The sequence below is a fragment of the Stegodyphus dumicola genome, chromosome 1 (assembly GCF_044657685.1).
Source record: "Stegodyphus dumicola isolate Sdum_Otavi_A_Nest chromosome 1, ASM4465768v1".
Taxonomy (NCBI): domain Eukaryota; kingdom Metazoa; phylum Arthropoda; class Arachnida; order Araneae; family Eresidae; genus Stegodyphus; species Stegodyphus dumicola.
This window is the reverse complement of record NC_140768.1, coordinates 223,621,429-223,765,607: the sequence shown is the minus strand read 5'-3', so window position 1 is coordinate 223,765,607 and position 144,179 is coordinate 223,621,429. Positions and strand designations below refer to the sequence as shown.

The window sequence follows — 144,179 nt, the reverse complement described above, 5'->3', positions numbered from 1 at the left end:
CGTTTCCTTTAGGAAACCGACCCACGTCACCCGGAAGGCAAGAATTCACGGAGAGCGAATGTTTCTCTTCTGTTAAATACCAATGTTTGCCGGCCTTGAAACTAAATTTCATCCATCCCTAACTGGAAGCTAACAGTTTGTTCATATTAAAGTGTCGATAAATGACGAATTGTCGGTAAAGACGGCACGCGAAAGCCGCTTGTTTCCAAGACTAAATAGCTTAATAATTTGACAAGCTGTAAAAATTTAAACAGAAATATTGGCGTAGTATAGTCTGTTATTTTTTATTACGGTTTAACGAATCTAGCAATAAAATTATATTATGCATTCCTTTATTATTAATCTATGCGTTATATGAAATATAATTTTCTAAATACTAACGATTTATCATCAGTTAATTTATAAAACGACAGATATTTTATAGTATCAACCTTTTTTTCACTTTAACGGTTTATCATTAGTTTTTTTTTTTTTTTTTTTTTTCTTTTTTTTTTTTTTTTTTTTTTTTTTTGTCCAAAGAGACTTTGTTCCTAGAGGACTATTCTTTTCGTTTTGCGATTTTGCGTTGAATCACTATAAACGGCGAATCACTTTTGAAACTGTTGCCACCAAATGTTAGAGTCCTGCATTATATTTGAAGAAATTAAATAAGGAAAAATCTGCAAAAATGTATGTATATTTGGACGTAATTTAAAATCTGAAAACTTTCAGAATTACTTTTTTCCCTTCAATGGCGTGGTAAAATTAAAAACGAATCATTAAAAACGAAGCTGAGCTTCTTAATATCATTTTGCAGCTTTAGAATGATACCGCTAATTTGATTATCCACAACTCGAAATATTGAATAAATTTGAGTTAAATAAAATTCAAAATTAATGCGAAAGAATTTGTTTTAGCAAATTTCATGTGTTTTCAGTTATAAACTAAATTTTTTCTTTCTGCGTTTGTTGGGAGTGAAACAGGTTCTGTTCTGCTGTTCTGTAATTTTTAATTAGGATCGTAACAGAAATGTTTCTTGACGAAGAGGTGAAAACTTTTGAAAACAGTCAATTTTCTATTTATGAGAAAACTTTATTATGACTTTGGAGATTAAAAAGTACATATAAATATTATATTTCTCATTTTTCATGTTTTAAATAATTAGCAAGAAATATGGATTCGAATGCAGCTATTGTAGTTGTAATTCTAAATGAACTATTTATAGCCATTGTTATCAATGAAGCAACAATTGTATAATTAAAAAAATGAATGCAAAATTCTATTCTTGTTGTTTTGAGCTCAAGTTCTATGTTTCAAAAGCCTTCAAGTCTGAATTAATTACTTTTCAGACTTAAAATTCCAGTATAACTTATGTATTTCAAATTTTGTTAGCAGTTTCTTAGCAGTTCCAAAACAAATATCATGCAGAATTTTAGCAGTATTACGAAAGGACTCAAAAAGAGCTGATAAGGGAACTTCTGCCTATCTTTTGGGTTTTTTAATTGTTGAAGTGTATGGAGTCAAAATTAAAGCAACCAGTTTTGAAACTACCAGTTTTGAAGGTTGTCATTACTTAAAACATTGGTAATTTTTAATAAGCGTCTTGTTTATGAGGAATTGACAATTCAGATAATAAGTATAATAACGTCCACTGGTAAGACAAGATTCATGATGCGAAACTTAGCTGAAAATATCCTAGTCCTATCTATTTTCATGGTTTAAAATTTTAGCCTTTTATGGTGGAATATTTTCAATTATAAAGCATTTGTGGCAGTTATTAATTATGAATGAAATAAATCCTAATAAGCAGATTTCGTAGCATTGTCCGCTTTTGTATTTGAATACAAATACGAAAGTGTTGCATTAGGTAAATATTTGATTAAAGGTATAATTTACAACTAAGTCAGAACCCATGAATCAAAAGTAATGTTATACAATGTCGCTTCTCGGTTGTCTTATATAATGTCGTAAGTAGAACAGAATGATTTCTGAAAAATCAATCAAATTTCAAGTTATTCTGAAAATGTTTTCTACAACCAAATTTACTTGACAGAGCCATCGCATAAATGCTGCTTATTATTAAATCGTCATTTTGAGGAGCTGGTTTAGAATTTCATATTTCTTTTTCATCAGTGGCATTTTGTTGTTCACCTTATGTCATTTGGTGATCAAAATATTTAGACCGAGTTTAGACTTTTTGGCAAATATTCAGGGATTGCTATACAACTTGGACAGAGAACGGGAGACCACTAGAGAGGGAAAATAAGCAATGAAAAGAGTCACACAGGCAAAAATTATTATGGAATACACCCCTTAGAATAATCAGAACTGATTTATATGAATTTAGCAAAATTACGCTACAGTAACATATCATTGATAAAAGTATATCCCAGGGGGAAATATTCATATTATTATATAATGTTCCCTTAAAGAGAATGTAATATTTAGCAATCATACTTAGTATTGCCAATTTTTGAAGAAACACAAAATTCACAAGGTTTTGCAAGCGAGTACACTATTCAATACTTTTCAAATGAGTCGCACTTGATGAAACAAACCATAGGCTTATACACAACCGTCCAGGAGTAATTTAGTCTATTTTTTTTTAAATGTTAATATGTAAAATATAGAATTAGTACTAAATATGCATACATTTTAGACTTGATTTTATTTTAATTATGTTATAAGATCAAGGACACTTCTAACATAATATTCATATCAAGAAGGCTCCCGCCTTCTTGATGTGATGCTTTCGTGGTGTAGTGGTCTGTACGCTGGGCGCGTATTCCAGAGCTCCGCGGTTCGATTCCCGGCGAGGGCGTTGCTCATTTTTCAAGTCTCCTGCTTCCATAAAATATCGAATGTCTCTACAATGTAAGTAAAGAAATATTCGACATAACAGACATTTAACTTTTTCTTATAATATAAATTTTGCGTGGGAACAGTTTTACATTGAGCTGGAAATACGTTTATGTATTCTGCAGTAAAAATTTACATTCATTCAATTAATTATTTATGTTTACTGAAAATTGTTTTTTCATTTTATGTAAAATTTATCTGGCGAAATTGAATTTATAAATTTTCTGCATTGGTTATAATTTTCTTCCTTCTGCAGAGATTGGTATATAACCGAGACATATTTTGTCGAATGCCGTAGCACAATATCCATTTATTTACACGATGTTCCCACCATCTCATTTTTTGCGATCCTTTTGTGTTAATATATTCAAAAATTTAAATTGCTATTACTTAAATTACAGCATTATATGTTACATGAAGGGGATTAAATTGAATCCAAATTCAAAATATTTACATGTCTTTTCACTCATATTTCTAGCAATTTTATTTTTATAGGGAAAGTTACCAAACACTGATGATATAATAAGATTGACAGTCATTTGTGTTCCATATTATTAAGCAGAATACATAATGAAGCTCATCAGCGCTCCAGCGGTAGCTTAATACTGATAGTTCGACAGGAGCTCAAATCCCAGCAAACAAGCTGGTTGCAAGATAATTTAGTTATTTCTTCATGTGTAAGGTAAATCAAGTTTCCCTTCCTCATACTTCGTGAAAACCTCCACGAAGGCATCCCTTCTCTTAGACAGACAGTTCACGTGCTTTGTCATGATTCAAATAACCAAAGAAGAAATGAGGAGAAATGCTGCAGTAAATCACCGAGAGTTCTTAAATGTTAAATAACTTCAGTGAATTTAATTGAGTCTGAAAATTTGAATGATGGAGTTGAATTTTAAAATTTGCAGTTTGCTAGGAAAGACGAATCTTCTCCTCAAGTGCTTGAAAAAATTTTGAAATTTCAAAATTTGCGAATCTATGGGCGACGTGCGTGATTAATTACATCAAATGCTTCTAATTCTTCTAATAACTATTTTAGAGTTTAACATAAAAACTCTAAAATTGCGGGGACTGTAAATAATCTAAAGATATTTAGAAATACAACAAGATTTGACAGTTGAGGAAAATTGAAAAATACACTAATTATCATAAAAGATGAACAGAAAATAATTATAATGTAAGAAAGAAAAATTTTCTTCTCTCTTTTTGTTTATTTTCACAATATAAAAAAAATGATATAAATCTAAAATTTGGTTACTTAGGGAAATTATTATAAATTAAGCATAAAACAAATCAGTGCGAGAATGGTTTTGCATACGAACTGAGACTTCAACACATTTCAGCCAGTTTTAACCAGCTTCAGATGTTAAAAAGTTCCATAATTAAGATCTTCTTATTTTAAATGCACAAAATTTAAATCTTGGCATAAAATTAAATAACTTGGGCATTTAAAGCCTGAATGTTGGAAAATATCATAATTAAGAATTTTTAAATTTTTGCGATAGCATACGTACAAAATAATGATCAACAATTGATTCAAGGCTTTCATACGAATACAATAATCCAAATGGAACGTAAAAGATTATTACTATTCTAATTTATATTGGAAGTTATTACACGACCTTGAAAAATCAATATTATAATTTATAAGGCAGACATGTAACTGAAATTATTAAATGCCACAAAAATGCAAATATAGTGAGACTTTTCTAATGCGACCACTAACGGCGGCTTCAAGCGATTTTTAGGCCACTTAGATGGCTGCATTAGAGAGGCAAATGTATAAAAGCCTGTTTATTTATGTTGTAGGAAACACTTTTAGAGTTCGCTGTCATGAGATTCTATGTACTTATATGTAAAACAGTTACAAATAATACGTCTTACTAAAACGATCTGACATATTTAGGTTTCTAAAATTATGTCAAAAATTTAAAAAAGGAAATCTAACAGAAAAAAATCCTGATTTGGTTAATTTAAAGCAGTTTACACAGTTTATGATAAATAAAACATTAATTAAAGCACCACAGGCTTCAGTATGAGAAAAGATTAGCATGATCATCAAATCAGATTATTTAGGTTATGGCAAAGTACCATAAGATTATTTGCCGAAGTGGATATGGATGCCCTTATGGAGGACTGTTTATAGCGAGGAGTTGATACAAAAATTATTTCATACGTCTGATAGAAACTGACTCGTATTTACACTGGTGTGCAAAAATTAAGGACGAGACGGTTTTTTCAATATAACTTTGTACAAAAGCTTTCCAAATCAACACATTTAATACCGTAAGATCCCCAATACGTAAGGACATGAGTAATGTAAGCAACACTTACTAAAAGAGAAATCAGAGGGATAAAAAGAAGCTTTATTAAAAAAGTAGCATGGAGCGCAATGCGACTGAAGGCCGAAACATCCCTGTGATGGGTGTCCAGCAAGAAATATCCGGTCTTTAATAGAGGATATGATCTCCCCTGACTGCTAGGCAGGTTTCACAGCGTCTGCCCATGCTGAGAATGAGGGTGTCAATGAGTTGTTGAGGCATTGCTGCCCGTTCGTCTTGCAGCGCCAATCGAAGCTTCGGAATCGTTACTGGTGGTAAGGTACGAGCTGCCAAGAGTCTGCCTAGAAATTCCCATACATGCTCGATAAGATTGAGATCCGGAGATCGTGCCGGCCAATCCATACGTTCAATATCCTCACTCTCTAAGAGCTGTTCGGCAGCTACTGTGCGATGACATGGTGCATTGTCGTCCATGAAAAGGAACTGCGGACCCATAACGCCTCTAAAAAGACGCACATATGGAAGAAGAATTTCGTTACAATAACGGGTCCCGTTGACTGAACCTGCGTCGAAGATGTGAAGGTCTGTACGGCTACCAAGCATGATGCCTCACCTAACGAGAACACCGCCACCTCCATACCTGTCCCTTTCAATGATGTTCGAGAGATGATTGTGGTTTCCCCGCTCTCTCAAGATGAGTATTCGATGAGAATCGCTACTCAGACTGAATCTGCTCTCATCTGTAAAGAGTACTCGTCCCCATTCATTGTCTCTCCAATTCCGGTGTTCCCGGCACCACGGAGAACGCCTTCTCCGATGGGCAGGCGTTAGAGGTACACACCGTACAGGGCGTCGTGCAAACAGACCACCACCGTGCAGTCTTCTGGCCACGGTAAAACGCGACATCGGTCGTCCAGTCGCCTGTGTCGTGTGTTTAGCGATTTCTCCTGCTGTCTGCTGCCTGTTTCTTCTGGCCTGTAAGGCAATATACCGGTCATCTGCGGGTGTGGTTCCTCGTGGACGACCACTACTAAACCCCCGGATAGCTGTTCCTGTAGTTTGAAATTGTCTCCAAAGTCGTGAAACGATGCTGTGAGCAATTCCGAACTCTGCAGCCACACTTGTCACACTGCGGCCTTCCTCCAACTTCCCAATGATTCGACCTCGGGTAAAAGCATCCAGATGTCGTCTAACAGATTGATTATTCCCCATTTATCGCTGAGGCAGCAACTCGGTGTGATTTTAACTGCTATACGGCGTGCAATCTTTTTGCCAGAAATACTGATCTTACACCGACAACATGCTTTATACTACTCAGACACTCCCCCATACGTCTACCTGCATATCTGCGCATGTGCTACCGTACATCACCTTACTTAATCTCCTGATTGGTCTTTCTGTCCGCTCTGCCTCTTCGTTCAGCTGATATGCTAATTTTTCGACTTCGTCCTTAATTTTTGCACACCAGTGTATGTTACACATGGAGAAAACCACGAAAATTTCCTGGTAAGCAGCACATCCGACATGGTTTGAACGATTTTTACCTCTCGGCTGCTAGTGGTCGAAGGTCATTTAAGTTATTCTCTGAATTTCAAAGTTATCGGTCTATGCTTTCTTACACGATTATTCATGTTCAGATTTTTTGGAAATTAGAGATAAATTAAAAACTGGAATTCTGGATAACCAAGTTAAATAATTAAATTTATTTAATTTTCCGTTTTGATACGTTTTAGGTTATGAATACGAAAAGCTCCCACGTATGATTTATTTGGAGCTCAATTTGGAGAGTAGAATAAATAAGTTTCTTTAATTTGGTTTGGTTTACTTGACTATAACAAAGAGCACAAAAGTTATCTGCCTAAGAAAAGGGTTGCCTTCGTGGAGGGCTTCCTAAGAAAAACTAGCTCGTAACCACGTTATGTAGGGAAAAAAACCACGAAAAGCTGCTTTGCTAGGAAGCGAACCCAGATCTAACAACCAGGGTATTCAACAACTTAACCCTCGGCCGCTTTTAAATTTCCATAAGCTTTACACGTAATTGTAATAAATATAACTACTATGAGTAAAAATCCTTTCTAAGATATCCATCCATGTTTACTCCTATCAGCGGCCGAGCGGTAAAGACGCTGAACACTGGTAGTTCGGTCCGAGGTTCCAATTCCGCGAACCAGCTGGCTGCATGGGCACTTTCGTGTTTTTCCCCATGTGTAATATGTATACGAGCCAATTTCCCTTAGAAAGTTCTCCACGAAGTCATCCCTCCCTTTAGGTAGATAGCCCTCGTGCACTTTGCCATAATTGAATAATCTTAATCCATCCATGTTTCCAGTTGATTTTTGGTATTCTGTGAAGATCATCACCCTAAAAAAATGATATTCAGTGCAAGTGTTTGTTTATACCTATAGAAATGCCTGTCACTTTTGGAAGTGATCGTCTTAGGGAGATGGTCGCCAATCGTTTATGGGCTACTAGATGGTCCAGCTTTGAGTGGATTACGCATTGGTGCATTGTAAAATGTATTAAATCCTCTCTAAGACGATCATCCACGTTTCTAATTATTTTGGTCTTTGGTGGAAGTGGTCGTGTTAAAGAGATAATACTCGGCACAAGTGTAATTTCTACTCTAGGAAATTCTTTTAGAAGAGCTCGCCATAAGAGGGTTCATTGCATATTAAATGTTTAAATCCAGATCACGTGGTAATAGGATCCATTTTAATTAGATTTTAAAATTTTAGTATAATAAAAAATCTGAAAGGTTTCAGATTTTAAATTACGTCCAAAGGGCCCTTTTTTAACATTTTGTGTGTTACCTTTATTTATTAAATATCATGTTCTTCGCACTTAAACCATAAAATTCAGTTCAAGAGCAGTATCGCAAAATAATTTTAAATTGAGCACATTTTTAGAATTTTCGATTCACAGTCTCACGCGCTGGAGATAAAAATGTTTTTTTCTGTCCAACGTTGCCATGGATCGCTTTGAAATTCTTGAATTTTTTAATCAAAAATTCGCTAACGTTTTACAAAATATATAATCGATAACAAAACAAATTCCAAATTTCAAATTTGGGCTTCGAGTTGCCCATATTCGCAGTAGGATTACGTCATTCGAAACTCGATGGCTCTAGGTACCGTTGTTTTATCACAATATTTGGTGGCAACAGTTTGAAAAGTGAAACGGACATTCAATAGTCCCTCACGGACTAATAATTTTGAAATAAACCTCTTAATTTTAATAACTGTGGTATTCTTGTTTTCAAACTTAAGTGCAAAATTAAGCAATTTTTTCCTGTGCAGATACGTTACTTTTAATTAAAATTAAATGAGGAAAAAAAAATATGCGAAAATTAATTAGCTAAAAAATTTAGTACTATTCTTATCGCAAACCGTAACTTGAAATTGCATCTACAACTGTTTCTTATACCAGAGATCAGGATGAATTAGTTTTCTGTTGTGCGTCAATAAATGTTTCACTAAACCGTAGCTTGAGGCTATAACTACATGCGGTGCGAGGAGAGTAATTACTAAAGACCTGACAATGACCGACGCTGGACAACCCGCCTTCCCCGCTGGCTTCCATTGCGAAAGCTTTCCTCGCTAAGCAACCCTCTATTTTTAACCTTAACGAAGAAAGCAGCAGCTAGAATATCTTCTTGCTTCTACTCGTACATGTTTTTTTTTTTTTTTTTTTTCGGTAATCCGAAGTTACGGTTTTTGAGATAAAACTTTTATCACCCAGCTTGGCGATCTTTCTCAACATGCCTTATATTTCCCATTGCAAACGAAGGGTGACATTTTTTCCGTTCCTTATTTTCCGGGGACATTCTTTCCGTTTCCCTTTTTTCCGGGTGACATTTTTTCCTACAACCGTTTGGAAAAGATTTGAATTTGCTAATTCATGACTGAGCGCTTTGCCTATGTTTACTTTCTTCCAGACAACTTTCTTACTGACGCTTATGGCTGCCCAAAAGCGTCAGTACGCCTGTTCCTTATTCAGTAAACATTCCGCGCTAAAACTTCCGAATTATTACGTTATTTTGAGATTTTCGTTCAAGCTTCTTGTAAATTTCTTAACAACAAATTTTAAGAAACTTAAGGGGAAGAGTCAAAAACGAAGAAAATGGTTATAATCACTATGGAGATGGAAAAAGATTTTGTTGGAAAAGTATAAAGATGGCATGCATATCAGGGATTTGGCTATTGCATATTGTTACGAATTTTGTATATATATATATATGCAAATAACTTTATCGAAATTGTACGTGAAATTGAAGTATCCTTTGTAATGTAACATTAAAAGTCTAAAGAGAGCATGCTCCGCCAGAAAAATAAGATTACAGAGGTAAATTTAAAATTTAGGTGAATGGCTATCTTGCTAAATTGGCGAAGTTTTAGCGACTTATTTTCATCGCCAAATTAAGCGAGAAATTTCTAAAAGTCGCCAAACTTGATGACCATTTGGCAACATTTTGGTCCCTTCTCTGTGTAACTGTAATTGGATCTGTAATTCAATAATTGTAACTGATCCCTGTATGTAACCGTAACTGTATCCGGCTCTTAAATATAGCTTTGACCTTATATGCCTGCCAGTAAGTTAGAAAAATAAAAGGTACTGGAAATTTCTCAGTGGCTGGGAGACAACTATATAAACCCGAGCGTCAACTCACTTTTTAGTTCAGAACTCAATTCGTAGTACTGAGAGAACTCCGAGCGAGCTTCGCTCTTTAGATGTGATTTGCAATGAATTTTGTTTAACTTTATTAAAATTTTGAAGTGGTAACCACTGAATGTACGCTGACATACTGAGAACTGTACGAGTAGTAGAGTTCTTCTCAGTACAGTACTCGTAGTAGTATACTCAGTATAGTACTCAGTAGTAGTGTTATAGTAGTAGTACAGTTCTACAATACGGGTAGTAGTATAGTTGTTTAACTTTCTTAAAACTTTGAAGTGTAACCACTGAACTACATACTCAGCTAACATATTGAAAAGAACTGTACGAGTACTTTTGTGGAAAATTCCAGAACTTTTCAGAAAATAAACTTTACCAGATACCATCAGTTCTACGTGCATTCGTGCATTCGACCTGTTACGACCCATATGCACATAACAATATGCCAAGAAGAAGGTATTTGTGGTTGAGAAAAACAAAGATGCTATAAAATTGCCTAGCATTGCGAAACAAAAATCAGAAACATTAGAGCATGTTTTAAGGAACTGCTTTAGATCTACATAACAAACAATAGGATTTATATACAGAATATATTTCACCAATCGTGTATGTATTTCAGCATTAAGTAATGTTATGAAAACAATATAAATTTTCAATAAGAACGGATACATAATTTTCCCATTATATGTTATTGAAAAATTTGGTTAAGTATAAATCTAAAGATTCGGAGCGGAATATTGATGTACACCAAGATTCCATTTCAAAATAATATGCGAATATAATAAACACATCGCAGCACAAGTAAAGCGTAAAGCAAAAGTGTAATGAGAAGCAGAGAGAGAGAGTAAGAGATAGGAGACGAGTGCAGTGGCAGTTACTTGTTTGTGACAATGGATTTGTTGTTGTCTTGTCCATGAATTTCATGGATAAATGGTTGCCAGTGCCTCAAGAAGGTTGTTCCTCTATTTCCACCCGAATTTTGCGAGAAAGAACTTCCAGGAGGGGTGGTCCGAACCTCCCCCCTCCCTCTCACCTATCAGCAATCTACACGAGAGGACTTTCGGCTCGCCATATATTAATAGTGCCACATGCCGCAAAGACACTATACATTTACAAACAGCCATGCCTTCTCTGAGATTTGAACTCGGGCCCTTCGCTACCGCAGTAGGCTGCACTAACCACTATACCGTCTGGGCGCCTAGACAAAAGAGTACTAAATATTATTACATAGTGTATAGCATTGTTGTTGTTTTTAATAAATAAAACTGAATTCTGTTAATTTTAATAAATAAAGTTGAAAAAAGGTAAAACGTTGCGTAGGCTATCTCAGTAAGAAATCTAAGCTTTGATATAATGAACAGAAGATGGAGTGTAGAAAAAGCCTCAACAAATTTTTTAAAAAATTAGCTGAAAAATAAAAATTCTGCAAAAAAAGAGCAATTATGTAAAAATGAATAGCTAATGGGCCACAAATAAAATTCAGAAAGTCATCAGAGGTAAAACTATGGGAAGTCTCAAAGTTTTCGACATTTGCATTTCATGTAATATGTTGAGCCCACTACCGGCCGAACGGTAAAGTCGCTGAACACTGGTAGTTCGATTCGAGGTCCGAATCCCGCGAACGCGCTGGCTGCATGGGCGCTTTCGTGGCGTTCCCCATGTGTAACGTGTATACGAGACAGTTTCCCTTAGAAAGTCCTCCACGAAGGCATCCCTCCCTTTAGGCAGATAGCCCTAGTGTGCTTTGCCGTAATTAAATAAACCAAACCACGTAATATGCAATTAATTTTTTGCAATTTGTTTTCTATGAGTTTTGTTCTCGTAAATTTTTCCTGTCTGGTCTCATCGAGTTTTAACTTCCAAATAGTTTCTTCAACTTTCTTTTGTTTTTTCATTTCTTATGTCTTATCCACCTTTGTGAAGTTTATACAATAAAGTATTCTCATTCTTTGGGATGCCTTCCTCTCTTTTTCAACATCCCCTTTTCCTTACTCTCGGTAAAAAATAATTTAATGTATCCGATAATTCAAGTCCTTTTATATTCTGGTTCATATCACATATATTTCAGAAAACAATGGGTAACTTTTTATGCATTTTTTAACATTAGAATCGCTGAAAAGAGAAGATAATTTTAATGCACGAGTTAAAAGTATTAAATGTCTTTTCTCCAGGAGATCTTAGACGTAGCTAAGAATATTTCAAAATATTGTAGTTCGTAAAATATTCGGTTCTATTTTTAATATTTTGTCTGTGGTAAACTAAGTCTAAAAGTGAAATGTAATCCAATAACACATGATGTTCTAATTCTTAAATATAGTCTTTTATTTGATTAGTAAATATCTTTTTTATTCTTTATGTTCTTTACTCTGTAAATACTTTTTATTTAACTAACTTTAATACATATTTGACGTTAACATTTTTTTCATTGAAATAAGGATATCTTAAATGTTAGAAAAGGCTTATACATTTTCAATTTAACCGTTGTTTTTCTAGAATAAAACTGAAATTTAAATGTTTTAAAGAATGTGTGAGGATTGCATTTTAACTTAAGCTCCAAATACTTCCAATTTATTTACGAAACAAATTAATTCTAGTGAAGGGGATTATAGATTCATTTTGTAAAATTACTTTAGACTTATTTTGCGAAATTTTTCAAACAATCAAAATTTATTTTCAAATGCTAAACATTCTTCTTTTTGTTTTTAAGATTTCTAAATCTGAATTCTCTGAAACTTACTGAGAATATTTTATTTTATTGGCATTACTTGTTATTGAAAAATTTGGTTTGGTATAAATCTAAGGATTCGGAATGGAATATTGATATACACCAGGATTCCACTTCTAACATAATATGCGAATATAATAAGTACATCTCAGCACAAGTAAAGCAAAAGTATAACGAGAAGCAGAGAGAAAGAGAGCAAGAGATAGGGGACGAGTACAGTGGCAGTTACTTGTTTGTAACAATGGATTTGTTGTCATCTTGTCTATGAATTTCATGTCTTGTCAATATTCTTGTCAATCTTGTCAATATTTCATGAAAATATTTATATTATATAACTCTTATTTAAGCTTGTACTTACAGTTTTTCATTTGAGCGCTCTTTTTTGAGTTTTGAGATTATTAATCATATCGTCTCAAAGAAAGGGCACTTATAAAAAAAGTTTCAAATGCTTAAATGTATGAAAAGTATACCTCACTTTTTAGGACTTTCTTACTGTGCATTTAACTTTCTCAGAAATAAATTCTTTATATTATTTACTGAAGTGATTAGCACTGACGACACATGATATACATCGCTAAATCAAAAGACTGAATGGCCTTAAGGTGATGGTGCCTGTTATTATTCTTATTATTACTTTTATTTCATTATTTATCTCATTACGAATTTAAAACTAATTCTAATCTTAATCTTAATTGTCTTCCAGAGTTCAATTTATAGGCCTTAAAATTAACCCTTAAATAAAAACATATTTTTACTTTGTTCAAAGATCGATGAGTTAACATTGTAAAAGATTTTTTTCTGACAAATAAAAGTTAAATCAATGGCTCCGTCAAACTGTAGGAACTAAAAGGATAAGAATTTCAATAAATTTGATCTCCTCGTTTTATTACAGAAATAACGTCATTTTCAAAATTATTTATAAATTCAGTAAAGTGTAAAATGATATTATGTATTTTGCTTAGATTGATTATTTTCTTCTCTCTATGGTTGTTCTTACCAATCTCACTTGGCTGACAAAGTTTAGAGTGCCTTCCTGCCGCTCAGACACTTTACACTTACAAACATACATGCGTTCTCCGGGATTCAAACCCGGGCTCTTTTGTACGACACTGGAAGTCACTAATCACTATCTCGGTTGGGCTGCTTTCTTCAGTGTGATATAATTTAAAAGCCTTGAACTTTTAAACCAACCTTCCACATCGTGTTCAACCTTCCACATCTTAGAGTGGTCTCGTTGCCTAGTTTCGCTTATGCTTCCAGTGATGATTTTGTCATAGCTGAACGCTTCATAAATTCTTAGAAAAGTCAAATCATTCAAATTGGATTCTTAAATACGAGTAAAAGTTGATAACAGGAACTACTTCATGTTCCTGAGCTTAATAATTAGGTAATGCTCTGTAGTATGGCATAATCTTAAATAAATCTCTTCTAAATTCAAACATATGATGCTGGCGCTCCAGATAATTGTAATTTTTCAAATAGAATAAATGGATCAAAGTATGAAACTCAAAATGTCTGAAAGTAATAATTTCAGTATATGATCTTGATGAATTATCTTTAGTTAAGGAGCTTGGAATTCAGTTTCTGAATTTAAAGGAGTAGCAAGCAAAGAACATTGGAGCAAATATTTGGTTCTTCCAGTTGCAAATTTCTGCTTTGGAAGAAAGATCTTTATATATGCATTCATAATCTGCTAATTTGCTGATATGATTGTTGAGCTAGCTGTGTAATGTCTAAACCTAAATTCCAAACTCATTCTATTTATTACAATTAAAAAAACATTAACTAATTATCCCTTTTACAAAAATTAAGATAAAGTACTAAATAAACGTGTAGGAAGCGAAAATTAATTAAAATATTTTTTGGCATGCAATTCATCTGAACTACACCAAACTCAAAATAATTGTATGTTATATATCTGCAGCGAGTAGAAACGAGCACTTAAAAACTAAAGCAAAATTTAAGTTCAGTCTGACATTGGTTTTTCAGAACATTTCAAATGAAATAAGCCCGGAGTCCTTCATCTCCAAGGAAAAGTAATATTACGCCTGAAATTTAAATTATGGCAGAATTAGTGTTCTCCTACAGGATTGATAACAACCACTTAATCACTATTTCAACTTTTAATTTGAAGAAATCACCTGGAACTAAAACACATTATAAGGTATTTCTCCCGCCTTCTTAGCATGCCTTCGTTGTGTAATAGTCAGCACACTCAGCGCGTATTCGAGAGGTCCGAGGTTCGAGTCCTGACGAGGGCATCGCTCATTTTGCAAGTCTTCTGCTCCAAAATAATCCTAATGTCTCTACAGTAGCTCCCAAACTAAAAACGGTGGTGGATGATGATCCTCCACCACCAAGATTTGGCCACTGGGTCCTCTAATCCCCAGTCGCCCTTTAAAAGGGGAGTATATAAGGTATTTCTTCCGCCTTCTTAGCATGCCTGCATGGTGTAATTATCAGCACGCTCGGCGAGTATTCGAGAAGTCCAGTGTTCGAGTCCCGGGGAGGGCATTGCTTATTTTTCATGCCTCCTGCTTCGAAATAACCTAATGTCTCTACAACATCAGCTTTAATATTTATAAGGATTTATTTACTTTTCTAACCAGTTATTTTATGTTCAGTACCTTTACTGGCATTCTCGCTTTCCGTTTTCTTGCCAGAATGCAAATTTTAGTTTGCACATATTCAAATGATCTAGAAATAGATAGTATTTAAAGGAAGGTTTTAAATGGCTTAAATCAGAGCGTGTTTCGCCTGTTGAAATCCACGTTACTAGTTGAACCTTTTAGAAAGCAGTCCGTCTGCGGCGTTGTGTTATTCTTGCCATTAGGCCGCATGTTTTGTCATGGCGGTATTAATTTGAACCTACTTACGCGATTATTTATTCTGTGTAGCTTTAGGCTGCTGACGACTTAACTTTAATCTGAATTCATTACTTTTAAGTTACTCCATAAATGCTGGCTCTTTTGCATGCACAAGAAGTACCTTCTGTTAAGTTACCTGAGTTTAATAAAAGGGTCTTTTACACCCCTCTTACGTTATCTGTCTGTTTACTGGGCATAGCCATAAGTCGCTTATATTCAGCGTGTAGCTCAAAGTATGTTATGCTTCCAAAGACGATGAGACTCAACATATTAAATATATTTAAAGAAATTTTCAGCTGTTTTCTTTTAATATTTTTTGTCCCTAAATCTGGTCAAAATTTAGTTTACAAGGTAGATACAGTAGCCTTATTCAGTTTAGCTATTCTGATAAGTTAACCAGCTATTCTGATAAGTTAACCAAATGTGGTTTCATTTCTTATCTAAATTAATTTGCAAGCTTTTGAAGCAAATGATGTAAATAAGTATGTTAAAACATTAATTTATTAATAAAATATAAAACACGACTTCGGAAATTAAAAAGCTTTGTTCTCTTACATAATTCAAATTTCAGTGTCAACTTTTGGACATTTATTGTCTATAATATAATAAACATTTAAAGATTGTGTATAGCATCTTTGTAGGTTATAAATCTCGCATCTGTAAAATTATAGAGTCATTAGGCTTTTTTCATAGAGGAGACATGTTAAATGTGCAGTGTCCTCGCAGGGATTCAAACTTCTGACCTCTCAAACACGCGTCGAGGTTACTTCCAGATACAACAGGAAGATATGCAGAAAGCAGGGAGATAATGTCTTATAAAGTAATCAAAGAAAAATTTTCCAGGATCAATTGTTTGTCAAATGGCTCTCAGCATCTTAAAAGCCAAAGTTGTTCTGATATTTTTCTCCTAAAATACTTGTTCATATCTTTTCTGCTAATAATGCAAGCTTAATATGCTAACAGTTTTCCACTGCTTATATATCAGTAGGATGTAATAATTTTGAATATTGAAGGAATGAAAAAATCATGGACACTGCGTGGTTTCCATATTTTATAAGACTAAAATAAGGAACCGAAAGTTTACATTCCTCTTAAAAAATTTCGTTACGATATTAGAACACACAAATCCAAAGTTGTAAAACGTGAAATACTTTGGAAGGTATACGAATACGTTTATTTCATTTTAAGACTTTTAGCATACAGAATTGATAAGCCAATAAACTATCTTGAAACAGCAATAATCCATTAATTTTCGCCCATTTAAGAGAAATAACGACCTTCAATTAGGCATTCACATTTCGGATTCGTCCCTACCTCCAAAAACCATCCATAAAAGACATCCCTCTCTCTTTGCCTTTTCCATTAACATTGTCTCTTTACGAGGCAAAATATTTCCCAATGCTTCTTTACATTCGTAACAGTCCCCCACCCAACCTTCTTTTCTTCTGAGGCCTTTTCCGTCGTTAAAATGTTGTTTTAATGCCAGGCCATTTCCGATCGGAACAGCCCTCAGCATTCCGTATTTATTGCACTCGTAAGACATTCGTCCTCCAGAAAAGACCGTTCCCGCCAAATAAAGACCTCGGTCTTTTATTCTTTTCAATTATATATTAGCGCGTTGAAGAGCGTAGGCGTCAATTTTAAGGTCCGGCGGTAAAATGCGTCAGACTGATCATTTAAAAAGCGTAGATGACCATCTTTTGCATTGTTTTCGAGTATGTAAGTGGTTGATGTAATGGCATTAGTTGTCGAGTTTACTTTTATGATTCTGACTAAACTTTTTTTTTTCTAATTTATTGCAAAAGAAAAAAGAGAACAGGAAAGAAAACGAAGATGTAATTTATTTCTATGCATTTATCGGAATGCTAAACCTAAGCATGCGTTGAGGAATAAAATGTTGTTGTTTGAAAAATCTGCCCAAAATGACCTAAAATTCAAATTACTGTAATAACTGCATTTACTTACTCTAGTGGCTTAAAGAATTACAATGTTTTTATTTGTAATTTTGTATAAACTACGCGAAATCAAATTCTGTTTCCACACGATTCCGAAAACCCGAAAATATCCGCTTGACGTGGCATCGCAAAGAGTTTTCTGATAAAATTTTAGCTCTGCGGGATTCACCGCGACAGAAACATCTACATTTTGGCGTAGATTGCGTAAGTGTTCCAAGAGACTGAGTGAGATGCATAATTCAGACGTATTTAATAAAAGAAGGATACATTCTAAATGTTCTCAAATCCGAGTCTGAGTTCCAGTCTTAAAATGTCTTGAATGGCTTTAATCTTTCGAATCCCAGACCTCTCAAAATCTTCATATAAAATCTAAAAATACGAAAGACATTAAAATATTTTTTAATATAAAAAATTTTAGGTAAAGTAATAGTTTAAACATGTGTTTAATGAAAAGCTAATTTAACAGCAAAGTTTTTAAAAATACACCTACCTTTACTAATAGAAAGGCAAACAAAATCTAGCAAATGGAAGTGCATAAATAAAATTATGTAATCTTGTGGTTCATTTTCTGAAAATGATTTAAAAAAAGTATGAATACCTGTTCAAATATTCAAACAATTTTAGAATTTCTTTGAATCAAAGTGACATTGTGGATCCAAATCAACAAAAATTGAAGCAGCATTGCATTCGAATGATAAAAACGTTCCGATTCGAGTTTTCGCATATCGAATGTCTTTCAAAATTCATACAATATTTTGGGATATACGTAATCGATAACGTGTTACAGCAGAAGTATCGCGAAATGAACTTAACATTTAGGATCTATTTAAAACGTTTGCAGAAGAACAATGCAAGATATCTTGTGACACGAAATTTTAACTTTTCTGAATCTCAGAAGGGGAATGCAGTAATCAGTCTTAACAAGTGTTATTACACGATCTCCAGTTCCATTTTCATTAGAGCAGTTATTGTCTGTAAATTATTGACCCTTATTTCGTACTATTAACATCTCTGAATAGCTTTAAAATCAGTTACCAGCAGCATGGATTGAAATTCCAGGGATGATCCTACGCTGTTTCACTGCTCAGTGCCAAGCTTTGTTACATAGTTAAAAAAAATATTTCGTATAATCATAAGCAATATTTCTCGACTCTGAACATAATCGTTTCATTTTTGGAAGTATGTTATTTAAATAGAAACGACATTTAGTGGTGTTAAGACGTTATCTTCGTTAAAATTTTTGAAAAATTTTTTGATTTGAAGCAACCTTTTATCTGCATTAAAATTTATTTTGCCGCCCAAAAAGGATAGTGGTGATTCTGACTACCGTATCGAGAAGCCCGCTCTCAAATACCGGAGAGAGTATGGATGTTTGTAAACATATACTGTTTGCGCGGCATATGGGCCCTCTAAATATGCGACGAGCTGCAAGTCTTCTCGGTGATAGGGGAAACGACAAGAGCGTTCTTGCCGCGATGAATGTCGTGGATTTGTGCCGACCATTGTCAGAAAAGAGAGATTGGTAATAACAACAGCTTTATTTTAACCTCAGATTATTTCCAGTTCAATACATCTTTCACTATATCGCATTTATTATACACGTAATACATTCCTTCTTTAGTATTTGACCTTAAGTTTGACCTTGATCTTTGCTGACTTTATGAAAAAAGAATTTCCTTCTTTTTTCTTTCCTTCTTATTTTTGTTGCTCTTCGTTTGCATTTATTATGGTTGAATGACAGAGTCGTGCTAAGCATTGTTTCACCTGAGGCAAAAATGTTAAAGCATGTCCCTATATCTGTATGGTCCTAATTCAGGAAAATTTTAAATCTCAGAAATTTTGAGCACTAGGAATTATGCTAGCATTTTTATGAAATTTTCATGACCAAAGAAGTCTTTTTATTACATTTGTAAAGAGTCCATCGTAAAAGAAGTTGTAATATAACTAACTAACTACTATGTAATTAGTTAACATTTTTATCACACATTTCTTAAACTGGTATTTTTCTTTATAAACAACCAAAATGAAATAATATTATCCACATCATTACTAGATCAAAATCATATTCAGATTGTGGTGTTGTGTGTGACAATCTATCTTAACTAGATACTTACAAGTTAACATGTGCCCAATATTTGCTGGCTTGAAAAATGATATTACGTACATTGCGTTGTAATCCTAAAATAGAGAATAATAGAATTGCTTCACTTACCCAAAACACATGCATGGGACGTTCGGAGACAATTTTCCCTTTTCAATCTCATTTTATTTATTAATTTAAGCATTATCTGGATTAAACACATCATATTAATATCAAAGCACACAAAATATAAAAGAAACTGCGCAGGACTGTGAAATTTAGAAAACAAATCTAAATCAGCAAACATCGTTCATTTTCCTTATTGGAAATATTATTACGTTTCGTACACACAGTTTGGACGTTGTTTTACACATGATTCGTAGATAATTTCTTTAAATAACTCATCTCCTATTTCAGCGTGATGATATCTGCGCTACTCACAAGTTCCTCACAGGTAATATACACGGCCTGAGCGTATGCACCGCGAGGAAACCATCCGATGATTAATGGGAGCAAGCTTTTCATTAAAAACATATAGTACAGCGTTACTTATAGATTAATTTCCAGCATAATCGTCCAGATATTTCGTGCAAATTTTCAGGCACCTTCGCTCCTTCTTTTCATCAAAAAGACGACAACATTTTCTGGAACGCGAGCGATGCAAAGATTTCTGCTTTATTGCAAGTCATTTTTTGTCTTATTATACGCTTTGAAACTAGAAAAGGATTTTTCCTACTTCACTACTGTTAAGTCATTAAGACTATTTAACTGTAAGATTACGTCATTTTTTCTTTCTCTTCTTACTCAGTTTTATTTTTTATTGCTGTTGTTGTTAGTCGTAAGTCATCGCTTGAAAGATGGCACGCATTTGATTAAAGTTGTTGAATAAAATATTTAGTACAGTCCACTTCTAGTTAATTTGAAATTGTTGTATAACAACGCACGCATCGCATGAACACTTTATGGCCCGCCGAGCCACAGGTAAAAGACATCGTTGCTAAAATTAACCTTTTAGAACATTTGTAATATTTTCGTTTGGTTGTATTACGCATAACTTCATATAGAGTGTTTGGAATGCTTTCGTTTTCGTGTGGATTACGCAATTAAGATTGGATACTGTGTCATCGTTCATTTCCGGTGTTGCTGTCGAGAAATCTGCAATCACGGTAAGTGATAAATTATTTATTTGTTCATGATGAGTGAATTGAAAGGGATTAAAGCTAACAAAAAAAGTTTAAAATGCAGTATCAGAAAGTTTGAAAATAAGGTAAATTCTACAGTGGATGAAGCAGATATTTCCTTATTGGAGTTATACGAATCAAAAATATTAGAATTTAAAAAAGAATTAAGTAACATTTTCGATTCTTTATTTGCACATTGTGAAGAAAAGGACACTGACGAATTCATTAAGGAAAAGGAAAATGTAGTAGATAATCTCGACGAAATTCATTTGAAAATTAAAAGAAAAATTTCTGAGATCAGTTCTCAAAGAAATAGCTGTTCAAATGAAAACGGTTCGAGTAAAGACATAATTGTTTCGGATATAAAATTGCCTAAATTGTCTCTTCCAGTATTTAGTGGGAAAATCGAAGAATGGATTGAATTTGAGGATTTATTTTCCGCAGCTGTGCATAAAAATAGCAAATTAACTAATGCGCAAAAATTGCAATACTTAAAGAGTTCGTGTAAGGCAGACGCTTTAAATATTATTCAGTCCATTCCAATTTCAGATTCGAATTATGACATAGCATGGAATCTGTTGGTTGATCGCTATTGCAACAAAAAAGATTTGATCAATTCTATCATAAAGAAATTAATTTCTATACCTCAAACGAGTGATTCTACTTCGTCGCTTTTAAAATTTATCGATAAGGTGCATGAATGTTTACGATCCTTGGAAGCATTGGAGCAAAAGGTGGAAGAATTTTCAGACACGTTAATTGTTTATTTATTAGTTGAAAAGTTGGATAGAAATACTCGGTGTTGGTGGGAAAGGTCACTTAAAAAAGACGAGATGAGAACGGTTATACAACTGACATGTTTTTTGAAGGAACACGCTCGCACCCTATCACATTACAAACCTCCGCATGGGGAATCGAAACGTTCATTTAATACCAAAGCTCTTACATCACTTTCGGAAAATTCAAAAAATTGTCCTTATTGTAAATCTGATCATTTATTGTTGAAATGTGCGCAATTCTTAAATCTAACAGTCAAGAAACGATTGGAATTTGTAAAGACAAAAAAATTATGTTTCAATTGTTTATCTTTGGTCCACACAATCAAGGACTGTAAAAGTTCTAATACATGCAGAAAATGTCAGAAATTTCACAATTCGCTCTTACATTTTGATCGAAATGAAGAAAATTTCGATAAAGCAAATGGATCATCGAATCAAATCACAAACAAGACTAATAAATTAAGCAGTAATCTTTCTCCAAATGCTGATACATTTACTCCAATGGCAAGCAGCCAAAAGGTTAGTGACACTAATGAAACCAACCAAGCAAAGTCCATTAACGGTACTACGCTGAATATATCCAGTTCTTTTAATAAACAAGTTCTACTTTCAACTGCAATTATTTTCGTTAAGGGTAATGATGGAAAATTTATTTCGCTGAGAGCCTTGCTGGATTCCGGTTCTCAAAATAATTTCATTACTAAAGAAGGTGCTGAGTTATTGAATTTGAAGAAAAGAAAAATAAACGCTTCTATTTCAGGTCTCAATGGTTCCATTTATGGGTGTTAAGGAAAAAGCTATAGCAACCATCGCTAAAGCTACTAGAGATTTTATTCATACCTTACAATTTTTTGTTGTTCCAAAAATAACTGGCGTAACGCCTGCTAGATATATAAACATTCCTGATGTTAAGCAGTTGCAACTCATTGGTTTAGCTGATCCAAAGTTTTATAAACCTGGTCAATTACATGTTTTATTATCTAACGAAATATTTTTTGATTTACTGGGAACAAATAGAATAAATATGCAAGACCTGATTCTCCATCAGTCAGTTTTTGGATACATCGTTAGCGGGTCAGTGCGCATGCCGCAGCAAGACAGTGTTGATAATTATTGTGGGTTTGTGGAAAATGGGGATAATTTATCTGACAACATGAGAAGGTTTTGGGAGATTGAAGGTATTAATGAAGCAAAAAAAGTGAAAAGTCAGGAAGAGGAATTTTGTGAACAGCACTTTCTTCGTACACACACGAGGCAAGATAATGGCAGATATGTAGTGGAAATGCCAATTAAGGAGGAAGGACTTAGCCTTTTAGGCGAATCGAGAGAAAACGCTAGTAAAAGACTGAATTATCTACTTAAACGCTTCACTCGCAATCCCGCAATGAAACACTTATACGAAGATTTCATTAAGGAATATAATAAATTAGGCCATTCCGAAGAAATTGATGAAGGGGATAGCTCTAGTTTCTCATATTATCTTCCTCACCATGGGGTTTTCAGACCCGAGAAACCTAGCACTAAACTTAGGGTAGTGTTCGATGCCACTGCTCCTACGACTACTGGAATTTCGTTAAACGATATTCTGCTGAATGGATGGTTAGTTCAAGACGAACTATTTGATATTATTTGCAGATTTCGAATGCATAAAATTGCCTTCACAGCAGACATTGTAAAAATGTATCGTCAGATTTTGATTAAAGAACATCAAAGAGATTTATTACGCATCTTATGGAAGAGTAGTGAAGAAGAACCAGTTAAGGTCTATAGACTGAAGACTATAACTTACGGTACTTCCAACGCACCATATCTAGCAACACGCACACTTAATCAATTAGCAGAAGACGAGAAAAATAATTTTTCGTTAGCAGCGCCAATAGTACAAAGGGATTTTTATGTCGATGACGTACTCACAGGAGCCCATACTCTAATAGAGGCTAAAGAATTACAGTCGCAATTGATTAACCTATTATCACATGGAGGAATGCGTCTGCACAGATGGTGTGCTAATCATCCTGATCTTTTGCAGTTTCCGGATGGGCAAGAGGAATATTCTTTCAGTAATTTCGATGACGATCAGAGCATCAAAACTTTAGGATTATTATGGAATCCAAAGATAGATTGTTTTTCGTACAAATCAACCATCAAGAAACCAACTACTTACACAAGGAGAACAGTGTTGTCTGATATTGCTCGCATTTATGATCCATTAGGACTGCTTGGTCCAGTGATAACAAAAGCAAAAATCTTCATCCAAAGACTTTGGTTATTGAAGCTTGATTGGAACGATCCGCTACCCGAAAGGATAATTAAGGATTGGCAACTTTTTATTGATTCAATGCAATCTATCAACAATTTGAAAGTCAGTAGATATGTTTTACAGGATAGTTTTTCTGATATACAAATTCATGGATTTTCAGATGCATCAGAACACGCATACGGAGTAGCCATCTATTTACGCTGTAGAAGTGACAATAATTTATCTTCACATTTGCTTTGCAGCAAGTCCAGAGTAGCTCCACTAAAACCGCTGACAGTACCTCGACTGGAACTCTGCGCAGCTGTACTGCTAGCACAGCTTGTTGCAAAGGTGGTGCCTTTATTGAAATTGGACATCAGTAAAATATGTCTGTGGTGTGACTCAACCATAGTGTTAGCGTGGCTTCAGAATCCTCCGCATGTACTAAAAACTTTTGTTGCTAATCGAGTGTTGCAGATCCAAGACCTAACACAGACAAGCCAGTGGAATTATGTGCGTTCAGAGGAGAACCCAGCAGACCTTATTTCCCGAGGACTGAATTTTGACAAGCTGCATGATGCTGATCTGTGGTGGAAAGGTCCTCCATTCTTGAGTGAGGGTGTCATACCTAACAAGAACATCGACTTTGAACAATTAGAAAAAACAGAGACATTTTCTAATGAACTGAGAAAAAGAACTGACATTGCTTGTTTATGCACTTTGCCTTCAAAATTTATTGATAATGTCCTAGATATCACTAACAATTATTTAAAATTATTACGTATTGTTAGTTATATTTTCAGGTTCATTTGGAACTCTAGGTGTGCAAAACAGAAAGGAGCACAGAGAAGAACAGGAGGAGTAAGTTCAAAGGAGTTAAATGAGGCAGAATCCTTTTTAGTAAGAGAGGTTCAAAAATGTAGTTTTATTCAGAATACAACTCCCTCGCACAAGGTAAACCCGTTAATAATAAAAGTAATTTACTTTCTTTGAACCCTTTTTTGGATGCAAATAATGTAATGAGAGTAGGAAGCCGATTACAAGCGGCCAATGTAATGTTTTCACAAAAACATCAAATAATTTTGCCTGTTAAATGCAAACTAACTAAGCTGATTGCTGAGCATTATAATCAGAAATATTTACACGTAGGTTCGCAAGCATTATTGTGTTTTATGAGACAGAAATTTTGGCCATTACAAGGTAGGAATTTAACTAGAAAGATTACCCATGAATGTATAATTTGTAGTAAAAATAAACCAGTCACTATCGAACAAATTATGGGGTCATTGCCTGCAGAGCGCGTAAATCCAAGCTCACCCTTTAATCATGTCGGCACCGATTTTTGCGGTCCATTTCTTATTAGGTACAAGGGACAGAGGAAAGGAACTCTTCATAAGGTATATTTAGCTCTTTTCATTTGCCTTATAACAAAGGCAGTGCATCTCGAACTAGTGAGTGATCTCACCACTGACGCATTTATTGCCACCTTAAAGAGATTTATTGCTAGGCGCGGAAAATGCTCAATCATTTTCTCAGACAACGCAAAAAAACTTCGTTGGCGCAAATGCCGAATTGCAAAGAATTAACAATTTAATTAGAAATCCTGACAAAAAATTAGCAGATTATTTAGGTGAAGAAGGAATAGTATGGAAGTTTATTCCCCCACGGACACCTAATTTTGGTGGACTATGGGAATCTGGAATAAAAACCGTGAAATACCACTTAAAGCGGATTGTAGGTAATGCAAGGTTGACTTTCGAGGAGTTATTAACTGTAGTAACTCAGATAGAGTCTGTTTTAAATTCTCGCCCTATTACTCCCTTATCTTCCGATGTAAATGATTTAGAGGCATTAACACCAGGTCATTTTCTCATTGGAAGACCCTTGAATGCTATAGTAGAACCCGAATTAATTGATATACCTGAAAACAGACTCTCAAGATGGAAACGAACTACCAGATTTGTCCAGTTGATATGGAATCGTTGGCATAGGGACTATTTAAACACACTACAACAGCGTTCAAAATGGAAGGTAGAACAAACGAATATTAAAATAGGTATGCTAGTACTAGTTAAGGAGGATGAGCTTCCTGTCTGTAGATGGGTGTTAGGGCGCAAGAATTTTTCCTGGAGTTGACGGTAAGGTTAGAGTAGTAGAAATACAGACAGCAAAGGGCATCATTAAGCGTGGAATTACAAAAATTGCAATTTTACCTCAAGAAGAAGCTTCCTAAGTCTTAGCTTATTATTATAAAACTTGTATTGTACATTGTATTGTGTATAAAATTTTGTATTGAAAATTGAATATTATTATATTGAATTAAGAGATATTATTCGTATTGCATTATTGTATAAGGTAGTAATTGTACAATTTTGTAGGTTATTATGAGTATTATCGCACGAAACTATTGAAGTAACCCTTCAATGCCGGGGGGTATGTTAAGTCATTAAGACTATTTAACTGTAAGATTACGTCATTTTTTCTCTTCTTGGCGCCTTGCATGGCGCAGATGTTCATTACAGCAACCCTGTAAACGCTTACTCAGTTTTATTTTTTATTGCTGTTGTTGTTAGTCGTAAGTCATCGCTTGAAAGATGGCACACATTTGATTAAAGTTGTTGAATAAAATATTTAGTACAGTCCACTTCTAGTTAATTTGAAATTGTTGTATAACAACGCACGCATCGCATGAACAACTACTATGTGTAGTACTGATCTACTGACAGAAAACTTAAAGTAACTTATAAAAAAGTTTGTTTTTCGTAACAGAAGCCTAGCACACTTTCCTTAAGATGCAGTGTTTTTACAATTATTTTGCATAAAAGGGACTTCATACTGGTTTTTACTTCCTTGTACGAAGTAAAGGAAGTATTGTGATCGAGAAAAATTTCGATTATCATATTTCAGCAGAAAAATTCATTTTGACTGTTATTAAATCTATATGGACAATTTGTTTTGCATGACGTCTGTACACAAGAACAGAATTTAGGAATGACTGCTTTTTTCAAAATGGATTGTAATTTAAAGTGGATTCAAAAGATATTTTTTCGTGACGTCTGTATGTACGTATGCATCTCGCATTGTTGGGGGTTCTGCTGATTGCAATAAAAATGTTGTCGTCTTTTTGATGAAAAGAAGGAGCGAAGGTGCCTGAAAATTTGCACGAAATATCTGGATGATTATGCTGGAAATTAATCTATAAGTAACGCTGTACTATATGTTTTTGCTGAAAAGATTGCTCCCATTAATCATCGGATGGTTTCCTCGTGGTGCATACGCTTAGGCCGTGTGTATTACCTGTAAGCCAGGTAAGGGAGTGAGCATATACATACATATGTATATGTATATGCTCACTCCCTTACCTGGTTTAAAAATCCTTTTTATTTTCGCAACCGTTGGTCATATAATTCCAATTACAGAAGTGTTTTAAATGATGAACATATTCATGTTTTAGCAATGTCAAATTTAAGGGAAAAAACTATTTATGGCAAATAACGAAATCTAACTACATATATAATAACTGTACGTATAGTTAGTTAGTCTACAACCAGTTTATTTTTATAAATATCTAACAATATTTAATATTAGTTTATTATTATTCTAAAAAGACTATTTAATAAGCCGTACAAGAATGTCATGTAGTGCCCAAACCAGATTTTTTATTTTTAAATGCTGCTAGAAATAATTACATCTTCGTCATAACCCAAATGATCGAAAAATATCATTTCGTAAATCTCATTTGAAATTTTTATATTCAGTTGTCACAACTTACTTATTTTCGAAATTAAATTTTCATCTTAACAAATAAAACTTTAAAGCATTTTAGTAATAAATTTTGTTTGTTTTATTTGAATATTAATTGCTAATTAACAAGACAGAAGCTATTCTTATATTTTAAACAATAACTTTTCATTTCAGTTTTAAAAAATATCTTTAAAACAATGCTTGCCAAACGTTGATCATAAATTTTAAAAGAAATTAGATGTCATGAACTGACTGTCAGTATTCATTTTAAAATTCATTAGCATACCTTTGATCGTAGATTGAGCCCCCTTTTGCCTGGGATTCTGTAAAGAGATATTATATCAATGATCAATGTATTTAATGAATATATATAACGTTGCTATGCTAATAAATTAGAAAAGTAGTACTGCGAGAAATTCAAATCGAGTACGGCAAAGAAAACAACAATACAGGTGCTGCCATCTACCCACAACATTAAGCAGTTGTTTCTCTTCATCTGGCTTGTCGCTGAAAGAAAATAATTGTTTGTGTTTAAGAATACATATAAATTTTTAAATTATCGTTTATGTCACAATAAACTTTAGCTTTAAAACTGGAATCTCTAAGTTAACTTCAAATTTAGATTTAGTATCTTTCCCGAATTAAAATCATTTTCCATTTCCTTTTTGTAGAACAACAAATTATTCTGTTAAAAAAAATTTTTTCTTTAAGGGTAAAACTGAAAATTCTTTTTATGAAACATGGTTACACTATTTTATAATTTATCTTCAAAATAAAAATATCTTGCTTTAAAAGCAATTTACGCAAATGCATGGTTTGAGAAAGGTGTTCTATGGATCTGTATTACTTTGCATAAATGTAGCACCATCAATATTTTATTCAAATCCATGCCGTCATCTTTAGAGTAGTAGAAATGGTACTTTAAATCAACATTAATCTGAGACTCCATTTTTCAACGATCCATTCTTTCGACTGTGTATATGTGCAACCAGAACACATATATACCAACAGTCTTTTCTTTTGATTAATTTTATTTTTAATTTTAAAGATTAACTTTTACTTTGCATATGCATATAATTAATGATCATGTTTTACGTTTGTACAAATAAAATTTATAGTACACACTTTTGTCTATATAAATATTGAAAACAGCATGCAATGTAGAAATACTGAAACGTGATTCCTGCAAATATTCTTTTACATTAATGTCATAGAATACTTTTGAGATATCTGTCGAACAAAGAATCCAAAGCCCAGATTTTGGAGCTTTCGAGTTATGCAGCGTTCTGCATGGTGTACTGTCTGCGAGGCACAAGCATTGCTTGATTTTTGAACTCGTTTGCGAACATTAGCGAAAGATATTTCATAAATTAGATTTCCTCAACTTTTTTGTCCTGGAAGAATACTTGTAATTTTCTGCCTTGCACAAAAGTTTAAAAACTTGTGAAAACTTGTATCGGCAGCTCATACTATATTTGAATTATCTGTATGTCATAGATATAGCAGTCTAAGAATGAATATCTCTAATCTTATGATAACCAGTACATTTTATAGAAAATAACTCGCGTAATAGTCGCATACCCGTTTTGAAGCGGAAAAAATCGCCAAAAGTGTACAATATTGTGTACTAGATTTCCCCGCATAATAGTCGCACCAAAACTTTCACAATGAAAAATTGGCAAAAAAGGTGCGACTATTACGGTATTAAAGTGCGAATAAATTAGGTGTTAGGTTCCTTTTTCAAAGTTTTTTCTATTCTCATTTTAAAAAGATTCTTCATGGAATGCTCAGATAACACTAAACACAAGAAATTTTACTTCTGATGTACAAAAATTAACTTCAGAAAAGACACAAAAGAATTTCTCCCCAGTAATTCTTAAAAACAGTTCTTTCAACGGCGGATAACCCTCACTTGTATTACCGTACCTGATTTTTTTGTAAGTATTCTTATAGTCCCTCCCTTTACTACTTAAAAATAGACACTTCATTTTTTTCTTCCAACTTGTCTCGTACCCATGGCAACGGCAGCTGCAAAAGATGGTTTAGTCCTCTCATTTTTTTTTTTTTTCTACTTCATTTCTATTTAGACTGTTTCGATTTGTGAAATCGCTCGAATGAAGGCTGACTTGAATTACAGTCTCATATGATGTGCAGAAAATAAATTTTGTGCTGTGGTGAGAACACATATTGCGATTGTAAATGATGATAGGTCGTAAAGACCTTGATATGCCTATTTCAAAGTATAAGCTTACAGAAAGGAAAGCTAATGCAAAGCACTAATGAAGACAAAGTGCGTTTCAGCTAACTTTTTATTTCTTTAAAACTATCTTTAACTCATTCAACTAGATTTAAGCTAAAAGTTTTAAATAGCCGAGCCATCTAAAGCGGCAATACATACGTATATTCGAAAAATTATGATGATTAAGTTGTCTTTTTTTTTCTACTGGTTAAATCCGAGTTTACGCTTATATGCAAAATTAAGAAAATTTGCACATTATGTCGAATTTCTGAAAAACCTAATGAGATATTTAATGAAATTTGATATGAAAATACATTTATAATTAAGAAAGAGATGCAACATTTAAAAAAACATTTTTGCGTTCTCATCAGTGTCAGTAACTCTCATAGTACAGGGATATCCTACATCCACGTTGTGATATCGATCGGAAAATGAATCTAATCCAGGGTATGGTCTCTTCTCACAACCAGCCAGGTAGCGCAGCGTGACGAGTTACTAGACAGGAGGCAGTTGAGCAGTCCCTAGTGGCAGTCGATTCCACTCCACCAGCAAGGTAGTTTTCAATTCCAGCATGGTTCATGGAGGAAGGGGTGACGAGAGGAAATTATCTTCCCAAGAGTGTCCCAAACATTCTCTAAACAGTTAAGATCAGGAGATCTGGCTGGCCAATCCACATTATTCTCCCTTTTCGGTTAATCATCAGCCAACTAAGCCCTATGTGAACGAGCGTTGCCTTCCATTAATAGAAATCCAGGATTGACTGCTCTCCTAAAAAGTCGAACATAGAGCTCTAAGATCTCCTATCTATACCTCATAATAGTCATCAAGCCTTTGTCAGACACATAAAAGGGTGTGCGGCAGTCCAACATAATGCCTGCCGAAAGCATTAAACCTCCATCACGGTAAAAATCTTCTTCCCTGTTGAGGGATGGCATTGAGCTCTGTAGCCAGGTGTGCTTGTGATTGTTCTGTCTCCAATATGCCGACAATTGTCGATCTTATTCCGCCATCTACACCTTCGTGGCTACTCATTTCGCCTGATACCTTATAAAATTTACCAAGCTCTTGCGAGAAATACGAAAAAGCACGAAGAAGTACGAGCGTACAAATCGTCGAAAAACCCTCGTGCACTTTCATCCCCTGCAGAATCACAGCTTCCCAGATGCGCATATGCACGCTTATTCGGTTCTGAATACGCATATTCGGTTCTGAATACTTGCATAATTCTTCGGCGGCATAATTAGCACTTTTGGTTCAATACTTTTCATTAAACTAGACATAATTTGCTAATTCTCTTAATTTTGCACATGAGTGTATTAAGGTGTTAGGAATAGCATATTTGTTTCGCTTATTCGTTAGATAACAGTTAACTTAGTTATTTTCGCTTTTATGAGAGAAGGTTTCAACGAAGGTTACATAATTGAAAGAACTAAAATACTCTTTACTCTGTAGAACAAAATACGAAATACACAACAAATAAATCTAGATGTCGAAATTATTTCAATAGCTTTCATCGAAATTATTTCAATAGCTTTCATCGAAATTATTTCAATAGCTTCTTTTCCTTTTTCGAACCCATTATTAATTATTTTTGGCGAAATATTATTTCAATAGCTTTCATCGAAATTATTTCAATAGCTTCTTTTCGTTTTTCGAACCCATTATTAATTATTTTTGGCGAAATAAAATAAAATACAGGAAACACCACCTGAACACACTGACTGCCTACGCGCGACTGTCTACCAGACTTCCTTGCTACTCACACTCGGTCGCGCATGCGTACGGAGCTTTGACATCACCAAAATATCGCTTTTTTGACGCGCTATTATGCGCATACCCTTTACCAATTTTTTTGGTGAGTGTGTGTGTGTGTGCGTATTTGCCAAATGCTCTTTCATCTAACTAGTTGATACATTTAGATTGATTGAAACCTTTGTAATTTCGAAGATATACGTATTCTCGCGCACTTCAAAGAGCGTCTTAATTATTTGTTCCATCAGATCATTATGGAGGAATGTAATCCTACGTTAAAAAATTCTTGTTATTTTTTTTTTACTTCCAGTAGTAATTATAAGAAGTGGCTGTCATTGTTGGATAAAATTAATCGATTATTGTGACAGACAGTAAAGGATGAATAACTGGGTTATTATTATACTCGTATCTGTTTTCAGAGACAAGCTCTATAGAATAATAAAAAAACAGATTATAATTATTTGGTAAGCAGAAAGCTATAGGCACTGAAATATTTCAATGCGAGACGTTCGATACGAGATAATGTAGAACAGGAGTCCTCAACCAGAATGAAAATTTTCTCTTGGCAGGGGAAAGCCATTTTGGGAGGGAAAATGCTGTCAGCGTTTTATTTATCTGTTAAGTATTTAGTTTTAGTTTATGATTATAGAAAAATTTTTATTCACTACTTTTATTTTTGTGTTTATCAACAGATTCTACGCTTTTTCTTGTTTAATTTATAAAACAATAAAAATAATTTAAAGTTAAATATATATATATATATAAGGACTTCCGAATTACCAGACAAATGTTCTAACAATTATCCAATAATAGTATATGGGAGAAATGCTTAGTTATCATATTTCCACCACTAGTTCCAATCTTAAACCGTTGGCTGCCCGCGTGCAAATTAAAATTGGCGGCTCTTTGTTACCGGGATATAATATGTTTGATAATCCTTTCTCCGCTTTTAAATTTGGCCGCCCACGTGGTGTGCACCATCTTGCCCCCCGCTAGGATCGGTCCACAACCTCTAAAAGCGACTAGGCAGACTACATCATGTCCACTAATTGTTGTTCCTGGTCCTCTAGTCCATACACCCATGCAGCTGCTGAAGCAGATGTAGAGATGGAGATGGGTTTGAGAACTACGTACCTAGGAAAACAAACGGTATTTCTATCAAAATTTGAGGTCTTCGATTAAGCATTCGTGCTACTCTCATGCCATAAAAAAGTCCATGGAAGAGATATCTTATTGTTTGCAAAATCAAGCACTCTTAGTGGGAAAATGTTTATATAATCGAGTAGTATAATATTCGTGACGTCATGAAAAAAAATCTTTCGATTATGTAAATCTAAAGGGATCTTCTACTAATTACTCTTTTTTAATAAAAAGCTATGAAATGGAATTAAAAGCTTCTGCTGCGCAAAGATATTCCATTAGGAATCTAACTGCTTCGAATTAATGTGGATAATTTATAAGGTTTTTAATTTATAACAGCGTAAAAAAATAATGAAAAAATTAGAAACTTAGTAGCGGTTAAATCAGAGCCATAACATGTCCAGTTAGCGGATGATTAGAAATTATGCAACAGTCGGAACCCTCCTTTCAAGAAAACAGTCGTAAATAATTTCTTGGCGTTTAACGGTCACACTCTTTTTACTGTTCGAACGATGATCAAACTTCGCGGGAAAAGGAATGGTCGGTCATAACCGAAATGATCAAGTTTAAAATTTTCCAACAATTCACGAGTTCAGGTTACAGCCATTCCGCTAATAAAAGACGCACATTACCTTTGTTTTATGTGGACACCCACAAACTTCTCCTTGATTTATGCAAGCTGTTGAACGAGACCATGAATAATCGTCCCAAATAAATCCCCTCCCCCCTTCTAGTAATAACCCCACCCAATCGAAAGACAGAGCTGAAGGGTAAAGGTGGGTGGGCTGTGAATTTACGATGTCGTCCGATAGATGGCGAGAGAAGGTGCCCAAGCGGCTCAACTATTCCGAGTTTCGACCGTTCCGAGCGAACAGAGCTATAAATGTGATTTTACGATATTAATTAAATGTTTTATGTTTCTAGCACCGGTTCGCGTCTGACTTTGCATTCGTTAATTGCCCGAACTAATTATTCACCCTAAACTGAGGGGTTTGTGCGCTCTCTCCGTCTTCGCTGTTAAATATATTATCACAGCTATAAAGGAAGAGCATACGGGACTAACAGATAATAAAACGGAATGAGGGAGTTAAAAGCGATACTCCCAGAAAATCCAGCTTCTTTTAGGACCGTGTTGTTGATAATGAAGGGAAACAAACTTTCCCCCAGTTAACGCGGGATATTTATGCACATAATCAACGTCCAGGTATAATTAAAACTATAAAATATCGAATGAAAATATTTAAAGAGATATCATGGGCCTCTGTTACGATCGCAAGAATGCAGAGAATTCCTAACTAAAGAATCGATTTAAGGGAACTACGTCTTAAGAACGAACAAAGTTTCGCAGGGTGTCGTCACTTTATAAATATTCTCTTTGCTTTAAGGGTTAAAACAGAAAAGCCTACTTTATCCCTTCGCCTCGGAATGCGCTCTTAAGATTTTGTTTTCACTTGTAATTAGGCAGCGTCGTAAATTATTTAAGTCTTTCTTCGGGAAATCCCGGCCAGCCGTTCCAAAGAACGATTAAAGCGCACTGCCGTTGCCCGCAAAGCCTTCCTCCCCTTCCCCAAGAAACAAACTCTCTTTCATTAGTCAAGTTTTTAATTGGAAATTTGCTTAAATGGATATAGCCGAAATTCCAGCGAATACCATTCATTTTTTACGATCGCCGAGCGCCCGGTGTCCATCAATTTCTTGCTCCTCGTTGGATCTCAGACAGATAAAGAGGGATTAGTATTAAAAGAGGCCTCCGGAATTAGCCTTCCCTTAACTTAATTTCAACCTCGCTGTAAATGCAGTCGCGCGTTAAATGCCGATCTTTTATTATACTTCGGCGATTGCCCCAAACAGACATAACTGCGTAACTCATTCCTATTTTTCGACTGCTACCTTCATTACAAAGTCAGCGAAGGATAGCGAGAGCTCTCTCTTCTTTTTACCTTACCAACATCTGTGAAATTTATACTTAAATAGAATTCTGAAGTTTATTTATATTGCATATTTGGCATGCGAATTAACTGCTAATATTAAAAAAAAAGAATCAGATATTTTATAAAGGTATTTTTATGCAACCTGTGCAACAGACTTAGAAACAGTCTTTTGTATAAGTGCTCATCTTATTCAATATGTTAGAAACAAAGTTTGTATGGAAATTCAGCAATAGCAAAATGTGAATTCAGTCTTTTTTAGTTTCCGAATTCGTTTTAATCTTCAAAATGCTGAACTATTCTATATATATATCCCTCTATAATGTGTTCGAAAAATAAATTACACATTTATATGCACAGAAGGGTAAAGTGAAAAATGGCCTGCCATTAATTTTATAAAAAAAACATGTTGCATTTTGGTCAAAAGGGCGTGTTAATTCCTATAGAACTAACAAATTCTATTGAAACAAATAATTTAATAATTGATCATAATTTAATGAGTTTTTTTATCTGAGATAAGCAAAACTGCAATTATCTTTTGCTCCTGCTCTGATTTATTAAACAGAAATAATCTTTAAATAGTAATAAATTAGTTGATAAAAATTTGCTTCAGTGTATTTCGATCGTAATAGAATTATATTGTGATAAAAAATATATGTATGATTCTGTAAAACAGAAAATTTCAGTTTATTAGTCAATATTCATATCTCTTCAAAACAACTCCATTTTACTTCCACCGTCTTTACCAATACTCGAAAAACGAACACATATCAAAGTTGTTTTTATGGACCTTCTTCATGACTCACATCAAATTTTCTTTTATTGCATCAATAAACTAAAAACGTCGTCCGTAAAGAAGCAGGTTAAATTTGGATATAAGAAAAGTTCACATGGTGCGATGTCAAATGAGTACAAAGCTTACGGTGTAATATTTGTTAATTATTGATCAAAACTCCAAGAATAACAAGACTAGTCCCCTGCGTCTAGGCATCGTGATGCAAAATCTATGAGGTATCTTGTCATAATTCAAGGCGTCTTCGACGAATGGTCTCACACATATGTCACAAAATATTCAAAAATTGTTTTTTCGCAATAATTTGGTCAGTTGGTAGAAATTCATGATACACATCACGACAATTGAAGAAAATAGTAAACTTTACCTTAACTTTTGGCCAATTCTGAAATGTCTTTTTGGTCTTGCTTCACCTTTCGAGAGCCATTTCTGTTTCAAAAGCACAGCTTCATATTTTCCTTTGCTGATAATAAATTTTAAGAATTAATTTTAAGAAAGCATCCCCTAAGTCAAATGAAGACGTTGTTGTTTTTGAAAAAAATTTATTGTTTAGAGGCAACTGGATAAGCAACGCGCCGCAAGTTCAAAATTATTTAACATGATCCATACGATGTAGAAACTTATTTAATAATATGTCTAACTGTTAAAGGATGATTTTTAAGCACTAAATATCCGACCTTTATCGGTATGTTCCTCATCGGTTCAAGTGAAAGATCTACCACTACCACTGCGTGATTCAACTTCCACACATTCTCCGATTTCTTTAAAACCTCATACACTTAAAAATACTTTTGTTATCTTTAAGGCATTTTTAGGTATTTCAAAAGTTTTTGTAGCTGAAACGCCATGGAGGAAAAAAAAATGCTCATTCCTCTCTCTGTTACATTTGTCATTTTGGAAATTGCCAAAGCAAAGAATTCTTTATTTTTATGAAAAGCGAATTTATTTTCAACTGGCAAAAATGAAATATAAATCGTTGCAGACTTCATTGAAAGTCAATAATGCTTTGCATGCGTTTTCTTGCTCTGGCGTTTTTTAAAATTATTCATTCCACATACATTTTGATCACAGATAGGAATACAGAACACATGTGGAAATTAAAGAAATCAAAAGAATATCTTAGATTTAATAACAACACAAGGTCCAATTCTTTAGCCTATTTTCTTGGAAAGAAAGAAAAAGGGAAAAAGAAGTAGTAAACGGCTTTAGTTTCCTTTTTCTTTCCTCTGCCGGGTCAATTCATTTATTAGTAGAGTTTCATGAGCAATTATATCTGACTTTAGTGTCTTATTTAGCCCTGTTTTGCCATAAAACAAGAGATGAGATATGTTTTAAAGAATATAATATACAGTTTTTAATTAAAATATAAAGAATACATTCAGATTTGCTCGGAAGCTTGAGCAAGGGTAAATGCATATCCAGTCATCAATTTTGAGAAATAGTTTCTTAAATAAAAAAATTCTTCTTAAACAAAATTTAAGCTTTGTAAATTTTCAAAGTCTCGTTTTAATTTAATTTTATTCTTTTGGCTTTATAATAATTTCTTCATTCTAATTTTCAAGTAACTGAATTCCGCAGTTTATGAAAGTTAATATAAAATTACCTTATGAAGTTACTATTTAAATTAATTCGTTATTTTATGATTTAGATCTTTACGGTCATTTCTCCTTTCCGTTATCCTACCAGCATGTAAATTAATTTAAGATTATTCAAGCTGAGGATTTTTGATTGTAAGAAAGCGAGTTTCTGCCTCCCGAGGCACCTTTACTAGGTTTCTGCTAGCTTAGATAAAATTACATTAAGTAGGCTTTGCGTTAGTGCTGCTGATATTTAAATTTTACTCAGGTGAGAAGTTTGAGCCAACTTCGCACTAAATCATTTGTGTAGCTGTTAGGTACTAGATTTAATTTTAAATTTGAATTTACTGTTACTTTAAGTTGCATTGTCACAAGTAGTGTTCCTTGTTAAGCACGGTTCGTCTTTTTAACTTTCTTATTTAATAAAAGGGCTGTTTTAAACCTTTTCAAGACTATATAGTTCTTTTCATACAAACCGATGATTAGCTCTACGTCTGTTAGGGTTTTATATCAGTTTAGGCTACCAAAGAACTCCAAACTCTATAACCTATTTCACGAAGATTAAAGTGGTAGCTTAATGTGAAAAGTTTTATAAGGTATTTCTCCGGCCTACTTGGCATGCCTTCGTGGCGTGTTGGTCTGCACGCTGGGCACGTATTCTAGAAGTTCGAGGTTCGATTTCCGGCGAAAACGTTGCTAATTTATCATCTTTCCCGCTTCCAAAATACTTAATGTCTCTACAGGTTATCATTATTCTTAAGTTACTTTATAAATATCTGGATCTTTAGCATAATCTTTCAAAAATATCTGAGCCTCTCATGCAGAGACATTGGATGAAAGACTTAAGGAAATTCTCAAAGAAAGTTGAAATAATAAATTTATAAGGAATACTTTCCTTTCTCACCCACTGCCTTCGTGGTACCCGTCCACGTGACTTCGGAAGGTGCTAAGTTCGGATCCCGACGAAGGCGTTACCTACTTTTTGTGTTCTATGTTTGGAAAAGCCTAATATTTTTACAATTTTAGATTGCATTATACTTTGTGCAACGACTGTTTTTGTTGTTTTTGAGATAATAAAATGTTGTCTTCCCTTGCTTAAGTTCTATATTTTTACACTTTTTTCCAATTTAAGTTGTATTTTCTTGTAGGGGGGTTGCAATTTCTATAATTATCGTCTAAATGTGCATTCAGATAAAAAACTTTTTGTGTTGTTTTTCAAGTCCTTCTAAAGTCCTTTTCAAGTGCTTCTAAAATGGAACTATGGAATGACTAAAATCATTTATTGAATTGCAATTAATAATTAAAATTAATAGATATCTCACAGCCTGCAGAAACGTTTTATTCGATTTTCTATGAAGGAACAATATTAATTGCGTTGAATTCAGTCATCTCCATGATTACGAACGGATTCAAGATAGTAACATTCTTTCAAGTTTTGATTTGTTAACTTAATTTTGCTGTAGTTTTTACAGATGAATTTGGATTACTTCTTTTTTAAATTATACATATATTGTTTACATTATATACACATATATATATAATTTTTTCTATATATTCAATTCGGAATAAACGTAAGCGAAAACCAAATACCAGAAGTGCGGTGGCAAATCACAAGAAAAAGGGCGCAAAATACGCCAAAACCAAAAATGAAAAAGAGAAGACAGAAAACAAAAGATGCATGCTTCTTCTTCTTCTTTTTCTTTTTTTTTTTTTTTTTTTTTTTTTTTCCTCATCTTTCCTTCTACTTTTTTCATTCATTTTTCATCTGCAAAGTGCAACACAAGTTCGGTATTAACATCTGAGTAAGGATTTTCGGAGATCATCTGTTAGAACTGTACCTTCTATCCGAACGCCTAAATGGTGCAAATTAACTTGTTTCGCTATAGCACATTTTCCCAGATTTGATGCAAGGAATACCGGCCACTGCACGCCAAAATATAAATGCATGATGCATGATGTTCATGCATCATGGTGCACCAGCAGATTTTACGATTGCGGTGCGTAACCATCTCGAAGCTACATATCCCGGAAGGTGGATTGGATACGGAGGATCTGTTACTTGGACTCTACGTTCCCTGGACCTCAAGCGCTAAGATTTCTCTTTCTGGGTCCACTTGAAAATTGTTTATAAGACGCCTGTGGATACAATGAAAGATCTGACAGAACGTAGTCGCTTCAACAGAAATCGCCTACACACCGGGTATGCTTGAACGAGTCCGGAAATCTTTTGTTCATCGGTGTCGGCTGTGCAATGAATGATCTTCGCGGGCCCATCTTCGAGCAGTTCTGTCTGAAACTATCTTGTTGACTTTGAACTCTGATGCGCTGTGATCCTGCTTTACGTCAAATAAATGTTTTTCTACTTATTATTTGCCCCTTTTGTTCCATTCAAGATCGCTCCCTTCATAAAGATTTTTGCGATTTTCTCCCACTGCACGAGGTTTTCGACCCCATTTCTATTGCCAATTATTGATCCTTTTTACACCTGCTGTCTCCCTCTGAAGTTTTCAGTCTATTTCGGAAACACTCTGCATATAAGATATAAGAAAATACGACAGCTGCTTTAAAAATAATTGGCGACCTCAAAATTAACGATTTGGTGCCCTTTCCCTAAATTCATCTGTTCTCCCAAATTCGAGATCCATCTATATTATGTATCATAGATGGATCAAATTAACCAATTATTAGTGCTTTCAGCATGTAGTTAGTACACATATCGCTCGCAAATAAACTGCGTCATCTTCTTCTCTTAGCTTCTGTCACGCCAACATCATCGCTGCTTTGCTTGTCCGTTTGAAATGATACAGCCCCATTAATATGTGTATATAAGTAATTATTTATAATTTTTTATGATAAAAAAATAAAATATATTGTCTTACGAAGAATTATTCTATTGTGCCTGGAAATAAAGATGGTAATTATATGAACTTGGTTTGGTATCAACATTTCGTCCCGTTATGCCGCTCTGATATCACGACTACGCATAAAAAATATTACACACACACACACATACATACATATATATATATATATATATATATATATATATATACTATGTCAAAAATTTACAAGTGACCTATTTTCTCCTTAAAATTTTGAATTTCAGTATACAATCAAACTGCAGCGTATTTTTCATTTACTGGCAGAATGAAATTTACTAATGAACAAATTTATATCCGGAAATCTGCTAGCAAATGTATCAGAGGATAAAATTTAAATACTTTATAAGAAATTTCTTTATCTTCTGGTTGAATCTCTGAAACCTTGATTTTACACGTATTCATGATTTTGTTTTTAATCCTAATATTTTAAATATAGTAGATAGAGAAAACACATAATCATTTTACCATCGATTAAATACTTATAGATATCCCATAGTCCCGTAATTTGAGTTTAATTTAATAACAGCAGCTTGCTAGTGTCTAAATTTTTGACTCCTTGAGCAAGGTGATGGTTACCATAAACTGATTGTCAATCTATTACGGCTGCTATGATTTTCTATTTCACTAAAGACTTGACTGCTTGAGTTTTCTATTTCCCTGTCCATGCGAGCCTGCCCCATGCGACAAATCCTCTTAGAGTTTCTACGCTGATATGATTACGTGACTGATAAGTTAAAGTTGGCTACTAAAAAAGGACATGCAACATGTGCCCAGCAGTTAGAAAGAAAAACGTGCCTGTGTATAATTTTTCATCCGAAATTTCCTGATGTTTAATATATGTAACCAGAGTAACTGTGTTTCCAATCGTAATCAAAGATTACTTACTGCTTGTTTATTAATAAAAAAAATAATTGGTTTTACTGGTTTTTGAGCTGTGTAGGGTTCTATTTGTAAGTGTACTGCATTCGATTATTTATAAAGACAAATGCAGCCATTTTTTCCTGTTAAGAGTTGTATGAAATTTGTAGCATTCTCCACTGTGTATTTCTAAGTTACAGTTGAAAGTGAAGAACCTTAAGAACTAGTAAGCGAATAATCGCTTGAGTTGGTGAGGTAGAAAACAACAAGTAAGAAGGGTGAAATAACCCTTATTATTCCAACTAAAGTTTAACAAAACTCCGTCTTGGAGTTGCACAATAAAGCCGACACTTGGGCTTGAACTTAAGAGACTAAGAATTAAACTAAACTAATCTTAACTAAAGAGATATAGCTGAAGCTATCAAAATTCTAACAGAGTTGGCCCCTTAACGCTAACTGACTGCGAAGCTATCAAGGGCCTAAAGTACGGCCGAGCATAATAATAGCTTATGAGAGAGTAGCCTAAAAAGGAAACGCGTGCAGCCAGAATATCTGGTATCTCTCTCACTACGAGAGAAGAACTTCGCGGTTAAATACCGCTCTTTCTCATTAGTTTAGACGTGATTCTAAAACTACGTTCTGGCCGGAAGTGGTAAGTTGAAATTAAGAATAGATAGGAAAAGAAGTTTAACTCAAAATTTAACTGTTAATAAAATTAACGTAATCCTTACAAATTAACTGAGTAAGAAGAAATGCAATAAGATTCATCCATTTGCTTCGCATTTAAGTATTCTGCTCTAAAATAATCCATCTATTTAAAATAGTAAATCTGAATTACAACAGCGAATCGTATAGAAATTATGACATGATTGAGACCAAATGCTTGTTAAATGGAAGTAACATTATAATTAAATCCACACATCAAATTTACTTGTGAAAATCTCTCTTCTGGGACAAATAAACTACGTAACGCGTCATTTTCTCTCGAGGATGAAGCGAAAGGAATAAAAAATCTTGAGTTATAAAAACGTTAAGTCCTTCAGAGAAGACAGTACTTGAGCCACTTTTTACACTCTTATATATTTCATACTCTAACGAGTTGCCGCAGCAAACCCCAAAAGCCCCCCCAATAACTAAATCTAACTTATAACAATCTTATCTTGCCTCTCATTGGTGCACTGCTCGTAAAACACCTTCGCCGGGGGAACACAACTTTAAGGACAACACTCCTTATCATTTCCCGACATGCACATAACCTTCCGTTTCGCCCATTACAAAACCTGGAAGGAAAGAGGAGCAGCCGGGAAAAAAATATGGGATTCGGGAAAAAATCATCATAAAGCATCAGGTTGATAATCAAACGGCTTCCGATCTGGTAAAGTCCTTGTGGTTTAGCGTTATCATAGGCCAGCCATCGTCCGCGGCAAGATGGTAGAAAATGTACTTTCCTAATAACGGGATGAGATTCGCCGAGGGGTTGTTCACGAATTGACAAGAAAATTAACTCATACACGCAAAAAAAAAAAAAAAAAAAAAAAGATTTCAACCCTCAACTCCCATCTCACGAGATTCCTCTTTAAATGAATGTCATTCATAAGCACACTTTATTGACGTGGAAAGCATTCGTCATTTCAAGAAAAATAATCTCTGAAATTATTTCTTTTCTTTTTCCTTTTGGTTTGGTTCTCATTAGTATGTAACATTGTAGAGTCATTAGGTTATTTTGCAACAGGAGATATGAAAAATGTGCCATGCCCTCGCCAGGACTCGGACCTGGATTTCTCGAATACACGTAGGGTATAACCATTACACCACGAAGGCTTATTGAAAGGACGGAGAAAATACCATGTGTACTTCCCCTTCTAAAGGATGACTGGGGGTTAGGGGATTCGGTTGCCCAAATCCTCGTAATGATGAATTATCGTTCACCACATTTTAATTTGGCCGCTACTGTAGAGTCATAGATTTATTTTTGAAGCACGAGACATGAGAAATAAGCAATGTTCTCACAGGAACTCGAACCTGGACCTCTCGAATTCGCGCCGAGTGTTACATCCCGAAAGCGTGCTGGAAGGAGAGAGAAAATACCCTATAATATTATAAGAAAAGAAAACTAAGGTAAGCTTTCGATTCGTTTATGTGTTGCCATAATAGATTTATTTACCTATCGTTCAGTTTTTTTCTTTTTAATTGGCGTGCGCAGTTAAATTTTCTAAGCAGTTCACTGTAAGAAATTTTATGCTTGCAGTAGTGAAAGTATGTCAAATTTAATAAACTTATCAACATGCTATTTTGCATTTTTATATGGTTTAAGAAACTATAATGAAGAAATTATAAACTATAATAAAAAAAAAGTTACATTATCGTTTTTACCAAACAGTTTTCATTAGCAGAAGAAATGCATATCAAGATCTAAAAAACAGTATTAAAAGTACGGTTTCCATTTCGTTCGTTTAAATATACATATGCAAAACAGAATTCATATCGAGTTGCGCGCTTCCAACCTGCACGCAACAAAGTGGTGACTGCTGAGAACTGGAAATAGACCAAAGTCTTGAGAAGAGTTTAAATACCTTTTTATTCAACTTTAGAAATTACAAATGCGTGCTCTTGACGCTCACAAACTACGCCGACCCGGCGGTAAAATAAAAATAATAAACTAAGAAAAGAATAGTAACAAGTGACTAACTACGAAGCTCTCTAAACGTAACTAACCTCACCGCGTTCTAAAATACCGCTGATACTTTAGCAAACTTCTGAATATTACGTTGAAAGATTAACAAACTGCCGAGGCAAGCACACAGGCCGAAACGCGTGGTTCTTCAATTTCTAACTAGCCATCTCCACGCTCGTGAAGCAAGAAAGCACACCTTCGAACTCGTTTCCCTTCTATTTAACTCAGCATTTCCGCTGATAATTTGAATCCTTGCGCGTTCTACTAAAATTTACATACTCTGGCATTGGCAATTCCAGGGGAAAGTAAGGCTTGACAGGAAAGATAGTTTAAACTTAAAATAAATGTTAGTTAAAATTAATATAAACCCTACAAGGAAAACTCTAAGGCCAATAAAGTATACATCATAAAACTGCATTTAGTTACAATATAGCTCAAATTTCTGCAATCGATAAAAAGTGAACTCTTCTTAAAAATGTAAAAGTGGGAGAATATGACAAAACAATATATTTGAGAATAAAAGTACTAAACTGTTAACTTTTGTGATGATAATCAATAAAAATAAAATCTTCTTAATGAATAAAGTAATATATTTTAGAACGTAAGTATTAAACTGTTAAAAAATTGTTTTTGCTTTTGAACGATTTTCATCCGATTTTAAGGATGTTTATTCGATGAAATTTTGTTATTTTGCGATACAAACATGACAATGTCCTTCTCTACATTAACAAGTAATATTTTCTGCATTAACTTGAACTCGTTCTTGATTAGTGCTCGTTTCTAAGCATGAACAAAAGTTCCCCTTTGAATCAAGTCTCTCTCAAGTAATCATTATTTGCTTTCCATTTGAGTTTTCCCTCTTAAACTAAAACAGAACCTTCAAATAAAGACAGAATAGCTTTGCGAATCTTGGCGAAGATCCCTTTCCTCCTAGAATAAGGACCCAGAAGGCAATAACGGTTTTTTGTTCAACTGCGCGAACAACATCGCTCCTTTAAATCATCAACTGCAACGGCGAACCTTTCCAGTTAACTCACCGTTCCACAACAATGCCAATGAGGTGCGGGTTCGCTTTTCCGACCCCCTAATAAATAGATCTCCAACTTTTGGAGGGCATGTAAATGAAGAGGCACCCATGCGGAACTAATAAGCTCCAAAGGGATACTCGGCGACAATGCTCGGAAGCACCAGAGTCGCTGTTATGATGGACGCCAGTCATTAAAAGGTGGACCACGCGCGCCTCTCATTAAAGAATCGATAAGCTAATGTTTATGACGGCTTGGTGCTCGAAATATAAAATAATAAGCTCGTTTATAACTCTGGAGCTGGTATTCGCCATTCCAAGCGGTACTAATGCGTTTTGCACTCCCAAAAAAGAACTGTAATCACATATCAGGTGATTTATAACACGCCGGAGTGAGAGTTTCGGCAGAAACTTTTAATTTTTTGGTTGTTTTTCCCGATTTAATTTTTAAAGTATTATCCTATCTCAGGCGAACTTTATCTAAAAGTTTGCCGGGTGTGTGGTAAAAAATGCCGGAATTAGAACACAAGGGACAGTTTTGCGTGGCGAACAGTGGAAGATAAAGTCGCACATGTATTAAGTCAATCCCTCTTCGTCCTCTAGGGTCAATTTAAGCTATCTTCCTTTCCGGGAAAGAATTTCTTGGAACTCGATTCACTATAGGGAAGTAGTTGTACAGTAGTAAGTCTGAAAGAGTTCTTTTTCGGAATTAGTTTGCCAGATTATTAGTGTATATCGTGATATTTTCAAAGCTTAAAACAGTATTAGATTTTACAAAAAGAGTCCTGCAGGTGAAAGGGGAAGTTTGTCAAAATTTGAATCTTTCGGGTAAGCTTCAACGGAAATGTCAACCAAAGTTTCGTAAATCTTTATCGAAAAAGGCTAAAGATGTGCTAATAGCCATATTAATCATTTTGAGTTATAATTCAAATTTCCAGTGGGATTACTTCCACATATATTTGTCATCTCAGATGTTTCCTAATGTAGTTTTACCGGAATTACTTAACTTATGATTATCAAGAATGTTCATGTAACATTTAAAACGTGGTAAAATTTATTTCATAAATTATGTCTAACAAGGCAATTCAAACATCAAATAAAATAATGAAAAAGTAATCTGTATAGTTTTGGTTTAATTTATGTGGCTGATACTAACATCAGAACACGTTCATGAATTTTATCATGACCAGTGCAACAGATTTGCGTGGGTCTTGGGACATCTCATATGGAACAGTATGACATTTCTCACGTTCCGTCTCAGATTTGAAGAAGAACCTCTTAGGAGACGAATCTGATGATCTTGCGTCCCTCTTCCTTTACCACCAAACCTCTCGAGAGGTCTTTCGACTCCCCAGTCTACTAAGTGCCTCTATGCAGGTAGAATACTATATCCAAACAAATCTAGGATTTCCCCTAAGATCCATACCTTCTTAAGGATATCCAAACCTTCTCCGCCAAAACCAGGATATCCAAACCTTCTAAGTATCCAAACCTTCTCCACGATTCCACCCTAAGATCAGTGATATGGCAGCAAGCATGGGTAGCCACTATACCGATCAGGGTGGTTGGAAAAATGTTTTAACAGTACGATATGATATCAAGTACTGTTTCAAAATATGAATCAGTAGACACATTGGATAGTTGTACTGTTTAGTTTAAAAAGTATACTGAAAAGAGCTTGTACTCAGCATAAAAATTCATGAGTGTTATTGTTTTCAGTAAATGATTTCTGTCCAACAAATAAAAATCTGAAACTATTTGAATCGGCAAAATCTAATATTCTGAATTTATTTTCTATATTATGGAAGTGATTTGCTCATTAGAGTAAAGCAGAATGAATTATTTAAAAGGTAAATCATCTACAGTTCTTGCAACATTTCATTAAAACATTATTTATAGTTTACTAGTAATATAATAAATTAAATAAATTTCTAACTGCATGCAATACGTCATATGCAAAATTTGTAATTATACTGTGCATATTATTGTCGTATCAAAAGTAAAATCTGGTTATAATGATGAAATTTTATAAAATATATACATAACATTCTTTTCAGTTTAAATGAAATTTAGCATGATGACGTACAACAAGATGATGTTATCCTGTTCTACTTCATATATATTGTTATGAAATGTACAGGCGCGGTAAGATGGCTTCCCGGCAAAGCAGTTTTAGGGTTGCCATAAAATGGCAATAAAAAGCAGGGTTGCCGCATTTGGCGAGAAATCTCCCATTTGGCGACAAAATTGGCGATATACCATGGACGGATGGAGAACCTTCTGGAACGAATTCTTGCCGGTTTAGCCCGGAATGTTCTCGAACGCAAGCCAAAAGCTATATAAAGCTTTGCAGTGAAGCTGTCTCCACCGTGATAGCTTGATAACATGAAAGCTGTGTCGCTGATCATGCCAGCGTGTTTATAACAGTTCGACGACTGTACACGAGATTTTGGAGCTGTCCTAATTAACATCAGCCAATAAAGTGCGTTTTGATATTCCATTAAGTGCTGTCGTCGTTATTCACTCCAAATCCGCGAACCCCGTACGAACGTGAAGGAAGAAAATAACGTAACAACTGGTGTCAGAAAAGAAAAACATAACAACATGATGTTTCTTGGTGATTATTTCTTTTTATTTCAGATAGTAACCGATATTCATAGACTCTCTATATTTTTTTTTACCTGATTTGTTGAATCAGGTGCGATGAAGCAATGCGCAAGCGCAGAAAGATCTACATCCACTGCTCCACAACCGTAAGCTACTTTTCACTTAATGTATAATTGACAACAGGAAAAATAAAACAAAATCTGAAAGAATTTCGATCGCACTTCAGGGTCTTTTAAGGTTTTTATGAAGGGTATGTAAAAGGGTGGATAGGAAGGGTGTTTATATCCCTTTATAAGGCAATTTAAGTTTAACAGTCGACATCAACTCTAGCTTACAGAAGCCAACTTTTTTGGTTTTAATCAAAAGGTAAAAGTTAAACTTAAAATTGATAAAGTTGAGTATAGCCTAACGGCTTCACAATTTAACAACCGTGCAAGATGGTTCTGACTAAAGTCAGCGTGAACAAACCTAATGGAAAGAATAACTCATCGCCGTAGAATTCTAATAGTTAGAGAATCAGGGTTGGCAACGTGAGCTTCAAGCAGGCAGATCACGCTCTTATTTCACCTTCCAAAAACTTCCTTTAAATATTTCCTTTATTCTGCCTAATTTAAATATCGCGCGTTCTGGGAATTTGCATTCTGGCAGGGAAATGAAATAAGATTTGATAGGAAAAGTCCTTTAACTTAAAATAACTGGTTAGAAAACTAAATGGTACTCTACTTGAAAGTTTCCCAACCTTTTTTGTACTATGCGTCACTTAATCCTCTCTAAAATCCTTATGCTCACCCATAGCATATACATAATTTTTAAAATTAAAAAATTTAAATGTTCACAAAAGAAACTTGAATGATAGGTTTTAGCAAGAAAGCATTTAAATATCCGTGTCTACAGTGAAAAATGCTTTATGAAATATTTAAAATGCACCGCAATTTAAACACCTTTTTACGTATACATCGCTTATATTAACCTTTACTTTTGGGAATAACAAAATGAAATTTCCAAAAATTTCGACTTCCTGAAGAAGATTCGGTAATTTGAACGTTCCTTATCACCTGAAACTCTGGACGAGTCCATTTTGAATTGCCCCCCGTAAGGCGTGAACCCCACGTTGGGAAATACTGCTTTACATGCTTCCACTGATTTCATAAGTTGTTGCCAGTACACATCTGAGTTGATAATTTGATTTCTTTGAAACAGTTCAAAATGCACAATTCCTTCGCAATCCCACAAAATTAACAACATGACCTTTTTCGGATACAATTTAACTTTCGATGTGATTTATGCTGATTCATCATGCTTGGACCACGATCTTTTTCAATTAATGTTATTCTAGATGATCCATTTTTCATCACCAGTGAAGGGTCGATTGCATTACGTTTGAAATGCGCATCGCAAATATTGTTTCGTTGTGCTAAATGAATTCTTTCAATTTATGCGGAACCCAAATATCGAGCTTCTTAACGAATGCAAGTTATCTTATGTGATTTTCAATTGCTATGTGTGGTACATTTAACCTTTCTGCAACTTCTCGCTCAGTTATATGACGACGCGTTTCAATTACGGCTTTAATTTTGTCATCATCAAAATTGATGATGATAAAATTGATGATAATTGATGATAAAATTGATAAAATTGATGATCAAAATTGATGATTAATCAATAAGCATCTTTCACTACAACCCTGTGAAGTAGGTAGTGTTCACTTTCTTCGTTACAAGAGTTCTTAACTTCTTCAATAACGTCTTCTTGAAGCCTCTCTTTAAACACCTCTTCGTATGCTTCTAAGTTTCCACTCCTCTTCAGTGAATCAATGCAGCCCTTTAGCCTTCGTTCTGCAACATTTTTGCAAGTGGGCAAACAAGGATGACCTTGCATCCATGGGAGGCTTACAATGTACCTTCCGTCAACATCTAATTTCATACTTCTGTTAAAATGTTCTTCAGCTGCCATCTCAAGCACTAGTTGACTTTTCTTCTCTCCGGGGTCCAAAATTCCAAGTGTATCAAGTCGCCATAAGTCTGAAAATTTTTCATTGTTTACATATAGCGACATAACGCTATTCGTGCTATCTGAAGTTTCGATCTTATCAGTCTTACCTATTAGTGTCCATCCAAGCCGCGTTTCCATCAAAACTAGACCTGAGTCTAACTGTTTTATGTTTCCGGTATACAGTTTACCTGCGACATCAGCCACTACAAGTCCATGAATCTTGTCAGGAGAGAACTGATACAACAGATCTACTTTATCGTTCAAATCAGGCAAGAAAATTTTATATTTCTTAATTTCATTCATAAATTTACCAGGCGATATTGTTGGAATTTTCGAACAAATTTGTTCTTGATTTAACACCTCGGAATTACATCGATATTTATCCGAAAAATCACTAACACGAATCAAACATCTTTTATGTGCTTCCGTATTTTCTATACCGTCGAATAAACTATGTGTTAAAATTTCTTTACCAATACATTCATATCCCCTTTCCGTTATTGCAAAATTTGAGAAGCAAGATTTACTTCTGCCTGAGTAAAATAGTACACTTATGTATTTCATTTTATTCTTACTCCTAAGACGAACAATAAGTGTTTGCAAGAGAACTTTACGAGTAGCTGTTTTGTTGGATAGAGCGGAGTCCTTACTTTCCATTTGTTTCTTCTCAACCTGGAGCGATCGGCTCGAATTTTCGAGATTACATTTTTCAGTACATATTAATTTAAAATTACCCTTACCGCAATCTTACAGGGTGGTAATTTCATTTTACAAAATCGAAAAATATGTTTTCTTACTGCTAAACATCTGAAACATGCGCCCTTTCTTAATAATATTTGCTTTTTCTCTTCATAAGGCAAATTATCAGCATACCTACACTGGCTTCTTTGCAATCTTATCGTACAGTTTAAAAAGAGGCATTTTAGGACCTTTACCGATAGCGTTATTCATCATCAATGAAAGAACTTCTCTAATACACACTTCGATCAACATGTCAGTTTGGCCAAATCTCGCCTTTAAAAAATTGTATTACGTTTTCATAACTATTAGCTTTGGCCGGAAATGATTCAACAAGTTCTCGCGCTCCTGAACCCTTTAATGTAGCTTGTAATAAATACTGATATTTATCCTCATTCGTGATTTCATTATCGTTATGTATCTTCTCAAACTGTGCCCAAAATGACAACAATTCTTTGATATCACCGCCGAACAACTTAAATTCTATTTTAGGAAGCTTAAACTTCCGTTTCGATGAATCATTAACCATTTGAGAAACAGTTTCGTTTTTAACGTTTGTTAAAACTTTGTGCACTTTTGTCCTTAATCTGATAAATCGCTCTTCATACGAACTAAGACTTTCATATTCTTTATCAAATTCCGCTTGAGAACACTTTTCATTTTTTAGAAGAAGATCTTGTAATTCCCTTTCCTTAAGATTAAGTTCACTCCACTTTTCTTCTAGCTGGGCAAATAAAATTTCTATCTTTTCAATATTTTTATTTTCCCCGTTAACATTGTTCTCAAGACCATTAGCTATGTAAATGAGTTTCTAAGAGGCGTTCGTAACATTTTTAACTGATCCATAATAGTAATTCTAGTAATAAATATAGTATACAAGATTTTTAATTCAAAACAACTAGTATTCCTAGTGTCTCGGCAGGAATGCCAAATTAATATTGCGTCAATTTTCAATAGACAATATTACTTAATGCGGAAAGCATACCAAAAGTAGGTAAGTAATACAGCACTTACCTGAACCATGGGGTTTTTCATTCAGGTATATCCAAAAATACATACAGGATCAGCTTTTTAAAACTTTAATCTGTGCACAAGTTATAACAAAGAGGTTATTACAAGAGATAAAAAACTGCACATCCATTTTCTAAAACATTCAAAAAAACAAACTAACTAAAAATAGAACATTGATTATATCATAAATCGTTGAGCGCGAGATAAAACTCACGCAATCTTTCCTTATTAGTTCACTGGGTTATACGCGGGCACAGGCGGAAGTATCACGTATCCCAACAGCTAATAAGAAAGCATGAATGACTACGGACATTTTTACAGAATGCAAACTCAAGAAAATAGACAAAACCGTAAAATTTTATTTTTTATGGATCAGTGTACTGTCCATCCCCAAATGATAGATTTCTTGCAAAATATCAAATTTCTTTTCTTCCCGGAAAATTGCATAGTCTAGTACAACCTTTAAATCTGGCCATCATTAAGAATTTGAAAATGTTCTACAGTCATAGTATGATTAAAATATTCCTTCAAAAAATAGCTTCAGGTAATGAACAAAAATATTTACTATACTTGAGACTATGAATATGATTTCACTTGCCTGGACTCATGAAATACCCCGAACAATTAAAAATTGCTTCATTAATAGGGGATTTTTCAAACTCAAGTAAAAGTTGACGATTAAAATGATGAAAAAACTGTGATAATGGATGAGGAAGACTAGAGTAGAACTATTACAATCAAAGAATACGTAAACTGTGATGCCAATGTAAATGACGTCTGACTTACGTACAAGTTGAAGAACTGATCGAAAACATTTTCCCAGATGAACATTTAAGTAGCGGGAATGAAGAAGAAAGTGAAGAAATAATTCCACAATCTTTTCAAAATGCTATCTACTGCACTGATACCCTCAGAAATTTCTTTATGCGTAATAATACAAGCGAAAAAACATTTCAAGAACTGAATTCGATTCATAGCGTTTTGCTTGAGGTTCAGTATCAGATAGCGCATCAGACGACAATTAAAGACTTTTTCTTTAAAAATAGTTAAATTTTGCTTTAAAATGTGTTTGCAAACTAATGTTATTTGTTCAAGACAGGATATTCAAATAAAAGTGTGAACTTTAAAAATTTACATTCGTATGATTTTTAAAATGTTATATTGTATTAATATCATTTTTAAATATTAATTATAAAAATTTTTAAATTTGTTAACTGTTTCAAATATATTAATATTAATTAAATATTTTTTGAAGTAGTAAATTTAGATTTTCTTGAGCAAAATAAATATTTTAAACAAATTGAAAGTAGGATAGTAAAATTGTGTAATATCAGCGGTAGGTTAGTAGTATCAAAATTGAACAGCCCCTCATTCATACGTCGTTTGGGAATGATCCCTTGAAGATGTATAAACGGTGTTCCCCTGTATTACATTACGAAAATTACCATAATATTGTTATGGATTTTGTATGTAGTTTGCTATTTTTAGTGGAATTTATTATTATTATTATTCATAAAAATATGTCGCGCTTAGCTACTATATCACTAGCTTTTTGCCGGCTCATTAAAATAAAGATGCTCCAGGACGCTGAAAGTAGAAAATTACATAATCTAAAAAATACACATCATGAAGTTGAGAAAAAGGGGCGGGACAAAACATAACTGGAACTAAAAAAAAAAAAAAAAATTACTGAAAAATACAGGAAATTTAGCTATCAAATGTCAAGCAGAAAAATTTGTCTTAGAACGTGAAATAGAAATCTTGTCGGGAGGTGATATGACACGCGCAGAAGCTCTAGCGTCAGGAGAGGCTTTCCTGCATTTAGGAACCTTCTTAACTGGTTTCAAAGTCCATTTAGTAGCAGGTGTATCCTTAGGATTTAAATTTTGAATTTTAGGATAAAATTCGCAACCCTTAAATGAAGCTACATGATTTTGTTAGCATCTAAAACAAGTCGATTTATCTTCTTTCTTCAAATTACACGTGAGATGCTTCTTCCGACACTTGAGCCACCTCGGGGAATTGTTGCAGTAGAGTGGTCCATGTCTAAATCTTTGGCAGCGGAAACAAATCATAAAATTTTGGTGGTTCTAAATCTTCTGATAGTAACTTTCAGATTCAGTAAAGTTTCCTTTTAATAAATACTGCGACCGGTGTCGTTCCGCGTCAAAGAAGCGAAAAACACAGGAAGTTTCACCTCAGTACCTTGGGATTTCCTGATAAATTGGGTGACTTTGATTACAGGCTAGCTTTCATTAGAAAGATCTTTTTTTGCTGTCATTTACATGAGAATCATCAGTTAATCCGCGGATGACAATCTTAATTGTAGATCCTTGCTTAGGTCTGCAAGTACCAAGTTGAACTCAGAAGATCGCAAGTGGACGATCCCGATGTTCAACAGCATCAAATAACATAGAGATTTTGTCAGAGTCGTAGCTAGGGTTTTCAGCGCCCGGGGACAGTTGAAGGTTTCGCGCCGCCTCCTGTTTGCTAAGAATAGAAAATATTTAATTCTAAAATTTCGTAACACAGTTTGGCTTCCCCTAGATGCTGTGCCCAGTGACAGATGTCCCCCCTTGCCCCCATCTAGTTACGCCCCTGGATTTTGTGTCTTGACAGCATACCAGTGTATCCAGATACACCATGCTTGAAGAACCAAGTCCTAATTTCATTCTATTTGACATCCGGTCTGGCGCAGATGATCAGAGGTAATCTAATTTTCTTCAGTCACAGTGTCTAAACCGGCATCGGTATGAATTTCATCATTGCATGGATTTTCATTACAGTCCATAGTAGTCTCAGAAACAGGATCTGCTTCCAAGGCTTGAAAACTAGTTTTAGTGTTAGTGAAATTATAATTAAAATTGTTTTATATTTCAGTGCAATGCAGCACGGGACTTATTTTAAGAGAAAGCTACTCCGAAAAAGTAAAAATACAGGAGCACGCGCATTTAACATTTAATAAATAGATCTCTCGTAATTCTACTCTTTTGCTTTCCAGAAATTACTAGAACTATCTCGCGTGGCCGAATTAAAAAGCCGGAGAGAAACATCTCAGTTCAGTTGTTGTTGTTTACTTAGCTGTTGTAATTTTTGCTGTATCTTTTTCTGCACTTTGGATTGCGTTCTATTTAACGTTTTAGTAGTTTAAAATATAACTACTGTTTATATTGCGTGATACTAAGATATTGTACGAATGTCTTTGAGGAATGATCCAGCATTTTGTTATATTTCCAGCTGGAAGGAGAGAAGAGCCAAAGAACGTGCATGTAAAGAAGGAAAGCTTTCGTAGACGGAATGTAAACCAGTTTTACTGCTGCGCCACTAAATCGTGAATTGCCAAATTCTCGTCACTAAATAGTCAAGTGAACTAAGTGAAACTGAGAAATACGGTGCAAACCCAGGACTTAGAAGAGAAGGGCTAGCTCATAGAGCTTTTCCCCCTGAAGCGGAAAGTGAGAAGTGGTGACGTAGTCATGATGACACTGAGCGCGCAGATGCAATTCACAGCTTGAAAATTAGCGTTTTTGAACCAGCGTTTGAAATGAGCTGTGTGTGAAAGATAGCTATAATTTGGAAGAGACAATGTTACTGCTTTATGCATTTTAGACTGAACCATTAAAAAAAATTAATAATACTTACTCAATTTTAAAATAATAGATAAAATGTGCTATTCTTTTAACAAAGTTCCGTGTTTTTTATTTTTTATTTTTTATTTTTATTTGCAAGTTTTTTATTTAATGCACGTTTATTTCTCATCATTTCTTTATCTGCATGTTAACTGAGAGAATTTTTATACTGCTTCTAAGATAACTATAATAGCAGCTATTTAAATTTACTCAAAAAACAATTTTTTACATTGTCATAGTTTTAAACATATATGACATATATGGCAACATTTCTGCTAACCTACGTTTGATTTTTTGCCTAATTGTAAATTTTACATTGTTATAATTTCCTTCCAATTCATTATAATAATAGATATTTTTTAAATAATTTTGTAATTTATACATATATCTATATTACAATTAAATAAATGTATGTAAGATTGTTACCTTAATTTTGACAAAATAGCTTTACTCAGAGTACCTAATACAATTATTTAATTTTTCAAAAGTGTGAGTAAAGGAAGCAAGTCTTTTTATGCCAATTTCTTTGATGTTTTATACTATTATATTTTATCTAGAATGCTAATCTAGCACAAAATCTAATCAATAATTAGTTACAAAGGATACAACAAGAATAACTTTAACAAGTACTTAACAAAATTAGTTTGTTAAATACTTGTTATTTTTGTTGGTACTATTCATAATACCGAAGATATTATCGATTAATTCATAGAAGTCAGATGCTTTTTGATTTCCTGTGGGGTTGAGTATATCTTTTGCGGTACTTTTTGAAAATAATGTTTTCTCTGGAGCGACTTTTTGTCTCTCGTTTCCCTTGAACATAAAATAATTCGGTTTGAGTTTGTGACACAATTTGATTTCTTCTGAATCTCTATTTAAAACATCTTTAATAATATCAAAATTTAAAACAGTTCCATCTTCTAAAACAAATCCTTTATCTAAAACGTGGTTTCTCAGTAATTTGAGGCAGACAGCGAAATGAGACCTCTGATTAAAACAAACTGCACATTTTGAAAAGAACCGAGAACTTGGTCCAGTTTAGAGTCATAGCAGAGTTTTCAATCTGTATGCATTTCGTCGAAACTGAGAACGCATATTTTTTCTACAGAATACAAATATTCGCCTCTTTCCTTCTTTAGAGTAAGAATATCACTTAGAATTCTTGGATTACACTAAAATTTAGCGCACCATTTCTTTAATTTGCTAATACTAGGTAAAGATATTCCAATTTTTTTCTTAATTTTTTTTTTCTTTCCAAATATCATAGCTTTAAGATGACAGAGCCCTTATGACAATGCAACGTGAAATATCTTCACTAGTTCACCTGATTTTTTCCTTCTTTTTCAGTAATACATTAATCTGCGTCTTTATAAAAATAGGCTTTAGACATTTTTTCAAATTCTCCGATTTGTGCTTCCCCCTCCAAAAAAAATTTCGCTATTTGAGATTTTAATTTCTGATACCAATTTCTGTCTAGATGTCGTCCACCTTCTTTGCCGCTGAACAAACATTCTAAATTTTTTTTCTCTATTTTTTAATACTTTAATACAATTTTCTAAGGATATTATTTTGTTCTTCAAATTATCAATGCATTCTTGTTCATCCTTAAACTTAGGGCATTCAGGAATATCTACATTTTCATTTGTGAGTTTCAAAATCATTAAAATTTTATTTATTATGGTCATCATCAATTTCGATTTATTATTGTCAGCATAATTTACTTTCGGCACAGCATTCCATTTCAACAGTTTCTTTTTGTGGCTATCCAAACAAGCGATTTTTCATATCATCTTCATATACACTGCATAGAAAATGTTCGCTGCAGATTTTTCCGCTGTTCACATTAATAGAATCTTGTCTTTGACATTTGTGTATCCATTCTTTCGTCAAAAGTAAAATCTCATTTGGATCCTTTGGTAGCATGAAATAAAATATCTCATCCTTTAGTACTTTTGTAAGTGCTACGGCACGTTACTACAGCGCAAAATGCCATATTACGTAAACGGTACTTTACAATATAGAATTTTAAATAAAAACTGACTAAAATTACATATATATAAATTATTTTAAATATATACATTATTAGAAAACAGATATATATATGATTAAAATTAATTTGGGATATGTAACCTCTAGAAAATCGTCTCGCAGCTGAATGAAACTACAGTTTTAAACGCGGGAAATCAGAACAGGTGGCATCATAGTGACGTCAGATTACTGCCTGTTAAGTCCCCCATTAGGCTCGCGTCGGCGAGGAGTCGAACAAAGAAATGAGCTAGCCCTTTCTATTTATCCCTGGTACAAACCCAAATAAGTTATAGGATTCGTTCTTTGACAAACCTTTTCGCGGTTATTTAAACTCGGAATTCTGCAGATTTTTTTTCAATCAAAATAAATAATTTTTTACATATTATCCTACATGCGCCGATTACTGATTTTATTTACGTCGTTTGGTGGCCGAAAAAAAATGGTGTCACAGAAGTTTGAACTCTAAACAAAGTGACTTTCGACCCGCGACACCAGCTCGACAGCTATTTCTCGCATGCGCAAGAAGTATCAAGGCTAAGTGTAGATCCTGTAAACTTAATGTAGATTTTTTTTCACCTTCGGTCTGACTCCTGCTTTGGCGAAGCTTTCATTCCTAATCCTAGAACTTCTTTGGCAAAGTGTCTCATGAAAGTTGTTGACACAACAGAAATGACCATCATAACTGACTATTATAACTGACTTCTTTTTGTCCTCTCCGTTGTGTATTGATAATAGTATATGTATTGATAATAGTATATGTATTGATAATAGTATATGTATTGATAATAGTATATGTATATGTATTGATAATAGTATATGTATTGATAATAGTATATGTATTGATAATAGTATGTAACGTGTATGTATTGAATTTTGCATTAAGCTCTTTCTTGTTAAATTACTAGCTGTTTATTATGCATGTTTCAGAGTGTGTGTTGACTTGTCGCCAAACCCGCTGTTACTTCTTTTTCCTTCTCTCTTTCTTTTTATTTAATTATCTCTTTTTGTGGTTTAATTGAAATATGGGTAGCAATGTTCGCAGAAATGGCTCGTATTTATTTGGCTCAATGGAATTACATTCTTGGCTTTCTCTTGCCGTACGATATAATTTGAATAAAGGATTTATGTCTTCTGTTTAATCTTAATTTTCATTGGATTCAGCCCATTGCTATTTTGAGGTCATTGCTTGTTAGCTAGCTGCTAGGCTCTCTTCTCTTGACTCATTTATTTCATTTAGTTCCTTAAATAAAACCTGAGTGTGAATATCTTTTGTAAATTAACATATTTTAATGATTTTCATGCTTATTTTTTATCAGAAATTTATTGCAATGGGTATATTTTCTCTTCAGGTATTTGACATTCTAGTGCAGCATTCAAAGCAATTAAAAAAATGCTATCCTAACTCCGTTCTTTATTTTTCCTGATTTCAAATTTGCATTTATGTTTTTTCTTATTCTTCTTTGCTCTGTTTATTCATTTATTACCCTTTCATTATAATTAGCAAATTAGGTTGCAGTTAAACTAGCCATACTTTTGTATTCCCATCTAACAGTAAGACTAGCTTCCTTAATAGAATTTAATTTCCCCCTACATCCTCCTCTTTTTTTTTCGACTTTGCCGGGTCTTTTAACTAGCTCAAATGCATTTAAAAAATTTTCAAACCGCCACACTCCTGATCACACTATTTTTGATTTCGTTTTTTTTCTCTGATAGAAAGTAAATATTCAGGAGTGCTGAACTTTTGGAACGGAGTATCCCACACACTGAAGTATTTTTGTTAAAAATTTGAGCAATACATTCAACACCTCACTCAATATATTATTTATTTACAGCAATACATTAGGTATCTTTCTTCCTAGTTGTTGAGACACTCGAATTTATTCGGTTTTGGGCCCACCGTACTCTTCCACATTAGGGTATATTAATTGCTACGTTACTTCACGCTTCTCTTCTAGCTTCTATACCTAATTCCTGCCCATAAATAACTATTTAATTATTTAAACCCATATTTTATCCAGCTTTGCAAATAAAAATTCGTATCATTTGCTACGAATTTCTTTTTATTCTTACATCAAATTGCCCTTGTTCATTTTTCGCCCTGATGGCAGAAAGACTTAGGGGGTTCAAAACAAAATATCTGTGTCCTCTGTATATTTGTGCTAGCGCGCAGAGTATGCTTTGTGTACCTTGTTTTTGTTAAATACAAAAGTTGTTCCGTTGTGAAGATGACTAGTGATTTAATTATTTAGGCGAATTAGTTATCTTCTAGTATAACGACCGTGAAGTCATCTGATACATTACAGTAGCGCCCTCGATATAGCGAGATAATACTGTCTATTATGTGAATTTATAAAAATATTTCGAGGAAGAAAGGCTTGTTTCGTGTGAGTATAAATAATATTTCATTATTTTCCGAATCAAGGCATTCCTCCTGTTGCAAAGTATAAAGGATGAAATAATATTCAAATAGATTCGCTATCACTACATGGCGCTGCGGTTTTCTTTTGGCTATTCCAAATGTAAACATTTATATGCCTTGCCAGGAAGCTAAGCTTCGTAACGGAAGAGGAAATGCTTACGTTTCTATGCGAATGATTATGTTTATAACTTTATCTACAAATTTTTAAGTTTGAGATAATATTCTATTAACTACAGCTTGAATTATATTCGCTAATGATTATATTTTATTCTTCAAATTATAAAATTTAATTTACGGCTTTCATGGTTAAATAAATTAATTACCTTTTATTTAACTCGAAAATCTTTTTCAGTGCCCCCTAGAAAAATAACCGTATTACTCTTAATAATACTTAATGTATAAATGTTAAATTTAATATTCTTCCCTTCTTTCTCATTTTGTAAAATGCTTATATCTTCGATATAAACTGTCAGGAAATTTGAGTTACGTTATAGAATTTCGTTCTTCAATTAGCAAATTTCCTTTTGTCGTAATCAGTTATTGTTATTTATGAATGAAATGTCAATTTAGATCGTAATATTTTTATCGTTTTCTTCTAAAAATTTCTACATCTTTATTATTTTAGAAGGACTGAATTATGATTAAAATTGGTTATGTCAAGATTCTTAAATAGTATTAAGATTTAAATTCATTTAAGTATTATAAATACTTGGTTACTCTGAATTCTCTTCATATGGTTCATAATTAAGTATAAAGAACAGAGTCGGTAGAAAATTATATTCGAACTAGTTCAATATAGCTTTAATTATTGTCCTGCTTGTTTTAATTTCTAATGAATAAAATTAAAAGGGCTAAAAAATGCTATGGATTTTTTTGTGTTTTAAAACAACACTTGTCAAACTCTCTTCTTCCCAAAGATATGTAGACAGATGGTTAAATCATGTATTATTCTCATTACCTACAACAATGTTCTTTTTTTACATCCCCCCAAATTAAGTGTAGTCAAAGTGTAGTCAATAAATTTTCAAATTAAATCATTCTATTTCATTCAATAATCTAAAGGATGTATTTCTGGGTGTACTCCAACTGCGCTGATGAAAATCCCCCCTCGTCCTGCTATAGTCCAACTGCGTCGATCAAAATTTCTTTCCCCCGTTGCCTACAGGGTTACAATTTTATTTTTCGAAGTCAACTGTAGCCAAGAGGAAAATAAAAATAAAGAAATATATTTTTTATAAATGAATAGTGGATTTGTTGCCAATCTAGAGAAACTATGCTTCGGCAACAACAAAGATAACGCCTTCTTTTATTATTATTGCGAATTAAATCATGCTTAATCCTTTCTGGAATTTATTCCAGGAAATAAGTGTTTAAAATTTACTTCGTAATTAATACAGATATTTTGAGTTTTTATGTATTTTTGCCTTGTCGTGAAGTAAAAACTGAATTAATTGATGAGAAACACTGAATTGTCTGTGAAAAATCGTTGCTTTTTTGTTTGTTTAATTTCTTTTATACATCACTTTAGATTTCCTTTTGTTAATTGCTCTGTAACACAAAAGAAATTTTCAGAGGACTTTCGTAATACTCTTGCAGGCATTAAATTCATCTTTGTAACAACATGTGGGGCTACAAGGCATTCTTCATGAGCACAACTATTGGCTCTGACCTTTTTCACCCCTACAGTGTATATTTCTTAAATAGCTAAATTTTCAATCAGTTCCGAACGATTCTTTGACTATCTTGGTGAAAAATATATTTGCTTCTGAATATTTGCTGAGAAAAATATTTAAAAACAGGTTAGCATGATAAAGGATAAACTTAAAGAAAATGCTAAAGTATGAATAAAATAAATAAATAAGTATAAAATATTAAATCATGAAAACGATTTCTAGAGTAAATTTCTTAGGGTTTGAAATTTAAAAAATACAGCAGAAATGAGAAGAGAATTTAGATATCTTTCATATCATAAGTTTATTAAGTATTATATACCCTACACGGAGCACGCATTCCTTGAAACTGAAATACAGACATAGCGGCACAGAAAAATATTTTTTGAAAAGAACTATGTAGTAATGCATAAATGAAAGAAATTAAATGAAAGAAATTAAATAAAAACTATCAAAGAAAATATATAATAATTATTACATAAAATACTCTCTTGACCGCAAGTGATAGAATTTTGTTTTCTCGTTTATCTTTCAGCAAAGCTTATACAATTAAATAATCACTTTCATTCGCGTAAAATTATAAACAAATGTAAATTATTATACAAAACGCATAAAGTTAAACACTACAGTGTGAAAGGAAAATTTTGGAATAAAAATGTTAAGAAAATTAGATGAGAAATAATCCATAATTTATTGATATCCATATACTAAACTCTATGTTTTTGGAAAAAGTTACACATAATTTGCACTGAGGTATCAATCACCGAAACCAAGTTAATTTCTTTCCTTACTTTTGCTTATCAGAGGGATTTGTAAAAAGATACGCTAAGGTGAAAAATTTTGCAATATTTTTAAAGAATAAATTTTAAAAGTATTTTTACTTCATGAACTGAAATTTTTACTATACATTTTTACACAGTAAATAAGTACAAAAAAAGAAAGAGCTAGGGGATCATTGGGGCTAGAAACTCGGGTCGAACTACCAATGTTTAGTGACTTTTCTGCTTGATCATAAGACCTTTTGAAATTAGGCTGAACAATATATTAAAGAAAATAGAAGATACAGCACACGTAAGAACAAAAGTGGGATGAATTAGAGATTTACATGTTGAATGAATAAGTTAAACTTACCTGTATGCCATTATGAAATATTAGGAAGTAGCATAAAAGCATGAGTGAAGAAGGCAATGGCAATCTAAATCATTGTAATCTAAATGTATAACATTATCAGTATCTGCTATTAATTTCAATACTGCTGAAAAAATTATAAATAAATTATATTATAAATGGTATGAACTCGTTGCATTATAAATTACAACAGTTAGAAATATTATTAGCGTGAGTTAGCGACCATCTTTGTTAACAAATATTTCAAGTAACTAATTTTACAAATAATTCAGCCTGAAACTAGATTAGAAAATAAGCTATATGCTGAAGATTAAGCTTTGCCAAGGTGTTAGAAACATCTTCTGTTAACTAGAGTTATGAAGCAAGAATTTGTAAAAATTATCATTTAATTATAAATTGGCATAAATACAATACAAATTATATAAATTTTACATACATGAAAACTTGAGTACAGTGCAAGAATATGTGAAAAAGGAATGGATTAAATTTTTTTTTTTTTTAATTATAAAAATTCTGATGACGCTCGTAATTATCAATTTATTAATTAAATGTGTATTAGAAATTAAATGCATGCCAAAGTACATCAGGTGGAAAACAGAATAAATATTTAAACGTTTCTAGTATTAAAATATGGAGTTTGTAACAAAGTTAAATAACCTTAAAATAACTTCAATGATTAAAAATGGAAAGCTTAATACGGGAATATATTGCAATAATATTAGTGTGAATTTAGAACGACTTAAGTCCAATTTTTAGACTTAATAAAGATAATTTTTATAATTAAATTAGAACTGTTTACCTAAAATGGTAAATTTGAAAAAACCATTCTGCTATCTAAGAAGATTTGTTAATATTTATCTAGACAAGAAACTTATTTAAGGTGAGCTACAAATCCGATATTTGATACGCTGATTATGTATCAGTTTTGTGTATGTCATTAATCTATCAATTTTACTATTCAAAACTAATATACATATCAGCGACTAAAATCTACAATTTGGAAAGTTTTTAATTCGTACAGAGAATAAAAAAGATCTGGCGTATCATTCTTTTAAGCATCATAAAACTTTAAAATGAGTGTAAAAGAAATTTATTTTTTAGCACACACCAGACTTTAAATTAATATTTGTTTTACATGCACAATTTTTACAATATTGATAAACGAAAATAAAGGCTTGCAGTCTCAATAGAATGTCCCATTAATGGCGATAAACGACTTTTTGTAGCACCCAATCTTCTTGGAAAGAAATGGGGGACAGGAAACGTCGCGCAGTTCGTAGATTAAAAAAGAGGGGGACGGGGATTTTCGATCAAATTTGGCGCAGTTCGTACCCTACCGTATTTCTTATGTTTAAAAAAATTAAAATGTTACAGTTATTATGAGCTGATATTTTCTCGCCGTTAAATTTCAAATTGAGATATGTATATTTTTCGATTTTTTTTTTTTTTTTTTTTTTTTTGTATGTGTTATCTTTTGCTAGAAAAGATCTCCTATTTTTACTTTCATTTATGGAACTGATTATTTACTGATAGATAGTCTATTACATTTGTTGTAAAATTTCCAATTTAATATCTGAATATCTAATATATCCTTGCCGCTTTATTTAAAAAATATTATTACCTATGTAAAACGAACTCTATTTTCTGTTTTGGTAACTATTTACTTTTTTATTTTCACTTTAATAGCTATTTTTCAACCAAGTTAAATAAATAACAATTACAATTAAATAACAAACATTTTCATTATTTTTTGAAATTTTTTTATAAAAAATGCAACAATAATTACATAAATAATCTTGAACAATCTTAACTGCATTGTTTTATACTGTTATATTCAGTGGTGAGCTATAGGAGACTAGAGTGCCCCCATTTGTTAAACTTGTGTTCAATTTTCCAAACCCCTTGGTCTTTAGCCTACAAGCGGCCGAGCGGTAAAAGTCGCTAAACATTGGTAGTTCTTTCAGGGGTTCGAATCCCAGCGAACAGGCTGGTTGCATGGACGTTTTCGTAATTTTCCCCATGTGTAGTTTCCCTTAGAATGTCCTCTACGAATATATCCTTCCCTTTAGGTAGATAGCTCGAGAGTACTTTTCTGTAATTAAATAAACCAAACCCCTTGTACTTTTTGCTTGTAGTTAGAAAGTGCTGCTATTGAATGTATACATTCCTGTATGATTAATAGTTCAAACTCACATTTATCTCCTGAAAATTATTAATGAAATCATTTAATTTCAATTTGTTCTGCAGTGTAATGTTGGGGAAAAAAGGAAGTTAACAATTTTTCACAATTTGGCACTCTACAACTCATTATTTTTAATCAGGATTACAATTAGAAGATTCAATAGGAAACGTTAACGGAATAAATCATTTTGAATCATTCATCAATCCCCAAATCAATAAGACTTAAATTACATTAGTAACAATGTATGTGTCAAAATATTAATAACCCATCATGCGCTTAGACCATGATATAATTTAACGAATCCCTCTTGCTAAGAAAACTTATAAGAAAAATCTAATTTTATGCAAGAATTTTGTATCAAACGATACATATAAGCATTTTGGACATTACAGATGATACATATAAGATTATTTTACATATGAGATTCTAAAGATTGTCGGCTTTCATGCACGAAATGCAGATGCACATTAAATTCACATAAGTTATATAAAATATTTCATTAATTTCCAATTTACTAATTTTTACAAGTATATAATAATTTATTAATAATTCAGACTTTTTTACAAGTTATACAGAATCGTCTAATTTTGATCAGGCATAATATAAATGTTGCTTATCTTCCGAGTTCTAAATAGGCTAGGATTATTTATCCCCAAGTTTTTATTATTGCACCTTAAAACTCTCTAGCCACTCTTGCATCCAGGAACGAAACAGGATCCAATTGATGCCTTATTTATAATGAAAATAGATACTAAATCTGTATCCACTATTATTGCCAATGTGAAATGCTAGGATAAGGTGAACGAGGGATGGCTGCAGCGCCATCTATAAATAATGCGAAGGCGAGTGGACGGTTTTTGGTAGAAGTGGTAATACGCGCTTCACCTCCTACTTTGTCCTGCGGAGAGGGCGATGAATGACTGAAGCACCACTTGTCCTGTTACCTTATATCTACTGTACTACTGTGTAAAATAAATCAATTTCATGTCACAAAATTAGAAGTCTATTCAATCTTCTTTGACTTTCCCGATTTTTCCATTTGAGCATGGTTTGTGCATTCGGGTAGCTCAGCAGTCATTGGCTGCCTGTTTGTGACGTAGCTCGTAGACCCGTCGTACTCTTGTTTATGTCGTGTTTACGATATATGCCAGCATCCTAATGATATTTTGGAATGTAGAACGTTTTATGAAACATTATTTTTTAATTATGCTATATGCTATTAAAACAAAACAACATTTTATTGTGTTTATACTTTCAAGTTGCGAAAAATATATGAAAAATCATTGTTCACGCAGTTGAATTAATGTAAACTGGCAAGTCATTAAATATACTATTTTTTACGAATGTATTTCAGCTACTGTGTAAAACAGTGTGTTTAAGTATGTTTATAATTTATTGAGCTATGTTTCAGTTTTCGCCGCATAACATAAACTGTAATAAATTAGTAATGAAATTTATAATGTTGCATATTTTAGTTTTGTAATTATTTGGGAGTTTTCTTTTTTTTCTTTTTCTTTTTTTTTTTTTTTTTTTTCTTTTTTTTTTTTTAATTTTTCAGAAAATTTCACCTTCCATCATAATTTTGGTTGAAATTTGTCGAATCTGGAGATGTTTGATTAGAATATTTTCTTTGTATACACTAAGTTATAATTTTCTGTAAAATATGATTATATAAAAGCAACAGGAATACCTTTGTTCTTAGTAAATTAGTTTAGAATTTTTATCCATAATTTGAAAGGCAAAACTTTACCTTCACAAGTAAAGCATTTTTGATGGTTGATCAACCATTACCCTAAGATGGCCATTTCTAAAATTGATAAGTATTTCTGAGAATATAAGTATTGATACAGAGCATCACTTCTTTAAAATGACCCTCTTCATATAAGAATCAATTAATCTGTAATTACAGGCTGTCACCTTAGAAGTTATTCACTATGAATATGCTTGACTGAAACACTATTCAATAAACTTCATAATTTATTTTGTAATGTGTGAGAAATATTTTAAATGATGTTGAAATTGTGCGTACTTAGACTAATAAGACTAATTTTACTAAACAGATTTTTTCTTATTTAATGACATGTTAGGGGAGTTCTTATTTGAGGGAAATTTATGATATGTTATATCCTTAGTATCTGGATTACATTTTGTTTTTATGTAACTATTATTGCACACAGCTACAGTACATTGTGTTCCAGGTATTTTTAATCACACATTTAAACCAACACCGCGCAAATACTGCAAAACAGCGTCGGCGGGAAGGAATTTGGGTCTACGAGTGACGTGTTAGTGACGTCATAGAGCATGCGCAGTAGCTATCGCTTTAAAAATGCGCCAACCTTATAAGAAAGTATTTTACTGACAGACAGATGTCTTGTTTTTCACCCGCTAAGTCTTTCTGCACCGATGGGCGAAAAATCAAGCATAGGTGCGAAGGAAAGGTATATAGAAAAGGGAGCAATTTCGTATTAGAGAAGAGTAAAAAGGAACTTCGTACATTTTGTACGAGTTCAAAAGGCCAGAAAAAAAAAGATGGGACAAAATAAAATTTAAAATAAATGGCTCAAAAATAATAGAGGGGGAAAAAAGGGCCTATAGAAAGAAAAGAAAAAGAAGTAGAAAATATCCTAAAATACGATTGTGTCCATGAGTGTAGTTGAGAGGAGTTCATTTGCAAAAATTCCTGTCTTTAAGAAGCAAACTTTAGCTAAGTTAAAAAAAAATAATAATAATAAATGAATTCCTACATGGTAATGTGTATGCCCTTATCTTGAGACCTAACTAGAAAAGACATATATCATCACAGAGATGTACATAATATTTTAACTAAAGTAACATTAACTACTACCGTTCCCTAAAGCTTCATGTATATTTCAGAAAAACAGTAATTGACAAAATCATAAATCCATACACAGTGTGAGAGCATTTCAGCAAAAATAAATTATACAGTTTATTTTTCTTAAATATTAGTTAAATATAAAATTAATTTATTAATTTAACCGTTGTAATTTATTATAGTACAAGTTTAACAAATTCCGTCGCACTGTATTTATATTTGCTCATAATTCTAAGTTTGAGACCTGAAAAAAAAAGTCGGGGATCTTAGTTACAAAAATCACAATCTATACTCATCGATAGTCAAGAGATCCCCATTTTTCCCTCTCAAGAAATTCCTAAGCACGAAAAGGAGGGCCCTCCGAAGGGTGTGAATTGCTGATAAGAACAGACTACTGATAAGGAATGTGGCGTCTCTACGGAATAGTTACGAAGAAAAGAACCACATGACATGCTACTATTGCTAACTATTGTATAATGCTAGAATCTTATGAAAATAATAAATAAAGAAATTTAATGGCACTTTAGTGATAGAGAATAAGATATTGTATAGAGAACAGATGTTACTTATCTGAATATTCCGTGTCAGGGTTTGTTTTGGATTTCTCGTGTTGATAGTGAACAGCGAGTTTCGAAGAAGCGAAGTTTCCTTTTTCAGTTTGATGAATGAGACATTGCATAGGAAAAGTGCATTAAACTTTTTTAGAGAGTTGAAAACATTTACTGAAACACTTATTTAAAAATTTCGGAGCTATGTTTAGACACTGCCTCCAGCTTTCGTGATCGCAGCGCCAGTTTCTCGACCCAATTTTCGTATTTTACTGATAGATAGACAGACAGACAGACAAAGTAGACAGATGTCTTTTGTTGCACCCACTAAGTCTTTCTGCACCGATGGGCGAAAAATCAAGCATAGGTGCGAAGGAAAGGTATATAGAAAGGGAGCAATTTCGTATTTCAGAGGAGAGTAAAAAGGAACTTCGTATATTTTATACGAGTTCGAAAGGCCAGGAAAAAAAGATGGGACAAAATAAAGTAAAAAATAAATGGCCCAAAAGTAATGGAGAGGGAAAAAAATTATATTTATAATTTAAATAAGAAAAAGAAAGGGCATATAGAAAGAAAAGGAAAGGAAGTAAGAGAATTTTTAAAAAATACGCACGATTGTGTCCATGAGTGCAGTCAAAGGAAGTTTTTATCATTTACATTAAATAGAGTCTTCCAGGTGTGTGTAATGAGTGTGTTTTGTAAAGCTGAATAGATGTGAAGATGGGGGAAAATTAATAATAAAATATAAATATTGGGGATCCAGTCACATAACAGTATAAGTCTAGTTTAGAAGCTAACTTATGTTATAACAGGGAAACTAAAATTTAAAAATTTTTAAATTAAACTTTTATTTTTTAACATGGGAAACAATATGTTTGCCTCTACCTTGAGACACAGTAACTGAAGACACATAAGATCAAGCTACATATAATATCATGCAAAATTATACATTAACTTAAGTAACATCATCTATTGCGGTATCCAACATATTCATATACTCAGAAAACACTATCAGATAAAATCATAAATCTAAAACAAGGCGAAAACACATGAGCTAAAATAAATAAGTAAATAAAATACAGTATTTTTTTATTTTAATGTTAATTAATTTTTTAAAAAAAATAAGCATTTTATTTATTTATTAAGTTAATGGTCATAATTTATTATATGTGTACTATTTTATCAATTTGAGGCAAACTGTATTAATGTATGCTTTTAATTTAATTACATAGGAAATATAGATTAAAGGAGCAAAAACTACAAATCTATACATTCATTGAGGCCAAGGTTGCCCACCAGCGGCCGAGCGGTAAAGTCGCTGAACACTGGTAGTTCGGTCCGAGGTTCGAATCCCGCGAACGGGCTGGCTGCATGGTTGTTTTCGTGGTTTTCCCCATGTGTAACGTGTATACGAGCCAATTTCCCTTCGAAAGTCCTCCACGAAGGCATCCCTCCCCTTAGGCAGATAGCCCTCGAGGCTTTGCCATAATCACACACACACACACACACACATTGAAGCCAAGATCGTGTTTTTTACCTCTCAAGAAATTCTTCAAAGGGGCCCCAATGGGTACGCTAACAGACTACACTACTGATAAGGATAGCGTCCCTACGAGATGGTAACCAAAGAACAAAAACAAAAAACAAAAAAAGAACCACATGATTTAAAGCAATTGCTAAGTATTTAATGCCAGAACATATTAAAATGAGCATAATAATTGTGATCATAATGAATAAGTGAATTTAAAGGTACTTTAGTGACAGACATTTGATTTAGCTTAGAGAAAAGAAGTTCTACTTATCTGAATGTTCCGTCTTGGTGTTGTTAAAGATTACAAGGAAGATAAGACCTATAGGTTCAGGAAATCTTTCGGTTTTGAGAACGAGACAATATAGAGGATATTCGCGAAAATTTTTCTTAAGTAGATGAGCATTATCTGAAAAAACTCTTTGAAAATTTAGGAGCTCTTCTAAGATCCTGCCTCCATCGTACGTGATCACCAACCATCTCCCGTATTTTACTGATCTTGCATTTGAGTATATCTGAAATGTTATGGTTACAAAATAATGTCCCCATCGTCAGATGTTTTATCGATTTTATTAGATAAAAGCCTGGGCTAATGATGAGGATACTGTGTAGCAAAAATTTGATAATATGAACCCCAAATCTGTCTGAATGTTTTTTTTTTTTGTTTTTTTTTTGATACATTCTTACAAACTGCGTTACATTCTAAAACTTCTGTATGCAATACTTAATGAAAATGTTTTGCCACCTCAGGGAAAATTATTACTGTCTTCTTTTAGTATTAACTGGTAGTAAACAGCTTATTTGAATTCAGTTTTTGATTTAATTATCATTCTTAAGTCTATCTTTCTCTTCAGCTGCTTATAAAAATCAAGCGTTGACCACATATTGCATTCGTCTGGGCACATTCTATTGCAAGTTGTGACTTCTTTAAGGCAATTTTGAATATCCTACGTTTAACTTATAACTAGCATCAATTTCAGAACAGAAGTAGCTAAAAGTGTTTCTAAATGCTTCTGAAAACCATCGGTAGTGCCTCTCTCTAGATGTTTATTGTTCAATGATTGCTTGATAGAATCTGGCAACATATTTGATATTTAATTGCTACTGTAATATTTCTGCTTCTTTAAGTTATTTTCTTTTCAATTATTTTAGTAATATTATATCATACACCCAAAGTAGCATGATTAAACTGTGAAATTATACATAAAGATGTCATCTCTCCAGAAAGAAATTCTGCGAAATAAATTGCCGCCTATGTACTCTGGGGGATCTGGGTATGTAATTTTTTTTTTTTTTTTTCAAATTACTAAAATAATGTAATATGACTTTTCAAGTAACTTTAGTGTGTGTAATTATTTTTATGTTCTTCTGATTTTAGCAACTATAAAGATCGTGCAGTTATTATAGTTCCGAAAATAGCCATAGCCGTTTAAATTACGCTTGCCGTGCTAGTTTTCATTTTAAAGTTCGCGGGAAATATATGCTTCGGTTATGCATCTTAAAATATATTTTCTTTTTAAGTCTCATTTATTGCTATTTCACTATTTTCTCTGAAAATTTAGGAGTGTAATGTTTCGAATAACGAATAACTGGGCATTGCATTTTTACTCCAGAAATTAATTTATTTACTTATTTGAATAACTCGTTCTTTTCAAAGTATGTTGTATAATAATGAAGTACTAATAATAATTTTAATCTTTTCTTTTCATACACTTGACTGATTATTTGATCAAAAAATCTTAACTTTATTCAAGAAATTGTTGTTCTAACTAGAAGATACATAGCCCCAATCATGTTGTAGTCTATAAGTTCCTAGTTGTGAAGTTATGATATAATTTTCATATATTTGTTGTAGGCAAAATGTTCAAAGACAGCAGATAATTTCCGTGATTAAAATTTTTGCCTGTAAACTAATTTAAACAGGGTTTGGAAATTACATTTTGAATTAGTAGTACATTATTAAAAACTTACTTAAACTACAGATATCAAGTGTAATGTAATTGTGTTACATAAATTAAAATGGTAATTTTTATTATGTGATTTGGGATTTTTTTTTTTTTTTTTTTTTCTGAAAACGTTTTTCAAGTTATGCATTTATATAACCAAATGACTACGATTCAAGTTAATTTTTATTTATAACCGCAATATGATTTAGCCCTCCCTTATGACATGCAGTGGAGGCTGTTGTACTTCCATATATGCATTCATGTCAGGATGTTAAATAATAATAATAATAATAAAATAAATAAAATCAGATCCCATAGAAAGGGGGAATGAGTTATAAAATTCAGTGTAATGCTGAACAAACCAATGTCTGCATATTTTCTTTTTTAAACCTGTTAAAATGTTTGTTCCTTTTCACTTACTGGTAAGACTTTATATTTTGATGATAAAATATGTGCTAAAAAATGATGACGGTGCTTGTTCCTATCATGTTTAAAATATGATGCTTGTTCATATTATTCATTTCATGTCTATTCATGCTTTGTCAAAACTTTAAAGCTGTTTTCAAGATCTCTCCAAACTTTCACTGCCTAGCAATCCTGGATTTCATCCAGTGCGACTAAACCTTGCCTGAAAGGAAGTAAAAGATCTATGTTTCATTTGACTGACTATTCTTATCTATTGCATCTGGATTCTGTTTCTGCCAGTTTTCATGAAAATTGAACCTTTAAATAGCTCTCGAAGAAGTCACACAGTTCCAACATGTTTTATGTAGTATATTTAGTTCAGTTCCATTGTATTTATTTAGTTTTGGCAAAATGGTGATTTCAAAAGTGTTTTAAGACTTAAATAGTATGCTTACTAACATTTGATATATTTAAATCTGTGACCATTAAATTAAGTATATATGCTGAACAGCTGTAATCTATAAGCTGAAAATTGCTTTATAATTCTTTTCTCAAATTTGCAATATTTGCTGCATTATCAATTACAGAACTATATAAGGTTAGGGTAGACTGAAGCGTATCCCTTGTATTATCACAAAGTTGTTGTTTCATTGGTAACCTGAGTAGTTGAATGTTCTTTAAATATACTTTAACCTAGAACTGGGTGTTCCTTTGACTTTTTATGTGAAAATATATTGATGTGTACATGGACAAGTTAAGGGAGTGTGCAATGGCAAGTTTGTGCAATTCTCTGATGTTTTTCTAAGTGAAAATAGGCCGACGTGTACATGGAGAGTGCACAGTTTGTGCAATTCTGGGATTTTTTTTTTAAGTAAAAATAGGTCAATGTGTACATGAATACCGAGTTTGTGCAATTCTTTGCCTTGTTATCTTGTCTTTGTGTAGCTGCAGTTTTTGACTCTAAATTCGCTGTTACACAAAGTCAAAATAACAAGAATTACACAAACTCAGTATCCCTGTGCCTCCAATTTTCGCCAAGGGGTACCCGTAAATACACTGTTACCCTATATATTTTACATTAAAATTCATTTTTAACTTTATAATGCCATGAGCAGCAAAGATAATCAATTAATCTATATTAAACACTCTTGCAACTCAATGCAGAGCTGTGAGTATTCACTCTTATCTGTTTTTCATATTAGACAAGAAAGCTTCTGGAGTGAAATGGAACTGTGGTACATTTGGGCATTCCATTTATAGGGGAAGTGGATTGAAATTTCTTTCTCTATGGAATCAGATCAAATCCCTGGGTGAGAGGATCTATCTCTCATACACAACACAAAGGATGTGGAGCTTTTGAAATGAGTGAAAGATTGGTTATCGTAGCACATACTTGGATGGATCACATTACCTTCCAAGACAGCTCCAAGGCTGCTGTTTTGGATAGAAACCGGGCTTATATTTTTTAAATATCCTCAGAGTCAAGGCTGTCAGAGTACAGATTGGTCCAAAATTATTGAGCGTATTTTCATGGTTGAAAAAGAAACAGAAAAAAAAAAAAAAAAAAACTTGGGGTTCGTACATTTTTATTGTTTTTTTGGAAAGGCAGTTTAAAATAGTTTTACACAACAAAATTTTAAACATTAAATACTTCCACATGAACTTCATTTGTGATACACAAAATATCCAGTTGATGTTCTATTTCATGCCAAGTGTTTTGCAGCATTTCATCAGGTATTTCTTCTATGACTTCGATGATTCGTCATTTTGGGTCATTGGTATTCGGAACTGGAGTTATGTACAGTCAATCTTAAACATACTCCCAAAAGAATAAGAAGGGAATAAGAAGTCTTGGGATCTTGGCGGCCATGGTATCGGTCCCCCATGATCTACACAACGATGGGGGAATTCTTTGTCCAGCTCCGTTCGAACTATAGAAACCCAGTGTGGTGTAGTGCCATTGTGTTGAAAGATAACTCGAGGCTTATAGCATTTAAATTGAAGAAAAGCATAGCACTCTAGTATATCCAGATATGTAACACTGGGTAGTCTATGTTTTCGGGGTACCCTTTGGATTATTGCCAAGTTGTTTCATTTGTAGTGTAATGTATTTTGCAGTAATTGACAAAACAGGCAATCTTCTTATTAGAACATAAATTTTATTTCTAGTTCACAGAGATAGATAATTTGAAGAAATTCTTTAGTGGCAAAACTTTCATACTAATACTAGCTGGTAAAAACTTCAGAATCTAATTTTTAAAACAATTTCTCACATTGCTGAGCAACGGTTACATAATACAAATATGGCGTTGCCACTTCAACAATAAATAAATTAAATAATAAATACATTTATTAAGTAACAAGATATTACAACCTCTCCACCCTCCAGATAAACTTTAATTTATATTTTTATAAATTAAAATTTACGTTTTTTTTTTTAAACAACAATATCAGCACAATACAGAATTGAAATACAAGAATTTAAAGAAGAATTAAACAAGAAATAACATAATAACATAAACTGAGGAAGAGAGGAAGAAATAACATATATATAGAGAGAGAGAGAGAGAAACAAGTTATTTAATCAGACCAGGGAGTATGACTTAATGCGTCTACATTTTTATGGTTTTTACCAGTTCGATGAACGACCGTGTAATTGTAGGATTGTAGTACTAGTGCCCATCTCATAAGTCGTGGATTTAGACTCGCATTATTTTTGAGCCAAACTAAGGGATTATGATCGGTCATGATGAGGAATTTAGTATGCCCGTCTAAATAACATTGAAATTTCTTTACAGCAAATATTATGGCGGCGCATTCCTTTTCTGTGGTAGAGTACTTTTTTTCAATTTCTGTAAACTTCTTACTCAGGTATAATACTGGATGTTCATTGTCTCGTTCATCTTTTTGAGCTAAAATGACACTCATACCAGAGTTTGAAGCATCAGTTTGCAAAACAAACTCCTTGTTGAAATCAAGTGAGTGTAACAGAGGCTTTTTCGGCAGTTTTACTTCTTTAACAACTCGCTCTTGTCTGTTTGAAAACTTCTCATTGACTTGCATATCAATTCCAGAACTTGGCAATTCATCTAAAACTTTTAACTGAGAATCCTTTAATTCTGTCAGTTCTTTCTTGTCAGATAGTTTTTGCTCTTTGTGAGATGAACTTTTGTTCTTATTTGCTACTTGCATTCTCATTGAATGTGGCAATTTTGATAATCCTTTATCATGTTTGCGCCTCTTTGCTAAGTTTTCTGACGCATGCATAGATTCTGAACGTATTTTTAATTTCTTAACTTTAGAAGCACCTTCATGAGTTCTTTTATCAGAAGCTCTTTTATCTGCTGTTAACAAACTGTCAAACACATCTATTCCTTTTGGAGACGAAGGAACTGGGGAAGTTGTAGGGGAATAATCACACACACTACTACACTATTATTTTCTTAATTTCCTTGTCTTTCTCATCAGCTTGCAGTAAAATATCTTCATCAGTCTCAATAACAGACAGTTCTTCTTTGTTCCCCATTTTGGTGTCTCTACTTCGATCTCCTTCACGAGATTGTTTTACTTGAGATCGTGTCAAAACCGCATTTATCCTTTCTAAATTTAAGAAGTGTTTATTTTTGAACAATTGGGCAGTTTTGTTACCCAATACATATCTGTCTGAATCATTTGAATCATTTGTCTTTATATGAGCAAGTTCGCAATTAATTTCAACTTCCGCTAATGATAGACACATTAAATGGTCATTTAAAAGATTTTGTACCCAGACATGTTCTCCAGTCATTTTTGCGTTATCTATGTATTTCCAAGAAATAACATCTACTGTGGCTCCTGTGTCTCGAAGAATAGGCATTTCATACCCATTAACTAAACCGTTAATTGCATACGTCTTTAACAAATCATCATTCGAAAATTCGCAATTTACCTTTTCATTTGGTTTTAAGCAAGGGCACTGAGGCTTAAAATGTTCGTATGACCCATACTCGAAGCAACATGGTCGATATCTTTTGTCTTATATATTTTCTTGGTTCTTGTTTTGAAATTGACTTCTTTGTCGGTGATCTTTCTGGTATTTTGAATCATCCCATTTATCAGAATGCTTAAAATGAGGCGGATGCTCTATTTTTTTCACAAAATTATCATAACACGGTTTAAATGATCCTTTGTTAATTTTCTCAGTCTGATTGGCAGAAAATTTCAGTTTTATTGTTTTTCTCACATCTTCAAAATCTTCAATTTTTTAACCATTTCAGTAGGTGAAATGATGGTTGTCCATTGATCCATAAAATGTTCTTTGAAATCAGGAGAAGTACGCTTTTTAATTTGATCAACCAGCATGAGATCTTTTAGCTGTTCAAAAGTTTTAATGTTTAATCCATTAAGCCATCCTTCTAAATAATTCTTTAATTCATAGTAGAAATCATACCAAGTACTTTCAGTAGATTTTTGGTGTTTATTAAATAGTTGTCGAAATTTTTCCGCACTCAATTTAAATCGTTGTAACAGTAAAGTTTTTACATATTTATACTCTTTCATGTCCTCTTCTGGTTCTCTATCAATGAAGCTGAACAATGGCAGGAGGCAGCTATGAAATAAGTTGCGTCACTTGATTTTCAGCAGGTATATTCATTATTTTAGCTTGACGCTCAAATAACACCAGAAATAAACTTATTTCATCTTCTTTAGGGTTGAAACGTGGCATGACATCGTGAATTCTGATTTTTAAAGGCTGCTCAGGTAACTGTGTAGTTTCTACCGGCTGTGCTGTTGTAGCCATTGCTTCCAACTGAAGTTTCTGTAGCTCAAAGGCTCTAATTCGCTCTTCTCTTTCATGTTCTTCTTTTCTTTCTCTTTCTTCTCTTTCGTGTTCTTCTCTTCTTTCTTTTCCTTCGCGTTCTTTTTCTTCTCTTTCGCGTTCTTTTTCTCTTTCATATTCCTTTTCTCTTTCTTCTCTTTTGCATTCCTTTTCTCTTTCTTCTCTTTCACATTCCTTTTCTGTTTCTTCTCTTTCACGTTTTTCTTTTCTGTTTCTTCTCTTTCACGTTCTTCTTTTCTTTCTCTATCTTCTCTTTTGCATTCTTCCTTTCTTTCCCTTTCTTCTCTAATTGCAGCCAGTAGTTCTCGAGTAAACTCCTCATCATAACTGGGACTTTCAGTAATAAATTTATGCAACTGAGCAATCTTAAATTCAGGTTTCGCGGTTAAACCTAACTCTTCTGCTAGTACTTTTAAATCCTGTTTTTTACTCCTAGCTAAAAATGACATGTTGACACAAGTTACTTTTAATAGGCTTCCTTTTGAAATTCAATCTAAAAGCTCGTACTTGTATTAAAAATATATAATTTCTGGCGAGACTTAATTTCTCAAATACAAAATTCACCCTAAACCATTGGAGATAATTATTTAAACAACTTTGTCAGGTTGCCTAAAAATAATTTAATACTACGTCAGGTTGACGTTTTAACTCACTATTCACAAGCCTCGTTAGCTGTAACTATATAAACACCTTTGCCAGTTAGGCAATACAATGGAATTTTACCCACGTCAGTTTGATGATGTTACTATCTATCTCCACGCCTGGTTGGCGATAACAAAAACAATTTTTGCCAGTTTGGCAATACAACTTTTAGAATATACAATCTGTAATACGTCAGGATGACGTTACTATCTACCACACGCCTGGATGGCGATAACTAAGAAAAGACTTTCGCCAGTTTTGCAGTATAATCAAATCACACTATGTCAGTTTGACGTTGCTACTTATTTTCCACGTGCTTGCTTGGTAACAAATTCAAAACTCAGCTAGGAGTTCTTTTTTTTTTATAAAATCCAGGATGGCTTACACATATCAATTATCAACATAAAAATTCAATACAAATAAAAGTAAAGCATAAATAATAATTTTAAAATACTTCTTTATCACAAATATCAATTGTAAATTTATGCTGAATATTTTTAGTGTCAGTTATTTTAAACAAAATCTTAATGATAAACTATAATTCTGAAACAAAGTATTAAAATTCAATAAAAGCTTTTTTAAGAAAACCAAAAGTTAATCTTATCTTCAGAGATCAGCAATATCCTATTTTTGACAATTTTTGCTCGGACGCAAATTATAGAAGCACAGAAGATAACCTTTGAATGATCTGCTTCAAATCTGACTTTAAAATGGCAGACTTCTTACATCCATTTCTCCTTGAAATAAACAAACTCGGCAATTGGTATTAGCAAACTTGTTCTGAAAAATTCAGCAAATTTCTGGGATTAGGAGACCAGCACCATCCAAATGCACTCCTAATTTCCAGTATCTCGGTGGAACCTCCAATTAATTAAGACTGTAATGTATTTTGCAGTAATTGACAAAACAGGCAATCTTCTTATTAGAACATAAATTTTATTTCTGTTCACGAAGATAGATAATTTGAAGAAATTCTTTAGTGGCAAAACTTTCATACTAATACTAGCTGGTAAAAACTTCAGAATCTAATTTTTAAAACAATTTCTCACGTTGCTGAGCAACAGTTACGTAATACAAATATGGCGTTGCCACTTCAACAATAAATTAATTAAATAATAAATAAATTTATTAAATAACAAGATATTACAGTAGTAACCTGATTATTTTACATTGTATGTTTTGGAAACCCTATTATGAAGTGGTTAGTTTTAATGCATGATGACACTGATTTTGATTGTTTGGGAAAATATTTGTCATTGACTTATTTCTGCATTGAATGTTGGTTAGAAAGTACATTGCTTATTTTGCACTTTACACCATAAAATGGCTGCTGGTATTAATATTAACCTGAAGTTTCTGTATGATTTGGAATGAAAACATTGATTGACTGGTGTGTAAATGAAGATTTGAAAATAGCTTAGTTGACCTCTAAGTAAATTACTCAATGGTATTTAAGGATTTGGAAACCAGAGCTCATGTGAACACTATGAAAGGTGTGTGGGGTGTAATAAAAAGAGATTTTCAAAAGAAATACCACCGACAGTCCGCCACTACAGAGGATAATTTTGATTCTCACTTTTGTGAATTCAATATGTGGCGACGGCAGTATACATATTCTAGTTCAGATAATTTTCAATGGCTTTTGGATGCTGTTAAAAAATTATGTGTTTCAATACACTGAAGATGCAGACATTTCTAAATAAATTGAATGTTTTCTTTTTGTACTGTGCAGATTGGATAATATGTATATCCTTTTTTTTATTTTGATTTAGAATGTAGTTTAATGACATTATAGTTTTTGGTAAATATATATTTATGGATGCCCCTTGGCAATAATTTGCGATTTTTGGTGGTACATGGACACAGAGTTTGTGCAATTCTTTGACTTAATATTTTGGCTTTGTGCCAAAAATCACCACTACATAAATCCAAAATAACTAGTCAAAAAAATTGCACAACTCTGTATCTATGTACGCATCGACCTACTTTTACTTCAGAGATTTAAAAAAAATCATCAGAGAATTGCACAAACTAGGCATTGTACAATCCCTTGACTTTGTTCATGTACACTTCGATCTATAGTCACTTAAGAAGTCAGAGGAGCAGCCAACAAAAAATATATAATTTCAATAAACAACATTTTAAATCAAACAATGAAATAACATAAAAAAGGAAATTCATCTTAGCACTACACAAAGGAAATATTCACTTACCTTATTTACAAATTTTCCTGTCTTCGGCCAAACAAAATTCCTTAACAGCATCTAAAAACTTCCTAAAATTATTTGAACTAGAATCTGTATACTGGCGTCGCCACATAACTTAAATAACATAAAATATCCTCTGACGTTTGACCATAGGCATTTCCTTCCTACAAACAGGACAGTATAATGGCAACTAAGTAAACCTTAATTTACACACCAGTCAATTAATGCTTTTTTTCTCTTTCATTCCAAATCGAACAGAAACTTCAAATTAATCTTACAACATTCAACTATTTTACCGTGTAAACCGCAAAGAAACAACATACTTCTTATCCAAAATTCGTCCCATCATTCAAATTCACCGCAATCACACAACCAATTACATCATAATAGGGTTTCCATAGCATTCAACCACTCAAATTACCATAAATGAAACAACAACTTGGAGATAATTCAAGGGGCTCCCTTCAATCTACTCTAACCTAATTTTCTTTTTATGCTTTAATTATGTTTTATTGCATTATGTTTTGAACATTATTGTGCTTGGAAAGGCATTGCACATAAACAGGAATGGCGGCAAAAAATTGCCAATTTTCACCAAGGGGAGACCATAAAATATCTTTTTCCTGTAACGGTTAACGGACTGTCCAATGAAGAAAAATGGACCGAAGATTTCATCTGCAGCCAATGCGCACCAAACATTCACTTTCAGAGTACTGTGTGTTTTCCCTCTTAATGCATGAAAAGATGACTGTTAACATACCCAGGAACATGGAAAGTAAAATTGTTGTGTAAAATTGTTTTAAATTTCTTTCCAAGAAAAAAAAAAAATAAATAAAATAAATAAATAAATGTGTATGTACCCCCTACCCCCCCTTTTTTTTCAAACATGAAATGCACTCGATAATTTTGGACCACCCTGTATAATACTAAACCATTATATGACCTTGGGGTTGGGGGAGTAGTGACAAAGATAAATAAATTTTCATTTCTTTGTGTTGATAATGGCGTATTAATAATTTCTCCTAAATGTATTTTCCCATCTATTGTACAAATACATTTGCAGATAATTGATTGGTTGTAGGTAATAGATCAACTATCCAGCACAGTGGGTCTCAAACATTCTTACACTCTTTCCACCATTGCTAGATTATTATCCCCCCTTTTTCCAAAACTAAAAGAAGTACATATGCATTTATTTAAATTTAGATTCTTTTTTAATGTGTGCTATAAATTAAGCAAGAAAATAATTATAAATTCTAAAACCTGAATAAAAGTAATTTTTTATGTGCTCTTATGGTATTCATTCTAAAATAGTGTATATAAGTAGTAAAACTGATTACGATAATATAGCAGTTTTACTACTTTTAAGGTGGAAAAATAAATTGAAAAGAATGAACCCTCATTTTCTCTAAATTTTTTTCATACGTACATTTTTACAATCCCAGTGCTGATTTTATAATGTTTTATCTTTGGAAACTCGGTGTAGTTTATATTGTTTCTGTATTTATTTTAAATTAAATACTGCAGGTATTTTTTATGGATTTTTTACTCATATCCATACTTAAAGATCAAATTAATCATCATAGGAAATAACAAAATTAGTTTAAAAATTAATCAGATTATGAATGAAAAAGCTAGATGGGAATGTTATGAATAGTTTAAAAAAATTGTGTCATACCTATCAAATCAAGCTTGTATGATATATTACATTTTTTTAATTTATTTTTTTTAAAGGTAAAATTAAACAATTTAGAAATAATCAGGTGTTATTTTCCGTAATTGGAGTCAGCTCCTTGATGTGCTTATATTTTAGTTTTTTAGCTAACTTATACATTTTTGTGTTTGCCTTAATCAGACATTTGATTGTTTCACTCAGTTTAGAAGTTGGCATCTTAGAAAATATTATAATTATCAGTATCAGTATTTATAAATCTTTGTAAAAATACTGATCTTTTCAAAGATGATCAAAACAGAAGGCACTGTGTATTTACAAGATCACACATTATTAAATACATAAGATACTAAAACTGTAATCCTTATCACTCAAGTACTGCAATGGCCAGGCAGATAAAGATGAGATCGTCATTTAATTCAGAATGGTACTCTTTTGTTAGCGGGACCAGATTCAAAATGTATGTGTAGATGGATGTATCATTCATGTATGCATGCCTAGATGTAAACCTTGCACTAAAAAAGGGGGGAACTGTTCTGTATCTCCCATTCTACTAGACCAATTGTAGAAATTTGTGTTTCCCATGTCTCGAAACTGCGACTTAGGATATATATAGATTTATAGATGAAATAACATAGCAATTTTTTTCCATATTTCAGTTCTACATCTCAAATTATGCCAAAGTGCCAAGTTTTATAAAAATCGCACGAGTAGTTTTTAAAAAATTAGCTCTCAAAATTTTAGCTCCTCCATGTTGATTGAATTTGGTATATATTTATCAATATCTCTTTTGTTATTAAACTTATTTCATTCTTTCTTTCACATTTCAAAATTTGGTTTCATTCCAAATAAAATTCACTCATTTTTTATGACTTATTTTAAAATATTTTTTATAAATTTTTGCAAAAAAAATTTTGAATTATAATATTTTTACCATCATCTCAAAGTAGATGTATTTCTAAGCATGCCTGCAAAAAATTAGTTTTTTATTCAAACTTTCGTATGGAATATTTGTTATTAGTGATAATAATGCCAAATGTGGTTTACACTAAAGTGACCACATTTTCATTGAGACAAAGTGGGACAAATGAAATGAAATGAGAATTGTAATTTAGTTATGAAAGCAGACCAATAATTCAAAAAAAAAATTTATTGTATACATTCATATACTTGTCTATAAATATACAAAAATATATTTATTTTTAACTATTGGTAACTATAAAAATATTTGTAAAAAAACTATAATTTGAATATCATGTTTTTTAATTAATTAATTTAAAATTTTTTATTAAAAAAATATGATTTTCTTTCACGGTCATATTTTTTATCCGAGTGAATACTTTACAATAGATTCGGATCATTTATTAAAATGTCATGAAATTTCTCACATGAATTGGTCAAATTATATTTTATGCTTAATACAGATTTTAAAGTTTTAATGTTCAACTGCATTTTTTTAATTGTCCATATTTTATCGATACTAGAAAAAACACGTTCTGTTGCTGCATTTATTACTGGAAGGGAGAGCACGTGTTCTACAATTTTCAAAATATTTTCATAAGGAATATTATTCTGTTTAAAATGAAGGAATAACTCGTCCATTTTTTTGTCTGTTTCCACATTTGCAGACAACCAACATTTAATTTTTTCTTCAGTAACGTATCTTTTTACCAATGACAACTCATCAAAAAGATCATTTTCACAAATATTATTTTTCAGAATATGGTTACTAATATATTAAAAAGATTTTTCCACATATTCCTATAAAATCTCCTTTTTTAATGTCAGCCAATGAAATTTTTTAATATCCTCGAATTGAACTGTTCATTCTTCAAGATATCCCAAGCAGTTATTATAAAAATTTCTGACTTTTTTCAAAAAATCAGGTTGTTTAATGGCCTTGTTCTTCCAAACTGGTGATGTCCTTTCAAATAACTAAGGGAATGTAATAATCATAAATTCTTCTTGCAATTTTGTTTTTAAATTATTGATTTCATTTGACATTTCCAAAATTGAAATTTTGTCCCCTTCAATAATTTTCACAGAGCTGTGAAATAATGTAGCTTGGTTGTGGATGAACTGAAGCCAAATTTGTGATGCATCATTTTTAAAAAAGAGGTGCAGTATTCTTGGACATTTATCTTGTGATAAAAAGTATGATTTTAATGGTTCGTATATTTTTAAAACATTTTTCTACAGCTGGTAAAAGAGCTAGCCATCGTGTTTTGCTGTAACCAATAATTCTTTTATATTCGATTTGTGCGCTTTCACAAAAACCCTTCAAACTTTCAACATGCACAGTTTATGTATAAAAATACGAATAAGTTTTTGCAATAATATTTTCCAGATCCACTGGAAGTAAGTCAGATGCTGTTTGAATAGTACTGTGTAGAGTGTGCACTGCACAACCTACCCCAATAATTTTTTTGGTTCAAATGTTCGCTAAGTTTTGTAAAAATGTTAATTTTCCACCAAAATTTGCGTTAGTATTATCCTCACAATAGGCAATGATTTTATTGTTCCAATTATTATTTTTCAAAATAGTACTTATTGAATCAAAAATTATTTATGAAGTTTCACCCGGCAATAAAATAAAATCTAATATTCTAATTTTAATTCCTGTTTCTGGATCAAAAAGTCTAACAATTGTGGGAAATAATTTTAAATCTTTGTGGTTGGTTGGAAGCATCATGATATATGGATATAAATGTGCATTTATTTAGTTCTTCCTGCAATTGTGAAAGCGAATATAGTGAAAAAACAGTACAAATAATTCATTGGATTTTTGTCCTTGCACATGCAAATTTTTTGTTGTACAAAGTTTTGATCATTTGCGACGTGCAATAAATTGATCTGAAACTTTGATTGTGGTTTATGCTGTGGAAAGCAAATAGCTCTTCAGCTAATGCTAGCTGTTCCTCCATTAACAATGCATATTCCTTGACGAGACGTAACGACAGTGATCGAACACCACAGTGTAAATCGAACTTGTTACATCGCCTAATTTAGTTTACTCTGCATGCATTTTATGTGTTTTCTTTATATTTACTATAATAATTAATAAATAATAGGTAATATATTTTTACAGTACATTTAAAATAAGAAATGCAGATGTTTTCTAAAAAGCGTAACATTTAAAAAAATCAGCAGGACTGTCCCGCCGAAATCAGGACGTGTGGTCACTTTAGTTTACACACTTTGTTAAAAGTATGAGTGATGACCTTTTTTCCCTTCCTGTACAATGAAAAAAAGGAAATGAAAATGGGTTGCCATAAATTAAGAAGTATGTCAAGTGAATTATCCTTGGTGCAAACTGCAAAAAGTTGTTCCTGATAAAATTTAAAATTTCTCACCAAAAACTACAAAATTTAATATCTAGACATAATTTGAGTCATAAAATCGGGGGGGGGGGAATGCTATGTTATTTCAGAAAAAGTTCTATTTTGTGTCAAAATACATAAGTTAGAACAATGCTATATATAAATCTAATATGCAAGGTGGTTATAATTAAAGTTAAGGTTAAAAAAGGTATAAAAAAAAAAAAAAAAAAAAACTACTGGACTAAATGTTATCAAACTTGGTAATCGCATAAAGAGGTCATGGGAATTTATGTAACCATGTTTTTGGGGTTGTCCTGAATAATACTGACTAATAAATTGTGTTTTGATACTTCATCAAGTGCCGTTGTTAATCACTCCAAATCCATGAACTCGTACAAAATGCAACAATATGTATATTAAAGTATGCACATGCACATATGTGGACGTACAACACATGTGTGTATATACATATATTTCTTAATCTGGCCCTGATGACAGAAGGGAGCCTTTTTTATTTCTTGAGATTGACTTTGTTAACTACATGGAATTTGGTAGCTTTCCTCTAATCTATCATAAATATAAGCCAGTTTTTCTTCAAAAATCCTTCATAAAGATAATCTATTTTTTATTATTTAGTTCTCACTTGATTTATTGTAATGAATTATTCTACTGTTTAAGTTAATTGGTACCATAGATCATCACTGAAGACTTAAGCTGACAGATATCTTGCATTTACTAAGCAGCAACTGAGTTTTATATTTACAGAATTTATTTTCTGTACTGCATATTTTTATATGTTCAGTACATGACGAATTTTTCTTTCCCAAGTTTCTCTGTCACTTTTGTTTTGTTTTTAATCTCTTGAGTAAAGTTTAATATAGCTAATTACAATAGATTATGATTAGAGTTACTGAATTATTATTTTTTTTATTTATTTAGGCTAGCAGGAAGAAAAATCAACAGACTGCGAGATTATACTCCAGTGTCATGGGATAAATATTTTGATACATATCGAGATGTAAAAATTTCTGATGGCAGTGTATCCTTCATTTTTAATATACCTCTGATCTATAAATATAATCAGATTTTAGCATTATTTGTTCTCCTTAGTTGTATTCATGAAAAACATATAATTATGTGTCAGTAAATTTGTATTTATAGATTTTTTTTTTTTGATTAAAACATTCAACTTTGAAAAATAGTTGTCTGTAGAATATTTTTACCCTTTTGTTATGATTGATTATAGTCACATCTGATGTTATAATATTGATAAAATTTGTCTGAAGTGTCTTAATGAAAAACTTTCTTTTGTTACTTATCTTAACCTCCTCTCCCAAAAAAATCAAAACAATTAATAAATTAATTAAAATAATTTTTATCCACATTAGTTAGATAATTGTTTTTAAATTATTTAAAAAAAGCTAAACATTACTGTGAAAGGTTTGACAACAGCCATTCTGAAAATAGTAATGCCTTAATAACTCCATAAACAAGGTTGGTAGGGTCTTTAAGAGTCTTTAAAAGTCCTTAGGCTTTTTGGTCCTTAAAATTCCTTAATTTTGGCCAAAATCAGCAGCAGGTCCTTAATTTTAATCATCTAAAATTTCTGTCTGTTTTTATAACTGCCATTTTGAGTGTAAATTAGCATTTTGGAGGAATATTTTTGGCGATTCACTGACATTTATGGTTATCTTTTGAATGGGTTATAATTTGTTCCTATTTCTAATATAAATGATGGGATACTCGAGTTTCTGAGCAAGAAGTGAAATATAAGCATTTTGAACTTAATTTTTTCTAATGAAGAGCTCTTAACACTAGAACTGTGATGCGGGTCAATTTGACCCTAGACGGAAAACACCTTAAAATATGTACATTTTATTTTTATGTAACAATCACTATTTTTTAGAATTTATGTTACATATTTTATATAAATCAATGGAAATTACATAAATCTTTAGAAAATCATATTAGTTACAATTTTAATTAGTAACATGTCTTTTAAACAAAATAAAACATAATTTTTCAAATTTTGATCAAAAAACAGAATATATCCTATTAATAATTTTAGGGAAAAAATAAAAATTTTACCAGTTACTTTATTAGTTTTACAGATTTTTAAAACTCCAATTTATTGTATGCATTATGCACAAAATTTAGTAAATAAGTTTTGTATATTTATCATAAATGTGTGCTTTTCATTTTGAACAAATATCTTGGGTTTTGTTTTCACATTTTGAACTGTGGCATCGGACTGATTTATGCCTAACTTGTGGTTTTCTGCCGATTTTAGTGGTTGCATAACTCATATGTCACCTTTTTTGTCAGCAGAGAACAAATGTTTCTCTCAGTTCTTCAACTAAGTTTTGAATGAATTGCCGCCTACTAATAGATTTTCCAGCTACAGCTTTGTATAAAACCCAGGTGTTAATATCAACAATGTCCAAAACATTATAAAAAACCTGCACCAGCTGCCTACGCGAAGCAGACTTGAGAGTATACTTCATTGCCATTTGGTCAATCTCGTCCACGCCAAATTTAGTTGTGTTGTAATAAGCAATTGTATCAGGTAATTTTTTGGAACTATCTATGGTTTATACAGTTGGATGAAGACAACTTAGTAATTTTTTATCATTTTTCCCTTGATAAACAGCTAGACTGATGTCTTTGTGTGTTAGTACCATAGTCGCATGCAACACGTATTTTGACATTTTTACAGAGACTGGTATTTCCCTTCTTCAGGATTTTACAGTTCCTATAAGGCTGGTGTTTTTGGATTGCAATGCCTTTGCAAGCTTCAGTGTTGTGGAAAAGTTATCTGCAGTGACATTTCTACCTTTATTTTCATATGGACTTAATAGTCGCAATATTACATGTTTAGAAAGAGTGGATGGACTTTGATTATCTTTTTCAAGATACAGGAATCCATTTACAGTCAAAAGTCTTTAATCCGGAATGATCAGGTTCAGGTTGTAGTGCAGCGGACACCCAATGTTTAACCATTGGTAATAAGGGTATTGTCCAACTGCACTATCTTTTTATTTGAATATTATAATTTTTTTGAAAGAATTTTGACATATTTACATTTTTTTCATATGATTACAATATAATTGTGACATATGGTGCCTTTCATACACGAATACATAACGGCAAATATAGAACATAATGATAAGTACAGAACACAAAGGCAAATTTACAACATAAAGGTAAATATATAACATATTGGGACATAATGACCTACATATAACACATTTAGAAACATATATATATAGCATTATTATATACATAAATGCAATGAGCACTTTTTTTGCCTGTATATCTAAGAGAGTATATACTGAGTCAGGCAAAAATTATTTTGTATATGAATTTTTTTAAAATATTTTTTTACTTTTTTTAAATATTATTTGATGCATAGAGGTGTTGTATGGTCCTCTAGTTTTTTTGTTAATTCTAGTCTGTACTTTTGTCAATATTGTCCTTCAATATTTTGTCAAGTAGGTAGTTTTGTCAACTCTAATTTAATTTTTTTGAAAGTTCCAGTGTTATTTTTTGCTTATCTTGTATTGCACAATTCTTCTCCTCTACTAGTGAGGAATATAACTGAGAGTTCTATTTTTCTTCTTAATTGTTTTATTTTTAAAGCTATTTGCAAGCACTGATATATGTTAGTCTCAGGAAGTATGAAGTGATAATTTTTTGTTAATGGACATTTGAAGATGTAATGGTTGGGGTCGCCTCTTTCCCCACATATCCATTGCTCAGAAGGAGCTATGTTTCGTTCGTAAAAATACTTGGGGAAGGGGCCATGTACTGTCATAAACCAATTAATTAGATGATTCATACTGAGTCTGTCCGTATTGATATGAGGTTTGAGTTGGAAGAGTCTTCTTCCCTTATCACTATTTTTCCATTCTTCTTCCCATACATGTTCCCGTAAGCATTTAAGTTGGTGTTTTAGCTGAGATTTGGGCCAAGAGGGATTTTTTAATTCTGCGTCAGTGTCAGTAATAGCAGATTTTGCCGCTTCATCTGCTTCTTCATTTCCAGAAATCCCTACATGGGATTTAACCCATGAAATAGTAGGATGTATATCGGGATTCGAGATGGAGATATCATAGATATCTTGAATGATCGGAGAATTATGTTTAGTATTTTTCATACTAGAATCGTGGATAGACTGTGTATATTTTAATATTTTTTAAATTTTGTTTTCGGTACAATATTCTAGGACCATTTTTATTGCTGATAACTCAGCTTGGAAAATACTGTTTTCCTTTTGAAGTTTAGCTTTTCGTATTATTTTAACTTGAGAATTTACATAAATAATGCATGCACATCCGACTCCTTCTTCCATTTTTTAGCCGTCTGTGTATGCGCATCGGTAGTAGTCTCTAGTTTGTGTATCTTTTGCAATACAGTTGATTTTTGGATTTACTACTGGGTGCCTTCTGTATGGGTTACAGGGAGATTCGTAACTGGAATATTCAAAGTCTCTATCTTTTATGGATAGAGCAATGAACTGGAAGTTGATCTGTCAGCACTATCCTTATTTCCAGGGCAGATGTTTTTATTTTATTCAGCTTATAATTCCTTACTAAATGTAGTATTTCATCTCTATGTACTCCGTCTTTGATATGATTTAAATCAAATTCCTCCTCATTATAAATATCACGAATACACATCAAATAGTTTTCTGGTTGCAATTTTACATATGCGCACATTGAAAGAAATGTTTAATAAATTAAACAAATAAATATTAAGCTTTTTTGTAAATTTTGATACCCTTTAGATCATAATTGCTCTTTATTTCATAAAAAAGTTTCATATTTTTAATTTTATAATTTCTGCATGCCATCTTACCAGATTTAAATTGATGATCTATAATCCGGAATCGCCGAAGTTCTGACGAGTCCGGATTAAAGACTTTTGACCGTATTAGATATTTGAGTCAATATCTGCAGCTAACCAGAACTTGATTCCAAATTTATTCAAATTCCAGTTCAAGTCCTTTTGCGCAGTATAAAATTGCTATAAAAGCATCCACTTCTTCTACTGTTACATTCATTTTCATGAATCTGTCAATGAGCTTCATCTTCAGTTTATTTCTTTATATGCTTCAATATCCCTTCATCTATGAAAAGTCTCCAGGCATTTGACTGACTGAAATTATATTAAAAAATAACATTAAAATAAAACATTTTTATTTTTTGCTGTCATATTATAAAGTTCCATTTTAGCAACTTAATATACCATATTTTGAATCTGAAAAATAAGCAATCCATAAAGCACGATTTATGAAACAATTCTTAGAAAAAGCAAAATTAGCTATGTAATTAATTAAAAATGTCTTTTTAATTTTTTCATAGTAAACGTTTTTCTCATGTAATTGCCTCGAAGTATTTAAAATTCTCAGAATATGCATCAGTTTTCTCTATAAAATTAATTTTACACTTTTTTTTTTAAACATTTCGAGCTTTTTGCTGTTACAGAATCGGGAGGAATAACTTTTTAGGATTTTTGACACTGCAGCTTGGAAAGTTTAGAAAGATTTGAAGGCAAGATTTATAGATCCACGATTCTAGAAGATTCCAGAAATATGTGACATAATGAAAAATGCCTCCATGCTATTAACTCGGGGATGTATTTTACAGAAAGTTTGCAATGAATTTCTTACTTTTTGGAGAACATCTGGAAGAAAAATGAAAGCATAATATTTGAATGTTTTACTTCTGATACTAGAATCTTTTTCTTAACATGTTTATCTTGCCTTTATTATCTCTACTTTTCACTAGACACAAGCATGAAAAATATCAAAAATGCTTCTAAGCTTATCACATGGTTAGTTATACCTTAAAGAATATTAACTGGGTTACAACCCCTGGAACTCTACATGAAGCTATGACACTAACTGTGTCAGACAGAGCCCAACCTAACTTTCAAAACTTGCCAATCGTGCCTACATCACGCCTTTCAGGTTTGTTCTAATCAGCAGGTCTCTCTCTAGGCAGCGGTGACAACATCCAGTCTTTTTTTTTTTTTTTTTTTTTTTTTTTTTTTTATGAATCATGCTGATTACGTTCTTACTTCTTATTTTAACCTATGCCACTTGACATAAAATCTACCTGTTATTTACTAAATCTCTAGACTGAGCAAGTGTGTGACAAAATGAGACATGGGGAAAAAATCGACGTAAAGCTAACTGTTAGTAAAACGTAAATAAAATGTTTATCTTTTTTCAAATATGTCAAAACTATTATAAGTGTAAAATATTTAATGCTACTTGATAAATTTCATAATGTTTATTTTATTCTCAAACTTATTAATAATTATATTAAATAATTCATGTTTAATAATAATGCATTCTACTTATGGATCTATTTTACTTTTAGGATGGTATTACAAAAGTGAAGTCCAGGCATAGATAATAATTTTAATTGAATTTATTCAATTCCCATTTTCTCATAGATCCTTAATTTTTTTTCATTAAAAGTCCTTAATAGTACTTAATTTCTGTGTGCAGAAATGTGTATGAACCGTGCATAAAGGAGCAAGGGATGAATGAAATTAAAAAATGCAAGAAACAACTCTAATAAAACACCTTTTTCAAGAAATCCTCATACAGTTCGTTTCATGCTGCTGTACACAGTGATCCATTTTTGCTTAAAAACAAAGAACAGTTGTGCAAATTTAGCACATGGCATTGTTAACCCCATGTACACAGCATTCTGTTTTTAATTAAACAACTGTCAAAGAGCTGCACTCATTTGCCACTGTGCATGATGTTATTTTACTCCACATATGCAGTAATCTGTGTTTGCTTTAAAAAAACCCAGAGAATTGCACAAAGTTTAATCCATAAAATTTGATCATTTAAGAAGTACAACTTCATGGAATATGTATGAATTTTTTCAGAATGCAAAAAATTCATATTCTGTACTATTGGACAGAATGCCATATATCTGAAGTAGTGTACTGTTTTCTTTTTCATCAGTTGGCAACTCCATTGTCTCATGATCCTAGAGGAAAAATAAATATGTGTATACTCAATGCAAAAATAAACACTAATTTGAAAATTAGTTGTCAAATTTGAAGGTGGAAACCCACACTCATCTGCAGCATGTATACCTGGGTTGCCATATAAATGTATTTTGTCAAAGTCATGGATTGCCTGTTTTGGCTGCATTGTGGATTGCATCATGAATACTTTTCAGGGGGTTCAGAAAATACCAAGAAAAATTACAAAGCTTATTCTACATCATCATAAAAGAACAGTATAACAAAATAGAATAGAATATTGTTTTTTCTATTGCATCCATAACCTGTTCTGTAATTTTGCATGTATTAATTTAAAAGAACAGAAAATTTAATCTTGCTGTACTTTAATCTCAACTATATTGCATAGTTCATGTAAAAGTTGAGAAACAGCCCCCTTTTTTCCCCTATTGCACAAGATTTAATTCATTGCAAACATCATCAGGATCAACTAATGTTTTAGAAATTGTGTGTTTTATGTAGAGTTTGCAAATTTCTTCCATGGTGGGGAAAAGAACTGGGTAGAAGAATCTGATTTTTACGTATTTCATAATAATATATTTCTATTTATTCATAAATGACCCTGCTATATTACTAACCAGTGTAAACATTTTCATTATATATATATTTTGTCTCATTTGTATGTCTATAATAGCCTTCTTCGTAACATGTAAATATGTATAGATATTTACACTTTGAAAAGAAAAAATTCAGTCAAATATATTAGTAAATGAAATAATTTTCCCATTTCTATGGATTTTTTGAAGGAATTTATTTTATTAACATGCATTTTAATCCAGAAATAATAAAACATTTATTTTGAAATAACTTAAATTTTAATGTTAAATTTATTCCCTTAAGCAGCCCAACAGATGCATCATTGTTGTTTATATCCTTTTCTAGTTATTTTTCTAAGGGGGGGAGAGGAACTCTTTTCATATTGAAATGCAACATTTTGGAAGATATTTGATATGTCACATGAAAATTGCCTGCTGGTAACAGTGGTTCATGTGGATTTATAATAAAAGGTTAACAGTTCAAAAATTTGTGCAAATAATGTTAATTTATTTTATTTCAAAAATCATTAATTACTTTAATTTTTTCCTTTTTATACAAAAGAATGACTTCATAAGTTTATACCCTTGCCTAATGAGTGTAAAATATTTAATGCTACTTGATAAATTTCATAAAATTAATTTTATTCTCAAAATATTAATAATTATGTTAATGAAGTTATGTTTACTTCACGTTCACTACTACGTTCAGGCATAGATTAGCTACTCACGTTCAGGCATAGATATAATATTTTTAATTGAATTTATTCAGTTCCTGTTTGCTCATAGGTCCTTAATTTTTTTCATTAATGGTCCTTAAAAGTCCTTAAAAGTACTTAATTTCCTTGTGCAGAAATGTGTACGAACCCTGCTAAAGTAATCTGCATCAGCATTATTTATATTTGCACTTGCACATATATTTCTATAATTTGTACTTTGTTTGCTATCTTTCTAAAATGTGAAAAATTCCATTTTAGTCTTTTCTTCTGATCTGTTGTTCTTATAGATTGCAACTGTTTGCTCATAATATAGAGGTAAAAGTCATAAGAATATTAAAGGAGTATAGGTGACGTTTAATATTTTAATATGATTATTCTTTAACTATCACTGTTATGATAAATTATTTATTTTGAAGTAGATTAGAGTTTCAGAGAGATTGTGTGATATGTGTCAGTTATCACAAACTGTATTTAAAATACTACATTATGTATGTAATAAATATATGCATTATGTTCTATATTAAATACTACTATGTACATTATGTATTACATTAATACTAAAATCCTATTTATCTGTGTTATTTGAATGGAGTCTTATTATAGAAATCTTTTATTTGGATCACCCATAATGGCTTTTGACAATTAAAGGTAGAAATAAATACTTAATACGGTAGCAATCAAATTAGAAGGAAAACATGCTGATATAAAATTTAAAATTAGACAAAAAAGCTGTCTTAATTTGACAGGTGTTTAGTTCCAAGATAAAAATAAACAGTTTCAGAGAGCTGGGACTAAACAGTTTGAGTGATCAGCAGAGCTGGGACAAGTGTGGGGCAATCAGTTGCCTCATGTCAATGGCTAAGAAGGGCACCAAATTAGCTGTGAAATTTTAGAAATACATTTAAAAAATTAATTTTGACTGTTAACTTTCAATTTTCAACAGTATCAAGAAACACCATCTTGATGTAGAATATTTAAAGCAATAGAAAGGGTGCTGTATTCTGGAATACTTATGCTATCATGTATATTTTTAAAATCCTAATCAAACTAAATCAAAAACTTGTTTAACTGTTAATGATTAAATATTTAAAGTGAAACAGAAAAATCATTATCATTTATTTTATATAATTTCAGCTCATCATTATTACTTTATATGAAGTTCAAATTTATATAAGATATCAAACGATAAGTCATTCTAATGGATTGAAACTAATAACCTCTAAGCAACTTTAATTTAAAATTTTACTTATGTTTTCATTAAAACATATCATTAAATATGCTTACACATTTCATTTCATTGTAAAGTGTGTAATTTTCTCTAAAGTACTGGACAGAGAAAAAAAAAAAAGGTGGGGGATTTTTGGACTCGTTGATTACTCTCATTTTTCATCACCATTTTGAATAAATAAAGCTAAATTAAGTGGGGTGTTACCATATATAATATGTTGAATGTTTATATTTCATTAAACAAATTTAAGCATTAATAGAAGGCACTGAAATGTGTACTTTTCATCATAAAATACATGATTGCGCTTTAAGTGCTTAGGTGCCGAAGGATGTTGCATTCCGTCTTTTGTAACACAGAGGCTGTTTATGGCTAAATCATTAGGTTCATATTCATGCTGTATCATTTGTGACTGAAAATAGATCAATATACAAACAAGGAGAAAAGAGACAGACATTTATTTTTGCATTGTGTAATATGGGGTATCTTAATAAATGGAAAAATCCTCCAGTGTCTAATAATTAACATGCAATCATGCATTCCAAGAAGAAACCAAGAAATCTCTAATTGCATTTGTATCACTTTGAATTAACTTTTCTTATGTATTTTTACCTGCATAGTATTTTTGTGTCCTTGAAAAAGTAGAGTTCTTGAGCCAGTCTTCGTCTAATTTAATAGCTTTTCTGTGAAATCAGTGTCAGTCTAAATTTGAATTCTGTTTAATTTTAAATCAACATGCTGCTTTCCGTATAATTGTCTGTATATTTTTACTAGTTTTCTTAAATTCTTTCAATTAAAAATTGACAAAGATCTGTTACAATAAAATTTATCTGAGTTTTGGTATTAGAGTTATTTCCAAATACTGATTTTTATTTTGACTTTCTTCAAACTGAAATTATCAAGATGTATTCCTTTGCTTTTTGTTTCTGACACTATTAATGAAATTTTCTAAGATATTTGTGTCTTGGATTATTTTGATTAAAAATGTAAGTTTCTCAAATAATGCTTTTTAAAGAATTTGTTCTAATCAATTGTGTTCAGTTAGATTTTTATGCAATTAGCTTGAAAAAAATCATAGTCTTTTTATGTATTTCTGAATGCTTTTTAAGAATTTCCCAAATAATTTTAAAATAAGGTTAGCAATGCTACCTGCCATACTGATGGTACCATATTCGAATCCTGAAAGATGTTGATATATAGTATCTGCATATTTACACTATGCACAGATACTATATATGACATATAGCCTGGAGTATTTAAAATACTGATATACTGAAGGAAGTGCTCTTGAGTGCTGTATTGGTTGGCAAAGAGGATTAAGAGCCCATAGGAGGAGTGCTGTCCAGCAAAATTAAGGTGAAGTTGTACAATTACTACAATTGCAGTGTACCAGTTAAACAAGTGGTGAAATTCTGTATCCTGTCCACTTCTTCTTGTTAAGAAAGCTTTCTCCAGCTGTTGCATCTTCCCAGTTATATTACACTGAATGTCTTCATTCTAAGAAAGAAAGTTACCTGGACTTTTCATCTGAAGTTTGAAGTAATTGGAACCAATTAAAAATATCAGTTTGATTGTTATTTTTCTAGAATTCTAATTGTTTATCCCAAGCAGTACTAAAAGAATATTATTTATGTACTGAAATAATTTGATAAATGTTGTATCAAAGAGCTAATCAGTTTGTATTTTCATACTTTTTTTAAGAGATTTCTAAAGATTCACAGGGAGATTTATTTGACTGCACTGTTTGTCTCTAAACGGCAGATAAATTTTTAATTTATTGTAGATATTTTATTACAAAGAATCATCTGAATATATAAAACATAAAGTATTTTTGTAATATTTTTATGTACCTGATTAATTTACTGAAGTATTTTATAGTGGTTATTAAAGAAATTATTAATGTCAACATGAATTGACAGTCGGAGAGAACAAACAAACAAAAAAAAAAAAAAAAAAAAAACTTCCAATATATATATTTGTATGAAGATTTGTATGAAGTATCTTTTTGAGCTATTATATCCATTAAAGCAAAATATCAAAATAAACTAATTTTAAAACCAGATCATTTGAGAAGCTATATGGTATATATGGTAGCTTGAACAACTTAACATATAAAATCGTGAAGTTCTATCTTTTTTAATTTGAATGATGTACTTTTTTTTCTTTCTAAAATACAAGGTTATTTTAATTGAAATTATTTTTGCTAATGTGCAATATCTAAATGTATTTTTAATTATGCAAATGCTCTGGAATATTTTTCCTTCACTTCTTTACTACCAGACTTTTAGGGTATATCTGAAAGGCAGCTCTGGCCCACTTCTTCTGTTACTTCATGGGGGAGGCTATAGTGGACTTTCATGGTCTTTATTGACGGTTAGTTCTTTTCATTTAATTGAAATACATTTTGCGCTTTTAGTCTTTCATCATTCTTAAATTCTTTAAATCTGCAAAACTCTTTATATGGATAAAAAATTTAATGTGTTCTACATTTTATTTTCTTCCTTTGTAGGCAAATATTAGCCAGCTTGTAGAATGTCAAGTAGCTGCACTGGATTTTAGAGGGCATGGTAAAAGCTTTAAATTCAAAATTATTTTGTTAAATAAATATATCAAAATCTCTTAATAATTAGTTTAATTTGGTAATTTAAGCATTTAACTTCATAATTTTTAACATGGCTAACTTGAAAATCAACTTTGTCCTATTTGTAGGAGAAACTCATTCTGCAGATGATGATGACCTTTCAGCTGAGAGGTTATCCAGGTAAGAGCTGAATTATATTCTTCAAATTTATGTTCTTGTAGTTCGCTAATAATTAGTGTTATTTTATTTTTATTGTATTGTTTAATTTTTCAGTGATGTCGGGGAAGTATTCAACACATTATACGGAGATGAAGAGCAGCCTTCTGTTGTGCTGATTGGACATAGGTAAGATAGTACTATGTACTGTTTTAGGATAACTTATGTAATAATTTAAAATTTTGTTACCATCAAGCCTTTTGAAATTCTGGTCTCATACTTTTAAGTGATATGTTAATTTTCATATATGGCTTGAACTTTTGTGCTTGTTCTTTATGATTAATGTAAATAATAATTATAAAAAAACTGGTCATAATCTTATAAAATTTGAAGTCATTTGCTCTTAATTCAAATTTTTGATCATTATGCAATTTGTTACTTTTTCTCAGATTTTTTATCTTTGGAATATTAAACCCAAGTATGCTGCTCTTCTTTTACTGGAAGGAGATGGGGAAAGAGTTATATTTTGTAGGGAATGTGTCAAAATAATGGGACAAGGCAGGGGCGTAGCTAGAGGGGGGCATCTGTCCCCGGGCACAGAATCCAAGGGGTGCCAAACTGATGTTATGACATTTTAGAATTAAATGTTTTCCATCCTTGGCAAGCAGTAGATGGTGCGAAATCTTCAGTTGTCCCTGGGTGCTGTAAACCCTAGCTACGACTCTGGGACAAGGCCAAATTTGATGGTTTTAATTAATCATTCTTAAAAATAAAATGGAAGGATGAGTGAAATATTTCCAGATATTGTGATGATTTTTGAGAGAAACAAGAGCATGCAAATATCAAAAATATTGAGTTCAGCCATAAACAAGGCTGGCTTTTAAATTGAGTTGATTTTAAAAAGGGGTAGAAAGTAAATGTAATACTTTGCATTTGAACTCATCTTTCTTCAGTCACATTATGAAGAGCCTATTATCTTTTAAAGAAATCGATATGATTGGTCTTTTGAAGAAATTGAAAAGATCCAGAAAGTAAATAAATAAAATGCGATGAAGTAATTATAATAAAAATCTGTGTAAACTGAAAGAAGAGAAAACTTATATGCTCCAATATATTAATTATATAGTTTACTTTTTATATATCAGTGATTTCAGTTTTCAGTATTAGATGAGTTTGTGTAGATTCAGTGATATAAAAATGCCAGTATATTCATTTAACATGCTGCTTATTATATTTTATATATTTATTATATTTTATGGCATCTGGTGTATTTGAATATATTTCCAGTGATATTCATTCTAAGCATTCTTCTCCTATGTAAAATGTAGTTATGCAATATATATTTATAGAATACTGGGAGAGATTTCTTCAAATATTGGGCTCGAGAAGTACTAAAATGTGTGCAATAAGCAGACTATATTTCAGAATTCTACATCAGTACAAGTGTGAAAGCACAAAGGGATTTTCAGAGGGAAAAAATAATGCAGAATACTTTCAGATAGTGTAATAAATTTTATTATATTAAAAGGGTTAATCAGAGCTGAGTGTGAAAAGATGAGAAACTGTTCCCATCCTTAAAAAGTAGTAATTCCAGGCTCTGGAAATCATATTTTGGTGAGTTTTCTGCTTATTGGTTCAACTTGTGTTTGAGCTACTTGAATCTACTGATCCATAACCACTTCTAGCCTTCAATTAAATTATATATTTCAGACAATTAATAGCATCTAACTTCCTTCAGATGTGCAATTAAGGTACGTGTATAATGTCACATATTTCCTTTTATGATTTGCTCATATTTGCATATTCTATATGCAAACATCTCTGCAGCACTATTCTAGTATTTAATATCATTTACAATCACATCCTTGCATATCTGTTGATTTAGTAAGCATGGGTTCATTTATCTGCAGTTTAAGACAGAAGAAAGGAAATGTTGACATCAGTTTCAAAAATTGAAAAATGCAAGCAAAATAACATTGGTCCATAATGTAGCCAAAATATAATAGTTCAGGTATGCTCAATACTGTCTTTTCACACATCTGCCTAGCCATCTAAGGCTGGTGTAACTAAATAATGGTAATGGAAACTTTCACTGTAGAACCTATTGTGTATGCTGAGATTACAGAGAACCCATCAACGAAGCCCACATTCCCAGCTTGATGTTTTATAAATATGTTGATGGGAGAAAGTTATTAGTTGTCAAAGAGTATTTGATTTATAATTGTTTCCTATTTTTTCCCCTTTTTTTACAGTTTCGTCCATTCCTGTTCTAGCATTCACCATATTCTCAATAATAGTATGTTATTGTAGTATGTCTGGCTTTTTATTTTGTTACTCGCAATAATGACCTCAAAATATAAGACTAGCGATACTACAAGTGCACAGTATCTACTTGAAGGTTTTGTTGTGCTATTTTTATTAGGAAAGCAAATAATTTATGCTGTTGCCATCACTTGAAACAATATGTTTTGCTGTTTCTTCATTTTTCAGTCATCTCTTGAAAGTTAAGGTAAAGTATCAAAATCCTTTGCTTTCATGTGTAGGGTATCATGTTACCTCTGGTGTACAATATATTTTTATTTAATTCAGTAATATGATATACATGGTACTGTGATGTGCAGAATATTTTATTATATAATCTTAGTTATGTCTTATTATTCAGAATTTACCAATTAAACATAATTATGTGCATTATATGAATAACCTGTTTTATATAGTATTTCTATTATCTACACTTTCATGTATCTGTAGTAAGCCCTGAAACAGACTATCCGCGCATAACCAATTACTATAAATAATTGTACTCAGTGGAGTTTGATTGTGAATAGCACATGTAATGAAAAAGGTATAATGTTGTTGTTATTGAGTCCATATAACATGGAAGAATGGTTGCCAGAGCCTGCTCCAGAGAGCTGTTTTAAACCCCAATTTTGAGGGAGTGCGCCCTGAGGGTGGTCAAGAGATCTCCCATCCCTCTCTGCTTCCATCAAACCGTATAAGAGGACTTTGGGTTCGCCGCATATTTAGAGTACTCCCATGCCGCACAAGTACTATATATGTCTTCTGCAGGATTCAAACCCGGGCTCTTCAGTACCACAGTAGGCTTCCCTAACCACTGTACCGTCTGGGCGACAAAAAGGTATAATATCCTCCATAAAACACAAGAAAAGCAATATTTTTTGTTTGTGATGTCAAAGTTGGAGGAATGATGATGCAGGAAGATTATCCCGAAAATTTTTAGAGCTATTAATGCTGGGTATTACTCCAATATATTTTGTATTTGAAAATTATGTGCTCTAATTCTGTGTTAGATTAATGGAAAGTTTCAACTGAAGAAAGCTCACTGAATAAAAGTTATTCTAAAAGCATCAAGTAGAATGTTTTTTTCTTTTTAATATGTATATTAATTTTGCTAAAGTACTCTGAAATTGCTTAATGTTTTTATTTTTGCAGCAATTAAATAATAATATATTGAAAAAGAAGAATATCCCCCTAATTTGTTTAAAAGTCCTGAGGTTTTTATCTGTTATTCATTTTCTCACTGGATGACTAATATGCTAACTGGATTTTTTTTTATTGTATAAAAATAAAAGTAAAGTTTTATATTTCTTTTTTTGCTTAAGGATTAAATATTAAAGTGCTTTGTGTTGAACAAATATTGAAAAAGTATATCTTTTACATGTTATTAAAAATCTGTAACTATCTGGAGCCATAGTAATTAAAATAAATAATTTAACTGAGTTATATATGTATAGTGCAGAAATTCATAAGCTTCTAAATTCTTGATTATCTCTCTGTAGGTTTATTGGATTCCATCACTTTTTTTATAGCTGTGATTTTTCTGTAATTTTACTAATGTCATTGTTAAAAACGAAATTTTAAATGTTATTTGAAAGTATTTTATTTGGTTATTAGTATTTAAACAATGTAAAAATTTGCTTTTGTGAAGACATGTTTTAAAACTTTCTGCATAAATATTTTAAAGCATTTTCCTTGCCTTATAGAATAATGCTTTTAGTCTACTTACATTTGCTTTGCAGCTTTAGAAAATAATTTAGATGCTGAATGAAGAAACAGTTTTCATAATAGTCATGTTTTGTTGAATAACATGTTTTTATATTTTATAGCATGGGAGGAGCAATTGCTGTCCATGCAGTGTATAGAAATCTTATTCCTACTGCCATAGGATTAGTTGTAATTGATGTCGTTGAAGGTAATATTTTAAAATATTTTATAAGAAAATATTTGTAGTGTTGGAAACTTTAGTTTTATTTTATTCCTCTAGTTAAATTATCTCTTTTATATTTATGTGAGTATTTTGTAGCTTGCAGCTGAAATAATTTTTTTTTTTTTTTTTTTATTTAATTTTATTTTTTCTTGTAGGTACAGCAATGGATGCTTTGCAAAGCATGCAAAGTTTCTTGAGAAGTCGTCCTCCCACATTTGCAAATCTACAAACAGCTATTGAGTGGTGGTAAGCATTCATCTAACTACATAATATAAAATAATTTTGCCTAAGATTCATCTTTTTAGGTATTGAGGTATTTGAAGTGTCTTTTAAATTTTAAATTTAAAAAAAGCATACTGAAAAAGTAAATTTTTATAGTTATTAGTAGTTAGTAAACTCACACAATTAATAAAAAGTATAACATTGATGCTACTTGATAACAACTATAGAAAATACTTATTGCTGTTTTTTGTTATTCTGCCATTGTTTATAACCTGTTTATTGACTTTACCTTATAATTAGGTTGGAATGCTAATATGTTATTAAGCTGCATATCTTAGAAGTATATCAACTCTTTGTTTAAAATCATCTCTTTATTCACTGGTTTCCATTCCCTTAATGACCATTATTTATATTGTAAGATAAAGCGCATCTGTGAATGCATAGTTGTACAACTTCTGTTTAGGTTTTTTATTTTAAAGAAAGGCCCTTTTTACAGTAGACATATGTAGTAAACAAAAGGTATTTTGCTTCTGTTCACTAGGATAATTTAACTCTTTTTTTTGAAAAATAAAAGAAGCTCATTTCCTCACCAGAAATGCAAGAATTTATTTAATGTACATGTAGCTGAATGTTTGCTAGTTTTGGGGTATGTTAGCTGAACTGTGACAAATGAAGTATTTTCACTTTCAGTTCCTGCTAACAAATGAAAGAAAACAAGTATGAATAACTTTTATGTGCAAGAAATACATATATTTTCTGCTTTTCCTTTAAATTTGCATTGAGTCAAAGGAAATTAAATTTTTCGATTGTTCTATGTATATGTGAATGTGCATGTGTTAATGTACCATGACAGTTTAAAAAATAGCAGGTTAATTACGATAAGTTATATAAATAGCTGTTGAATTTTATTTGAAAGTTTAATGTATCTAACACTTGAGAAGTCATCCATGTTTCTCAACTGTGCTTTTTTAATTTTATACTTCTTTTTATGACCAACATGTTTTGAACAACCTGATATAGTTTGAACTTTCAAAATTTTTATATTGTGCATAAACTTATTCTGCACAATTGTAGCAAAATTCAGGTTTTATATTTACAAAACAGGCGCTGACAAGTCATAACCAAAGAGTTTTCCTGGGAGTCTCATACGTTGGATTGGTACATAAATTTATGCATCCCCCCATTATAATACAGTAATTTATTATATCAGAAGTAAGCATAAAATAATTCATCTACACGTTTGATTGCCATTGCAGTGCATATGCAATCATATGTGTTAGGGATTTGCCTAAAAGCATTATAAAATGGGAAAACAGCAGGCTAGTACCAGAATCTGTGGAATATACTTCTGAGGAATCAGTGCTCATGTTAAAATTAAAATTAAGGTATGATGATGTGAATTTGTAATCAATAAGTACAGGATGATTGAACCAGCTGATGGGAATGATTGTGCCAGTCGCTTCATATCACCAAATGAGAGGATAGGAATGTTGTGCACTTGGTAATGACAGACTGCACAGCAATATCAAGAACCTAAGTTTAAGAGTCAGGGTCTGTTGTACAGCCACCTCTGTCAGCTTGTACCATTCGATGCTATCTGCAGAGCATGAAAATCTTTGTAAGATCTTCATTCCTGTAATTAGCATTGGTTTTACATTTTAGGCATATGTGGTTGTAGTGGTTCATTAAATGTAAGATGCAGACAAACAAATGACATATGAGTGTGATTGTACCTTGCTTACACATGCGATGATTTAATTAACTTGACTTTATTTGGCATTATGCATCACCATACTGCTGTATCATCTGGGAGTTATGCTTTTGGGTGCCATTGGGATTTACTTTCTTACCCTGCTAATGTGCATTGCTTATGCACAAATGGCTTCAATTATATCTTTCAAGTTTTAGAATCTGTTGTTTTTCCTCTTCTTTAAAATTTGTATGTGGCCACATATAAAGAGTTCAGTATATGACTGCAGGCGGCATGTAACATTCAGCAATTTTTGATTACGCATCATGTAGCATTACTGCCTTGGCTTGTTCGTTCTCCTGATATGTTATCTGTTGAACACATCTGATTGATGTTTGGTGAATGAATGGCTCAATGTATATCGCTTGTAGTTATGGCAACTGACTTTGGCAGCATTTGGAAATAGCATGAAATGATGTATCCCAAGCATACATCCAAAGATTTTTTTTTTTTCCAGTGCCAAAGCATTGTTACAGCAATTATTGCTAGTTGTGATAGTACTGATTTCTAATTATACTTGATTTACTTGCAAAATACAAGAATATTGATTTCTTTGTATTTTACAAGTTGAGCAAAAATGTAATTTTATTTATTTTATACCTTATATTATTCAGGTGCTAGCTGTGGTTATATTTCTTGTTCTTCATAGTGTAGTACTTTGGATGGCCAGTAGTTTATGTGTTTACATCCTTTGTTCATGATAATGTAATATTCAGAGAGATAGATGTTATGGATTAGCTAATGTTAATGTCAAAATTTTCATTCTTGAAATTATCATGCTATTTTTGAGTTGCCTTTGAAGCGACAGTATCTCTTCCTATATAGCAGGCTTGGCGAAACTGCAGCTCGCGGGCCACATGCGACTCTCTGACATCTTAACTGAGGCTCATGACCTTGCGGTTCTTTGACACTTTAAATAACTTAAACTTGCTTTCAATAAATTTAACTTGCTATCAATAAAAGAAGGAGCTTAATTTTCGACATATAATTGCATTTTCAAAAAGAAATAAGGCTATGACCCTTTTTTTTATTAATTATTAATTTGATTTCTTAAAGTATATTATATATGTAACAATTTAATTGATTTCAAGCTTTCCGCCACAAGTTTACCCTCTGAATAACAAGCAGAATTGCAAATAATTCTATTTCTGCCAATTATTATCACAGTCAAGTTACTTTTAAGGCAGATAATGGCCATCAGAGTCGCACATAGTATACTTATACGAGGGCAGTTTAAAATCAATGCTTTTGAATGTTTTTTCGTCCAGTTAATTTTATTTCAGACAGTCTCTGCTTACTTTATTTCTGTGTACATATTTTGCTTTACAACAGCAATCGTGATCCATTGTCTTGGAAGATTTGCTATTTCTCCTAGGATGCTAGCTTTACTTAGTCTTTGAATAGCTTGGGTAACTACAGAAAGAATCTCTTTCATGGAAAAAAATCCTGTCCTCATGGGAGCTGTTTTAATCTGGAGGAAAATTTGAAATCTGTAGATTTTATAGTTATTCAAAATTTTTTTTCCCCATTAGTTCAGTTTTATGCAATTTTCTTCACATTTTTTGCAATCACTCACCGTAAAATGCTGCAGTTACACTCTTTGCACCTGAAACACTTTTTTTTTTTTCTTTTCCCGTTTCACATCTTTGGCAATAATACTTTGATATTCCTAGGCAAAATCCGTCATTTGCATAACCAGTGGTTCAGCATGGTGAAATTTTTTGGATCACAGAGAGAAGGGATTTTATAGGATTAACAATTTCAATTCTGGTCAAAATTTTAATTCATATTTTGTCAATTGCCGTTATATCACAGCATGAATTACTATATTTATTAGTAGTAAGTTATCTATGGCCAAAATTATCATGGCAATTTGGCAGATAGTTTTGAAATTTTTCAGTGGTGCCCAGAGTACTGATTACTTAAAAATTCTGGCAAACTTCACTAGAAATTATACTGAAACAATGCAGTGCTCAATGCTGGCATAAATGAAAGGAAGATTGTAATACCACTGAAATTCCAATCATCTTTTCTTACTGAATTTTCATTTACACGGCAACAGTACAGCAAGTCATTCCAAAATTTTGATTTAGTTTGAAGATCTGAGATTTACAAGTCTTTCTGAAGATTCGAGAAATAAGAGGTTTTGAAAGTATCAACCTTAGGGGGGGGGAATAGCTTATAATCCAGTTCACATACAATGAATTAATTCAATTCTTTGAAGTGAGATTGGATCTCAGTATGTTGGCCCTCTTGTTAATTGTGGGGAAAAATAAAACGTTAATAGCTAATTCTAAAATTAAGTTTTATTTCTCAAGTAACAGTTTCTTTGGTATGTGTGCTGTCCCGTATCATTTATTTTACTTTTTCTGAAACACTAGGAGTCAAAGCTTAAGAAAAAACATTGTTTGTTATATAAAATGAGTAACCCTTCACTCAAATGAAAAATCTTTTTCCAATATTCTAAAGACTTATACATATTCTTCCGACATCAGTTCAGTTCTAATAAAAGCAAACAATAATTATGAACAAAGAGGAATAAAGGAAACCAATAGAAAAGGTTTGTTTTTACCTGAAAGAATAACACGAAAATGGAACATTTCAAATTTTTTATTGGAATACACGTTTCTGATTGCAGTGCAGGATAAAGTTCCGCATTTTTATGAAACCATATTAATTACACAAAAATCCTAAATTCTCAATAATTTACTTGAAATGTTTTTTTTTTTTATTTTTTAAATAATATAAATATGGATTTGTGAACTCTTGGAAAAACCAGTTTCATGAGATTTACTATGCGGCTCCTATCATAGTGAAGTTTGGCCACCCCTGCTATATAGCATAAATTTGCTAAATAGCATTTGTAGCTGAGAATATTTTTATAAAAATTTATACAGAAGAAGATATTCGAAAGATGTGTCTTGTCTGTTTGGCACTACATATTTCAGGACCTGAAAAACAAAAAATTCATAAGCCATAGTCTCACAATTTAATATTTATTGTGGTAGGGTAAATAATTTATAGCAGCAAAATATTATTAGTCTATTGGTCTTAGAAAGGAAGCCTTCATAGAATTTTCCCATTTTCTTTAATTAGTTCAAATTGGGGAGAGGGGAGATAAAAAAAAGTACATTCAGGTATGTTGAGAATACTATAACACGGTATTTGCTCTGAGTGTTTAGAAGTCCTGTTCTGACAACCTTCTGTAGCTGAAGAACTTTTGCCTGGAGTCTCATCATGCATGTTGTTTATGGCTGATTTGAGTTCATAGATATTACAATAAATATGTGTACTTTTTTTTCCAATAATAAAGAATTCAGTATTCTGGATCTTTGAACTGTAGGCATACTGTAAAACAAAGACGTGAAAGCTAAATGATTTTTTCATGTATATAGTAGCTTAAATAGAATTCTGAAGGGATTGTGCTGAGTTAAATCTGAATTGAAAAATGAAAAGATCATTTCAGATATTTTATTTTTTCAAACAAAAATTGAGCTTTATAACATTTTATTCATTTATTCCAACTTCTTGTCATAATTCATTATGTTTGGAATTTATTTCTTTTAAAAGTGTCATTAAAATGGTAAGGACATCATTGGCTAATTATTTTTTAATATTTTTATTATCATTTTAGTGTCCGAAGTGGTCAAGTAAGAAATGTAGAATCTGCTAAAGTGTCAATGCCTGGCCAGTTAAAGAAGTAAGTAATTGCCTTTCATCCCCCCAAATCACAATTTTAATAATAATTTTGGAAAATGCCTTTATTTCATACGAAAACGTATACTGCACCATTAAACAAAATTTACCTTTATATTGAGTTATTCTGAAAACTACATTGTTTATTAAATAAAAAGGTATAGAATTCCTTATTGTTGCTAAACATTTGTGCATTCCATATGTGAATTATTTTATTAAATAGATTTGTCATTTATAATGCCCCAGATTTCATGATATTTAATGGAAACTGACCACACTGTTGTAACTGGGTGTGAACTCCAGGCAAATCATGGAAATTTGAAACTAGCATATTTGTGCTTAAAATCTATTGATCCTCTTGAAAAGTTATGGGGCCTTCAAATTCTAATTTTCATTATATTTCTTCAATAAAATTTTCATTATAGTTGAAGCTTGTAATATCCCATAAAATATAAAGTAGCAGTTAGAGGTCTTTTTTTTTTTTTTTTTTTTAAGTTGTGTCGTTCTATAACAATTGATTGATAAAATCTTAAATGTCAATCGTCAAGTATATGATTGACACAAAAAAAATTATATTAAAACTTCTGAAGTAAAATTGGTATTTATGGCCTAAACAGTCTCATTGTATATTCGCTTTGTTTCATTATTTTTGTTTTATTTAAGTGCTTGCAAGTTACTGGAGTTTATATGTATCTCTATATATAAAAACCAACTAGTGAGTTGTCCCAAAGTGTCAGATGAAAAAAATAACTGCTGAGCATGTTCAGTAGTTCTTCAAGACTTATCAAAGTCAATTTTTGGAATGCTGCGAGCATGCATAATAAAATGGAGGGATATACCAAATTTTTGTTTGAATATAATATTGACATCGGCTTCGATACAGAGACATTTGCCACACCAGGTGATAGACTCAGTGTTTATAATTATCGGACGTATCACCATGATAGGCTAGGCTGCAGAGGAGGCAGAGTTGTCATTCACATCAAGAATACTCTGCAATCATGCCTTATCTCAAAATGCAGAAATGATGGTTTTGAAAGTGTTGTTTCTGTGATTATTCCTGAATATGGTGATGTGCATTTCTGTGCTTTGTATAATCCGCCCAATAATAGACTCAATACTGCCATGCTTAACAATCTCCTCAGTGATAATACACAAGTAATCATTGCACGCGATCTAATTGCCAAGCATATGGACTGGGATGGTGTACTAACACAAATTGGATTAATATTGCATAATTATATTACTATCTATCCAGTTGCTCTTCATGTCCTCATGGAAAGCATGCACCATCCACTTCGAATACAGAGAGCTGACATCCTTGATATACTTATTACAAATACTTCTATTCCCATCGCCTTAGAAGTTAAATTTCAAAACTCTGAAATCAGTATGGTGTTCGATGGCAGAAACTTTCTCTTCTGTTTGTTCTTTGACAGAAGAAACTCCTTCTTAAGTTTCATTTTGATTTTAACCATGTCTGTTCTGCTGAAGATTATTCTTACATTGAAATTTATTTTCTGTTTTTATTTCCTCTTGACCTACTTCAAGCTTTCTTTGACCTGACTTGATGGCACTTTCCATCTTTTCTTTAACTGCTTTAATTTCTACTTTAATGGAGTTGTCAGCCTCTTTCATCTTTTCTTGTCCAGTCTTATATAGGTTTCCCCCAGACACCAAGGAATCTCGAGTACTTTTCAAAATTACTGGAAGACGAGGGCTGGATACGGTTACAGTTACATAAAGGATCAATTATAATACCCATTACCGGACCAAAATGTTGCTAAATTGTCACCAAATTGTGAGAGTTTTGAGGTTTTCTTACCAAAACCATAACCAGCTGGGTGATATCATGCCTATTTAGATAGTCTATATGTTAAATAGACCTGTATAGTTAAATAGTTCCTGCTAAATAGTCTATATGTTAAATTGCCCCTGTATTCTTACTTTTCCGGCAAATCATTGCCTTTTTAGATTTTTATGTTACAGTTATACAGAATCATACAAATAATAATAATAATAATAATAACTACCAAAAAAGTGCATTAGACTAATACATATTACCAAAAAAAAAATACTACGGTTTTACATACAGTTTTACTAAAATTATTTACGTATGTATTCAATTCATAACGTGATTGTTTTAAATCTGTACTGATCGTGGTGAAATCTGAAATTTACTTTATTTCACTTTACATAGGAGAATATTTGTAACGGTTTTATTTTATAGATGTGATAAGCTGTTATGCATTTATAATAATCATTGAACATATATAGTGGTAATTTTATGCTAATGTTTAATATTTGTGCTTCTGCTTTCTGTTCATTGAAAGCAAATATTTAATTGAAAAAGATAAGTCATATTTTTATTATGAATAAATTCAAACCTGTAAATTTATAGTTCTGTCACTGGGGAGACAGCAACTAAAGAGATACATCTTCACTCTTCAAATGATCAGGTAACTATAGATGTTCTTGCACCACGGCAAGCACCACCATCTGATAGCATTTTGGAAGAAGCAGAGGAAGATGATGATCATAAGCCTCATAGTTCTCCTGTTAATTTGAACGATGGATTCAAAGTACCAACCACTGCTGTAAGTAATATTTTGTTTTCCTATTATGATATGTTTTTAGCATTTAACAATGACTATAGTTTTTAAATATAAATAAAATCATAATATATATCATTTTATGCATTAATAAAATGTTCATACAATTTTATGTTTAGGCACATTTTAGAAAGATTACAAGCATCAGATTTTATGCCTGAAAAGTTGATGCGTTTTTCATTGTAGCGCAGTTTTAATACAGAATTATTACAAAAAGGTGTACAAATTAAAAAGTATACAGATTTCAGTTATTTGTTTAAAAATAAGCTGTTGAATAATTTGCAATGACATTTGAAGATATACATAAAGACAAGTATGAGGTTCTCTGTGCCAGGGGTCCATGAGATAATGTAAATGATCACCATGAGTCATGACTCTATAGGCATAATGGCTACCTTTATAAATGGAATACTTGTTTTGTTTTGATTAACTCTTTTCAGTACTGCAGCAGTCAGTGTATATATATGGAAGGAAGTTTAGTTACTATCTTATAATCTTCTGAAGTTCAAGATTTGCTTTTATTATTGATTTTCTTCAATTTCTCATTGGGAATGATTCAAAAGCACAGAAATCGGATTTCATATGAATTGAAGCTGAGAAATATTGAATGCTGATTTTTTACACATTAAATGCTGCTTGCCAGGCATATACAAAAGGTTTTTTTGCATTGTATATACACTGATAATGGAAAATGGATCACCCACAATAACCTCAAAAAATGTTATAATAGGGATAACCTGTTCATGCTTAAACATCAACAGCCAAGCTGAATATTCATGAAAATAAAATCATGTTTTGTATACTGTGAGACCAACTGGGTATTGTGTATTATGGAACGGCAGCATTACTGGGGCTCTCTGTCAGACACACTTAATGAGTCAGATCTGAGTGCTCAAAGAAAAATACACCCACTGCTATTCCATCATGACAAAATTATTCTCCTGCATTGTTACAACATTCATCCACATGTTTCGGCACCGGTCAAAACCTACATGGAAGCAGTCAAATTAGAAGTTGCACCCTCCTGCTGTATTCACCCCACATTGCTCTTCCTGATTACTACTTGTTTCGATTGATGATACATGGCCTGTCTGAGCACTGCTTCACATCATATGAAGATACCAAAAATTAAGTTGATTTGTCGGTATCTCGAAAGATTAAACATTTTTCCAACTTGGTATCTGTATGCTGCCAGAAAGATGGAGAAAAAATAGTGGCTAGTGATAGACAGTACTTTGGTACATAATGTATCATTCTTTCACAATAAATGCCCAGTTTTTGATAAAAAATGACAGAGACTTATTCCTACTCCAGATCGATACTTCTTTTATGATTAATCATGTATTAAATATCTAAAAATTGTTTTTAGAATTATTTTTCTTGTAATATTTTCTTCTCTTGTGGAGTTTTCTGATGAAAAAAAAAAATATGAAAGCAGCTTTTTATGTAAATAATTCACATATAATCTTTAAAATTCTCATTTTTTTCTGCGTTTTTTCCGAGTTTATATCACAATAAAGATGATTTCTGTTTTCTGTCTACAATTTTTGTTTGTCTTTGCATCAATTTTAAAACCAAGATCATGCATTGATAAAAATACTTTTATTGCAGTTTCTAACATTTCATAATTCTTGTGTTGTTGTTTCGTATATAAGATTGTCATTCTTACATTGCTAAATTTGAGTAGTTTTCATGCAGTCTCATCTCTTCAGTTACATGTGTTTTTAAATGTTAATCCATGAGTAGGACCAAATTGTAAGGAGAGGCCTTTGAGCGCTTATTGTAATAAATTCTGTATATACTTAATTTTAAATTTGAAACTTTAGGGTGTAAAATATTGCTTATATGTGATATGATTCATTTTACTTATCCATCAAAAGACAAATACTGTCTCTATGAAAGCCCTGGAATCCATTTTTAGGTACCTGGTGTAAATATTTTATATTGTGTAAAAGATGACTGTGCACATCATTCACATAAAAAAATTACTCTTATTAACCTTTGGGGGAATTCATTCTTATTCATTGGAATTAGTTAATGGTGTGCATTTTTCTTAAACGCTCTTCATTTAAGTTACGTTATTTCAGACTTTAATTAAAACCAAAAAAAAAAAAAAATTAAAGAATAAAAGCCCTGCCCTTTTGAATTGAAGGAGAAAAAATGAATTTAAGTATTTAAAATTAGGTAAAAATACTCCAATACTTTAGTTTGGCATAGTTTTTGAAGAAAATTCTTTTGATACCAAAGGGAAAGACAAAGTTCCCTTTTCTTCAGGAACCCCCTCCCCCAAAACAAAATTGCAATGATATAGTTTTATTCAAAAATCTGTGCTAAACTAAAGTTGCTTCTCTGCCAAATTTAAAATTTTACATTGGCTTGGTTCCTTTCCAGTTTCAATTTTGATAGCTCCAGAAAGGAAAGATATCTAAAATATTAAGGTACTTTTTCGTATAAAATATGAATTTTATTAAATAAATCATTTTTAATTTTTAAGAACAAGTTTCTTTTGTGTGTGTGTGTGTGTGTTTGTTTGTTTGTTTGTTTGTTTGTTAACTCTTCCAAAATCCATGGTGTAGCATAGAAATAGGTAGTTTTCGCAACATGTTGAACCATGTTTTAAAATATATATTCTTTTATAAATGCAGTGGAAATAGTTGTAGTCTTTCTCCCCCTGCAATTTCGAATAATTCTGAGAAAATGTGCAGCAGCCCACACATAGATAAGAAATTCATGTGTGTATTCCCCCAAAGGTTGCAATGTTTGATCTGTTATGAGGTGTGAAACGACAGGCTCTGACATTGCAAAAGCATAATTAATTCAGTTACAGCTCCATTTGACATTTCAAGAATCATAACTTCACAGCCAGTGTCAAGGACAAGCCAATGATGCTGTTTCTCCTCTGATATCATTGCATTGTAACTATAATGAACAAGAGAATGCAAAATACAACCAAAAAATTAAGAGGGCATGAGTAATTCAGTCTTCAAATTATTGTAAACAAGGAAAGAACTCGGATTGCTCTTAAACTGTCAACCAGAAAGACTATTACTGCTCTTAAGATCCTCACATAATGAGAACAATAACTTACAATTCTCATCTAGATTAATTATTAATTGTTGTTAATGTATTAATAATAGAGCTTCTCGTAAATTTGTAATAAATATGTTTTTAGGTCTATTTGCAGTGAGTAATACAACCTAAATAAATTGCAAACCAGTCAGTTACCAATGCTTACATGGAGTCACCATTTCACCATAGCATACTGTCATCACCCAAATACATAACTGCACTGAAATAGTTTTATGGAAACAAAATTAATCTCCTGTTAATTCCAGGAATTTATCATTAAATTTAGTTGAATTTCTTATTTAGGGTATTGAATTCGAAAGTTACTGTTACATTATTTAACTTTCTGAAATTGGTATTTTCTCTTGGAATTTAAGATCTAAGAGCTTTGATAAACTAAACTCAGTGATGCAACAGCCCTAGTGGGCCTGCAGTGCCCTGAAATCTGCTTTCTTCACCTTGGGCCCCGGAGTGCATCAGCATATGCTGTGGGCAAGTGGTCAGCTTGTCACAAGATCCCGGTGTTTAGTCTGCAAGTGAACTTGGTACTCATTTTATCAACCCATTCAAAGGATGAAAGGGTGAATCAACCTTGCCCAGCCCAGGGATCAAACCCTGGACCTGTGGTATAGTTGTGCAACACGCTTCCCAATGTGCCACTGGGCGGTAAAAGTTTTTATAGCCAGTGATATATTCCCATGAATTATCTACTGCTGTCACTGTTATTTTTGCAGCAGTTTGAAGATAAGTCTTTTTTTTTTTTTTTTTTTTTTAAATTCTTGTGTTTTCTGTAGTTAATTAATTGTTTATGGTAAAGCACTATGAAGAACCTAAGATGAATATGTTGTCATGTGGAGTGCTTTTCTCAAGAGAGGAGCAAGCCACAAAAATCTAAAAATCTCATGCTCTGAAGGCTATTTTCTGTTGCTGGGAACTGGAGGTGGGAGAAACTGGACTTTCTGAAACCAGTATTTTCTCTTAGCATTTAAGATCTAAGAGTTTTGATATAGCCAATGATATTTTCACATGAATATCTACTGCTGTCACTGTTATTTCTGCAGCAGTTTGAAGAACTTATATCCAACTGTTTAAAGTTGATTTAATAAGTGGAACTTTGGGAATACTGAAATATCAGATTTAAGGATTCATGACATCAAAGCACGAAGTGATTTGTTAAATCTCATTTTAACACCATTATTAAAAATGACATGAATAATGCTTAGGAGCTAAGAGCTGAGAAAAGTGTGTATGGTATTGTATTTCTCAATTTCATCTGAGTAACAAGTCATAGAAGTGGTCCTGCTACTTGACAGCAGGCATTGTCATACATATAATGGATAGAATAGTGAGAAAATGATGTCAGTTTCTTTGTTTGACACTACACACATTTTGTATAGCTAGAGAAGTGCATATTGTGCAGAATTTACAATTTGCTTATTGGGCACTTTATGAGTAAAGATCAGAGTATTGTGATTATCAGGCATCTGTGTAATGATTATGGAGTTCTCATAAATTTGTTTAAAATGTGGAGATCCATATTAGTACTCCTCTTTGGATTGATATTCCACTTTCACTTATTGAACTGATATTTCACTCATTCAATTCATGTGTAACAATGTCTCTGTTCAATACAAGCCAGTGACTTCATTTCCATCACAGTCCATGTTGTTTCAGATGGATTCTAGGAACTTCATAATAATGCCAAATTTCAGTCTGTATCAACATGTGAGGAAGCTAGCATGCCATAATTTTGCAGATGCGTAGCCTTTTCTTCAAAATGTTACTGATAGTTCACGGCTCATAAGCAGTCTATTGATGATCTTTTGCCAGTAAATTAGATATTTCATCATCTGTACACTCAAAATGCTTGGCTGCCAAACTGTTAGAGCTTAGGTTCATCACGTACATCTTCACATCAACACTTCAGAGTGCTCATGTACTGTTTCTTTGTACTGTATATCTAGTCATCAACTAAACATGCTTCTGTAAACCTCTGGACTTTTCTGCAATACAGTGCCTTACAATTTCAATATTAAATAAATAAGAGTGATGTTCTAATTTAGAAGACACTTTTCTCCATGTGTCATTTCAGAAATTACCCATGTAAACTGTTCTGATACTAGCAGCAGCTGTTGAGCTGTGAAGAGTAAAAAAGTTAGACTTTTAAGGGCTGCAGTATCATTGTGTGTCATTGTCAGAATCATGCATATCATCATTCCATCTAGCATCTGTAGTGATCACTATTAAATTTCTATGCATTGCCTTTAAAAATAGTACTCTTTTTTTTTAATTTTTAATTAAACTGTAGTCTCTTTTTAAATGTGCTTTTTTTAAAAAACTAACTTAATTTCTATAGATTTTTTTTAAGTACATTATTAAATTAATTTCAGTTTATAAGAATTTTCTAAATTATACTTTTGAATTTTGTTATGTTGTTTAATATATTAAAAGAAATAACTTAATTCTGCAGCCTTCTTTTCCTTCAAAATATGTTTGGAGAATTGAATTATCAAAGACTGAAAAATTTTGGACTGGTATGTTTCTTTTACTTTAAAATTGCTTTTGAAAATTATTTACTTTTATACTGTTTACTTTAAAATTGTTTTTGAATCTTTCAACTGAGTTTGAAATCAAATACACTTATATATAGAAGTTTTCTTCTGTGCTTTTATTCCTTGACATAATAAAATAAAATTTGGTTGCATAGTTTATTTCATTCTAATTAATTTTATCTTTAACTGCAATAAATATAATATTTTGCCATGATAGATTGGGATATTTGGATTTCTTGGAAGCGGAAGGGAGGAAAAGGAAATTAAACAAGAACAAAATTTTAAAAATATATAAAAATATGATCAAAATCTAAAACAATATTTATTAAATGCAGTATATTTCCTTTTATTATTTAAAATATGCTAGTTAACCTCGGGTTTAGCATAGTATTTAATGTTATGAAATTATCAATTTTTTAATTAAATTAACTTAAAATGTTAGGGAATTTTCAATTTTTTGGAATGATTAAGTTATCAGGTATCTGCAATATATTTTATATTTAAATGCTGTTATACTGAGATATATATATTGAGAGAGTGAATGGTGCAAATTATATATGTACCTATTTTATAGATTTGCCAGCTACCAACTTGCACTCTGACCAACCCATTTGCAATATCTTTCTTCTGGCATTCTCTTGTTCCTAAAATATCTTCTGATTTCTGTTAATTTGGGATAATATTCTGTTACTTTCAGCCTGAAACACAATTTCCAGTACCTGAAATAACTTCCTTTTTAGGTTGATTACACCTTTAGAAAAAATTTTTTCATATGCTGCCAGTATGCATGTGGTAGTAGATGTGCTTGAAAATATCGTGATTTAATTCTTCTGTGAGGATCAAATGCAAATTCAGGTCATTTGACACACATCAGCCAATGATCAAAGAAACAGTCCTCAGCAATATACTTTTCAAAATATGCACGTGGATGACTTTTCTTGTATTATTTCATCAAGAAAATGTAATATGTTTGCTATGTGTATTCTTTGTCACTGTAATTTTAGTCAGAACTCTCAAGCATACACATACACAAAAACAATGTAAATTTGTATTGAAAAATAAAACTTTTTTTTTAGAAATGAAAAACTGAAAAGTTTTTAATGTAGATATCTATTTTCTGCCTTTTTACATAAACATAATGTACAGCTGAATGCTTCCAGTTAGTCTCCAATTCTATTTAGAAGAGTGTTTCCTGATAACAAAATTGCTAAGAAGTGCTCATGTGCAAAGAAAAGAAAAAAAAAGGTGGCTGCAGTTGTTAAAGAAATATGTGTGAAAAATAAATCTTGAGTTGTTTATTGCATTCAAGCAGCTATTTGCTACCTTTCTCTGTGGATGGAAGAATAATACTAATGTAAAGCTTTATCTATTTGTGGTCACTTTTTTTAATCTTGTAGCTTCAGGAATTAAGTGCAGTTTACTGTGTGTCCCTGCTTTGGAAAGTGCTACAGGCTTTTGCTGTTGATGCTGAGAATGCACCCATAATAGGCTTGAAGACAGACTGGTGTTGTAGGCATTTTGAGAAAAGAAACCTGTAAAAAAGTGCCACCTCTTAACCAATAAATATAATTGCATGATCAGCATGTTTATTACTTTCTTAAAAAAAAATTCTAAAAAAGAAGACAAATTGAAACTATTCCAAGAAAAAATACAAAAAGGGGGGAAAAAAGTCTGAAAATTTGCAATTTTGTAAATTTTTTCTCGCTAAAAACATTTTACCAAAATATATAATACAGTAATGCCTCACACAACGAACTTAATTTGTTCCAGGAGCAAGTTTGTTATGCGAAAAGTTCGTTATGTGAAACGCGTTTTCCCATAACAATACATGTTAAAAAAAATAATTCGTTCTGTAGCATAAAATATGCTAAGATGACATAAAGAAAGATAAATTTTTTGTTATTATTTTTATTTAGATACATCTAAAAACATAATTTAAAAAAAAAAAAACACAAATTTTTTTAATTTTAAGACAGACTAAGTAGAGTCTATCGAATCTTGCACATCTTCATCCATTTTCTGCTTTTGGGCCGATGGTTTCATGAAAAACCTGTCCAAAGTCATTTTTTTTTTTTCTCTTTTCTCCAACATCTGCCGGAAATAACGGACAAGAGTATCGGAGTAAAGAGCGTTGATCCTGTTTGCTTCAGCTGAATCCTGATAGTGGGCATTGGTAAACTCCTGAACTGCTTTCCATTTGACCAGGATGTTCTTGATGTCAGCAGTTGGGATTGGTTGATTGTTTGATTGTTGCTCCTCGTTATCAGATGATGCTTCCCTTTGAGCATTGTCCTGTTGCTGGACCAGAAGTGCTTGGAGCTCGTCAGTTGTCAGCTCTTCTTCGTCTTCCTCAATAAGCTCCTTTACATCCTCTTCCTCTACCTCTAATTCTAACCTTTGGGCCACTGTGATGATATCCTTCACTACTTCTGTGTCATCAACTACTGCTTCTTCCTGGGTCCACGAATCATCTTCCAAGCAGAATCCACAAGCATCTTCTAAGTCCCCAAGCATCTTCCAAGCAGAAATGAGAGTTCTTTGTGACACTTCTTCCCAGGCCTTCTGTATAAGTCGTATTGCCATAAGGACATCAAATTTCTCCTCCCAAAACTTTCAGACAGTCATATTGTCTCCACCAAACTCACATTCTTCAAACATCTTATTAAAGAGGGCTCTAGTGTAGAGTTTTTTAAAGTTCGCAATAACTTGATGATCCATTGGCTGAAGAATGGATGTGGTGTTTGGTGGCAAATACTGCACCTTAATAAAAGGATAATTTTCCTGCAATATTTCCTCTAGGTCTTTTGAGTGAGAAGGGGCATTGTCAAGTATCAGAAGGGCTTTGAGCGGCAGTTCTTTTTCCAGCAAGAATTTCTTCACGGCAGGAGCAAAGAATCCATTCGTTGATAACTTGGGTCACCCAGGCTTTTTGATTGGACTTCCAATGGACGGGCAGTTTGGACTTAATAACTTTATTTTTCTTGAAAATTCTTGGATTTTCAGAGTGATAAACCAATAGAGGTTTGATCTTGAGGTCTCTGCTGGCATTAGACGAAAACATAAGGGTAAGTCTGTCCTTCATGGCTTTGTGTCCTGGCAATTTCTTCTCCTCTTTTGTAATGAAGGTTCTGCTCGGCATTCTTTTCCAGAAAAGACTCGTTTCATCGGCATTGAACACTTGTTGTGGGCAGTATCCTTCATCCTTAATACATTTTTTAAAGTTAATAGAGAACTTTTCTGCTTCTTTCTTATCAGCACTGCCAGCCTCACCATGCATAGTAACGCTGTGGATTCCACGCCTTTTCTTAAATCTAGAAAACCACCCCCTGCTGGCTTTGAATTCTTCTTCATTATCTTGATTGCTGCTACTTCCAGGGACGTTTTTCTTTAGATCGTCATAAATTCTCTTGGCTTTGTGACAGATAATATCTTGGGTTGTTACGTCACCTTTCACCTGCCTGTCCTTAATCCAAATCGCTAATAGCCTCTCCATTTCCTCGTGGATTGAAGACCTATGTTTTTCATGAAATAGTTTTGATACTCCTTTGGCTACTTTGGCTGATTTGATTGCATCCTTATTTGTCAAAATGGTGGTCTTGCTGAGGCCAAACTCTTTGACGAGGTTACTCTGTTTTACCCCACATTCACTCCTAATTATTTCCTGTTTCATTTCAACAGAAATCACCTTCCTGCTTTTTTTAGAAGCCATGATATAAAAAAATTATTGATTTTAACTTAAAAGGACGATATTGAGTTTAACTAAAAAGGAGGTATTGCCGCGATACATGCTTAAGTTAAGCGCAGTGACTAACGACTGCCTGCGCGGAAGGATGCAATACATCGGCAGCGATCGTGGAAGCTCAGGCGAAGTAGTCATGGAAGCTCGGGCAAAAAGCGGTCATGGAAGCTCGGGCGACTTCGTTGTGTGAAACGAAGTTCATTGTATGAATCATGAAAATGAAGTTCGTTGTGTGCAGCGTTCGCTGTGCGAGCCGTTCTTTATGCGAGGCACCACTGTATATGACATTAGAGACACAATTACACTAACATTGCAAACAGTTATAAAATTTACCATCTGGTTATTTTATAAATTTAATGCAGCACACTTTTATTTTTTCCCCAATACTATAATTAAAGAGGGGGAAACATAGGTATGAAATATTAATAAGTGTGCAAATGCAACTTTGGCATTGCATTCCCTTAATCAAATAATAAATGGGAATATCTCTCAAAATAGTTTTATTTCTGTCCCTGACTTAAATGTCATATAGTAAGTGTTTGTTGGTCTGATTGGAATTCAGATATCTGCTCTTATTATGTCATTACCAGAATGTTGTTTAATAAAGTATATATTTGATTAATATATTTAAAATTTGCTAAACTCATATTAAATTGCATACTTTTATAACTCTGTGCATACTTTTATAATTCAGTATACTTCATTATTGATAAAAAATTAGTAATCCAATTTTGCTCTCTTTTAGGTTGGTTTGAAGGGCTATCAAATATGTTTTTATCTACTTCTATACCAAAACTGTTACTTTTGGCTGGTATGTAGTAAGTTTTCTTTTCCTCTCGTACTAAACAGTATGCTTTTATGACATATAAAAATCAAAGAAATATTTAATTAAACCTTTAGAGTAAATATGACATCCAGATTTATTTCTTTTGAAAGCATTTTAATGAAATCACTTAAAATAGTGCATACGTTTAAAATATTATCTGTAATAGAAATTTAAGGAGAAAAAATTATTGAATGCCTATACCTATTTATTAATAAAGATCATATTCATTAAATCGTCTTTCACCTGTGACTATGCAAATTTCAGATGTTGAAACCATTTATGTCATTTCATATGTATTTGTTTAGTTAAATATAACTGATATTTAAACAAAGTGTTGCATGCAAATTTTAAATCTGCTTCTAGTGCTAACTCGTTCAATTTTTTTCTTCAAAAATAAAAGCACATTTTAATATGAAATGAATTGTTAAAATTTATTGGTTTATTTTCTTATTCCTGTATTACCTTGTTCATTAATATATACAGATATAAAACTTCTAACATAAAATTTTATTCTTTGTATAGGTGTTGATAGACTTGACAAAGATTTGACTATAGGCCAGATGCAGGGTAAATAATCACATTTAGCCAATCATGAGATTTATTTTTTCTTCTTACTTCCCCTCCCCCCTTTTTTGGGGGGCTGCATTTTCTGTAGTGATTTAGATATATCTACAAAAATTAAAAGGTTTTCATGGTTTGAAATTTAAGAAAACTTTTAGATTAATTTGCTAATTAAATTAAACGTTTGAATATTTTGCTTGAATAGCTTATATTATAAATAGCAATTAATGAACAGTAATCTTAAATTGTTATCTCTCGGTAATCTCCCCCCCCCCACTTAACTTGAAGTTTAATATAAATGTGTTACATTTTTAACCCATTGAAATGCATTAAGCAGAAGAATTCTTCAGTATGAGATTTATTATATTTGCAGGTAAGTTCCAGATGCAAGTTTTACCACAGTGTGGTCATGCTGTTCATGAAGATGATCCAGATAAGGTAAAATTATACACTGTTTTGTTATTAACATTAAAAGTGAACATTGTTATAAAGGTTTTCTATAAGTAAATAATTATTGTTAAGTCGTAATGTGATTTTTTTTAACAAATGAAATTATCTTTAGAACTAAAACTTATTTACATTTAAAAATAATTATATGTGTAAAACAGTAAAAATATTTTGCCTTCGCAAAACTATATAAGGTACGATATTAGAGGAAACCTGGATCCACTTATATGTTGTTGTTCTTGCACTTGGAGTATAAAAAGCTAACGATGAGGTCAAATATGTACTATTTGCAATACTTTAGTATGGATTATCTAGGCAGATGATACTATTGACATGTACACAGCACAAAAAAAAAAAAAAAAAAAAAAAAAAAAAAAAAAAAAAAGGACAATTTTATATCTCCCGTTCTACTGGGCAAATTGACAAAATTCAATCTCAAAAGCGCGACTTAGGATATATATTAGATTTATGTATATCACTATTCTAACACAAATATTTTGGCACAAAATAGGATTTTTTCTGAAATAACATACCAATTTTTTACATATTTCAATTCTATGACTCAAATTATGCCTAAATATTAAATTTTGTAAAATTTAGTGCAAAATTTACGGAGTCGCCTTTTTTTTCAGTTTGTGCCAAGAATAGTTCACTTGGTGAACTTCTTAATATGTGGCAACCTATTTTTATTTCCCTTTTTACATCATGCGGGAAGGGGGAAGTCATTATCGTTCCTTCTTTCAAATAATGTTCTTTATGTTATATTTTTAATTATAATTGTTATTATTATTTGAAGTGATTTTTTTCTTTTTCGAATTTCATTTTGATTGTTTAAGTTGCATGGTTTCTTTCGAATAACTGTTTTAAAAATTTCTATTTACTCATTTGAACTGCGTAGTTTAAATAAAAGGTGCATCATTTATTTATTTTTTTTTTTACAAATAGGTTTCTTTGTACTGTATTTTTAGTTATTATTTTAGGTGATTTTTAAATTTTTAGTTTTTTATTTTAATTGCTTTTATCGAATTCTCTCTTTAAATAATAGTTTTAAAATTTTCTATTTATTCATTCGAACTGAGCATTTTAAATATATTTACTAATATAAATTTTCCAGAATTTGATTTTATTTATTTGAATTGTATTTCTTTCAGAAGAATACTTTGTGACTACGATGCATTTGAGAACTGCCTATATTAAAAGAGAAAATACAGTACAGCACAATTAACACGTCTTTCAATGTTCCATTCAAAAAAGATATATAAATAAGAGAGATGTATAAGCAACATTTTAAGTTAGGATGACTTGCATACATTGCTTTAAACAGTTTTATCATTGTGCTCATTGCTTTACACAATTTTATCATCCTACATTTAGTTTCTTAAAATGTTATTCATATAGAAAAAGTAAAATTTTCAAAAATATTTTATTTTTGAAATTGCAAGAATCAAATGTCGTAAGATTAAAAAAGCTTTAAATTAAAAAAAAAAATACTAAATTTTATGCAGAAATTTAGTTTTTCTTCGTAATGGCTTGCTCTTTTTCTTCGGGCATTCTGCAAGTATATTAAAAAGTATCCAACTTCTCGAAACATCTTGGTGTTTCTGACATTCCTTTCAAATTGCCTTCCATTTCATAAAGGCCCACAAACGGCCGAGTGGTAAAGTCGCTGAACGCTAGTAGTTCGCTCCAGGGTTCGAATCCCGGCAGATGAACTGGTTGCATAGGTATTTTTGTAGTTTTTCTCATGTGTAACGTGTATGCCAGCTGGTTTTCCTTAGAAATTTCTTCACGAAGGCATCCTTCCTGTTAGGCAGATAGCCCTGTTTTGACTCAATCAAACTCAATCCATTTCATCAGTATTTGGTCAGAGCCTTTATCAGTCTTTAGTGGCTAACCATTTTGAAGACATGAGATAAAAGGAAAAACTGCTTTCATCATGAGGGAAAATGTCTGTAGATGATATCCATATACGTTTCAGAGACATTAGGGTTTTTTGGAAGCAGGAGACTTGAAATGCCCTTACCGGGAATCGAACCACGGACCTCTCAAATGCGCGCCGATCATGCAGACCACTACACCACAAAGGCACGCTAAGAAAGCGAGAGAAATACCTTATATTAAAGGGGGACTGGGGATTAAAGAACCCAGTTGCAAAATCCTGGTGGGGAAGAATCATTCACCACCTTTTAGTTCGGACGCCACTGCAGAGACATTACTTTTTTGGGGGGAAGCAGGGGAAATGAAAAATGAGCAATACCCTAGCTGGGAATCGAACTACAGACCTCTCGAATACGCACTGTGTGTGCAGACCACTGCACCACAAAGGCACACTAAGAAGGTGGGAATAATACCTTATAACGTCACTGGATGAATTCCTGAATCTTCAAATAATTTGACTGAGAAATCATGGGATGTTCCGTTTATGATACAATATGATGTTCTATGATGTAATTTAAATTTATATAACCATATAGTCGAAAACCAGTCGCTTTTCAATTTAATGCGCAATGATATGGTTTTGTCTTTTCCGTTAGTACTAACTCAATTGCTGCAATTTGCTGGTGTGCATGTCCAAGTGTTTTCTCTTTGAACACTCAACTTCTCTGAAGTAGATTCCCCTTTGAATTTTTGCTTTTTCCTCATAATTTCCTTCTTTACTTCTACATTTATTTTCAGTGCTGACACAAAAATATTAAGATTTTTCGATGTTACTCTTCCACAAATTTTGCATTTTTATAAAATTTTTTAAAAGATCCATTGCATCAAATGCATTTTAGCTGAAGATAGCTTTTCATTTTCTAGACATTTTAACTATAAATAAAGTTTAAAGCAAAGTCCAAAGGATAAATATTTGAATTAAAAGATATTTGTTAAATGAGAAGGAAATAAACCACTGCAGCAGCGCTTATCCTGTATCACTGAGTGGCTCGATTATTATATCGGGTGCAAACATTCAAAAACATATTATTTAGTCTTTTTAAACCTAATAATTTCTATATTAAAGAAGATTTTTTTATAATCTACAACACAAGAGAAAATTACTACTTAAACATTAAAAACATTCTTTCTAAGAGGATTACTGTAAAAATTTGTATTTGCATATATATTTCTTAAAGCTGGGACATGACCCAAACTGTCAACGTCCTGTTTGTTTAAAAACATTGTGAAAATAAACATCAAATGAACTTTCTCAGTTTCAGACAATTCAATTTAAATGAAGTAAAGTAGCAGGCGAAGGTAAAAATTTACTCTTACAAATATTTTTTTTTTAAAAAAGAAATTTTTTTAAAAAGAGTAAAATTTGAATATTATCTTTAATTTAAATAAAAGATAGATTTTTATATAGTATTTGTAAATATTTATCACGCATCATTGAGAGAGGAAATTTCATATAATTAATTCTCCGTAGAAATTTATTCGAAATTTAAGGTTAAAAATAGCTGTGGCAATTCACTGTAACAAAATTCAAACCGTATTTGATGTTATTATCGCTTTAAAAAAAAAAAAAAAAAAAAAAAGATGCCAAGTTTCAAAACACGAAAATATGTAAATTCATGTATATCTTTGAAAATTTTGAGTAAAAAAATTTTTTTCCAGGTATGCTTAGAAATACTCCTACTTTAAGATGATAGTAAAAATTTTATAGGTTGTAATTCAAAATTTTTTTGAAAAGTTTATAAAAATTATTTAAAAATACAAATTTTAAAAATAAATCATAAGAAAGGAATCATAAGAAATTTTATTTGGAATGAACTTAATGTTCGAAATCCGAAAGGAAGAATCGAAAACGTTTCATAAAAAAGAGATATTGAAAAATATATACCAAATTCAATTAACATTGAGGAGCTAATTTTTTAAAAACTATTCATGTGATTTTTACAAAACTTGTCAGTCTGGCATAATTCGAGTCGTAGAATCGAAATATGTAAAAAAATTGGTATGTTATTCCAGAAAAAGTCCATTTTTCTGAAATAACATACCAATTTTTTTACATTTAATTTTGATTTCATGTCAAAGTACCTATGCTCAAGTAGTGCTATATGTAAATCTAATGTATATCCTGAGTCATGCTTTTGAGACATGAAGAATGCAATTTGAATTTCGTCGATCGTCCCAGTAGAACGGCAGCTATAGAACTCCCCCCCTTTTTTTTCTTCACTGTGTACATAGTCCATATATCCAAACAAGTGGAGTCACTAATCTATATGTCTTAGTGATCTAGTAGGATTGAGATTAAGGAAGTTGATATCCAATCCATTTGAACACTGACCTCAGTTTAAAGGTATTCAGTTATCATAGTAGCTTGATGAGTTTGAGTATTGTTATAATGAACAAAAAATCTGGGACAGTAGCATTTCTAAATGACTTGATTTAAAGACCCCCCCCCAAAAAAAATCATATATATACTCCAATGTTGTTACTGAACCTTTCTCAGGTACAGTCTCCATGTGGAAATTTCTTGCAATCCCTTCCCAGACAAGTAAGCTATCACCATAGTAACACTGTCTGTCATGGATATGTGATGGAAGATAGTATTTTCCAATTTTTCTTCAGATGTCAGAATTGCTATTTAAACTGATTCTGAACTCATTCATGAATAATACTGGTGCTCAGTCGTATTATTTACATTGATGATGAAGATGACATCATCTTAGATGCACTACCTGTAGAACAGACAAAAATGGAAAATGATAATCATCTGACACAAAGACCATGCTCAAAAAGCCAGTGGCTGTTGAGAGGATCTTAAGCAGCTGTCCTGAAATTTTGAAATGATTTCTTCTCACCAGCAATGGCAATAATCATCAGGTACTGCAGGTATCCCTAGATGACTTTGATTAGCAAGATAATTAACCGTCCTCATTCTTAAGAAATATTTGCAAATCTTGTGCTAGAGCTTTGTTAATGTTCAAATATTCAGTTCAATGTTCAAATCACAGCAAAAGGAATTTAAATGAATTTGTTCAAGTTATGATTGCTTTTACAATTTTCTTTTAATTTTGAGCATCAGTCTAGCGACATTATTTCTAAGGACCTCATTAAGTTGCTCACTCTGAAGGATAAGTCTATCATTGAACACTGAATTTTTCTGAAATGTAATAGCCTTCAATTTCGGAACTATTTAATCTATATCTGCATCGAATTCTCCAGTAAATAAAACTGCTATTAAGTCACATGTAGAAATGTGTCTATTATTCATTAAAAATTATTAAAGCAGTAGCTGTCATAGTCTCATTTTGAATCCTTTTGTTTAGCTATTTTTAATTAAGGTATTATATTTTAAACATTTTTGTAAGTATGTTAAAATAGTTATTTTGATTTTTTGTGAGCACTTAAATTGCCTGTTGTTCTACTTATGAATTTAATATCTGTTACTGTAATCAAAATCGTAAAAACAACCTTGTATTTAGCGTAGGCATAATGAAACACACAATCGATTTCGAGGGCAGCTAAAGGTCATTCCTCATCAGGAGAAAGAAATACCTAGAAAGAAGAAAATAAAGGATGAGGAATGACCTTTAGCTGCCCTCGAAATCGATTGTGTGTTTCATTATACCTACACTAAATACAAGGTTGTTTTTACGATTTTGATTGTCACATTAGCGTGTTACTCTTCTAGTTTATCTGTTACTGTAATTTATTTAATCTTCAGTGCAGTAAGATTTAAATGATGGCTTCTATAATTTATTCGTTAGGTTGCTGAAGCTATTGCAACTTTTCTTGTGAGAAATAAATTTACTTCTGCCACCTGTGATTTTCAAAGGTAAGGTGTAGTGTAATTATTTTATATATATTTTATATAGAAATGAAAAGGTGCCATTGAAATCAGAATTTGTACATTTCTTATGTTATGCCTAACCTTAAATTTATTCTATAAACAAGTAGATCACATGATATTTAAAGACTAATAAATATCTAGTGAAATAGTCCTATTTAAAAGCAGCTTTTTATGTTCATTCTTTTTTTAATAGATAAAAGCTTTTTTTCATAATTATAGTTATTAAACATTTTGCATAATGGAAGCTGCTACCATTAGACATAAATTTTCTAAATGTCTGGATGTACAAGATATAGCAATAAAGCTTAGTAAACAAAAGATTCTTACCTAAACCAGGTAAAATGTTTTATGTTCCTTTGAGGTAATGTCATATATTTGCAGTACACTTTTGACAATTGTACAGTTTTTGCAAACTGCAAATGAAGGTCTCTTTTAGACAAAGTCTCATCACATGACCTTGGATGTTTGGAATATCTAGCTCTTTTGAGATGATGCACCTTTGTTTCAGACGCACCCTCAGAACAAATGGGAGTCATCCTACAAGATGGGAGTTTTGGATCACGAAGACTAACTTCAGGAAAAAAAAAAAAACGCACACACACACACAAAACAAAAAAAAAAAAAAAAAAAAAAAAAAGAGCATTCTAATGTCATAATTTTGGCACAATTTTAGATTATTACTTAAGCTACCATATACGTTCAAAATTAGCATTTAATAATTTTTACTTTACATGAAAATATATAAAAATAAATTGCTTACTTCCAGAAATAATTTTCAGAAGTGCTATTAAAATTATTCTGAAGTTTTAACTGACAAAATACATTAATAAATTTTTAAATTAATTTAAAAAAATACAAGACTATTTACGACTATGTAGAAGTAATAAAATTTTTCATGAAAAGTGTAAGACAGTCACTGAGTGAGCTCAGTTCTCTGAAAAATATCCATATCAGAGCTGCTAGAAATATCACTTTCTAATATATCCGTAAGCAGTGCATGCAAAGTATAACAGAATCCCACATAGTAAACTTAAAAGGCCCTACATAGTAGGAAAAAAAAGGATTCAGAAGACTATCGAACACATGAATGTTTATTGTACGTGGCAAATTAAAGAGCTAAAATCTGTTTGCTTATGTTACATTTTCCCTCCTCCATTGCAACAGTTGACACCAAATTTGGGCATAATGTGTTCAAATTAAAATTCATGATCCTAAAATTATGTTCAGTTCAAAAGTAATGGACACAGGATACTATCTGTGGGTCTTTAAAAAATGTTTAATTTTAAAATGCACATTTGCATCACTCATCCCCTAAGTTGATTTTCCAGTGATGCACGGGTAGATGCACAGCTGGGAGGGATGTTTGTGGGGAATGCATATTTGGGATGCCTGTCTGACAAAGGCTAAAGATCTTTTTTCTCTCAGGCCTCTTTCAGGTGAGGGAACAGAAAGAAGTCTTCTGGACTAAGATCATGTGAATATAGATGACGATCAGCATTTCTACAAGCTACAAACTGTTCCATGATGAGGGCAGAATGTGGCTAGATATTTATCATTGAGAAAGGACTAAAAAACTTGCCTGGACATATTCTATAGTTATCGATCCTTTTTGCCCCATACGCCCCTTTCACCATTGCTAGATGATCATCCCCTCATCTATCCTTTCCCAAACTAAAAACATGTAAATTTTTTGTTTAATGTGTTTTATAAATTAAACAAGAAAAAATATGGAAAGTATAGATAAGTACCATATATTTTACTTTCATAAACTAAAACTAAATACTTAACAGGCAAATAAAAGGCTGACTGGATTCCCTTTTGGTAGAGAAGCCTATTTTAGATGTACACAATGGATCTTGTGCAATAAATTTACTAGAACTACTTTGGGCTCCTTCTGTGTGATAATTCCCAGCTACATTTGAACCTCATTGCAAAACAATTTATGACCCATAGAGGAGTTTTAGCCTTCAGTCATTTAATGTACTTGCTGATCTTGCTGCAGTAGACTTCTTTCTGTTCCAGCACTTGAAAAAACCCTGAAAGAAGAATGATTTGGGGATATTTCCAGCATTCAAAATATGTGATGAACTTTTTTCATTCAGTACCAAAAGGTATTGCAAATGACGGATATTACTTTGAAGGGCTATGCAGCATTTTTTACGATTTAGATGAGAATTTTTTGATTCACCAAACTTTGTCTTTTCTTGTTTTTTTATTAGAACGTGTCAGGCAACCAAAATTACCATAGCCAGAAAACCTATCTTATATTATTAATTTATTAAAAATTATGTTTCTGTATCTAATTGCTCAATCAATAGTTAGTCATGCTATTTTTATAAATAACCTTTTTATGGAGGGAATTTTCACAAAAAGTGGTTGCATACTTTATTTCCTAAAATATTGATGCTCAGTATATACATTCAAGTATGAACTTTTTCAAAATGAGGTAGACAATAAAAATTTTACAAAAATATCATCATAATTACATAAAAACAATATTTTTTTAAAGCTGTCTTTTTAAGACAAAGCAACGTGTCCACGTAATGCAATATACACTATCCTAAGATAAATACCCCAAATTTTATATACACTGACTACCAATAAGTATTTGGACACCTGTGATAGAAAAGAAAAACGAACTTTATTCAAAATCAATAGTTGGTAGAGCCTCCACGAGAGGTAATTACAGCGTGCACCCTCCGGGGCATACTTTCCACAAGTCTTTGTATGACAGCTAGTGGTATTTTCTTCCACTCGGCTCGGAAGAAGTTTCTTCACCGATTCTGCACGGATAGTGCACCCCTGAATTCGGCGATGCAACTCGTCCCAGAGGTTCTCGATAGGGTTCAGGTCTGGATTCTGGGCAGGCCAGTCCATTCGATGAACTCCATTGGCACCATACCAAGCCTTGGTTAATGTCGAAACATGAACACTGGCATTGTCGTCCTGAAAGTAACAGGGGTCCAACTCGTAAAACTGCCACAACGTAGGAAGCACATTGTCATTCAAAATAGTGCAGTAGGCATCGGAGTTGAGCTTACCATGAATGGGGACCAAGGATCCCAGCCCATACCAGGAGAAACACCCCCAGACCATAATTCCACTGAACTTGACTGTTGGCACAATGCATTCTGGCAGGAGGCGTTCTCCAGGTAGACACCTTGATTCGTCACTCCAAAGAACCCGTTTCCACTGATCTACGGTCCAATTTCGATGTGCTTTGCACCACATTAACCGAGCACCACGGTTAGACTTTGTGATCAAAGGCTTATGGACAGCAGCACGACCATGAAAACCAAGCAAATGTGCTTCCTTGCGGATGGTATTCATTGAAACAATACTTCTGGATGCCTGTTGAAACTCCTCGCGGATGAGGGCTATCGGTTGGGTGGGGTTCTTCCGAATTTCTCTGAACAGCACTCGTTGGTCTCTAACCCCCAGTTTCGTTGGTCTGCCGACTCGGGGCACATTCCGACAATCACCGCTCACCTTCCACTTCTTATCACATAGGCCACTGTCGATATTGGTACTTCAGATCGCTAGATATGGCCCTTAAGGATCGGCCACATTTGTGATACCCGATAATTATACATTTCTCGAAATCAAAGAGCTCCGAACTGCGAGACATCTTGCATGCGACTAAAGCCGATGCTGTTTCCTACACGATATGTACCGGCGGAGTCCGTGGCGTACCTTGGGACCGCAGATATCATCATTTGCATAGGTGTCCAAATACTTATTGGGTAGTCAGTGTATTAGCATGTAAAATCATAAAGGCTTTCATATTACATAGCTTTATGAGGGCCAGCTGTAAATTTAATAATGAGTATTGTGTTATCCAGTACTGAAGCATTATTCATGATAAGGAGCAACATTTTTGTTTTATATTTTCTTCCGAAATTTGATTACAGAATATTCAGATTTTCTTAAATCATCACTGCACCAAGACAGAAACAATTTTCATCACAGAACACAGCAGATCTCCACTTCACCGTCTAATGAGCTCTGACTTAATATCACCGAAGTCGCAAATGACAGTGATTTGGAATTAATGATATCGCTACTACGAGGCACTACACTCAGAACTCTCTCTCAAGTGTTACAGTTTCTTATGTTACTCAATGTGCTGTGCTATGCACCATAGGCATGTGGCAATACAGTGGTCTTCCCTTTAAGTGAGGGCATACGTGTGACTGGACTAGCCTATAACCACTGCTGCCAACACATGCTCTATGGATACATTTCTGCCAAATCGTTTTTGCACTACTGCAAAAGAAAATTCCTGTTCTTGTTAGTCATATTTTACAGCCTCATTCAAACTCGGTAAGCTTCTGATGTTTCTGCTTTCATCTCCTTAATGGCATTTTTGGGTCAAATTTTGCTCACCAATACTTGATAAAGCACACGAGTTTACATTGTGCATTTAAAGCAAATGTGGTTGTCATGCTCATAGTGGCATTACTAGTATGCACTTATTCATGTAGCATAAAATTTAAATGACCATCATCTTTCAGATGTGTAAACACGCTTTCCAAATTTTCTACATATATAAGGTGTTTCTTCCGCCTTCCTAGCGTGCCATCGTGGTGTAGTGGTTCTGCATGTTGGGCCGGTATTCCAGAGGTCCGTGGTTCGATTCCCGGCGAAGACGTTTGCTCATTTTTCATCTTGCCTGCTTCCAAAAATACCTAATGTCTCTACAGTGGCACCCAAACTAAAAAACTGTGTTGGATGATGATTCTTCTCACCCAGGATTTGGCGATTGGGTCCCCTAAAAACCCCAATTGCCCTTTAAAAGGGGGAGTGTATAAGGTGTTTCTTCTGCCTTCGTGGTGTAGTGGTTCTGCATGCTGGGCCAGTATTCTAGAGGTCCGTGGTTCGATTCCCGGCGAAGACGTTTGCTCATTTTTCATCTTGCCTGCTTCCAAAAATACCTAATGTCTCTACACATATAGCACCTTTTTGGTGCTGAGATTTCGTTTACCATCAGTGTATTTGTTTTTCACATGTATCATTTAATAATTTATAACTTAAGTCTCTTTTAGACGGAGGCTTATACCCAGGCTGTAACTTTTCCATTAATTATATGGAAACAGGGTTTTCTACACTATGAAATGTTGCTTTTGCAGCAGTAAGGGAGGAATTGCCTTGATGATATTTTAAATTTCATAAGGTGGTGTTTTTGCAACATATTCCCCATCATTTAAAAGAATCAATGATTTTTTTTTAATTCACTAATTAAAATCGGACATCCGAATCGTAACCTGGAATATAATAATAATGCGGAGATTGGTGCATAAAAATAGAGAAAATTTTCATTGAAATTGCGCTCATGATACTTTCATTAATAATCTTTATTTAAGCATAATTTGTAGAATAACAAACATAATAAAGCAGTGCAAGTGCAGTCGCTGTTAAACGACCTAGATTTCATGTATTTATGGTATTACAGTTTGCAATAGAAGAAAGAGATATGGCCAATTCGTTCTTACCTTGTTGAAAGTAAACGTAAAGAGAGCAAGATTATGTTCTTGATATTATATTAATAACTGTGAAATTCCTTTAATTTTTGAATAGTGGGACATAGTATTGCCATAAGTTTCAGTTTTAATACTATTGGATGAGAAACTTCAGTTTCACTTTTGCTGCTATGTATATATGTTTATCACTTGCATTATCTAAGAAAATCATATGACATCGATTGTTTTTGAAATGATGTGCTTTAGAAAGATATGTTACAGTCAAAAGTCGTTAATCCGGACTCGTCGGGACTTCGGCGATTCCGGATTATCGATTTTTCCGGATTATAGATCATCAGTTTAAATCTGGTAAAATGGCATGCAGAAATCATAAAATTAAAAATATGAAACCGTAATTTATGAAATAAAGAACAATTATGATCAAAATTTACAAAAAAAAAAGCTTAATATTTATTTGTTTGCTTTATTAAACATTTCTTTCAATGTAAGTTGTTTAAGTTGCTTTGATTTATGTGATAATACTTTCTCTTTAATTCTATAAATGGACATAATTTCTTGTTCAGATACAAAGTTCCGCTGTTCAAGTCCTATAATTGCTGTGTCGAAAATACCGACTAATTTGTCAATCGACATTTTTTCGTTTTCAATAACCTCTGTGTCACTTTCTTCACTATCAGAAGCGAATTATAATGACGAGGAATTTAATTTAAATCATATCAAAGACGGAGTACATCGAGATGAAATACTACATTTAGTAAGGAATTATAAGCCAAATAAAATAAAAACATCTGCTCTGAAGATAAGGATAGTACTGACAGATCAACTTCCAATTCATTGCGTGCCGCAGCGTATTTTACAATAAAAAAGAGAGCTAAGCATACCAAAAAGAGAAAATAGTGAGTTATAACAAATTAAATTGTAATTTTATTTATATAAAAAATGCAAGAAATATCTGCTGAGACCTCTAGAGGTGAAATACTACATTACAGATTAAAGATAAGGGATGCATTAATATGAAAATGAAATTGTAAGTGAAATAAATAATTAAAAAGGTAATGACAGAGCAACAAGAAATTTAACTGTTGAGCTGCAAAAGAAAAAATAGTTGATTAATCAAATCATTAACCAACTAAGAAACAAGCTATATATCTATATCATAAATGCAGTGAAATTAATGAAAAAAAAAGGGCAGTAAAACCAAAAACAATTTGAAGATCTGTCTCCATTATTTTACTTCAGAGAATAGAAGTTCACGAGATGTATTTTGACCATAATTCTGGTTTCCATGCTGTAGCTTGTGGTTATGTTTGAAACAAAAGCTTGAAATCATTCTTAAAAATGCAAAAATTGAAATATGAAATAAAATTTATGGACAGTACATTATTAAAAAATACAGGAAATTCATTATTATAGTGTAAACTCTGTTCTTAATCAGCATTTAACAAAACTTTTAGCAAATGTAACATGTAATAGCATGTCAATCCATATAAATGAATAAAATTATGGTTACAAAATATATGAAGGAAATATATAAAAATGTGAGTTGGAGAAAGGAGGAAATGAAAAAACTCATGACAGGCAACTTGCTCTTTTAATGTAATAATGTTTATAAATATGAATGTATAATTATAATAAAGTTTAAATGTAGGTGTCCTGCATAAAGAAATTGCTTTAGGAAGATGGAAGGAAAGAAAATATCTGCTCTGTCAGTATAGTAGATATAATGTTAGGCAGTATTATTGGTTCAGGCAAGTCAGCTATAGCTGGTAAAGGAATGGATGGTATGGAAGAAATAGTGACAGTTAAAGGCATGAGGCCAATCATATAATTTGAAAAGAAATGGATAGGTAAGTTAGACACAGAAATAGCATGTGTAAAAGGTACAAAAGTAAGGCAGTATCCAGTGTCTGGGTGTACCATGTCAGTGGTCCGTGACTCATTTTTCTGTGGCCTGCCCTGAGAAAATAACAAAAAACATATAATATGTTCATAAAAACTGGAATTCCATTGGATATGAAAGCATGCATTACAAGCTCAGTTGCTAAAAAGAATTTTGAAGTGGTGTCTTTTAAAAAATACTCAACAGACACTGAAAAAGTTCCAGTTCATTTACAGAGGGAATTAACAAAAATTCAGTGCTACTCAACTGTAAAGCAAAAATTCAATGAAGTGGGTATCCTTGAATTTTGCAAATACTTGCTTATGTGTTTCCCAAAAAGCCACAAGTTAGCATCATACGTAATTTCCATGTTTTGTAGTATGTACCAGTGTGAACAGCTTTTATCACTTATGAAAAGGAACAAGTCCTTAACCACCAGATAACAGGCATTAATCTGACTTCTGTGTTGAAAATTGTTTGTGTGAGTAGCATGTCCCCAGATATCTGAAAGTTGGTTACAGGAAAAAGATGCCAGGTGTTGGGGAAGAAACGATACATATCCATCTGGTATCCAGATTCCCTTTTGTTTTTTAAAGTATTAGGTAGGATTTTATGTATTTACTCACTTTTTAATTCACTACTTCATCAAGTATGAAGATGACATTGTTTCATGCGACTAGCACTGTTGTACTCTGATAACTATTTGGTCCACTTGAAATAATGACATACCTGTTCTAGGTCATAAACTAAATTTATGGTAGATATCTGCCAAATAATGTCTGTTCTTATGAAGAAGTAAATGAACCAGATATTTCCTTACCTAATCTCTCGCTCCCTGTGTTTTAATTTTTTGCAGTGATTTTTCAGAGCCTATCAGGAAACAAACTGCTTTTACCATTTGTTGTGTGTGAATGTGGTTTACTTGCTTGGGGGAGGGATTTCGTCGTATTTAGCTGTCTGTTTCTTTTGTTACAGTTAAAAGTTCAATTTTAAAATTTCTCATTGATATGTCACTACCTTTTCAACCATTTGATTTATTTACATTTTTGTTATATATAGATATATACATACTAACAGAGGGTGATTCAAAAATATCTAGCAAAAACGATAAGAATAAAGAAGAGACTAAAATAAGCAGATTTTGTAGTGAAATACATTTGTGGAAATGTTGTGTTGAAGTGGTACTTCACATCATTAAGTGGTAGGTAAAAAAATTCTGCTAGAGTAAATCTTCATTACCCATGAGAATCTCAAGTGGTATACAATACTGCACAAACACAGAACTCCCCAACACACATTTTACCTATGGGGCTATGGCTAAAATAGGATAGCCATAGAAAGGATACATGGAAAATAATTGAGTAACTGCTTTGTTTCTTTCTGCAGCCTCATACGTAAAGTGCATATTGGTGACCTCTGTATTCCAGTAGCAATGCTTTGACATCAGGAATGATGATTTATGTCAGCGGAATGCTTTTTATATATCACTCAACAGTGCCCAATTCCACCTCAACACACCATTTCCACACACACTCTCCATTACATAAATCTCCTTATTTTGGTTCTCTCTGCCTGCCTTTCCATTCTAGACAGATATTTTTTTTATCACCTTTTAGGTATAATTACATTTGAAGCTTGGTTGTTAAAATATTTAGTTCGATGACTGCATAACACTGACTTCTAAGTGTCTTTTTGACTGAATGATGAATGTTGATTGATAACTTATATTAGAAGGGGGATAAGTGATGTCTTCTTATATTATTATTTTATTAAGTCAAGGTTTTCAATTAATTATTTTCTTTTACAGGCCATATTGTGCATGTTGATCTTCCGGATTGTTGACAGGCAGTGATTTACAATATTATAGATGCCTGATAACTTAAAATTGACTTGTGATTCCTCATACAGACTGGTTTTTATGTGCAGTTTTTTTCATGGTATATATTTTCATTCCCCCCCCCTTTTCCACCTCATATTGTATATCAAGAAGTTTAATTTGGAGGGTTAGGTTATAATATGTACTTTTGTGATCAGGTATTTGTTAATATGAAAAGTTTATTTTTCATAAAGGAAAAAAAAAAATACAGTAAGATCTTAATTATCCATGAAGATTAATTTTAATTAGTGTATTAACTAAGACTTATTTTACTTGTTCTGCAGAAGTGACATACAAAAAAGCATATTTTTTAATAATAAGATTTTCTTTGAAGTTAAAAATAAATAATTGGAATCAAAATTGTTAACATACATTAAAATTAATTAACATTTTTAGTTAAAATTTCTGTCCCATTTGAGAAAAAATGTATTTAATGGTAAAAAAATAATTAGTGCTATCATGGAGTTTTCCTTGTAATTATAAAAAAGGATGTAAATATATTTAAGAATGCAAATGTTAATTAAGTATGCCATAATTTTCCTTAATATCTCCTTTTCTAGCCTTGTAAATATTCTCAGATACCAAAACATTTTACTGAGAGTATTTCATTCCTGTTAAATTTCGGATAAATAGAGGTCTTGCTGTACTGAAATTTTTGACTAGATTTTGAATTTTACATAAGTGTAAAGTATATCTGAATCATTTCTAGAATGTAAAGAAATTAAAGCTAAAGATTTCAGATGTATTGAAGATGAAATATTTTTTATTTAAAGCAAGAAATGCAATTTTTCATATTTTTTTGTTAAAATGTTTGAAAGTGATTTGTATTAATGTTCATTCATTTATATTGTTAATTTTTCGGTACTTGCGCATTAACTAAACACCTTGTTGCAATTTGGCGATTTTTTTTAGACACAAAAAGGTAAAAGTTACTTTTCAAGTGCAAGTTGATGGTTTCCACGTCTTTGTTTTAGGAAGATTCCCAAACTATCAAGATTTATCATAAGTCAGTAAATGTTGTCAGCATATGAAAAGAAAACCATAGTTTAACAGTTTAAAATTCAAATTTGAATTATCAAATAAGTATTATGAAATGCATTAAAAAAGCAGAGACTCGGCTTCATGCAATCCTCGTCAACTGCGGCTATCAGCGAAACATATTTCCTTGTTGTTCCTTTTAGAAAATTTTCAGCAAAATTCTGTATTCTTGCCAACATTTTACTGTCCACAAGCTCATATTTTAAACGTAAGTTTAAGACAAAAAATATCATGATTTGTTTATACAGTACAAAGTCTTTAATCCGGACTCGTCAGGACTTCAGCGATTCCGGATTAGGGGTTTTTCTGGATTATAGATCATCAGTTTAAATCTGGTAAGATGGCATTTTGAAATTATAAAATTAAAAATATGAAACCGTAATTTATGAAATAAAAAGCAGTTATGATCTAAAGGGTATCAAAATATACAAAAAAAAAAAAAGCTTAATATTTAGTTTACTTTATTAAACATTTCTTTCAATGTAAGTTGTTTAAGTTGCTTCGTTTTATGTGCTAATACTTTCTCTTTAATTCTATAAACAGACATAATTTCTTGTTTTGTTACAAAGTTCCGCTGTTCAAGTCCTGTAATTGCTGTGCCGAGAATACCGACTAACTTGTCGATCGAAATTTTTTCATTTTCACTAAACCTCTCTGTCTTTTTCTTCATGCATTTATCCATTTTTTGAAGCAATTCCACTTTTTGTTTGATCAAAACATGCTTTCGCTTTGTAGATCCTTTGGTAGCTCCAGAATCGGAAACTCTTTTTGACATAATCGAAAATTCAAGCTTACTTTTTATAAAATTGCTCTAACAGTCTGCAAAAAATAATAAGTCGGATCCAATTCGAAGATTAAGGAACAATGCAATCTGCAACATTAACTCAAATAGATAATTAGATAATTTTAGCCTAGCTTATACTGTCCGTTATACATTAAACGCGCATGCGTAAACGCTAAAAAGTTTGTAGCTTTGAGGTGTGGATTATAGATCATTCCGGATTAAAGACTTTGTACTGTAAAAACAATTGGTACTTGGAATATAAAAAAAAAAAAAAAAAAGGAATGCATACAAAATTGATGGCATTGCTTGAATGAAGCATTGTTATGAGAATGGTAGCTGAAAGAACGGTTATTTATGCACATGGTTGCCAGAGCTTGGCACATTCTGTAAATTTGGCGTCTTCTACTAAGGTGGTTGCGTTAATAAGTAAGTACGGAAATTTATTTTTTTTAAACTCCATTTATGATAGTAGTATTTTACATTTTGAAATACTAAAAATTGCATGTCACATGATTTTTGTTTTTTTCTCATTATTTCATCCATTAATATTATTGATCTTTCATTTAAAATGTAATATTTTGTATGCATTAAAGGTTAATATATTTCGATTTGAGTTTTAGATTGAATTCATATAAGCTTATATTTTATAGATTTTGTTTCTTGTGAAATTGTGAGTGTGTTTTTCATTCTTAATATAGTTGTTTATAATACTAATTATCTGCACTTCAAAAGAAGAGTTATATGAAAAATTATATTAGCTCTATTGATGAACTTACACAACAGTTAAGATATCTAATATCTGCACAACATAGGAATTTGGCTTAATTTGCAGTCCAGATTAACTATACTTGAAAGAGATAATCTGTAATGGACAATTAGTTATTTTATTTATGATTTGATTATTTTTCTATGATATTTATTAATATGCATTGTAAATACTTTTAAAATAAGTAATGTTGGAAATATGTATTATAGGATTTAGTGCAACAAAGTATTTTTGCAGATGTGCATATGTAGTTGCGACTTCTGATGTAATGATCATAGAAAATTGTTACTGAAATAATGCTAGTCAGAGTGTGAGAGATCTTTAGTTTTAAATTGATCAAACTATTCTTTTCAAGACTGATAAGGAATAGTGTGATATATTGGAAAGCTGAAGATACTACGTTATACTTTGACCACCATAATATATATTTCAGTATTTATTCATGAATAATTTTTTTAATTCTTAATAAGCTCAAAAACAAAAGTGATTGTGTTTTTTTAACAACTTTATAGATGGTTGAGAAAATTGTGTAACCTTCTGGGAAGTTCTGAGCGCTTTTTTATGCTCCTGAGATTTGTTGCCACTTACATATTACCTTGTTATCTAAAATATTTTGGTTTCTTATTTTCTTAAGTAATTCAAGTATCATCTTATAATGGGAGGTTATAAAAATTGAGAGTAAAGTATATAATTACACAAAATCTAGGTAAAAAAAGTGCTATATGAAAACAGCTCTTCATAAGCAGATCCAAGAGATCTAGGTGCTCTGAGTTTCTTAGTGTGATTTCATTATGAAAGTGCTTTTGTTACTTAAGTTTTTTTCATGTTTTTCTTTCAAAATTAGCTATATTGGATGACTCCTAATCAGTGTATTTGAAAGTTTTGCATTTTGTGTATATTGATTTAGAGAACTCACAGTTGATGTCTTTTACATTATCCAGTGGTGTAATTTCAATATTAAGTAGAATTCTGAAATCTCACTGGTCAGAATAATTTATATATTTGCCTGACTTGTAAATTGATTTTTTTGTTTGAAATTTTTTTCATGAAACTTATGATCTCTCTAGTTTTACAAAAGAACACATCATTGATTTTGTGCTGAGTTTATGGGCTCTTTTTATTGTTCAGTCTGAATAAGAGCACATATAAGAAATTGCTCAGAAACGGAAGCCAAAAGAAATGCAAGATGATGGTTTTTGCCTGTTGTAAAATGTGTTCTTTAGTAGTAATAATAAGTGCATGTTATGTAAGCAGCATTAAAATTATCAAATTTTGGGGCTGGTTATGGGAGGAAGGTAATGTGATTTCATGAAAATTAAAAAAATTTTTAAGATTGTCCTAAATTTGATATGTTTAGGATGAGATCATTAAACAAGCATTATACGATTTATGGAGTATTGAGATTGATTTCTAGAAAACTGTGAACCTGTTTTGTATATATAAGAGTGATGTAGATTTACGAATTCAAAATACATCTTTCCATAGGACATAAATATTTAATATTCATTCTTGATATTAGTTTTCTTACAAAAAGTCTTTCTCACAATTTTTAAATCTGTTCTATTATATGTGCATAATGCATTTCCTATAACATCTAAGCATACTGATCAAAGTTTGTTTTCACAACTCATCAATCATTAAATAGGTTTTAACAAATGTTTTTGTGTAGTTTTATATATATATATATATACATTTTTTAAGAGAACTATCATTCAACTGAATATTTAAAAGTAAATAAAAAAAATTAGTTTGAAATATCTTACCAAAAAAAGTTTCAGTACTCCTGATCAAACATATGCAATTATGCATATCTCTATACATACGTTAAAATATTTTTAAAAAGACAAATTCTCTTATAATCTCCTATATGAACCTTTAGACTTCAAACTAATAAAAAAAGTAGCAACTACAAAAAGTAAAAACAAAATAATGCAAAAACTTATATCATCATGAATTTGTTAATGATCTTTTCTCTTGAAAATAGAAAATTAAATCTGAAGAGAATCAATGCACTTTGTTTGAAAGTAGTATTATAAAGATAAATTTTTATTAGGTTGTCAGGTCATGCATTTTAAATGTGTTTAATTTAAAGTCATGTATTTTTAATGTGCTTTCATGAATAGCAAACTTAGGTCATATTATTTTTTTTACATTTTAAAACCAATAAAATGTGTATCGTGCAATTTTTCTCTATTGTGTGCATGTAGACTTCAAATTTTGCCTGTAAATTTGACCTGCTGAAAATATTCTAGCAAATACTTTCAGTATATTAAGTGTTTTAAATGCATTTTCTGCATCTATCTGCTACCATCTTTAATTTAATAACTAATTTATGAAGACTTACTTTTAGCCTTACTGATTGATCTTTCACTGATTCCAGATAATATTATATGTGTGTGTATATATATACATATATTATAGGCAAAATTTTTACTTTTTAGCATGACTTTTTAAATTTTTCGTTCTACAATAATGTAAATGAATCCTGATTTAAATAATAGTATGCATAAATTAATTTAGTTAATTTTTAATTTTTTATGATTTTAATTAAGCAGCATTGTAATTAAAGTTGAGTATGCAGATGACAAAAATTTATTTACATATATGTCTGTCAAAAAGGCTATAAATAATTTGCTAACTTTGTGCATATGTATGTATCCTCTGCAAAATTATAATAATTATGTACAAGTGTTTTTACATAGCTGAAAATTCTTGAAGTCAAATTATTGAAGTATTGATTTTTGATTGGTTAAGTATCTTTTGCATAAAAGATCATAATTGTAAATTATCTTGTTGCTTCCACTTTTTTAATACTTTATACCTGCTGAAACTTGTTTGAAATATTTCTGGAGATTTGAGCTATTAGTTTTTGCGTGATAAGCATATTTTAAGAGGATGGAATTGTATCGTTGTTACACTAATAGCTAAAAGTTTATAAAGACTCACATAATATTTGATATTTCATATTGGTGCATAATGGAAAAAAATTCATATATCTTTGCTAAATATTTCTCTATGACCAAACTTGCTTAATATATAATATACATAATGTCAACTTCAAATGTTTACCAGTTGCAGTATACAAACTTGGATATTTTATTGATACATTACCCACTTTGTTTGAAAAATGCTAAGATAAATTTATGCACATTATAATATTAAACTAATAGTTGAATTTAGCTGAAGTGAGATGTATGAATCCAGCATCACTGATCATGTCAAATATGAATACATTTTTGAAAAACAAGCAGAACCAAGCTTCCATTTTGGAAACCTCATACTTATGTATAAAATAAAGCACTCAGTGAAATTGACCTGAATATCATACTTCCCTTTTGTGATCTTTTATTTTAAGTTAAGGAATTTTACTTATTATCCTTTTCTAGAATGTAAGTACAGTTTTATGATAGTATATGTCTCCTTAAAACACACTTTGTTCTGAAAGCTAAAAATTATCTGAGTAAAATCAAGAACTTATCCTTCTCTCCTATTTCAAGGTGAAAATTTGTAGATGATGCTTCTTTTCATTTTGCAGTTCTTTAACCCTCTTTTTTTCTTAAGAAAAAGGCAAGAATAAGCTGAAATTGATCCATGAACCTACATATGGCAGTGTTGGTTGATAACAATATAGTAATGCAATAGAAAGGACATCATTAAGTTTTACCTGAAGACTTGATTTTGTAACATAGTCATCTTCAGATATCTGGTGATCAGGTTTTTCATAATGAAAATGTATTGAGCAAATACTCTATAAGGTCATTTTAAATTAATTCAATTAATTCTGCATTCTCTCACCATTGCTGATGCTATGTGAATTAAAATTTGAAGGTTTTATTTAATAAGATATCAATATCTGATGACTATATCAAGCTCATAATAATCAATGCTATGCCTCTTTTTTTTTTTAGTGCCAGTAAGCCCCATTACCTTTCTTCTTAATTGGTTAGCTATTTTAACATGATAAATCATTAGGTTTTACTTACCTAGATAAAAGGAAGTCCTGGTGGAAAGCTAAGAGAAATTAGATTTTATTTATGTAACTCATGATGAAAACTATGGAAGCACAAAGGATCACTGTTCTGAACTATTAGCCACATCACCTATTAACCAGTTCTTTTCCAGTTATACCAAAAGAAACACAAGTGAGCAACATACTGCCATCAGTGGATTTGCCAAAAGTTAAACAAGATGCGAGCGAGTTCAAACTGCTATATGGCATCTGCATATGTCATAAAATCTATTATAAGCTCATTGCAAAAACCATTTTGGTGAGGGAAGGGATATGCGGTATCGCAAAATTTATAATGTCCATATTCAAAACTACATTCCTGTGTGTAATATTTGAGCAAGCATACATGTTCATTTCAGTTTCTTTGATTTTTTCTAAAAATGTTTTTGTTGTGTGAAATTGTGTACTTATTATCTATCATAATTTTTGAGGAGTTTATAGTTTTCAAGTTTATGTTTTAGTTTATTTATTATGATTGGTATTTTAAAATATAATGCTGTTAAGTAATATTTTAAAGTTAAAAACACAACCTTTAGGTGCTCAGTCTTAAGGCAGCTGTAAAATTCAAGGAAGAGTGTATGTATATGCATTATTATAAGAAAAATGAGACTATTTACTTTTTTACTGAAGGAAAAATTTGGTGTGAATTCCGTCGTCTTCTCTTCCCCATAAAAAATCATTTATTTGGAATATTTTTTCCAATTAATGGGGAGAAACGTGGCAGTTTTCATTATTTTTAATACTGTCATCATTGTATAAAATTAAAAAGCCATTAAATGTGAGAAAAATCTTAGGGAATATAAACTGTTAAGCAATAGAAAGGATGTAATAATATATGAGTTGCATTAATTTATAATTTTAATGTTTCTGAAAAGGGGATGGTTGAGTTGGTTATTGAGGTAAGTTATAAATTATTATTTGCATATTATGTTTAGAAATATATTAGATTCCAGTCTTATTTTGTATTTGTTAGGTTTAGGTTCTACTTAATTCTACAGAATGGTTTGTAAGTGTAACTGTGCTGTATTTATCTATTAAAACTTTTATTGGTAATATATTTTTAATTCCATAATAAGCAATAAAAATTAACAAATCAAAAGAAAAGAATTATATAATTCATTTTTACATATGTATTGTAAAAGAAAATAGTGCTAAAGAATGTATTTTAGCATTTATAATACAAAACTAAGGCAGTGTGCATTATTTTTAGAAAATGCCTTTTGAAAAAATTCATCTACAGACTTATTTTAAATCTGCTGTCAATTAATATTTGTCCGTAACTGAATATGCATACCTAATTTTTAAAAGGTTTATCATTACTATTCTTTGTACATTATAATTTTTATTCCATATTTAATATGTATTTATTATGTATCCCCTAAAAATTCGAATTAAGTCTCAAAATTCTTAATGACATCAAGCTGAACAATTGCTTGAACTGTGATAAAGACACTATTAAAACGTTATGGCTAACTCTTCAAGATTTTTCTTTCATTCATCAGGGTATTGTCCATAATGAGACAGTGATTAAAATTACACCGTTTACTTAAACTAGTTTGTCTCAGAAAAGTCCTATGCATGAATTGTACACAAAGAATATACAAAAATTATTGATGTTTGTCACAAAAATGGTCTCATTTATGTGGATGATTTGATTAATGTAAATACTTATAGAATATTTTTAAACATATGCATGTTTTCAGTTTTGTTTGTATGCCAACCTTACAAAGAAACGGACAAAGTTAATTTTAATTTATGTGTGTATTATGGTTTGATTTGCTTATAGATTATATATGATCTATGTTATAAAGTTATGTAAATAAAATCATTCGAATTGTAAAATATTTCCATTTGTGTTTTTTTAATTATCCAAGCAGGTCTTCATCCAGTAATGTTCTTCAAAATTTAGTCTCCCCCCCCACCTCTTCCTGTTAGAAGAAAAGTATTGAAGAATAAATTTCAAGAATATTTACTAGGACCCCAATAAAAGGGTAGTTGTTAAATATATCGATTTTTTGAATAACCATTGCATATCTTCTATGAAAAACTATTGCAAGCATATAAACTTCATGAAATTTTCTTCCAAAATAAATTGACTACGCCCAAAAAAAGGATACAAAATCATTGTCTTTTACTGTTAAGACCACACACATTAATCACTTGTGAATTCATAATCTTCCTTTATCCTGTGTAACGAAAAATTCATACAATTCTCTTTCGAAAAAGCAAATTCATCACTTTCAGAGACATCTTGCTGATCTGAAAAATTACGTACACAAAAAGAAATAAAGAGGAAAATCTGATGAACGCTCACTAAAATATGAAGTTCGCGAATAAATATGAATAATATTTTCCCCTAAATATTTTATTTTAAAACAGAATGCCAAAAATCAAGAAAAATAATAAAATATATAGTGAACATTTAAAACAACTATAAGGATGCTTTCGTCCTCCAGATAGACAAAAAAATAATAATAATAATGAAATGTTTAGGAAGAATACTAAATTGGAGACTCGGCAGTGCTATGGCATTTCTGTTATGTAAAAGTATGCATTTTCATAATTTGCGACTATGATTCTGAGTAATCATATTGTATAGCTGTAATGCCAAAGGACAGTTTTATTTCATTGTTTGTCAAATATACAAAGGGATTCTGGTCCAAAGTAATGTTCCCGCAACTTACAAAAACTTGAATACTTAACTCTTCCATATGTTCTTGCACCTATAGGCCTTTTCAGGTGTACATGATTTCAATTGACATGTTCTGAACGTTTTTATTCTTTTCCCATAACATCAACTTCCACACTCTTTTAATTCCCACACTTAATAGATTCCCACACTCTTTTAATTGTTTTTTGTTCAGTGTCCCTTTTCTATAAGCTATATGTATTATCAAAATTTCAAAATGTCCGTAAGATGTAATTTTTTTAATTGTGGTTGGGAAAAAAAAGCTAACTAAAAACTGAAATTTTGGACCTCTTTTATTTAAAGTAAAGCATCAAAAATGAATTATACAGAAACAAATAAATTTTAAACCTTTCAAGTTTCTATT

At 32.0% G+C, this 144,179-nt stretch overlaps 1 protein-coding gene across 1 annotated transcript; it reads left to right on the top strand.

Moving 5' to 3' along the window:
- The first annotated feature begins 69,612 nt into the window (after positions 1-69,612).
- LOC118188729 (protein phosphatase methylesterase 1) lies at positions 69,613-142,968 on the top strand. The gene is made up of 16 exons (XM_085826054.1): positions 69,613-69,815; positions 84,492-84,591; positions 95,360-95,452; positions 95,589-95,646; positions 95,789-95,840; positions 95,934-96,005; positions 99,944-100,029; positions 100,200-100,290; positions 105,651-105,716; positions 108,114-108,309; positions 113,861-113,924; positions 118,427-118,492; positions 119,030-119,074; positions 119,442-119,506; positions 125,212-125,279; positions 134,461-142,968. The coding sequence occupies exons 1-16, from the start codon at positions 69,751-69,753 to the stop codon at positions 134,477-134,479; spliced, it is 1,206 nt and encodes a 401-aa protein (XP_085682180.1). The 5' UTR covers positions 69,613-69,750; the 3' UTR covers positions 134,480-142,968.
- The last annotated feature ends 1,211 nt before the right edge of the window (positions 142,969-144,179 follow it).

Excerpts from the sequence above, each read along its gene's own strand:
- LOC118188729 (XM_085826054.1), top strand. The coding sequence starts at position 69,751 with ATGTCATCTCTCCAGAAAGAAATTCTGCGAAATAAATTGCCGCCTATG. Across the intron at positions 95,647-95,788 it reads ACTGGATTTTAGAGGGCATG|GAGAAACTCATTCTGCAGAT; the intron begins GTAAAAGCTTTA and ends TCCTATTTGTAG. Across the intron at positions 100,291-105,650 it reads CAAACAGCTATTGAGTGGTG|TGTCCGAAGTGGTCAAGTAA; the intron begins GTAAGCATTCAT and ends TTATCATTTTAG.